At 55.6% G+C, this 141,165-nt stretch overlaps 1 protein-coding gene across 1 annotated transcript; it reads left to right on the plus strand.

The window, feature by feature from the left end:
* The first annotated feature begins 2,781 nt into the window (after window positions 1–2,781).
* ESPN (espin) lies at window positions 2,782–118,582 on the plus strand. The gene is made up of 14 exons (XM_044419672.1): window positions 2,782–3,078; window positions 10,134–10,327; window positions 50,315–50,501; window positions 51,811–51,993; window positions 53,324–53,455; window positions 57,368–57,575; window positions 59,525–59,796; window positions 88,360–88,515; window positions 91,008–91,200; window positions 101,385–101,530; window positions 103,287–103,565; window positions 116,746–116,825; window positions 117,510–117,521; window positions 118,435–118,582. The coding sequence occupies exons 1-14, from the start codon at window positions 2,782–2,784 to the stop codon at window positions 118,580–118,582; spliced, it is 2,487 nt and encodes an 828-aa protein (XP_044275607.1).
* The last annotated feature ends 22,583 nt before the right edge of the window (window positions 118,583–141,165 follow it).

Consider the following 141,165-nt stretch of genomic DNA (forward strand, 5'->3'; position numbering starts at 1 on the left):
TGCTCTGAAGCATCCCAGCTAGAAGGCCAAAAATGGCTCCTGGAGAAATTGTGGCATGGGCAGGCAGGGTCACCTCTACTACTCTGTGGTGGAAGATCCCTGGCTACTGGGTTTGGGGTCATCTCAGTAGGAAGGCACCCTGAGTATATGTAGAAACATGCCCTCAGCAGAGCAAGAACACACGCTGAGAACAGCCTGTGAAAGCAGCAGTGTCGTGCGAAGGTGTGCAGAACTGGCCATCGCTCTGACCTCTCAGTCACACATGGCGAGTGCTCCAAAGAACTGGTGCTACCACCGAGAAGGCCTGCTGAGCCACAGCCATGGAATGGCCAGTATGGCCTGCTCAGAAGCCCTTGGGGGCGACTAAGGCAATCCGCTCAGCAGCCTGGCCCCAAGGCATGGGGCTTCATCTATCAACAACAGAACCTTGCATCCAGCTCAGAGGGCAGGCTTCATGCCAAGGACCTGCAGGATGCTTGAGGGCTGGAGCAGATTCCACGGCAGCCAACCCCATTCCCACCTGCATCCTGCACCCTCCACCTGCGTGCGTGAAAGGGGCATCCATGGCAGCATAAGCAGCGGCTGCTTGTGCAGAGTCTTTTCCCTCTTAATACACCCAGAATCGTTCCAGTGGATCAGCAGAGAGCAGAGCGATCCTGTTTGTCCGCGGAGAAGCCGCCCCCATAAAGCTCCACAGGTCACACTCCCAGTTAAGTGAACATGAGGAGAGGTCTGCTGGGTCATGCAGTTCTCACAGGGCCAGCCAGGTACCCTCAGCAAACACGCAAGAGTACATAGTGCATGCACACTCTGCCACCCATGTTCCCCAGCAAGTAGTCTGCACATGCATACTGCCTCTGATACTGGAGGGGGCACTGGGCCAGCAGGAATAGGAGCCAGGAGAGCTCCCCCCGCCCTGAATGTGTCCAGCCCGCCTTTCAGGCCGCCCAAATTGCAGGCCAGCAGGACGTCTCACGGGATGAGTCCGGTCGTCTGGCTGCACTTCCTTCTGTTTCTCCTGGATTCCACACCCATCAGCTTCAGGGGAAGACCCCTTTAGGTCCCACTATTACAGAAGAGGGAGCACATGTCTCTCACCCACTTTCTCCACACCATGCACAATTCCGAACATCTTGCTCATCTTCCTCGACTCACCTTTCTCCTAAGCCTCACAAGCCCAGGGGGTCCAACCTGCCCTTGCAGGGGACTTGCTCCAACCCATCCTCTGCCTTTCCCGCCACTCCTTCAGGTGCAGTAATCAGAACAGTGCATCGTGTTCCATGTGTGGCCGCGCCACAGGTGTGCAGAGGGGCAGGATGATCTTGGTGGGGTGCTCTTCATCCCCCGATGACTACGCCACGCAAGGGATGTGTCTTTCTGGCATGCAGTGCTGCTGCCCCAGCTGGGGTGAACAATTTGTCTGGCACTCCCAGTTCATGAGCCAAAGATACTTTTTAAGCCTCTGTTTTTCAAAGGAAAGTGCTTCTTTGATTCAAGGGCAAGTTCTGTGTTCGAAGAGCATTCCGTCTGGTGTGAGACAGTGTGAGGAATGCCCCTTCCAGCAGAGCCACAGTGGCTGTGAGGCTGCACCACCGAAAAGCAAAGGAAGTCGCTTGCCTTTTTCTCACATGCAAATGTGCCAGATACTTCTTCAAGGCTCCTGTATCCCATTTTTATTACCTACAGAAAAATCAAAGCAACACACTTCAGGCTATACAGAACCTGCCTGTGATCCTGCACAGGGCCCCTCAAAGGTGGGTCCCACTTTCCCCCTGCAGCTCACATGGTGCCTCCTGCGGACCGGACCGAGGGGGGCTGCAGCCTGAAATAGTTGTCGGGGAAGCTGCCCACTCCTCTGCTGAAGGCCGCAGCCTTACACTTGCACGGGGAGCCCGATTTTAAAAAGGGAAAGAAATACAGGGCGGCTGGCAAGAGGGAAGGCTCTCTTGCTCAGAGGCTAGTGGCACGTTCCCCCTGCAGGCGCGCGCGCAGATCGCGGTGCGTTTCACAGAAGGCGCGCCAGCCCCTCCGCTTCTCTTCCAGGCCACCCCACGCAAAGCCATGAAGCGGTAGCCCCAAATTGCGGGGCACGTGCCGCCTGTTTCCGACTGCACCCTTCCCTTTCCCTTCATTCTTCTCGTGGGGAAATGGGCCCCCAGTCCCATACAAGGCTGACCTGCCACGCCAAGTGGGTTTTGGCGCCGGCAGAATGCGGCGCCGGCGGAGCGGCCCAAGAGGCCCGGCCCAGCAAGCGGGCCCGCTGGGAACCGGCGCTGACGGCGCGAGGCGCGGCTCGGGAGCACCCGCGCCCCGTCCGGCCGCGCGCACCCGGCAGCCCGGCCGGCCCCGAGCAGCCGCGCGGCCAGGGGGAGGAGCGGGACGGCGGGGCGCCGCGGAGCAGCTCCGAGGAGGGCGGGAGGCAGGGAGGGGCGGAGAGTCGACAGCCGGGCGAAAGACGCGCTCCGCCGCCCGCGCCCGGCAGGCGTCGCGCGGAGTGCGCACGGGTAGCCTCGACGGCCGGCGCTGCGCGGCGGGTTTCGCCGCCGTCCCGGCAGGTGCGCGGGCGCCGAGGGGGGCATCCTCCGAGGGTGGCCCGGGCCGCGGTCCGGGCCAAGCGGGCGCGTCGTCCGAGATCAGGCGCGGAACGGGCGAGGAGCCCGAAGCGCGGGAGGGAGGCGAAGCGGGCTGCCTCCCCCGCCCCTGCAAGGCAGCGGGGCGCCGGCATGGCACCCCGCGGGTGCTGAAGGGCAGGCCGGGCTGCTGCCGTCGGAGGCGGTGGCCATGGCCTTGGAGCGGGCTCTGCAGGCCGCCCGCCAGGGAGACGTGGACACGCTCAAGTCGCTGCAGGCGGAAGGGCAGCTGCAGCCGGCGGCGCTCCGGGACCCGCTGGGCGCCTCGCCGGCCCACCACGCGGCCCGCGCCGGGAAGCTGAACTGCCTGCGCTACCTGGTGGAGGACGCGGCGCTGGCGGGCTGCGGGAGGGCGCGCAACGGCGCCACGCCGGGCCACGACGCCGCCGCCACCGGCAACCTGGCCTGTCTGCAGTGGCTGCTCACCCAGGGAGGCTGCCGCGTCCAGGTGAGCCGCGGGCGGGGCGGTGGCCCGTCTTGGGGGGCTTCGCGCGCCGTGGCCCGCACTGAGTGGGGCGCCAGTTCTGTGCAAGCGCACGGTTTGGGCTTAGCAACAGCTTTTAACTTCTCTGCAGACGTTGGCTGGGTTGTCCCCGGTGTTCTTTGCAGGGGAAGAGTTTCTATTTTCCCGGCCAGAAGAGGCCACATTTAGCCTCTCCGTGCGTTCGTTGGTTTGCCGGGCGTCAGACCGGCGTTCATGAAGCCCCGGCGCGTGAAGTCAGAAATGCTTAAGGGAGGCGCCCCTCACTGGGCGATGGCAGTTTGACTCTGACTTGCTTGTTGGGCACTCCGTGAGATGTGCGTGTTTCCGAATGCACATGTTCATCCTCGGGCCGTCCCCGTGTGGCGGAGAATATGCCTTCTGCTCGCGCTTAGAGGAACTGCTGCATTCAGCAGGTATTCCACAGCGCAGACTTTGCATTGGGAGGAGTTCTCGTGAGTTCTCAACAGCAAGATCCAAAACACACCCCTGTGCAGGGAGTTTCCAGTGCAGCTTGGAAAGGGCCACTCTCTTCATTTCTAATACATTGTGATCCTTTTTCTCCTCGGGGAAGTTTTTTTTCCCTGAAATATGATCAGCAAATGTCCAAAACTCTTTCACTGTGACAGTTAAACAAATCACATTATTTAATTGTTATGGTCTTGCTGCCTTATACTTTAGATATAAGAATTGTTTTTGTGGGTGCAGCTGGTGATTTAGTCACTATTGGGTGCACCTCTTCTTACCAGAAGCTGGAGGCGCAAGGTGAGGGGAGAAAACTGGGGGAAATTGGAGAGGATGCGTGTGGATTTCTTGGACAGTAAAATATAATTCTTTATACAACTTCCAGAGAGTTTTTATGAAGCAGCTTTCCTGATTGCCTGTTGCAAATAAGAATTACCTCCACTTGAATAAACAAGGAAGGTTTATTAGAAGTTGGCATTTTAAACAGCCTTTTGAGCAAAGGACCGCTGAGGTCTGTGCAAAGGTGTGGCACAATGTGCGGTCATGTTAAGGGGTGGGTCTCTGCCCTGAGGAGTTTCCACTTTAAAGGTATCCTGGTTTGGTGTTTAATTGCCCCAGTGTGGTTGCCCTGATGGCTGGGAAAGGCCAGGAATTCTGGGGCCCGTGCATCGTGCCTTCAGTGGGGGGTGGGGAGGGAAGCACCTCCTGCTTTGTGTGCTGCAGGGCTTGCATTTAATCCCTACTTTTGGAAGTGCTCCTGCCTAGCCAAGAAAGGATCCCTCTCCCTAAGAGCTCAGAGCAGGACCCTCCGGCTGTTTTGGGCTCCAGCCAGCCCCATCCAGCAGAGCCAGCAGCTAGGGAAGAAGCAAGCAGTAGTTTAGAACTAGTTGGAAAGTGGAGAGCACAGGACTGCCTAGCTGTCAGAGTACCGCCACTATCAGCGATTCCTGAACTCCGGAAGGCCAAGCCCTTTAAAAACAGCACAGCAGGAGGCACCTCTGAAAAGACTTACCTGTACAAGTGTGTGGGAATTAACTGCCCTTGAGGGGAAAGGCAAGCCCAGGGCAGGGGCTCATGGCAAGCACAACGGAGAGGGCAAATGATTCTGCTGTGCTGGTTTTGGATGTGACCAAAGGGCTTCCGAGGGCAGAGCGGAGACAGACCGGCCTGCTCCTATTGGGAGGGGCTGATCGGAAGGCCAGGACCAAGGCTGGAGAGGCCTGTTGGCAGCAGCCCCTACTCTGGGCTCAGGGGATGCCCTGGTGGCTTGGTCTCATGCAGTGCACAAACGTTCCCTCCGGGCAGAGTTGTGTTCTGGATGCACGGTGCCAGTGCTGATGTCACATGCTGCCCACTCACCTCCAGCCTGTGGCCACCCAGTGGACTCCTGTCCTTCAACTCGCCATGTCCCTGACTGCTCAGCTCCCGCCAACCCAAGGCCGTGGCTTCCTTCATGGAACTGGCCCGTCCCATAGTTGGTCTTCTGCCTTTGCCTTCCCTGGCGCAACACACCCAGAGGGCACAGAGGAGGCAGGCCTGGGAGGGGCCCAGATCGGTATAGCAGGACCTCAGGCTGATGCGCCACCTCCAGCTGTCAGAAGTGCTCAATGCTCCCACCCCCTTCTCCATGCTGGACCCTTTGGTGCTTCCCAGCTTACTACACACATTCCTCGCCCTTTCCAAAAAGTTAAAATGCCACTCCTGACTTTTAGGTTCTGGCTGGCATTTCAGTCTCGTAACTGTGTGCAAGCTGCCCAGAGACCCTTAGCTACTCAAGATAGAGCTTTATGCTACAAGATGCTGGCCTTCGGTGTCCTTTGGCCCCTCCCACTTTTCCTTCAGCCCTGCCCACCTGGCATCTGGCCCTGAGAGCTTCTCCAGTATTGAATGCAGCCCTTGAGCTGGAAAGATCCAACACATGGGATCGGCTGCCTTTTACAAAAGCCTGTCTCGGTGAACTGTTTGGGGTCTGAAGCTCTCGGGTTCTCTTTTCCGCACTGATTTCTTTGGACCATCTGCTTCTCAGCCAGCCAGCGAGATGGCCAAGTTGGGTCATCTTGCAGAGGTGCTTCAAACGGGGCGGGGCAGGGAGGAAGCCGTGGGGCTTGCATCTGACGGACCGGCTCTCCTCCCCTCTCTGCCTCTCAAAAAACCCTCTTTACGCCTTTTCCAAGGATGCTCTTGCAACCGCAGAGAAGCAGCTAATGCTGCAAGGAGGGGAGAGGGTGTTCCATGCACAGATTCTCCAGCTAGACAGTTGGAGCAATTTCCCAACTCTATAGCAGGGACTTTGAAAAATCCTTTGGCTGCAAAATGCTCTCTAGTGACCATAGGATTGTGCAGGGAGACTCCTTGTGGGTTTGCTTTTCCTGTTTCACCTGGTTTCATAGAGTCTTAGAATAGGGTTGGAACGAGCCTAGAGGGCCTTCAGGTCCAGCCCCCTGCTCAGTGCAGAACTCAAAGGGTTTCCAACAGGTGACTGACTGTCCACCTGCATCTGGAGTGCCTCCAGCTGGGTCCTCCCTAGGTGATCGGTGCCATTGCTGTACTGCTCTCACAGTCCGGAAGTTCTTGTGTGGCTGGAATCTGGCATCCTGTAACTTGAGCCGGATAGTCCATGTCCTGCACTCTGGATGATCAAGAAGAGAGCCCCACCTTCCTCTTTGTGGCAGCCTTTCAAGCACGTGCAGAGTGCTCTCCTGTCTCCCCGCAGTCTTCTTCAGGCCAAACATGCCCAGTTCGGGCTGGCTTATACCCTCCTCCTGCGGACTTGGGCATTAGTTGCCTTTAGCGGGAGCAGGTGGCGGTTCCACTTCGCAAGCCTGCTGCCTTACTCCATCTGGCCACCCCACCTTGCAAGGTTTGCTCTAATAGTATTTTAGAAGCACAAACCATGGCTTGAGCTTTTAAATTCTTGGCAGGCAAACCAGGCATGGGACACCTCCCGCCCCCACCCCCCGTCTTCAAGGATGGCAGCCTCCAAAAGCAAAAAGCAGTGGGACTCATGCACGGGGTTGGCCAAAACCAGCACTGGCATCTCGCTTTGTTGATTCCATCCCTATAGCGCCTGATAGCCAACTTCTCTGCCTGGTTTACGGACAGGTAAACATTCACAACGCAGTATAAAAGCCAAAGAGATGCAAACATAAACATACAGCAGAGAGAGAGCGATTTAAAAACCATTTTAAACAGTAAGAAAATGTCTCAACCCCATTAAAACCTCATAATATGTTTCTGCCAATTGCGTGAGAAGGAGTTGACTCCAAAAAGATGATAATGTTGGCACAGATTGGGTCTCCCTGGGAAATTGCCCCATAGCCGTGGCTGGGAAGGCCCTGCTCCTTGCTGCGGCCTGTTGTGATTCCCTTGGCGGAGGGCCTGAAATGATGAGCACCATGGATCCAGACTGCTCTGTCAGGGACTCCAGTCCAGAGCTGTGTAAAACTAGCTAGATAGCTTTTATAGGCTGTCCATATTTGCACACCACTTTTTTCCTGCACGGAACCCAGGGCAGTGCACACAATCTTCCATTCACTCTCATTTTCACCTCACGACAACCCCAGGAGTCTGTGCCTGGCCCAAAGTCATTCAAACAACCATATGCCCAAATGGAGACCGGACCCTGCATCTATTGTGTCCCGGGCCAGCACTCTCACAACTTCATTGTGCTGGCTGTTACAGGCGAAAACCAGCACTTTGGATCAGGCTGTGAAACACACAGGCAGCGAGCGCACACGGCCAGAACCCCCATCATGCATTTGGACCCTCTGGTCCCAGTTCTCCAAGCGTCGGCAACATTTGCACAAACGGCAGCTTCAGGGCAGCCTGCGAGGGCAGCCCCGTGTGGAGTGCCTTGCAGTAAAACGTCGGGCGTTACCAGCGCATCGGCAGCTGACACCGGGTCATCCCTGCCCGGTCGGTGGCACGGCTGGGCCACCAGCAAAGCTGGTGGGAGTCACTTGTGCCGCTGCAGCCACCTGAGCCTCACGTGGCAATGGCGCCTCCCGGCCCGGTCACCAGCCGTGGCTTGTGGAAATGCGCCAAGTTGCCCCGCACGGCATGTTCCAGAAGTCTCCAGCGCCACGTTGTACCCCTGCCAGACTGCCGCCTCTCAGCAGACCACAGTCCTACCCAGTGAGAGGGCCCCGGCTGCATGGCAGTGGGGCCAGGCCGTGGCTTGGTGCCAGGTCTGGCCGGGCCAAGTCGCAAGGCGCGCCAGCCTCGGCAGGGCTGGCATTGGGGCTGCCGTCCCTCACGCGCATCCCTGGGAGCGAGCCTCGCCCTGCCTGCAGCCGTGTGGCCGCGAGGGGAGGGTCTTCTCCAGCCTCCTGTGGCTGGCCTTCCGCAGCGGGAGGGCTGCAAATGCTGCCGGTCGGCTCTCTGAGGCAGGGTCACCCAAGTTTCCCAACCTGGCGCCTTGCTGCAGGCTGGGGGGGCATGGGGTCTGCACACCACCAGATCTGGAGCGTCCCAGGTCAGTTTGTCGGGCAAGAAGGCCTCGACCAGAAATCTCTTGTTACTGTCTGTGGGTGATGACAGTTGTTAGGGAATGTCCTTTGCTCATGTTCAGAGGTATTGTTTTAAATGAACTAAATTTTTATTACTCAAACTGTTAATTCTTAGCCTGCAATCCTGTGTGTACTTCCAGGGGCGCAAGTGCTCTCCTATCGCAGAGACTGTGATTTACTTCTAAGGAAACATGCGTAGGCATTCGCAGTGAAGAGCTGATGCTGAACTGGAACCTGCAGCTGAAATGTGCGATGGAATGGAGTGGGGGCAGGCAGCACTGGCATTGAAAGACCCGGAACAGTGCTTTGATGTTAGGATATTTTTCAATGTTTTATTTCAGTAGCACAAACTATGCAAGTCCCTTGGAAAGTAGATATTATAATATTTAGGAACAACCAATTTTGAGTTAGTGTCTACCTTTCTGTCCTTTTTTGTTGCATTTCAGTTGGTATTTTTGTCTGTGGTTACTTTTAATTTTTCTACTAAAAAAGAAAAGTAACCGTATTACTACCTGCAGTTAAGCAGATGCATGCAGATTGTTTTCATTTTTTAACTGATACTGGAGAGAGGTTTCCCTGGGAATCAGTATTTAGAGTTTGGGATCAGTCCTGACCCACAGGAGAATTTTGACTTTTTAAACATGTCGAGTGTGCAGTGTGCACCCAGCTCTGAACTGCCTCACAAAGACCTCTCTGCCACCCTCCATTCTAATTGTACTACATTCATTACAGGATTTATATCTGTTCCACATCAAAAGATACTACTTCCCAAAGATATTACTACTTCCTGTAGTTCAGCCACATGCTCTGTAAAGAGGTTCTTCTTTTATCTGTCTTGAATTTTCCACCAATCAGCATCATGGGATGACCCCAGATTCCGGTCTTATTGGGTCGGGGGAAAATGGTCTTTCTCTCCACTTTCTGCAAACCATGGATGCGTAATTCTGCACGCCTCCTTAACCCACCTTCCTTCAACCCTAAGGCATCCCAGCTGTTGCAATCTTTTCTTGTAGGTGAGTTGCTGCAACCTCGTCTTAGTTGCCCTTCTCCACACTTTTAGGCATTCCCTCCTTCATTATTGAAGAAGTTTGTCAAACCCTTTCTTAAGAGGAGACACCTTTATGCAAGGCTTTTCAGGGTTCACTTCTGTGCCACTGCAGAAATCCTTAGGGCAACCTTGTAAAATGGTTCAGCGATGTAATTAAAACCTGTGGAGGCGAGGGAAAGGGCCTGCATGCCGCCTCGGCCCTGCTTTCTTCGCCAGGTATTAGGAAAGCACCATCCTGTTCTACAGCAGCCTAAATAGCATGTTCTACTATTGGGCCCCTTTTACATTTATTGATTTCTGAGTTGTTCTTTTCCTGGATTTTTTATGGCTTACATGAATGTTTAACCTGCCCTTCCATCCTGTTTTCTATGATGTGTCTGACAAGCCACTATTGCAAAAGCTGGGATATAAATACCTGCCAGGTACACCTTGGATAAGTTCCTTAAGAATTCTTCACAGGTGAGCAAGGATCTGAACTCAGGCCTCCCTGGGCTCAGGCAAGCGCCAACCGCATCCCTGCAGCGGCCCTCATCTCTTTACGGCTTAACCTCCCGCTTTGCATTAGTGAAGCTCTTGTCAGAGTAAATCCGGGTGCTTTTCAAGCTGTTGTGGTCAAATGAAGAGCAGATGGTCAATGAGCAGTTGGCATCTTCATAGGCAGCTTTGGAAGAGTTTGCAAAAACGACTAATGGCTTCACCAGCCCACAAAGTCATACATGAATATTTTGTTAGCCAAACCTCAACTATACTGGGCCAGCAAAAGGTGCTCCTGACTTGCTGTATGTGACCAGAGGCTTGGAATGTGCAGGCCTTCCTTAATTTTGTAAATGATGCCCATGCAAGGTTTCAGTCCTTGCTGATGTCATCTGGAATAATGCGCTCCAATTTCTCAGGGTGGACCTGGTCCTGCAGGGTTACGTGTCTTGAGCTGCAGGCCCCCTGCACCTGCCGAGCTTCCATGGTGACACCTTGACCCTCCCCTTGTGTCTCCTGTCCTGCAGGACACAGACAATTCCGGTGCCACGGTCTTGCACTTGGCTGCCCGGTTTGGCCACCATGAAGTGATCGATTGGCTCCTGCGCTTTGGGGGCAGCGACCCGCTAGCAGCCACTGACACGGGCGCTTTACCCATTCACTACGCCGCTGCCAAAGGAGACCTGCCCTCCTTGCGACTCCTCATCGGGCATTGTCCCAGGTAAGAGAGAGGGCGGCTTCCGCACTGGAGGGTCGGGCTGGTTTTGCTGGCTGACTGCCCTCCGGCAGCAGCGCGCGGAATGCGCTGTTCTGACGCAGGTGAGGCTGGCACCTGAAACAGGCATGGCTGGGCTCTTGCCAAGGGTCCACACCCAGCAGGGGCCCCACTGACAGTTGCTACTGTTGATTGTGCATTGTGTTTCTGTCCCACCCCAAGCCGCCGAAGATCTCTGGGTGGCACACGCAGTTGGGCAAGAGCCCCTTTGCTGTTGCCCTGATTGCCCCCGCCTCTTGCTCTGCCATCCGATGCTGCTCCTGCCCTGTGCTCTGTGGTGCCCCACCTGCTGAGCAGGCGATTGCAGCAGGGAGAAGGGTGACTCCCCGGGGGCCTTGCCAAGGACCCTTCCAAGCCTGGAGTCAGCCCTGGCCTCGGGCATCTCTCCCCTGCCCAGCCTGCAAGAGTTTCCCTTTGGACAGGATGGCAGAAATTCACCTGTGGATTTGGACATGGGAGGTGTTTGCACCCTAGACTCTGGAAAGCAGGTGAAGGTGCTTTTCTTGGGTAGAGCTGCTGGAGAATCCCCCTGCCCTGAGGTCCTCCTTGTGCCCAGGGAGAAATCCGGAAAGCCGCCATCTGCAGCCCGGAAAGGAGACCCGCTCCCACACAGCTCTCTGAGATGATCCCAACTGGGTGGCAAGGGGGGAGAGGGTGCCCTCTTCCTACTGCCGGGCCTCTGGTGCCGTGCGGTTCAGTCGCCACTTTTTGCCCTCTGCCCTTTGAGGCGCTGGCCCTGCTTTCTCTGTGCGACGTCTTCCGAGGTGGAACGCTTGCCCAGCGAAGGGCTGGCTCACACGCACGTGCTTTCTCATCGCTTGGGCCAGACAAGCACGTGCAGCAGGATGATGTGGCAGAACTTTTTAGGTGTGGGAGGAATCTGGCTTGTGCGCTGCCCCGTGTGAAAAGTGCAAATAGAAAGCCAAGCTCGGTGTGGCGCAGAGAAGTGCTCCCTCCTGCACGGAGCCCCTCTGACTCCAAGCTGGGGCTCCCTCTCCACTGGCAGGGAGGAGCCCCCCCCCCCCGTGGCCTTGACGTGTGCCCAACACGTTCTGCTGCACGGATCCGCCACATCTGTCTGAGTGGGTATTTGGGCACCTGGAAGTTGAAGGTAGAAGCCTTCAAAAGTAGTGGAGAGCAGGGGGAAAGCGGGAGAACTGGTGTGAGCAAAAGGGACCCGTGCTCTCTCGAGCCAGTGGCGGTCGCTCGACCACGCTGCGTGGGCACCGGAAGGGTGGAAAGGGCTTGTTCTGGTCGTGCCAGGTGGCTTGCCAGCCCTCCTCTGGAGCCATGAGGAAGCCTGGCGTTGCCTGCGTGTGGACACCATGGCAAGGCACCGTGGGTCCGGCAGCGTGGCCACGGGGCATCAAGTGGCTCACGGCCCAGGAGCAAGCCAGCTTGTGTGGCGTGTCTGCCAGTGACAGTGTAGGTGCTGCAGCGGCTGTTGGGGCAAAGGGCGCAAGGCCAGTGATGACAAGAAGTAGAACGAAACTGCTCTGCCTCTCCTCTGAATTCACATTTCCCAGCTGTAACCCATTGCACCAAAAGACAAACTGAGCCTGTATCCTGGGAAGAGGGGATTGTGGCCCATTGTGAAAGTGTCGCCGAGCTTGGGCATGGCATTCTTAAACTGTGACGCCTGCGGCATGCGGTGGGAGGGTGTGGCCTGCGGAAGAGCTGCTGCTGCTGCTTCCTCCTCCCTTGACGCCCCCCCCCCGGGGTCGTGGCAGTCCGTGGACTGACGTGAGGATCCCACTCCTGCTCAGGCCAGCCCCCAGGTTGGTGGAGCGCCGGTGGGGCCCCTGTGACCAGTTTCCAGGGACTGTAGGAGCCCCTTTCGGATCTGCTGGCGGGGCTGGCAAGTGGGCTAGGTGCTGGAGGGCGCCGGGTTGGGGAAGGCTGTGCTAGCGGTGGGCCTCATCTCACTGAAGCAGGGGTGGGCTGGGCCTTCTCTGCCCCAGTTGTGGCAGGCACAGCGGGCGGCCTCACCTGGGCGACAGGTCATTTTCCTCTGTGTGTGTTGTCATTGGGAGACAAGATCTCGCCCACAAAGCCCAGTGTGGTGAATGGCCGGCCCGGAGGGAGGCTGGCTTGCCTGCAGGTGGGATTTGTTCAAGCCACGAGCCTTTCTCCTCTGGTGACAGCCTTATTGTGGCCGGGAGTCGTTCGCTGCTCTCCCGACAGGCCCCAACAAAGCGGGTTTTCAGCCTTGATGGAAATATTGCTCACCGGCGAGGTGCTGCTGCAGGAGGATTTGCAGCTGCTCCTTTGCAGAGCAGCGATAACAAGCGGCCTTTGTCTGAGCTGGAGTTTATGTAAATGGGTTAAGCCTCCTGGAGGAGAGGAAGCGTTGTGTGTGTTGTGTTGTGCGTTGTTCGGAGGCATGGAAGCGAGGCCCTTTTATGTTGGAGAAAGTGGGACGCTGCGGCTGCCTCCGTGCGCTTCCAGCTGATGCACGTTTGGCAAATGGGGCCCCTGTTTGGGCTGCGTGTTCCGGCACATGACCTATTAAAAGGGGGGGGGTTGTGCATGCAGTAATTCCCCGAATGTGCACCATGGAAATACATTAACAGACAACCAAAGGGTCCTGAAAGTCCAAGTGCACATTAGTGGAGGAGGATGGCCCGTGCCTCTCTGTGTGAATTGCTGCTCCAACCTGACTTCTTTCTGATCAGCCTTCTTTGTTGAGTGGGAAACTCTGTTTCTTCTGCCCAGTTTCTGTCTGGAGTGTGATTGAATGACCAAAATGCAGGAGCTTCCCTCAGAGGCTATTGCCTGTTGAGTCTCTGTATGAGTCATTGCCCTGGGCTGCCCTCCCTTTGGCTCTCCAGATCGTTAACTGCTGAGAGGCCCAGGCAGTGGACTCATCCAAGAACAGGCAAGTCTTGCATACTCTGTAAGTAAAAGGTTGGGCTTGTTTGTGACTGGCCAGAAATTATCCAATGTGCCAGAGTTTAATCTGAGGTTTCACAACACCTTTTCTCATACCAGTTGGAATTCGCAGCGTTCTTCAGGAAGCTGGGAGTAGGAGTATTTCGGACTCCTACTCTCAGCTTCCTGCCATGGCCCTGCTGGCTGAGAGTGATGGGAGAGGCAGTTCAGATTGTGTGTGTGCATGTGTTGGCGGGGAGATTCTGTGCACGTTTACAAGGATCAGCAGAAACTGGGCAGGCAATTTCTGCAGATATGTCCAAAGCGTCTGACTGCCGAATGGGTGTGAGCAGCCTCGTCCAAAAGCAGCCGTGCAGACGGGTCTCTGAAGGCCTGTGCTACTTCCCCGTGGGCCCCTTAGGAAGACTTCCCCCCACCCTGGGCAGCCACCTGGGTGGGGAGGTATAGCGTGGTGTCCTGCAGCAGCAGGGGGTGGACCCCTTCCAGCTCTGCCATTCTAGGAAATGCTGTGGTGGCCTTTACCAAAGGAGCTTCCTCTGGCAGCCCCTCCCTCTCCCTCTGCCCATGCAGGCCCTGCTCGCTCTCGGGGGCAGACCACTCTCCTCTCATGCCCGTCCCCTCCAGCCACCTCGGTGGACAGCCCTGCTGAGTCCTAGCCTGCTTCCCAGGAGGCAGGATGGCCTTGGGTCTCATTATGGCTGTGCTGATCATGTGACTCAGGATTCCTGACTGGTTGTGAATTGGGGGTGGGGGGGCACCAGCTGATAAAGGCTTTTCCAGTCAGCATAGGGAAATGCTTGCGAGTTGGAGGAGAACGGATTCTGTCCCCTCACTCTCTTCCCCTCCCCAGACATGTATCCATGAGCAGGAGGGCTGGGAACATCTTAGGGCTGATTGCAAGCCCGCTTTCCCAGGCGCTTGCGTGAGGAATGGGCGGTTTTGTGCCTCTGATAGCGATGCGGTTGCTCGGCTGTCCCTTTGGAGGCGATGCAGCGCTTCTTATTTGCGCTCATAGTGGCTGAAGGTCCAGAGAGACTGTCGGTCGCAAACTGCCCAAATGGTTCAAGGGTTCTGAAATCTGTGTTCAGGATTTTTATTAAATTTCTTGACCTCAGAAGGTACCTTCTCCATTCAAATGCAAGTCAGTCCTGACAGGATGAGGCAAAGTGAGGAGGCGTGAGGAGGCGTTTGTGGCATGGCTGGCTCAGTCCAGAGAGCGCTGCCCTTTGCGGGTGGCCTGGAGAGCCCGCCAGGGCTGGACCAGGGAGGAGCTGCTGAGAAGCCGGCAGGGAGGCTTCTGGGCAGCCTGGAAGAGTCGGCACTGAAAGCTCGTGCACTGGCATTCGATTTCATGGGGACTGACTTGCACAGCGCAGAAATCGGGATCCTAACTCGGGGATCATGAATGGGAACGGCCTTTCAGTTCGGATTCTCAGCTCTCCCGGGCAGGCCCCCATCTGTTGCGTCAGTTGCGTTGCGTGTGCCACCTGATGTGCCCCTTACGCGCTGGGCTTGCCTGCAGTGCTGCCCGGCCTCCCTCGCAGCACGTTCCTTTTCCTCTTGGGAGGCCTGCAGTGGGAGGTTCATGCTGGCCTGGCCCTGCCTCCACAACCTGAGATGCCGCTGGGCCCTGGAATGTCCCACTGCGGCCTTGGGTGTGCCGTGCCTTCCCCAGAGCTGGGACCCTGCATCGGGATGCAAGCATCGGGCGGGAGGCCAGGCCTCCGCGTGCTTTGCCCCCGACTGGACAGCCCTCTCCAGCCGGGCACCAGGCTCCCCCGATCTGTGTGGGCCGCTGCAGCACTGGCTTTGAGGGCTGCGGAGGTGGCAGCTTGGCAGTGCCGCTCTGGCGCAGGCGTTGCTGCAGGCTTGCAGCTGGCATGAAAGTAGGTCGACTCGGACGCCTGCAACCTGCTTTGCAGATTACATACTTCTTAATCTCATTTTCCATGATGAGCGAGTGCGATGGACCTATAAATAACCCAGATGGAGAGACCAGCGCCTCCATGGTAATTAAAAGCTTGCCTGTGCTTGGACCTCTTCACAAAGACACTGCCGGGCAGCTTGGGGTCCAGAGATGTCGGGCAGAACAGGCACCGGGAATTAGCGAGCTGGTGAAAGGGGCCGGTTGTAGCTGAGGCTGGACACATCCTTGCCCTGGATATGGAGAAGGGAAGGAGAGAAATCATGGCGTCAAGCTGCTCAAGCACAGCATCAAGGAGGACGGAGCTCTACCTGGATGAAGCTGACACTGCATGGAAACGGACTCTATTCAATGGTTTCTGCACTCTGCATTGCAGAGCATAATAACGATGCAGATCCAGCAAAGTTTACATCATTTACACTGTTTTGCGCAGTCCTTATTATGCAAATTGCAGGGAAGAGCAAAGGCCTGGATATTGCCATTTTGTGGAGTACAGCCTTTCCTGGAAAGGTTATTCAGCCGTGTTTGGTTCTGGTTCAGCTGGCATCGTCACAGTGCGTCCTCTCAGCCACACGTGAACTCTTTGTCCATTCATTTCTGTGAACATTGTAATTCTAAAAAGAGCAGGCTTGCTGTCTGGCTGTTGCACAAGCAGCAACTTGCAGGTGTGTGTGAGCCCCCGATGATGCTGGGCCTCCACAGTGCCAGTTCTCTGCATCCTGGGCAGTGGTGACATCCTGATGCAGAGGCAGCGAAGGGACATAGAAACAGAGCAAGTCAGAAGGGGTCTCCCGGGCCATCTAGTCTGACCCCCGGCTCCAGCTGGCTCCGCTCACAACATGCCCTCCATGTGCATGTCTAGCCTATCTTTGAACACCTGCATCGATGGGGCCTCAACCACCTCCCGTGGAAGCCCATTCCACACCCTCGGGGTCCTGAATTCCATACCCTTGGGGTCCTAACCATCATGAAGTACTTCCTGGCATCTAAATGGAACCTTGGTTCCCTGAGCTTTGCTACATTGGAGCACGTCCTGCCTTCCTCTGCAGGGGAGAAGAGGTTTCTACCCATCTCCATGTGACATCCCCTCACATAGCTGTATGTCGCCAACAGATCCCCTCTGAGTCTCCTCTTCTCCAGGCTGAAGAGACCCAGTTCCCTCAGTCTCGCCTCATACAGCTTCCCCTGCAAACCGGCCACCAACCTTGTGACCCTACGCTGCACTGACTCCAACCTGGCTATATCCCTTCTGGAATGAGGGGCCCAAAACTGAGCACAATACTCCAGTTGTGGGCGCACCAGAGTCGCACAGAGCAGTAGCAACACCTCTCTCGATCTAGAAGCCATACTTCTGGCTATGCAACCAAGGGTGGCGTTCGCCCTCTTGACCACCACATCACACTGCTGACTCATGTTCAGCCTGCAGCCAACCTGCACCCCGAGGTCCCTTTCACAAGTGCTGCTTTCCAGCCACTTGTCCCCAAACCTGTACTTATGACACCTATTCTTATGCCCCAAGTGCAAGATCTTGCACTTATCCACATTGAACGCCATCCTGTTATCTCCTGCCCACTTCCATAGACTGTCCAGATCCTTTTGGATCTGGAGTACCTGCTCCTCAGTTGCGGCCACTGCCCCAGTTTTAGTATAGTCTGTGAATTTGACCAGCAGACTGTTCATCCCTTCTTCCATGTCATTGATGAAAAGATTATACAGGATCAGCCCCAGGACAGAGCCCTGGGGGACCCCACTGGTCACGGGCCGCCATCCTGATGATTCCCCACTAATGGTTACCCTCTGCTTTCAGTCAGTCAACCATGCCCTAATCCATTGGACAGTGCTTTGGTCTATCCTGGAACTGGATTGCTGAAATCCAGGTATACCACATCCACTGCATCCCCTCCATCTAGCCATCGTGAAAGCTTGTCATAGAATTCCACAAGGTTTGTCTGGCAGGACCTGTTTTTGCGGAAGCCGTGTTGTGTGGCTGTCAGCCTCCCTTCCCTATCTAGCATCACTAGATCTCTCTCTATTATGAGACTTTCCATTGTTTTTCCTACAATGGATGTAAGGCTAGCAGGTCTGTAATTCCCCATGCCCCTTCTACTAGCCTTTTTGAAAATTGGGACCACTGACGCCACGCTCCAGTCCTCTGGAACTTCACCCGTTCTCCATGAGCCCTCAAAAATGGAGGCCAGCGGGCGTGAGAGAACCCCTGCCAACTCTTGAAGTACCCTTGGGTGTAACCCATCAGAGCCCAGTGCCTTTGTAACATCCGGTGCCCTGAGGAGCCCCTCGACTTCAAGGGGGGGTGACTCTAATCTGTGCCCCTGAGTCCCCATCCTCATCTAATCTCCTATGCGAATATCCCCCGTCCTTCTTTGGGGAGAACACAGAGGCAAAATAGTCATTTAGCATCTGTGCCTGTTCCCTCGCATCAGTCACTGGTTCTCCTTCCTCCTTATTTAGTGGTCCCACCACTTGTCTCCCCTTCCTCTTCCTATTTACATGCTGAAAGAAGCCCTTTTTGTTACTCTTGATATTCTTGGCAAGTCTCAGCTCGTAATCAGCCTTAGCCTTGCGAAGAATCCTTCTGCAACGGGCCTCCTCCTCCCGGTATACCCTTTTGTCTATTTGCCCCTGCACCCATTTCCTACAGAGGTTCCTCTTTCGTCTAATCCCTCTAACCACCTCCTTTCGCATCCATGGCGGCGCTCTCCTCCGCCTCCCCACCTTACTGACTAGAGGTATCGTCAAGGCTTGCACCTCCAAAACCTCCCTTTTGAGTGCTATCCACCCCTCCTCAACTCCCTTGCCTTTCAGTAACACATCCCAGGAGACTTTCCCCAGTCTGGCCTTCCGTTGGCCAAAGTTGGCCCTCTTGAAGTCCCAGCTTCTAGTGCTTGACCTGCTGCCTGTCTGCAGTCCCCTGATCTCAAAGCAAAGGATGGAGTGATCACTCACATCCAGAGCTCCCCTAAACTGTACGTCATCTATCAGCTCCTCCCTATTGGTCAAGACCAAGTCAAGGATGTTCTCCGCCCGCCTCGTCGCCTCTCTGACCCTCTGTGAAAAACCCTCCCTCTATAGCATCTAGGAAGTGACGTGACCTAGCTGTTACCTCTGAGTGAGTCTCCCAACTAATATCCGGGAGATTGAAATCTCCCATAATATTAGTATGTTGCTCCCCTGAGATATCCTTAGAATCTGATATGTGATCTGCCCTTAGCAGAGACACCTGTTGCTTCCCTGTGTGAGTCATGAAACAAGCACAGCAGGCACTCCCATGAGAGTGGCTGCAGAGCCCAAGGGCTCCTGGGCACACGGGGGCCAGTAGGTTCCGTCTGCGTGGCGGCCTTTGCTGCCTGGCATGAGGAAAGCGAGCAGGCACTGCTCCCACGTGGAGGCCCCAGGCTCAGCCTTTGTCTGCTCCTGTCAGCACCGCCAGCCGAGAGGGGTGACGGACTCACCTCCTGGCACAGACAGATCTGGCCACCTTGGCTGCGGGTCCACCGCCCTGTGTGATGGCCTCGTGCCCTTGCAGGGTCACAGCCGTGCCCTCACGCACTCGCTGCGGCTCTGAGGCATGAGAAACGGTGACACGCACTGCGGGGTGCGCTTGCCTGAAGGCTGCTGGACGCAGTGGGCACCCCTCAAGTCGGTGCGGCAGATTCTGCCTTGGGGCGTATGATGGCAGCCTGGGGCATCGGGAGGGCTGGTTTGCAGCAGGCGGTGAGAAAAACACTCCTGCGAGCAGTGGCACCATTTGGCACCATATTTGGCACCATTGTTCACCCTTCGGCGTTCCTTCCTTCCTTTCATAGATCGTTTATATAGTAATGCCTGCAGCATGGGAAACAAACAGCATGAACTGGAACTCCTAATGCAGGGGGGGAACACGACCTGATGGGTGTAACTGAAGCTTGGTGGGATGATTCCCACTGTGGAATTCAACCACAGATGTACCTAACCGGCTCAAGAAGGACAGAAGGAACAGAATGGGAGGCGGAGTTGCCCTGTATGTTAACGATATGTACCTTTGCTCAGAAATACAGGAGGATGAGCTTGGTAGCCCCATCGAGAGCATCTGGATTAATCTAAATGGGGCAAGGAATGAGGAACGCCGTGGCTGGAGTCTGTTACTGAGGATACGGTTACTCCAGGCAAGGAGAAGACAAGGACAAAACTTCGGTCAAGCAGATTGTCAGTGTTTCAAGAAGGCATGATGTGGTCATTATAGAGGACTTCAATTTCCCTGATACCTGTTGGGAGATCAATTCTGTCAAACATGTCCCATCCGAGCGTGTTGCTGATAACTTTCCTACAGAAAGTGGAGGAAAAAACGAGAGAAATAGCTGCCCCTGACTTGACTCTAACCAACAGGGAAGACCTAGTGGGCGAGGGAACTCTGCGGGGAGGAGATCATTCCATTCCTGGATTCTGGATTCTAAAGGTTGCCAAACTTGGACCCTGGATTTCAAGAAAGCCAACTCTAGCAGACTCAGATCAACAATAAGCAAAGTCCTGTGGCAAGTGACCCTAATGGGAAAAGAAGTCCAGGGTGGGTGGAACTTCTAAAGGCACAATTGCAAACAATTCCGACAAGGAAAACATGCAAAAGACAACAAAGGAAGCCCTTGTGGCTTCACAGAAAGCGTAGAGATGATCCGACAGGAAAAAGGTCATGCAGGAAGTGGAAGGGAGGCTGGGCTCCAAAGGAAGAATACAGGCAGGTAGCACAGAATTTCAGGGATGGCATCAGGAAGGCTAAAGCTGGGAATCAAGTGTGGCTAGCAAGGGATGCCGAAAGCAACAAAAAGCCTTTCTCAGATATGTCCAAAGTAAAAGGCAGAGGAAAGAAATGGGGTTTAGCTACTCAGTGTGGATGGATGGCAAAATGAGAACAGATGACAAAAGGCAGAAGTGCTCAATTCCTACTTCAGCTCAATCTTCTCCCAGAAGATTTATGACCTTCCTGATGAAAGGGAAGAACAAGCCAAAGGGGCAGCTCAGGATTGACAGGTGAATGATCAGGAATCATCTTATTTTATACAGTTATGTGTATTTTATATTGTTATTTATGTATTTTAATTTATTTATTTGTAAGCCACCCCGAGGCTTTGGCGAATGGGGCGGCCTAGAAATTTTCTAAAATAAATAAATAAATAAATAAATAAACAGGGCTGAGTAAGTTCAAATCTCCAGGACCCAGTGAACTCCACCCTAGAGTCATAAAGGAGCAGGCAGAAGACTGCTCAGAACCACAGTCTATCATCTTTGAGAAACCATGGAGGGCAGACCAACCATCAGTCCCTGGGGAAATTCTGGAGCAGAGTGAAAAGCAGCCAGTCTGCAAATACCTTGAAAACCATGCAGTGATTACTAGAAGCCAGCATGGATTCCTCAAGAGCAAATCCTGCCAGACTAATCTGATTTCCTGTTTTGATTAGGTTACCTCCCTGAGGGACTGTGGGAATGCTGTGGACAGAATATCTGGACTTCAGCAAAACGTTGGACAAAGGGCCCCAGGATATCCTGATTAGCGAACTGGCTAAAAGTGGGCTGGATGGAAAAACAACCTGGCCACAGAGCTGGACTCAAAGAGTGCCCATCCATGACAATTGCTCAGGTGGAAGAGAGGTGACCAGGGGTGCCACAGGCGTTCAGTTCTGGGCCCAAGTGCTCTTCAACATTTTTATGAATGGCTCGAATGAGGAAGTGCAGGGAACAGTTATCATATCTGCAGATGATATAAAACTGGGTGGGATAGTTAATATCCTGGAAGACAGAACAACGTTCAATGTGATCTTGATAAACTGCTGCACTGGGCTGAAAACAACAGAGTGACATTCAGTAAGGACAAATGCCAAGTTCCACACCTCAGGAAAAGAAAGCAAATGCATCATTACAAGATGGGGAATGCTTGGCTCTGCAACAGTGCAAGTGAGAAGGATCTTGGAATTGTTGTAGATGACAGGCTGAATATGAGTCAACAATGTGATGTGACGCCAAAAAGATTGGATGCTCTTTTAAGGCTGCTTTAATAGAAGTCTCACTTCCAAATCACGTGAAATACTAGTTCCTCTGTATTCGATGCATTCAGACCTCCTCTGGCATCCTGCATCCGGTTCTGGGCACCACAGCTTAAGAAAAATGCAGACAAGCTGGAAAAGGTTCAGAGGAGGGCAAAAAGGATGATCCAGGAATTGAGGAAATATTGACCGATCTGGACATGTTTAGCCTTGAGAAGAGGTGTAAGCAGAGAGAAAATAGCACCCTACAAGTACAGTATTTGCAAGGCTGTCACAAAGAGGAAGGACAAGATCTCGATCATCCCAGAATGCAGGACATGGAATAATGGGCTCAAGTTTCAGGAAGCCAGATTCTGGCTAGAGATCAGGGAAAAAAATCCTAACGTTTGGAGCAGTTCAGTGACGGAACCCGTGCCCTGGGGAGGCTGCAGGCTCTCCCACGCTAGAGCTGCTCACAGTGCGATTGGACGGCCATCTGAGAGGGAGGGTTGGACTTGGAGTCCTGCACTGAGCAGCGGCTCCGACAGAATGGCCTTCCGAATCTATGATTTAGGTCATACTATTTAGGTATGAAAGCACTATTTAGGTCTTCCATTCTGTAAATGTGTTAAAATATTTTTAATCTTATTTGCTCTCTAAATACTTGATTGTACCATTATATTTGACAAGTTCAGCCTGGAGAAGAAGAGACTCGGGAACTTATAGCGTCTTATAGGTATGTGTGGGGGTGTCATGTAGAGGAGGGCCAGGAGCTGTTCTTCCCTTAATAGAGGGCAGGATGCGTTCCTGTGGGGCAAAGCTCATGGGACCAGGCTGCAGGTTGGATGTCAGGAAGTACCTCCTGATGGTTGGACCCCTAGGATATGGCATGGGCTTCCACGGGGGGCACGGGGGGCATCAGTGAGGGTGGCCAAGGGAAGACTGGACAAGCAAGGTTGGGGATTGCATGAGCGGATCTGGTCGGAGCCGGGGGTCAGACTAGTTGGCTTGGGAGACCCCTTCTGATTCGCTCTGTTTCTGTGCTTCTAAGTCAGAGAACTGAACAAACGCATTTTGTATTTTTCATGGTTTTCCTGATTTTCATACTGTTTATAGTTCTCTTTTGTCAAGGATTTTTTTCTCTGCATTGCTTTTGATACTGTCACGCGATACCGCCAGCCAGAGGTGACCCTGGGAGGATGCCACGGGGGGCCAGTAAGGCAGGTCAGAGGCAGAGACAGCGAGCTTTTCTCCGATGCAAAAACCTCCCGGGGGCTGGAGGTGACCTTTTTATTTTTGGCCCTCGGTTTGCAACAGGTCAGTAGAGCTCCCTTTATCTCTTCTTCTGACAAGCTGAACCAAAGTAAGGCTGAAATTGTGTACATGTTTTCGTGGGTCTAAATCATATTAAACCAATTAGAACTTCATTCCGAGCTGACTGTGCATGTTTCCTTTTGAATTCTGAGCAGACACACACAGGATGGTGCCGTAGGCCGAGCGAAGGCGCTGGGGATCCCCATCCTCTCTGGACTTGGGGGCATCCACATTCCCTGAAGCTGTCTCTGAAGGTGCACTGCACCTTTAATGAGTCAGCAGCATGGCCTCTCTCTTTTGCTCCTTGCGTCTGTCCTTCCTTTGCCTTTCTTCCTGCCCTCTACCCCACTCCTTACTAAGAAACAAGCTCTTGCTGACATGGGAAAAACCAGAACAGATCTTAGTTGTTTTCATTTTGGGACTGCCTCGTAACCTTTTGCTTCAGTTAGCAGGATGTTAATTGTGGTATTTATGACCCTTTGCTGCTTTGGGTGTATTATATGGAAAAGCAGGGTATAGATTATTATATATACTTTTAATTGATTGGTTGATTATTAATTAATCCTTTGTTAATTTTGCTGCGGACATGCTTGTCCACGCATGGTTTTGTCAATGCTCACTTAGTATGGTGGAGGGGGACACCAGAAGAACACGAGCACTGCGGAAAGGCATGCCCATTCTGGCGTTAATGCTGCCAGTCTGTGTTCTGAAAGGAAGCAGCCTGGGTCCTCGTCTGCGTAAAGTCTGGGAAGAGCACACGGCACTGCGGCTCACTTGGGAGCCCCAACACAGCCGCCTGCTTGGTTCTCCTAGCTTTAAATAGGGTTTTGATTAACCACGGATTACCTCGGGTGGACCTTCCTTGTTCTGCGCTGCCCTCCTTTGTGCCAGCTGTTGCTGGGATCACCTGCTCCCCTTAGTTAAGTGGTGGCATGAATTATTCACTGCTGGATGAGAACGCTCGGCTCACGGGCCTCCCGCGGGCAGCGACCTCGGGCTCAGTTACCAGCCTGGCAACTGGATCTGCCAGGGCCGTAAGCCGCGCAGGCAGGATTGGAGCTGAGGGCATCGTGCGTCTCGGCCGCAGAGTCACAATGCTTGCCCAAACTTTGCATGCACATAGGTAGATTACGAACTCGCCATTGAGAGAGATGGTTGAACAGCATTGCAAGAAGCAAAGAGCTCCTTCTGTCGCCTTTCTTCCAGCTGAAAACACACCCAGCGCAAGTGTTTCAGGGCCGATCTCTGCACGGGCAAATGCCACTGTGTGCAGGCGGCCCTCCTGAGAGCAGACACTGCACCGTCCTCCGGGTGTGGGAGCCAGTCCACTGTAGTAGCCCTTCTGGGCAGACAGTCCTGTGCTGCTCCAGACCTTCCCACGGCCACAGAATGGTTGTGATCTCCAGGTCTAAGGTCAGGAAGGAGCGTTGACCTCAGAGCTGGGGAGTCGTGCTGGGGAACTCTGCCCCCCTTGTGGCTGTCACCGCGGGAGCCCCACTGGCTGCTTCTGCGACCTTGCAGAAGAGGGTTAAAGACTGGCAGGGTGCCCATGACCACAGACGCACCCCAGGCAGCGCCCCAGCCCCTCGCTCGTCCCTCCTCCCACGGAAGTGCTGCAGGCAGAGGGCTGGGCTTGGTCGCTGGGTGTGCTGCAGAGCAGAGGCCAGCCACACTCTGTCTGGGTGCACGTACTCCTCCCAGGTGGGGGTGCTCCATGCATCCCCCATGGATGGCACCCTCGGTGTGTCCTCAGCATAGCTCCAGACCCAGTAACGGCTGTGCTGAAAGGCTTCATATGCAAGTTAGATGAAGTTGGGCAGGATCGTACTCTCTGGGACCCCACAGTTCAAGAGCCACGAAGTCAAGGCACAATTGCCCAGTGCTACTTTTTGGAAGCACTCTGGGAGAACTGCTGAAGTTCACGCGGCCCGTGGAACTAGCCCTGCGTGGCACCCTGGGCTCAGGGGCTACTGGCGGGGTGGAGCCGGGGGGGCACCGCCTAGCTGTTCTGCCGTGCTCGGGGTCATCCGTCTGGGCAGCCGAGGCCTGACGAGACCCTGTGTGGTGTGGGGCAGCCCCTTCCTGCCAAGCATGGACGACGTGTGGGAATCCCAGCATGGAGGAAGCACCCCTTCCGAAAGGTGGGGTGCTCCTCTGGAGGCTGAGTCCCTGGCGTGGGGAGCTTTCAGCTGCAACCTGGGGACATTTTTCATATGATTTGTATTTTTGGCCCCCCCTTTTCATCATTGGAAGGCGGTCCCTGGTACTTCTCCAAAGCTGAACGTGGCCCTTGGCTCACAAGGAGTTCCCTCCCCCAAAGAGTGCCTGCAGTTGGCTGCCAGCAACCCCTCGAGAGCCGGGGGCGGGGGCACTGGCCAGGAGCCACCTGGAACTGTAGGACTGGGACCCTTCACAGACCACACTGCAGACCCACCCGGTCTCACTCCCTCTCCCACGAGCTTCACTCGTTCGCCTCGAAGGGCAAGGGTTGAGCAGGCATGAGGTCAGGCGCGTGGCTGCAAGCGCCTGCCTGCCTGCCTGGCCACAACTCCCAGGTGCCACGAGACAGAGCCAGCGTGGTGTGGTGGTCAAGAGCACCGGCCTGGGACTCAGGCGATACGGGTTCGAGTCCCTTATCAGCTCAGTTGTGGTGTCAGCTGGAGGACTCTGGGCCAAGCACAGGCTCTCAGCCCAACCTGCCTCACAAAGTTGCTGTTGTGGGAACCAAACTGAAAGCAGGAGGAGGAGGAGGATGTAAGCCGCCTTGAGTTCTCAAAAAAAGAAAAAAGTGGGGTATAAATCTAATTAATAAATAAAATTATGAATGAATACATCTTGTGGCAACATAGGGTGGCCAGTGGGTGGCTGGCAAGATCCCAGAGGGATGCAGGGGGAGGAATTTGCTTTCCAGCGAGCTGTGGGGGGGCTCTGGTCTGTTCCCCACGCAGCGTGGCTCACTGCTGCTCTTTCCCTCAAAAAGCCGCCATAGACCCAACAACTGCGGCTGGTTGTGTGGGACGGCCTGCTCCCGGCGCGGCCTGAGCCCAGGCGGGGCTTCTGTGGAGGGTCACTGGGAACTCCTGGAGAGCGGCCCCCAAGAAGGGCACCACCCCTGCCACTGGCTGCTGGGCCCTCTCAGTGGGCCCACCCCAGGAAGCGTCAGAGACGGGGCGTGAAGGATCAGCACAGCACCATCGTTCCCAGTCCTGCACAAGCGCCCCAGAGTAAGTCTCTCTGCTGGGAGCGATCGGCTGCTTTGCCTTGCCATGTGCACCATCTTTCCCTGCTGTGCCTTGAATCGAATCGATTTAAGTTCACTTGGGGGTGTCCTCACCCTTGTTGCCAGCGGTTTAGACATTGATGGCTGTGTGTTGAGTTATTTTGAGGGGACAGCAAATTTACACTGTTATACAGGCTGTATACTCACTACTTTGCATTGTAGCAAAGTGTCATTTCTTCAGGGTTGTAACATGAAAAGATATAATAAATTATTTACAAAATGTGAGGGGTGTACTCACTTCTGTGATATACTGTAAATCCACAGTTTTGAGAACTGTAAAACTAAGCATTTGTGATATCTTTTAGACAGAAAAATTGTCCAATGCTCTTTCAGAGGTTTCTATAAGATTATGACGTCGTGAATGGATTAATGGAATTCATTTACCAAAAAACGTAAACATTGCACTAATATGCGGCCTTATGCTATGTAATTAAAAATTAATCCTTATTTCATGATGAATAACCTTTGGACTATAATGTATCTTCAAACGCTCTAGAAAACTATCTTTAGATGAATATTTCCTCAAAAAGCATTTTATTTTTTAAACATCTTCAATGGAGCCAAGCTCAAGGAACCAAGTTTCAGTTTGGATGCCAGGAAGCACTTCCTGACGGTTAGGATCCCGAGGGTGTGGAATGGGCTTCCACAAGAGGTCGTTGAGGCCCCATCGGGGAGGGTGTTCAAGGATAGGCTGGACATGCACGTGGTCATGAGGGGAGCTGGCTGGAGCCGGGGGTCAGGCTAGATGGCCTAGGAGGCCCCTTCTGACTCGCTCAGTTTCTATGTTTCTATGTACTAACTGGAACTCATCCAAAGAAACTTTGGATATCTCACCCGATTCCACTGCAAGCCCAAGTCCTGGTGGGTTCAAGGGTTTTTGTTCCAAAAGAGCCTAGCAAATGGATTGCAGCAGGTCTCAGATGGCTCCAGGATGTCCCAGGAGCTCTGCTGGGTAGCAAAGAGAAGATTCAATGGAGGCAGTCAGGTATTGGGCGTTTTGTTGCTCTCACTGCCTCCAAATATATTCGGCTATAGGCAGATACCAGGGCCTGATTGCACCCACTAGGAGATTTCCCGCATCTGCACTCAGCTCGGGGATGTTCCACGGAGCCATGCAGCTCTTGCAGGAGAAATGGTCTCAGCTGCCTGAGCCAGCCCTGTTTTCCAGAGATCGGCCAGGGGCTCAACAGGACCAACAACTTTATCAGCTGGAAAGTCCCCCAGGGCCCTCTGGAAATGATCCGGCTCCGTCAGTCTCTGGGCGCGGATGTCTTAATTGGGCCCCCATTCAGTATATGTCAGCAGTGGCCCTGAGGACCGAGGGGACAGTGGGGGCAGCGAGCCTCCACGTGGGCGATTGCCTGGTGAGGGGAACAGCCCAGATGGCCGCCCGCGTGGCTTCTTTGGAGAGTGGCTTAGCAGGATGTGGAATTTGCCCACATGGCGGCTGTGGTGCCAGTGGTCAGAGCTGGGAGACGGCAGCTGGCAGCCTGCTCTCGGCCTGTGTCTCTCCGCATAATGCCCAGTGATGCGACAGGCGTGAAGAGGTGTCCTCGTGGCACGGCGCTGCTCTATGCTGCCAGATGCCTTGTGGGGTTGGCCACGAGGAGGGGGAGGAGGCAGAAAGATGGTGACCCGGCCTGGGGCCACCCGGCACAGGGATACTGTCAGATCTGCTCAGATCAGTGCAGCCCCACCCAGGATGGAGACATCCTCTCTGTCTTCAGAGATGTTCCGATGTTTATTTCCTCTTATAACAATATCAATCTACTGCTCAATATAAAAAACAGAAAGCGCTTCTCATACAATAACAAAATGACATTTAAATAGAATTCATATTATTAAAATCAATTTCCCCAAAACAAGAAAATGAATATATTTAGTGTTTAAAATAGCACTAAAACAATCTAAAAACTATGTAAACGATATACTTGAAGCAAGAAGCAGTATGTTTAGAGGTGTGTGAAACTGCAAAATTCATGCCCAGGTTCTTCAATTTTCATCTCAGAGCTTGCTCGAACTTCAGTCCAAATCAGGCAGTGAGGTTTCCTTTGTTTTCATGGGAAAACTAATGCACATTCTCCCAGTTATAGAGAAAGTCACTGGGTGACTTCAGCCTCACCTACCTCACCGGCTTACTGTGAGGATAAAATGGGGACGAGGAAGAGGAGGGCCCCGCAGAGCGCCTCGGGTTCCCCGCAGGAAAAGAGCAGCACTTCGGTGCAAGAAGCAAACAGGTCAACCCCGGGCCGCGGGGGAGACACTGTGGCAGAGAGGTGCTCTGTCTCCAGCGGCCCCCTCATTGCCAGCATCTGCTATGCGGGGACGCGGGTGGGAAAGCCCTCCTTGGGCACCGGCGGTGGCCGTCTAAGCACGCCTGCGGCAACGGGCTCCGCGCGGAGCAGCTGCAGACTGGAAATGACGGGCCACGCCGAGAGCAGCCCGAGAAGGCAGCTCCGGCGCCGGGGCCGCGGCAGGCAGCGCGGAGCGGCGACGGCAGCCCCGTGGACCCGGCGCTGCCATGCGGAGGCGCAGGAGGGGGCGTGGGCCGGGCGCGCCGCCCCAGTGGCCGGGTCTCCAGCCTGCGAAACGTGCCGCGCCTCGGTGGCCCCTCGAGCAGCGGGGCCCGGCCTTGCCCGCGCGGGGAGGGCGCTGCAGTCGTGGCCACCTAATCCTGCCCCTAATCGCCCGGCTTGCAAGCCCGCTCAGCGCCGGAGCGGCCATCTGTGCGCTTCGCCTCGCTAATTCCTAAGCCGCTTGGCTGATGGCGGCGGCGGCCGCGTCCACTTCAGCGGCAGTTGCTCGGAGACCAACGAGTCATTAATCCCGCCGTCGCGAGGAGATCCAGGCAGGTGGGCAGAAGTCCCGGCCTGCTCCGTGGCCTTCACGCGCCCTCCGGCAGCCTTTCCTCCGGCGAGCACACGAAGCGCGCATCCGCCGTCGGAGCCCCGGCCGGGCAACCCAATACCGCCGACCCGGCTGGCAGCGGCACTGCCCCGGGGCGGCGGGCGGCGGCGTAGCTCCGAGCCCAGCGCCCTCTGCCCGGAGAGCCAGCGCTCCGCCGGGGCGCTCTCCGAGCGGCACGTGCGCGCCAGAGGACCCGTGGCTCTGCCCGCTCCCGGGGCGCGTTTCTGAAGCCCGAGCCCGTTGAGCTGGCCGTCTGAACTTCGCGCCGGAGGGCAGATTCGCTCGTCTTGCAGCCTGGACAGGCAGCTGAAGTGTGTGTGTGTGTGTGTGTGTGGCGGGGGCAGGGGGGGCACAGCAGGGCGCCAGGACGTTTGGATCAGTTTCTGTCTCAATCTCTAGATCTCAATTTCCATTTTTTTCCCTACCTTAAGATGGTTGGTTCCAAACGTTGAGGACTGTTTCTTAAGTTTACCAGAAAAGTCATGCACAGCTTTCTCCATATTTCTCCGTTCCTGCATTTTTGTACACAATGTTGCCTAGGACAGACATTTATGCCACCCATTTTCCCAATCTAGCAGATGTGAATCATGCACATTTTTGTGTGCACTTTCTCCCTGATAAACTTTTTCTAGGCATCTTTGGTTTGAAGAACTGCTTTGCAAGATGCCAAGAAGTGCAAGTTCTAAAGCAGTCCGGAGTTTCAGTTATGATTTGGTTCCAAAGTGCAACATTTAATGAGCTCGCATTCCAGAGCGAGCCGGACAACCCTCCCCTTCTTGCCCAGCATCGCGCGAGAGTCGAGCTGCACATACCCGGCCCTGCCTCTCCAAATGGCGCAGAGCAGTCCCAACGCCTTTTTCTCCGATATAAATTCCTCCGCATTCACTGGAGGGACATGTGTGCTGAAATGTGCAGAACTGTAGTGTGTGTGTATGCGCACCATCTCCCCGCGAAAGCACCGCCAGCATCTCTGGACGAAAGCGCGACCTGGCCAGTGTCTGAACAGGGATCGTGCTGCAGAGCGGGGCATTGGCGCATTGGCCTTTCAACCGTTGCTTCCTCTCGGTCAGGCGTGCACAGAAAATAGACCTCTCGGTGTTTCGTCGTCGCCCCCACCCCCAGCATCGCCGACCCCTGGCGAGACTGCCCGGGCCTTCTAGAGGTGGTGGTGCCCCCCCTTGGCCCAAGGGACCCTCCAGGACCGCACAGCCTCCAAGTCGCTCTACCGCCCTGGGCGCGCTGCGATTTAAGGCGCTCAAAAGGCGGGACTGCGGGCCCTCGGAGCGTTTTTTCTTTCGTCGGGGTGGGCGAAAAGCTTTGTTGCAGGATGCCGAAGCCGCTGCCCAGCCAGGGCCTGCGGGAGGGGTGGTGAAGGTGGGCCTCGGGGGTGCATGCGGGCATCCACAGGGGCCCCTGGAAGACCACCAGGGCCAGAGCCCAACTTCACCAAGGCTGGGGTCGAACTCGCGCACATCTTCAGTTGAGGCTTCTGCCCGCCCTTGCTCCAGCAGAGGGCCTGCGCCCCAGGGCTGGAGGCGGGTAGCTGGCACGGTGCCTAAACAGGCAGGGGCTGCGCTTGCCGAGCCCCGCCCCGCCGCCCCGCCCCCCTCCTTCCCAGGGCCAGCAGCTCGCCTCGGGAGGTGGAAACTGTCGCTGGCCACGCTTGTTCATAAATACCCGAACAGAATGTGCTTTCTGGCAACCCCCTCCTTTGTCAGGTTTCATATGGAATAACAAGCATTTATTGAGAATGACCTTATGTGGTCAATCTATATGTGCTGGGATTGTGAATATATAATAAAATTTTGGAAAACGTTTTTAAAGGAATGTAGTAAAATACTGAGTTTATATATTGAAGTTCGAGAATCATATTATTGTCAATATTCAATAAAGAACAACGGAGATGGAATATTTAAAAATAATACAAATTTATTAACAAGCAAAATTAATTATAGCAAAGAATGGGAAAGTAAAATATGTTTATCAGTTGAAAGAGTGGTACAGAGTAGTTTGGAACATAGCTATTAATGATAAATTAACTTGTGATATTAAAATGAAAAAGGCTGTATAAAGAAGAATAATTTTGATGATTCTTGAGGACAATTCATTGAGCATGTGCTAATAAAAGAGAAAGGATTTGAACCTCCACAAGATTTATTGCAGTTTTGGAAGCAGGATCATAGAATGGGAGAGTTGGAAGGGGCCATGAAGGCCATCGAGTCCAAGCACTGCTGCTGCAGGACACCAAGTCACACCCTCCCACTCAGGTGGCTGCCCAGCTTCTCTTTGAATGTCTCTAATGTGGGAGCGCCCCCCACCCCTCCAGGCAGCTGGTCCCACTGTCGCATTGCTCTGACAGTGAGGAAGCTTTTCCTGATGTCCTGTCTGAATCTGGGTTGTCGCAACTTGAGTTGATTAGTCCTACAATCTGGCATCAGCAAGAAGAAGGAGCTTCTTGAAAGGACAAAAGATTTGGCATGTATCTAATGGTTCCAGGGGTGAGATGCAGTTTTCTTATATTACAGTATGATTTTAATTGTATGTTTTCCTTTTAGTTGTATTTTTGTAAAAAAATTTAAAAAATGAATAATTAAGGGGGGGGGAGAGAATGACCTTCCCCAACCTGGTGCCATCCAGATGTGTTGGGCTGAAATTCTCATCATGCTGTCTGGCTAGGAATGCTGGGAGTTAAAGTCTCACACATCTGGAGGGTACTTGAGTAACTGTCACTGAGTATCAAGCTCCCTGTATTGCAAAGAGAAGGACTCCAGCTGAAAAACAGTAGCTTCCTGACAATTGCCTAGTGAGTGAGTTTGTGGCAAGGTAACTATGAAGGGGGAGCCACCTGGCTCCCAGCCTGAGCATTGTAGCTGCAGAGACTGGGAGATTGTGGGGTTCTGCTGCTCCTTTGGGCTGCATGTCTTTTCCCACTGCTTCCGGGAGACAGGGAGAATAGCCAGAAGCGGCCAGAGCCAGGAAGGGGTGCAGGGGAGAGGCTGTTGCAATATATGCAGATATGAGAAAGGGAAGGGGCAGGCCAGGGACCCATGGAAGGAATAAATGCCAATGTAGCCAGTTACATGCAACATTTTTGGATAGGGGTGAGGAGGGCCAATTGGAGGGCCAGGTTCCCAAAGAGCATCTCCTTCCCCGCAGCCCAAAGTTTAAAGGAAAAATCTTCCTTCCATGCCCGGTTTCTTCCACTGTGCGGTGCTGCCACCGCTGCAGACCACAAAGGAACTCCGAACACCTGAGCATCATTGTCAAGGTGCATACGTGCAAAGCATTCACCTGGGGGACGACTCCACCCTGGCAGCCTCTGGCTCCTCCGCTGGTGCCCTGCCAGTCACGGGGGCCTTCAGCTGCCGCTGCACAGAGTGTGGGTTCCAGAAGAAGGCTGAGGGCTCAGGTGCCTCCACCCAGCTCCTGGCCCCACCACCGTCGTTGCTGAAGTGCTGCATTGGCAAAACCCTCCGAGGAGGAGAATGAAGCTGCCTGCCGCGTCTTCCCCATCGCTGCCTCTTTGGGTTTCATCACGGCCTGCTTCTGCAGCCCGGCCGTGCCTTCACGCTCCCCATGAAGCTCTCTGCAGCCCAGCACGATGGCGCTGCCTCGAGGGCTGATTTACAGCACTGCCTGGAACAGGTGCCCAGCTGTAAATCTCGCTGCCAGTTGCCTGCTGCACCTCCTTTGACTGGCAGAGATAGGGCTTATCGGAGCTGCCGTCGTGTGGGGCAGCTTCCAAAATGGTGCCTCTTTGGAACATGGAGGAGGATTTTAAAGCCAGTTGCAAGACATGCCATGGTCTCCCCTGTGGTAGCCACTGCACTGCAACACTGACACACGGAGAGGGTGTCTTCCAAGCATCGGAGAGCTGAGGGGTGCTGGAGGCACACTTCACCCTCCCCCCTCCCCCCCCGGGCCAGCCATCACCATGTGGAAGCATCAGAGTTGCCCATCGCTGTCGCTCCGTCCTCTGGCTAGCAGCAGGAACGCCCAGAGCAGCAACTCTCAAAAGCAGGCTGTCCCTTCTGCTGCCGCTAGACTGGGCTAACCCACGTGCACCTGATACAGAGACGTGGCAGAGGCCAAGGCCCTCTGTGCCCCAAGATACCTGCCCGCAGGAGGCAAGCTGCTCTGTGGATGGATCTCCTGGGAGTGAGCTGCTGCGACAGGCAGAAGGACTTCCCCTGCTTCTCCTCTTTTGAAATATCTTCCGAAAAGACAAGCCCGGGCCGGGGTTTTATTGCAGACTGTGGCGGCAAAAGAGATGTGGCCTTGGTGGAGGCCGCCAACTCGAGCCACCTGGGCGCGTAATAAGCCTCCCCCATCCATGGCTGAACGGTGGTTCTGGGGCTGAGCAGCTTCTAATTCCCAGACCTGGCTGGATGGAGCCCATCTCGTGAAAATGTCCTCAGGGCTCCTGCTGCAGCACAAGTCTGGCCCTGAGGGCCAAAGAGCGGGGAGTCGCCGTGGCACAGTTTTCTCAGAGGCAGCCCTCAGAGAGGGTGTTTGACTGGGAGTCCTGCACCAAGCAGGGGGTTGGGTCTGATGGCCTCCGCAGCCCCTTCCCACTCTGTGACTCTGTGGTTCTTACTTCTGTGATGCCCCCCAGATGTGCTGGACTTCCTCTCCCGTTGCCCCCCCCCCCCCCCGCCGTGCCACAGACTGCAGTGTGAAGCCCTGTGAGTGCATCAGAATTCCACTGCCCTCTGAAGGACTCCTCATAGAAACAGAGCAAGTCGGAAGGGGTCTCCCAGGCCATCGAGTCTGACCCCCCACCTGACCTCTGGTCGGGGAACCGCTGGGGATGCAGTTGGTGCATCGGCCCCCTAGCACCTGGCCATCTCTTGGCTGCAACTAGGGCCTGGGTCAAGGCCAGTGGCGTCGGGTCCCCGGTGGGGGCTGCCTGGGGCAACTCAGGACTTGCACCTGCAGTCAGTGGGCCCATGCGGGTGGCAGGCTTGGCTGGAGGCACGTGCCTGGCTAGGAGACAATGCTCGGGCTGCGGTGGGCTCGTCCCCTTGCATGGTCAGAGCGCCATTCATCATGGCCTGCCTGAGGAGCAGCCCTTCGCCTCCCCGAGCGGAGGGGCTCAGGTGAGTCATTGCTCCTTCCAGGCGGCCCTGTGTGGCCCCAGAGAGTCCCCCCTGGACCTGTCCAGCGTATCCCTTGTCCTAATCAATCCATGGGCTGCAGAGAGGAACCCCCCCCCCCAGTTTCTTCAGAGTCCTTGTATGCATAACACATAGTCAAACAACAACCCAGATCCAGGCTGGACATCAGGAAAAGCTTCCTCAGTGTCAGAGCAATGCGACAGTGGAACCAGCTGCCTGGAGAGGTGGGGGGCTCTCCCACACCAGAGGCATTCAAGTTGAAACTGGGCCGCCACCTGAGTGGGATGGCGTAACATGGTGTCCGGCAACTGCAGGGGGTGGACCTGATGGCCTTCAGGGCCCCTTCCAACTCTTCTGTTCTATGATTCTATGTTCCTGTAGTGGCCTGCCGGATGCATTTGTGAAACCCCCAGGAAGGATGCAAGCACAGTAGTGCAGAGGGAAAACCAGGGCAGTAGCAGAAGGATCTGGACAGACTATGGAAGTGGGCAGGAGACAACAGCATTCTTTTTTTTAATAAGTTTTATTATTATTTTTTACAAACTAAAAAAAAACCCTAAAAACATCAATCATCAAAGACATCAGACCTACTGGGTCAGCCCCACATTTTTTTTTTATAGCAGTCCATAGACATATTCACTCAGTTGCAGATGCATCTGGTGGTGAAGGGAGAGTCCGATGCTGCAAAGATCTAAACTCCATAGGAACCCGGAGTGTAAGATCCATGAATCACGGCAAGCTGGACGTGGTCAAACAAGACTGAACATCGACATCTTAGGAATTGGTGAACTAAAATGGACAGGAATGGGTGAATTTAATTCACATGACCATCAGGTATACTACTGTGGGCAAGAATCCCTCAGAAGAAATGGAGTAGCCTTCATAGTCAATAAAGAGTAGGAAAAGCAGCACTGGGATACAATCTCCAAAATGACAGAATGATCTCAGTTGGAATCCAAGGCAAACCATTCAACATCACAGCAGTCCAAGTCTATGCCCCAACCACTGGTGCTGAAGAGGCTGAAGTTGACTGGTTCTGTGAAGGCCTACAACACCTTCTAGAATTAACACCAAAAATGATGTCCTTCTCATCATGGGGGATTGGAATGCTAAAGTAGGAAGCCAAAAGATAACTGGAGTAACAGGCAAGTTTGGCCTTGGAGAACAAAATGAAGCAGGGCACAGGCTGGTAGAATTTTGCCAAGAGAATATGCTGGTCATAGCAAACACTCTTTTCCAACAACCCAAGAGATGACTCTACACATGGACCTCACCAGATGGTCAACACAGAAATCAGATTGACTATGTGCTCTGCAGCCAAAGATGGAGAAGCTCTACACAGTTAGTAAAAACTAGACCAGGAGCCGACTGTGGCTCAGATCATGAGCTTCTCGTTGCAAAACCTAGGCTTAAATTGAAGAAAGTAGGGAAAAGCATTAGGCCACTCAGGTATGACCTAAATCATATCCCTGATGAATATACAGTAGAGGTTACAAATAGATTTAAGGAATTAGATCTGATAGACAGAGTGCCTGAAGAACTTTGGATGGAGGTTCGCAACATTGTACAAGAGGTAGCAACTAAAACCATCCCAAAGAAAAAGAAATGCAAGAAAGCAAAATGGCTGTCTGAGGAAGCTTTACAAATGGCTGAGGAAAGAAGGGAAGCGAAAGGCAAGGGAGAAAGAGAAAGATACACCCAACTGAATGCAGAATTCCAGAGAATAGCTAGAAGAGATAAGGCCTTCTTAAATGAACAGTGCAAAGAAATAGAAGAAAACAATAGAATAGGGAGGACCAGAGATCTCTTCAAGGAAATTGGAGGTATGAAGGGACCGTTTCATGCAAAGATGGGAATGATGAAGGACCAAAATGGCAGGGACCTAACAAAGGTGGAAGAGATTAAGGTGGCAAGATTACACGGAAGAACTATACAAGAAAGAGCTTAACGTCCCTGATAACCACAATGGGGTGGTCACTGACCTCAAGCCAGACATCCTGGAATGTGAAGTCAAGTGGGCCTTAGGAAGTCTGAGCAACAACAAAGCTAGTGGAGGCGACAGTATTCCAGCTGAGCTATTCAAAATCTTAAAAGACGATGCAGTAAAAGTGTTACACTCGATACGTCTGCAAGCTTGGAAAACTCAGGAGTGGCCACTGGATTGGAAACGGTCAGTTTGCATTCCAATCCCAAAGAAGGGCAATGCCAAAGAATGTTCAAACGACCACACCATTGCACTCATTTCCCATGCTAGCAAAGTTAAGCTCAGAATCCTACAAGCGAGGCCCCAGCAGTATGTGGACCGAGTGGACCAAAAACAAATTATTGCTGCACTTAGTCTTACTGATAACTACTTGGGTGCAAATTTAGAATTTATATTCTTTTCGGCACCATGTTAAAACCTTTTTATTTAACTGTTATTTTAAAAACTAATTTAAATTTTAATGTTTAACAGTCACGTTTATTTAGCTTATTTTATTTATTCATTTATTAAAACATTTCTATGCCGCCCCATTCGCTGAAGCCTCGGGGCAGCTCACAACATAAAATATAATACAAGAATAACAGTATAAAACTAACAATATAAAATAAACAACAATATAAAAGAAGTCGCCCTGGCCAGATAAATATGCAAATACTGTTAACAATTAAAATGACGCTTAAATAAAAAGGTCTTTGTCTGGCGCCAAAAAACAAATAACGACGGCGCCAGGCGGACCTCTCTGGGGAGCACATTCCATAGATTGGGCACCACCACTGAGAAAGCCCTCCTCCGAGTACTCACCCTCCTAATTTCCTTCACGGAGGGTTCCCGGAGAAGGGCCTCTCCCACAGATCTCAAGGGGCGGCCGGGCATATATGGATGTAAGCGCTCCTTCAGGTAACCAGGGCCCAAGCTGTTTAGGGCTTTATAGGTCATCACCAACACCTTGAATTGGGCCCGGACTTCAATGGGAAGCCAGTGAAGCTGACGGAGAACTGGAGTCATGTGAGCATAACGTCCAGTCCCTGTCAGCACAGCAGCCTGGCAGCTCTATTTTGAACCAATTAAAGTATCCAGACCGTCTTCAAGGGTAGCCCCACGTAAAGTGTGTTACAGAAGTCCAGACGGGAAGTCACCAGCGCGTGTGTCACTGTCGCCAGGCAGTCGAAGTCCAGGTAGGGGCGCAGCTGATGAAGCAGCCGAAGCTGAAGGAAAGCGCTCTTCGCCACCGCCGTCACCTGAGCTTCCAATGAAAACTCCGGGTCGAGGAGCACTCCCAGGCTGCGGACCTTGTCCCTAAGAGGGAGTGCAACCCCATTCAGGACTAGGTCGAATCCACCTTCTCCAAAGCCCGATCCGCCAACCAACAGGACCTCCGTCTTGTCTGGATTGGGCTTCAGTTTATTGGCCCTCATCCAGCCCATTACCTCGGCCAGGCACCGGTTCAGCACAGCCACTGCCTCACCTGGATTGGTGGAAAACGAGAGGTAGAGCTGGGTTTCATCAGCGTACTGATGATTCCGCAGCCCACACCTCCTGATGACCTCTCCCAGCGGTTTCATGTAGATGCTGAATAGCAAGGGGGACAAAATGGACCCCTGCGGAACCCCATGGCATAGCTGCCATGGCGCAGAGCCATAGTCCCCCAGCACCACCTTCTGGAATTGGCCATTGAGATAGGAGCAGAACCACTGCAAAGCAGTGCCTCCGACCCCCAATCCCGCTAGCCTATCCAGATGGATACCATGGTCGATGGTATCAAAAGCCGCTGAGAGGTCCAGGAGAACCAACAGGGACGCACTCCCCCTGTCCTTCTCCCTGCACAGGTCATCGTACAGGGCGACCAAGGCAGATTCAGTACTGTACCCGGGTCTGAGGCCGGACTGAAATGGGTCTAGATAATCAGTTTCATCCAAGAGTGCTTGGAGTTGTCCCGCCACCACCCGCTCTAACACCTTGCCCAGAAACGGGATGTTGGCCACCGGTCTATAGTTAGTGGCCATCTCTGGATCCAGTGACACTTTCTTCAGGACCGTTCGGACTACCGCCTCCTTTAAAGGGGCAGGCACCCGACCCTCCCTCAGAGAAGCGTTAACCACTTCCAAGATCCAGATCCCAATCCCGTGCTTGGAATTATTTATTAACCAAGACGGGCAAGGGTCCAATAGGGAAGTGGTGGGATGTACTCGTCCAAGCACCTTGTCCACATCATCGGGTCGCAATAACTGAAATTCATCCAATAATTCTGGACCAGACGGCAGCATTGGCGTCTCCCCAGAAACCTATGATTCACTAGTGGTGTCCAGCTTGTGATGAATCTGAGCGATTTTCTCCCTGAAATGCCTGGTAAAGTCATCACAGCGGGCCTTTGAGGGTGGAACCCGATCTTCCTCAGGACCCGGACGAACCAGGCCTTGCACCACTCGAAAAAGCTCCGCCAGATGGCATTGTGAGGAGGCAATGGAAGCGGAAAAAAACCTCTTTTTTGCCGCCCTCACCACCACAGCATAGGCCCGATAGTGGGCTCTCAAGTGTGTTCTGTCAGATTCATCCTGTGATCTCCTCCACCTACGCTCTAGCCGTCTCCCAACCTGCTTCATCACCTCCAATTATTTAATGTATTTTTGGTTAATTGTTATTTATTGCTGTTTTATTGTGGTTGTTTTAATGATTGTAAGCCGTCCTGAGATGCCTTTCATAAGAGACGGCATACAAAGGTTTAAATAAATAAATAAATAAATAAATAAATAAAATAAAATACTACCAGAAGTACAGGCAGGGTTTCAAAGAGGCAGAGGAACTAGAGATCAAATTGCCAACATACGCTGCATCATGGGGAAAGCCAGGGAGTTCCAGAAAAACATCCACTTCTTCTTCATTGACTATGCTAAAGCCTTTGATGGTGTGGATCACAACAAATTGTGGCAAGTTCTTAAAGAGATGGGATTACCAGACCATCTTATTTGTCTCTTGAGAAACCTGTATGTGGGTGAAGAAGCAACAGTGAGAACTGGACATGGAACCACTGATTGGTTCAAAATTGAGAAAGGAGTTCGGCAAGGCTGTATACTGTTGCCCTGCCTATTTAACTTATATGCAGAGCACATCATGAGAAAGGCGGGGCTAGATGAATCACCAGTTGGAATTAAGATTGCTGGGAGAAATATCAACAACCTCAGATATGCAGATGATACCACTCTTATGGCAGAAAGTGAAGAGGCATTAAAGGGCCTCTTGATGCAGGTGAAGGAAGAGAGTGCAAAAGTTGGCATGAAACTCAACATTAAGAAAACTAAGATCAGGGCATCCGGTCCTCTCACTTCCTGGCAAATAGATGGGGAAGAAATGGAGGTAGTGACAGATGTTATTTTCCTGGGCTCCAAGATCACCGCAGACGGTGACTGCAGATGCTTGCTTCTGGGGAGGAAAGCTATGGCAAATCTAGACAGCATACTAAAAAGCAGAGACCTCACCCTGCCAACAAAAGTGCGTATAGTCAAGGCGATGGTTTTCCCAGTTGCAATGTATGGCTGTGAAAGTTGGACCATAAGGAAGGCTGAGCGCCGAAGGATTGAGGCCCTTGAATTGTGGTGCTGGAGGAGACTCCTGTGAGTCCCTTGGACTGCAAGGCGATCAAACGAGTCAGGCCTAGAGGAGATCAACCCCGACTGCTCTTTAGAAGGCCAGATCCTGAAGATGAAACTCAAATACTTTGGCCACCTAATGAGAAGGAAGGACTCCCTGGAGAAGAGCCTAATGGTGGGAACAATTGATGGCAAAAGAAGAAGGGGACGGCAGAGGATGAGGTGGCTGGATGGAGTCACTGAAGCAGTTGGTGTGAGCTTGAGTGGACTCCGGGGAATGGTGGAGGACAGGGAGGCCTGGAGAAATGTTGTCCATGGGGTTGCAATGGGTTGGGCACGACTTCCCGACTAATAACAACAAAGACATATTCAAATCTACGCATAGTCCTGTTCCTCTAGCCAATAATAAAAAGAGTTCCAAGTCTGACAGAAGTATGTATCCTCTTTCTCCTTCAAAGTCAGCCTATCCATTTCAGCACAGTGCAGGATCTTTTTTAAAATCAGCTCATCAGTAGGTGGTTCTTCACTCCTCCAATGTTGGGCAAATACAATCCTTGCTGCAGTAATTACATGTAGAATCAAATACATTGCTTGTTTGTCAACATCATCAGACACAATGCCTAATAAAAAGACTTCAGGTTTAAATATTAAAGATTTTTGTAACATTTCCTCAAGCCATTTATGTATTTTAGCCCAGTATTTTTTTGCTTTATCACAAGTCCACCACATATGATAAAAAGTATCAGGTTTATGTTTGTATTTCCAACATCCATTTGACATATTTGGAAACATTTTTGCTAGTCTATTTGGCAATAGATACCATCTATAAAACATTTTATAAAGATTTTCTTTATATGAGGTTGCTAAGGTTACTTTGATATTTCTTTCCCACAACTTTTGCCATTTCTGTAATTCAATATTATATCCAAAATTTTGTGCCCATGTTATCATAGTTTCCTTAACTTGTTCATCTTCCATTCTCATATGCAAAAGAAAATTATACAGTCTTTTAACCATTTTTTCATCTGATTTTAAAATCATTTGATCAAATGTTGTTAATTCTTTATAAAAACCCCACATTTTATAATCTTTAACATATCTTGGTTGTATTTAAACCGTATGCCACCAAGAGATACCAATACCCTGCTCTTGTAATTCTTGGTTCGGTTTCAATCCTCCATCATTATCCAAAATATCATCATATCTCACAATCATATCAAAACTCAATGCATTTGCATATACAAGAGCTTCCATAGGCGAAAGCCATCCTGGCAACTTAGTATACAGTTTTGTCTTTAATTTTTCCCACACTGACAAAGACTTTCTGATATAGTGATTTAAGAAACAACCATGTGTCTTACACTTCTCATACCACATATAATAAGCATGCCAACCCATTTGTAGATCATGCCCTTCAAGATAAAGAATTCTCTTATTTCTTAAGGTTATCCATTCTTTTAACCACATTAAGACAGAAGCTTGATAATACAACAACAACCGGATGGCGTTCAGTGTGGATAAGTGTAAGGTCTTGCACTTGGGGCATAGGCATGGGTGTCATGAGTTCAGGTTAGGGGACAAGTGGCTGGAGAGCAGCACTTGTGAAAGGGACCTCAGGGAGCTGGTTGACTGCAGGCTGAACATGAGCCAGCCATGTGATGCGGTGGTCAAGGGGGCGAACGCCACCCTTGGCTGCACAGCCAGAAGCGTGGCTTCTAGATCGAGAGAGGTATTACTGCCACTCTATACAACTCTGGTGTGCCCAAAACTGGAGTATTGTGCTCAGTTTGGGGTCCCTCATTACAGGATGGATATAGCCAGGTTGGAGTCAGTGCAGCGCAGGGCCACAAGGTTGGTGGCTGGTTTGCAGGGGATGGGGTATGAGGCGAGACTGAGGGAACTGGGTCTCTTCAGCCTGGAGAAGAGGAGACTCAGAGGGGCTCTGTTGGCAACATACAGGTATGTGAGATGATGTCACACGGAGGTGGGTAGAGACCTGTTCTCCCCTGCAGAGGAAGGCAGGATGCGCTCCAACGGAGCAAAGCTCAGGGAACCAAGGTTCCATTTGGATGCCAGGAAGCACTTCCTGACAGTCAGGACCCCGAGGGTGTGGAATGGGCTTCCACAAGAGGTCGTTGAGGCCCCATCGGTGCGGGTGTTCAAGGATAGGCTGGACACACACATGGTGGGCGTGTTGTGAGTGGAGCCGGCTGGAACTGGGGGTCAGACTAGATTTATTTTATTTATATATTTAAAACTTTTATATGCCGTCACCACATGCCTCGGCATCTCGAGACGGCTTACAATGTAGAATTAAAACAATAAAACAGTAACAAGTACAGTAAAATTATATAAAAACAAAAACAAAAAACGATGGCCCGGGAGACCCCTTCTGACTTGCTCTGTTTCCATGTTTCGGGGAGAGATCGCCCCGGAACATGGAGGTTCCCTTGGCCAAAGCCCACGGAGAGGCTTTCTTTCCTCCTCTGTGCATTCATCTAATCCCATTCGGAAGCCACGCAGCCTTTGATGCACCTTGTGGCTGTGGGGACTGTAGTCACGCACAGAGATCCTTTCCTTTGCCCTTTCCAGATCTGCTGCTTGCCCTCGGGTTCCGGCCTTAGGAGAGGAAGCAGCTCACAGTCTCTGTGCCGAAGTCGATGGTACCCGACCAGAGGGGAGCATCCTTGCATGGAAGGGTTTTGGGGCTGTCCAGAATGTGGATCCTCTCATAGTTCCTGTGAAGTACATAGGTGAGAAACTGCACACCTGAGCTTCCTGGAGCCTTTTCAGGCAGCAACGAGGCTCATGCAGGAGGGCACCGTGTTTCTCTCATTCCCGCTGCCTGTCAGAAGCAGCGCAGAGCAAGGCAGCCACAGCCAGCTCTTTCCCCAGCCTGCTGCTCCCCAGAGGTAAGGGAATGCAGCTCCCCCCACCCTCTGCCACCACGGATGGGGATGGTGGGAGTTGTAGTGGGAGCAGTTCTGGAAAACACCAGTTGGGGAAGCTTGCTTCTGGGTCTGATGCTAAAGTAGAGATGAGCAGCCTGGCGCCGACTGAATTGTCCAGCCTCAACTCTCATCCACCCCAGCCAGCATGGCCAGTGCTAAAGGACGGTGGGAGTTCTCGTCCAAGGGGAGACAGCCCTGTGCTCCCCCTTCTCTTGAGGGCTGTGCAGATGTTTGGCAGGCAAGAGGCGCTGCATCGCTCCAGTGCTCCATTCACAGCTGGACAGGGTGTCCCCAGAGGAGCGGAGGAAGTGTTCCAGGACACACGGGCAGGCCGTAGGATTCAGAGCAATCGTCCCAACCCCCAGTGTGGCTCCAGTCTGGGGGTCAGCTGACCTTTCCCGTGCTTTTCCTGCCCTGATTTGGCCAGCGCAGCGACGGCACGTGATTGTCCATGGTGGAATGTGCAGTGCTGTGCAGGCTGCAGCGAGCCCAGGGCCCATGAGTGGCTGCAGGATGAGGCCCCAGTCCTCGCCCCCTCCCCCACCCCGAGCTTTCTTTCCTGGTTGCGTTACTCACTTCTTATTCTCTTGCCTGTTTGTTAAATTTGTGTATGCTTCTGTTCATGCGTCACTTCCCAGCCAAGACTGGATCCCAAATTTATTTATTTGGATCTGCTTCTAAGACCAATCAAGATGATTGTCAGATGGCTGCGTACATTAAAAATGCAATCAGATAAAAAACACAGTGGGACAGCAAATAGAAGGTTAAAAGCCACAACAAGTTCGAAAGATGTGTCTTAAGCCTCTTCCACGTGCCGTCCAAATACAGTCCAAAGGGGAAGAGAGAGCCATGGCGGGCACGGGGGGCTCGTTGAACCGTTAGGGACCCTGGGAAATGCCAGTGCTTCGTCGGGGAGCTGTTCTCTGCTGAGGGCTGGCCGCTTGCAGGGCGGTCCAGAGCCCCCTCCCCAGACGGGGGCCCAAGGACCTGGTAGCTGCCCAAAGGCCAAGCTACTGATCCACGTGAGCCGTCACATGTGTGGCAGGAAAGGGCGCCTGCCCGCAGATGCCCCCGCCCACCTGGAGCGTCATCCTGAAGGTGCCAAAGAAGCTTTCTCTGCCCCTTTTTGCCTGACATACTGGGCTGGTGGCCTTCCTGGAATCTTGCCCAGAGGCTTTGTGGGGCAAAGGAATGTGCTCCCCGCCCCCGGCATCTGCCGTGGCAGCGGTGCGCTCCCGGGCTCGCCGGTGCCAGATGGCCGAGCCTTTAACCTGCGGCTCAGGGGCCGGCAGCCCCTCGCAAAGCAGCAGTGGGACGTGGAGGGGCAGATTAGCGCAGCTGATGGGAGAGGAGTACCGAATTGGCCACAGAGGGTTTAGGACGAGGTCCATCGCCCTGATTAGCAGTTAAGAGGCCTTAGGCGGATGATCATTCATTAAACAGATCAAAAATATTAAGTGGAACTGGGGCTTGTGTTGCTAGTGCTGCTGCTCACTCCCGGTGCTGCCTCTGGCCTGGCCACTGAAAAGGCCTGGGGCAGCTGGGCTGGGAAGGGGCCGCTGGCATTAAGAGACAGTGCAGGCTGCTTATCTCGCCCCTTCCAGGCTCCCTCACAGGCACTACCAGGCCTAAAAGGGCAGTGCTGTTGACGCTGCCAGCAGTTTCTGCCAATAACTATGTTATAGATGTGGCATTTCAAGCTCGGAAGTTGGGCGGGGGAGCAGGGAGAAGGCAGGAGTAAAAATCAGTCAGCAGCTGGGGGACCAGGTGTGCCGGCAGGGGGAGCTTGTGCCCCTGGCCTGAGGCTTTGCCCCACGACCCAAACGTTTAGAGAGCCATCGTTAATAGTCTGGGCCAGGTAGAGCCACGGTCTTCATATGCAGTGATTCAGAGGCATCTCTCTGGCCTTCAGGATGGCGTCTTCTCTTTTCAAATGCCGGATCTGAAGAAACAAGCAAGTCAGCAGGGGTCTCTTGGGCGACCTAGTCTGAGCCCCGGTTCCAGCCGGCTCCGCTCATGTCATCCCCAACATGTGGCTATCCAGTGTTGCATCTGACCTCCCACCAGCCGTGCCTTGGAGTTCCAGTTGGCAGACTATGAGAATGCGAGGCCCATCGTGCTCTCTCTCTCTCACACACGCACACACAGCGCCTGCTTGGTTCAGGCCATCCGCCCCCCCGGGGCAGTGGGTGTGCTGGGTGCTGCCCAGTGTTCTTCGCATGTCCTGGGCTCCTGTTTGCCCCCTGCCATACCAACCCCTTTTGGGCGAGCCGAGGCAGAAAGAAAGAAGCTGGTCAGAGCAATGCACGAGCAAACACAGGGCCTCCCACCCCCTGCCTCTCTTTCTTCCGCTGAGAAATGAGAGCTGGGAAAATGAGATGGCGCACCGACGGCCCGGCTCAGTCCCAGGCTGCACCTCCAGCTGGGCACGGGGACATTTCCTCTTGGAAGCCTGGAGAGCGGCCGCCAGTGCCGCTAATGCCGCCAGGGCTCTGCCTTGGTACACGGTCTGTCAGAATCCCGGAATCTCAATTTGAGAAGAGGAAATAAAACTCGGGGTCGTAGGAAAGATCAATCGTTATGAACCTCCGCGTCTTTATTGTCTATCCCTGGTTCCCACGGTTGACTCACGATAATGCATTACCGGTCTAGCAGAGATGAACTCGCTGCAAAGCTTTAATTCATCTACCAGCAGTTTTTATACTCTCTCAGTCATGTACACCCGTACAGAGCCATTAAGGACAGAATACCTGTATTACCTGTATTACCTGTATAAAGTTCGGTGATCAGCATATGGAGAAAAGATACAGGAATGTCAGTCAACCATAGAGACAATAAGATTACACTATCTCACAAGGTGATTTTTGACGTATCAGTGGAGTAATTTCCAGAGGTGTGGATCCATCTCCGGGTCTACTTAGATAGGTAAATTTGGGCTATCGTAAGTTCTTGTATTGCATTCAGGCAGTCTGAGACCCTGAGTAAAGTATAACAAATAGCTACTTCTTGTCAAGCGGTAAATTCCAAAAGAGATTAGCTAGCTACAATGTGAATGAATTTGACTGAATGAGGACCTCCAATTCTTTCTGTCTGCTCTTGCCCCATAGCCAGGGGCGGGGGAATGCCATTTTAAACAGTGACAGCTTGGTTTTGAGAAGGAAGACAGGATTTGATCCCACAAATGCAAAGGCACACAGGAGTAATGCTTTTCAGACAGGATTTACCCAAATTTTCCCAACAGGTCCCATGCTCCCCAGCTGGGTTGTCTGTCTGTCTGTCTGTCTGTCTTTCTTTCTTTCTTTCTTTCTTTCTTTCTTTCTTTCTTTCTTTCTTTCTTTCTTTCTTTCAAGAGCGCCCTTTCAGCTGCTTGCCTAGCACAAACAGCACAGCCCTGTTTTGCAGGCTTCTGGGATCCAGGCCCATGCATTTAGGGAATCCCTGTCAGATCCATGAGGACGAAGTGCAGGCTACCCTCAGTGCTCCCACTCAGTCCATGCCCTCCAACACTACTCAGATGAAAATGAGAATGCATTTCTAATTCATTAAAAATGTGCGGTGTTGGTGGGCAGAACTTCCTAACCCTCCGTTGTGCTCTCTTTCCTAACCAGAAAGCTCCAGACAGCTTTTGTGCTGGTCCGTGCAGGGAGAGGGCTGCATCCGCATGTGCTCACAGTGGCCCTTCTTCTTGGGCACCCTTTCCAGTTTAAGATGAATTGCACCCGCCCTAGAGAGTATTAAAGTGACTTCTCTGAGGGGTCATGCTTTGGATCACAGGGGTGGCACCCAGGGTGAGGTAGGGTGGCCCCTGACCCAAAAAAGAAGAAATGCATTGCCAGAAAAATGGGGCAAACAGGTCCCCGATTTGTATAAAAAGGTATGTGGTATTTTATGTGTCTAGGTGTCAATTTAGAAATACCTGAATTTAAATAGAAAATAATGTATCTCAACAGAGAGGGGAACGCCAGGTAGACATCACCTGCAGTCCCTGTGGACAGACAACTGGAAGGCTTGACTTCTGCCTCCTTGGGGTTCTGTACCTTTAAGCCTTGTTCCCTGTTGGAAGCTACCTTCTTTTGTAGGAAAGTTCTTCAGTTCTTTTTATCCCATTTATGTGTCAGACTGTAATTACAAAAAAGTGCATTTTAAAATGTATGTATTTTTGTGAACATTTCAAAAGTGTGTACTTCTTTGAACTGGCTTCTGAAAATCTGCACATGTTTGGATGCGTTTTCCCGACATTTGCCCATGTTTATGCACATTTTAATGTGCACTTCCTTGGGCATTTTTTTAAAAAATTGGATCATATACCTCGGAAAAGTATGGCTCTCAGTTGCACACTGCATTCATACTGTAAGTGTCCATCAAGCAGTGTGCCCCCTCCCCCATGCCTAAAATGAGCCGTTCAAAGCCTGAAGAGCCCCACGCCTTGTGAGAAGTTCTGTGCAGGGCTTTTTACCTTTCATTTCCGTCATTGTCCAACACCCAGAATCCTGAGGTATTTGTTGATGAGATGGTGGCCAGATGAACCCATGCTTTTCCATTTCAAATTATTTTAGCAAATGCTTGAAAAGATAAACTTAAGAGCAATTATTAGCCTTTGAGAAATGGGAGGAAATACCAAGAAGTTGCCTCAGGCACCTGTATCTGTACTCATAAGGGAAGAAAGTACAGACAGATTTTTCAGTGAATAGGGGCAATGGGTGGGGGGTGCTCTAATCTAATAAATGAGGAAGCCTGTAATGAAAAAGAATCGCAATTAGAGACAAGGCTTATGGTGGTGAAGAGGTAGTGATGAGAGACCGACTGACAGGAACAGGACTCTAGCTGAGAAGCCTTCGGATTTTCTAGACCTGATGTGGTATAGTCCTGCCATGGGCCAGAATCCCTCCGTTTGCATCCAGTGCCATGGTGCCTTCCCCCATATAAAATCATGACTCGTGTTAGTATTTACATCCTGGGTGAAGACCCGTGAGAGAGGCAGGGAGACGCAGCCTCAAGCCAACCGGGGACTTATTGCGTGGAGACAATAAGGCCAGTCTTGCCCACCTCTCATTTGATGGCTGTAGGGGAGTAAACATGAGCCCATCTCCATTTCGTGCTCACCACAATTCTGTGAGGAAGATTAAGCTGAGAGTCCATAAGGCCTTAAGTTACTCACAGAGTTTCACGGACTAGAACCCACACCCTGCCTTATTCATTTATCTGTTTATTTGCTTGTTTGTTTAACATTTTTCTATCCCACCCTTTACAGTGTCTCAGGGTGGTGAGAATGTGCTGGAATCATCAAGCTGGGGGAACCCACCAAAGGATAAATGAGGGGGGCGGGGAATGGGGTGGGGGGGGAGCCAGCAAGGCTTTCCAAGGGCCACCCAGGTTTCCCTGCCTCACTCCCAGCACTCATGCCCCGCCAGCTCCCTTCGTAAAGTTACAGCAATTAATTATTGAAAGGCCCAGCATCTATCCTGATCGCAGAGCAGAGTATTTATTGCTTCTCCTTTTTAAAATATTAAACAGTTATTTATCGAGTGCTTTAATAAAGTGGGAGTCAGAAAAAAACCAGCACCATCAGTTCCAGCTTTCCTCAGCCAGACATTCTGGACTACAACTGGCACCAGTGGCTGCACTGCTGGCCCAGGTGGGGGTTATGGATTAAAGCATCTGGAATAGCACCAGCTTCACAAAGCCCCCCCCCCCACACACACACACACACATTCCAGTCCTCTGCCCACTGCTGGTTTTTGCCGCCCCAGGACGCACGAGCCAGGGGGTCCCCAAGAGTCCCCCAGATCCTTCTCCGTGTGTGCCAGACCGGGGACAAATCAGGCCCGCTCCCAGAGCCTCTCTTCCCAACCTTCTGCTTTTGCACATCACACAGCAGACAACTGGGAAAGGACCTGCTGGGTGGGAGCAATTCACCCCCCAGCTTCAGGGCCACATCCTGATGAGGCCAAGCATGTGGCCCGGCCTTGAAAGCCCCTGGCAACAAGAGAAGCAGGCCCTGGCATCCTGCCTGCTTGTGAATTCTTAGAGCACCACCTTGTGGGACAGGCCAGCAAGTGGGAGAGCCCTGGCCAGTGGTCACTTCAGCCCTGGCTGTCCCCTGTGGAGGACAGCAGCCTTTGGAAGGGAAGGGCAAGTAGTGGGCCAAACCCTGTCCCTGTCGCCAAGCCCCTTTGGCTGCCCATCTGCACCCACCTGGCTTCTTGCTCCGGAGGTTACCTGCTGAGTCTTTGGGGTGGGATATGAGGAGGGTAAGAGCAGTTTGCAAAGTCAGGCAGGCAGGAGGGGGGCTAAGCACGGAGGAAAGCAGAGGGGCGGTTTCCCACACAACAAACGCAGGCTCCTACCCCAGGGTCCCCGTGTGGTGCCCACAGGCGCCCCCAGGCACTTGGCGTTCTTTCCCTTGCAATTTTAAAGCGTGTCCATGAACTGGTATGAAATGCATACGGCTTGCTAGCAATAACAGGCCTCAGCAAGAGGACTCAAATTCAAGTTGACCACCTGTGCATGGCCTCAAAGTTTTGTCGGCTCCTCCATCCATTGCGCTATAGGAAGTGAGCGTTCATCCTTCCGGATTTTTAATGTCAGGCTTTACTCGTCAAAGGGACACAGAGAAGCTATGAGTATTTGCACTAAATATTTGCACATTTTCAGGAAGCAAGCCAGTGATTTAAAAGAGCAAGTACATCAGTAAATATGAGAGACTGCTCCATATAAAATTCACATCATGCCTCAATTGCTTTGTCCTCCAAAAAATGCCAATTACTAGACACCACCAAAACATTTTAGCTAAAATACTAGCTATATTTTAGCATCAGGAACTAAAGTAGATGATTCTTTATTAAAGAGACATTGAAGAGATATTATTAAATGACCATGAAACACAACTTTTTGCTGATAAATACAGTAAGTTAAAATAAATTAATCCGGGGTGCACAAGTTCTGTTGTTAAATAATTCACAGCAAAGCAGGATTATGTATGGTCCACAGAATGACCCACATCCTGGATAAAAGGCAAATATACAGGAGGGGAGCCCTCTCTGCCATGGCACCCAGATTGTGGAATGCACTCCCCAGAAGGGTTCGCCTGCTGCCAACTTTATATTCCTTTCGATGCCAGGTAAAAACTTTTTTAAGAAACATAGAAACAGAGCAAGTCAGAAGGGGTCTCCCGGGCCATCTAGTCTGACCTCCGGCTCCAGCTGGCTGCGCTCACAACATGCCCACCTTGTCTAGCTTATCTTTGAACACCCTCACCGATGGGGCCTCAACCACCTCCCGTGGAAGCCCATTCCACACCCTCGGGGTCCTGTCAGCAAGGACTTCCTGGCATCCAAATTGAACCTTGGCTCCCTGAGCTTTGCTCCGTTGGAGTGCATCCTGCCTTCCTCTGCAGGGGAGAACAGGTCTCTCCCCACCTCCGTGTGACACCCCCTCACATAGCTGTATGTCGCCAACAGAGCCCCTCTGAGTCTTCTCTTCTCCAGGCTGAAGAGATCCAGTTCCCTCAGTCTCACCTCATACGGCATCCCCTGCAAACCGGCCACCAACCTTGTGGCCCTACGCTGCACTGACTCTAACCTAGCTATAGCCTTCCTGTAATGAGGCACCCAAAACTGAGCACAATAGTTGCAGGCACACCAGAGTTGTATAGAGTTTATTTACCCACTATTTTAAAGATTAAGGAATTTTAACTGGTTTTAATATTTATAGTCCCATTTCTTTTTCTTTTTTTGTTGGTATTATGTATGTTGTTTATTTATTGTTCTAATTATGGTAAGCCTTCCTGGGAGGATTTTCATGTAGGACAGCATAGAAATATTTTAAATAAAGAAAGAAAGAATCACCGGGCGGACTGTGGCGATTAGTGAAAGGCGTAACTGGACGAACACCCAGCCTGGGCATGGTGGAGGCTTCCGTGCGGCAGCCCATGCCGCGGTCTGACCGTGCCTGGTTCTTGTTCCTGCAGCTCAGTCAGTGCCCGAACCAAGAATGGTGCCACACCCCTTTACTTAGCCTGCCAGGAGGGCCACCTGGAGATCATCCGGTACCTGGTCCAGGACTGCGGAGCTGACCCCCATGTGCGCGCGAATGACGGGATGACGCCTCTCCACGCCGCTGCCCAGATGGGTCACAACACCATAATTGTCTGGCTGGTGAGTGCTGCCGCCTGGCCAAGGAGCGCACGGAACGGGCTGGGCTGCTCTTGGTATATGGCATTTGCGTGGATTGCAAAGCCAAACCCAGGCACGTAAGGGAAGGCTGTCCTGGGGTGTGATGGAGAAGCGGTGGTGGGTCTGCCCTTTCTTTCCTTAGGAACTGCTTACACCACATTGTCTGCTTCGGTGTAGAGTGAGCACCCCAGGTAGCTATTGGCAATGAAAAGAAAAGGAGCGGGTAAACCCCCTGCAAAATCTGTCAAGCAAACAGAGCAGCATTCCCTGCACACAGGCTGCTGCCACCTGTGATCCACGGCTCTACTAGGAAGAGCTGCTTGCCGTCTCTGAAGGGGATCTAAGATCAAAGACCCGGGAGAGGCAGATGCAGCTTCCTCCCTGCCCCATGCCTCTGCTGCACGTAATGCCAACGCTCTGAAATGGCTTTCAAAGAAACCAAAAATTACATCAGTAATGCAGAAGAATAAGGGTATTAACCTAAAATATCCTGGTGGCTTTGTTTTGTCTTGCTAGGCCCCACCTCTTTTCCTCTTGTCCCTGGGATGTTTCATAGAATCATGGAATTGCAGAGTTGGAAGGGGCCAAGAAGGCCATCAGTCCACCCACCCTGCTTGGACATCAGTTTGCACCATCCCACTCAGATGGCTGCCCAGTTTCTTTTTGAATGCCTCCACTGTGGGAGCGCCCCCCACCCCTCCAGGCAGCCAGTTCCACTGTCGTATTGCTGACAGTGAGGAAGCTTTTCCTGATATCCAGCCTGAATCTGGGTTGTCCCAACTTGAACTCATTATTCCGTGTCCTGCACTCTGGCATCAGCAGGAAGAGATCCTGACCTTCCTCTTTGTGACAGCCTTTGAGGTACTTACAGAGGGATATCATGCCCTCCTCTTCTCGAGGCTGAACATGCCCAGTTCTCCCAGTCTCTCCTCACAGGGCAGTGTTTCCAATCCCTGCTTCATTTTTGTTCCCCTCCGCTGGACCCTTTCTAACTTTTCTGCATCTTTCTTATATCTTGGTGCCCAGAACTGGACGCAGTATTCCAGGTGAGGTCAATACTCTTGACCTTTGCTTGGCCCCAGTTGGAGGCCCTCTGACAGCCTTCCCCAGCTCCAGGCGCTGCAGCCACGTCGGACTACAGCTTCCCCTGGGGATTCCAGGAGTCCAGCCCGCCTGGAGGACCTTTGACTGGGGAAGCCAAGGGTCCGAGGGGCTACATCCGGGCCGGTTCCTGACCCAGCCCGCTTAGCTGGCCCTCACGTGTTCTGTGCTCTCTCCCCCCTATCCCTAGATGAGCTTCACCGATGTCAGCCTCTCGGAGCAGGATGACGACGGGGCCACCGCCATGCACTTTGCTGCCAGCCGCGGCCACGCCAAGGTGCTGAGCTGGCTGCTCCTGCACGGAGGGGAAATCGCGGCTGACCACTGGGGGGGGACCCCCCTGCACGACGCCGCCGAGAACGGCGAGCTGGAAGTGAGTCTGTGAGCCGAAGACGTCACGTGCTTCGGGCAGGCTGGGGTGGGTGCAGGGAGGGCCGTTCCTCCACCTGGTGTCCATCGGGTCTGGTGGCTCACAAAGTTGGGGTTCCTTGCGATACGGGGTGCAGAATCTCCACATGGGGAAGGCATGGGGGCTGCATCCCAGAACATCTGGATGGCGTCACTTGAAGTTCTTACTGCTAGTAGGAGGGCTAAAATACATCAATATTTTAGGATGGGGGAACATGCCCAGAAGCCCAGAAAGCACCAAGCGACTGGAGGTTGGGGCCGGGGGGGGGGGCAGCCTTCTGAGTCCCACACAGGAGCTTGTCACAGCAGGAGCGGCCAGGCCTGCTCAGCAGAAGAGCCATGTATGGGAAATGTCAGATGTTTGAGACCTGCAAGCAGGCAGCAGCGATGGGCAGCAGGTGGGCCCCCGCAGGTGGCAAGCAGGAGCCCACGGGCAGTGACAGCAGGTGGTGAGTGGCAAGCCAGCCCCAAAATGCTCCCAAAGAGCCACGTGGGGCTCGCTAGGCTCAATTCAGCCACCCCTCTCATTATCGGACTGGATTTGCCCCCGAGGCGTGTGGTCCCGCAGCCGTGCTGTGTAAAGTGATCGCAGCTGGCATGGCGCGGTGGCAGTGAATGGCAAACCATGGGCCAAGGCATCCTCGCTTCCAACTTTAGTTCTTCCACGAAGTCTGTAGATGGCCTTGCAAATCACTGACTGGGTTCAGATAACAGAATAACTCACTCAAAGGTTGCATCTGGGTTGTCGTGTTGTCTGACCTGTTGACTGTGAACAACCCATGAAGGGAATGCTTGGTTAGTTGTTGAGCTGTGAACTCCGGGATGTTCCCCAGCCAACAGAATAACCCACAATTCAATGACAACCCACACTCTGCCCTCGAGGGTGGGCTATTAGCTGGTCTCTCCGTCATGCCATTCATGTGCTAGCCTGTGAGGGCGGGAAAAGGCTGTCCTGTGGCACTCAGGATGATGGAGCCCCTTGGCTGGTGGGACTGGATTGCAGCATGCCTCAAAGGCCCCCTTTCCAGCCCCCTAAGCTGCAGCCCTGCCATGAGAACCCCTGAGGGCTGGCAGTGAAACTGCAGTTCTCGAGCCCCCCCCCCAGCATGGCTGCTGGCCACGGGTGGTGCAGTCCAACCCCTCCGGAAGCCGCCTGGGAAGAAAGAGGTGGCCTGGACTGGTGGGAGGTTGCTTCATGGGCTCCAGGGATGCTGCCCCCTGCAGGCTCCTCAACGCCCCTCCCCCATGGGCTCTGGACTTAAGTGCCCTTTCTCTGCGGTTCCCCCTCCTCCCAGTGCTGTCAAATCCTCGTGGTGAATGGGGTGAACCTCGGCCTCCGGGACCAGGACGGCTACACAGCAGCCGACCTCGCGGATTACAACGGGCACGTGCATTGCGCCAAGTACCTGCGCACCGTGGAGAACATGGTGAGGATCGCATTGCTGGGTGGGGCTGGCCTGAGGCAGGACCGAGAGGGGGAGAGAGGGGAGCGTGTGCTGCGGGGGCTCGGTGCAGCCCCCACCACACACACCCTGTCGGCAGGCTTCCGCCCCTCCTGCTGTCTGCTAAGCATCCTTTTCTGCCATGGAGGCCATCCACATCTTGTGCTTTGGAGCCCAGCCCCCACCTCTGCCCTGGGCTCCGGTTCCTGAGCAAGCTGCTTTTCTGTTCATCCCCTGAAGGGCAGTGTGTGGCTGAGCCCTTTCGTGGCAGCCAGTCAGTGAAAACGCCCATGACACACTCGCAAAATTCCAGCAGCCCGAAAGGACTGGCAGCCCCGAGGGGGGCGCCTTTGTCCATGTGCAGAGTGAGCAGCGCTCCACTGGCAGGCGGCGGCGTTGCAAGGGGGTGGTCTGGCACGCCTGGGGCCCCCGGGCGTGGGGAGGCTGCCTGGGGCGCCGTCAGACCCCGGTTTGTGCGGCAGCAGACGGAACCGGTCACTGAGCCGGAAGGGCTTGCGGATGGCAGCGCGGGAGGACGCGCCGGGCCGGCACGTGTGGCCGCTGCCGGCCCTTCTTGCAGACGCAGATGCGGGTGACGCGTGGACCGGCTTGGCTCAGATGCCGCCCGCTGGCCCGCCCGCTGGCCGGGCGTCGGGGCGGCTTCGTGCGCGGGCCTGCGCCCTACCTGCGTGGCGCTGTGCGGGCCACCCTCTCCAGGCCCTCGGGGGCCGCTGACGGAGTTCCACTCTCCTCCAGCATTGGAGGGAAAAATACATTCCTGCAGCAGCTGCAGGAGGGCGTTGGGAGCCGCGCAGCTGTCCCGTTGCCCCGGCAGCCGCGCTGATGACTGCAGGCAGGCCCGCTGGAAGGCCTCGCCCCCGGGGACCGGCCGGGGCTGTTGTGTTATGCTGTCTGCGGAGCCAAGAAGGTCGCTCCTCCGGGCTGGGCCGGGCCGGCTGGGGGCAGTGGGGGCCCCTCTCCGCAGCCATGGGCAACGTAAGCATGGGCATTCCTGGTGTGTCCCCATGGGGGGCTGTCCTGGGGGGCGGATCTTCCGGGGCTGGGTGGGGGGGCTGACTCGCAGCCCGATGAGCAGCTGGGACGCGGCTTGGCAGAGCGGGTGGCTGTCCTCCCCGCTCTCCAGCAACCGCCTGGAAGGCCCACGTGGGCCCCCCTCTCCCAAGGCTACCCGCTCCACAAAGTTGGCCACCTAACCACCCCCCAGTCCCCTGCTGCAATTGAGCTGGCATCCGTGAAGCGTCATTAGCCGCTTTGGTCCCCTCTCCTCGGCTTCCCCCTCCCTCCTCTCCTCACTGCCGCCTTCACCACAGCCCTTCTGCCTGGAGGGGCCCTTGCCAGGCGCAGCAAGTGAATAATGGAAGACTGATGGATTGATTTACTATACACCCAATAGCCAAAGCTCTGTGGGTGGATCACAATGATTAATCAAGCATAAATGATGCAATAAAAATACAAATACAGTAAATGCAGTATAAAATTCTGGCATATGCATTTAAAACAGCTAAAAAATCCAATATACTAAGATACAAACCCGTCCGCTTCCATTAAGAACCAGACCTAAGTGAAACAGCGGGCATACGCATCACATGCCACCAAGAGCTTGGCAGCAGAGGGCAGTTATACCCCAAGCCAAAGGTGACCCTGGTGGCCCCAGGCAGGCACAGTTGGGGAGCACCCCGGCAAGGCCGACCTCCTCGTTCCCTCTTTCTGGACCTTCCTTGGAGGTGGCAGGTAGAGGAAGGGCCCAGGCATAGATTGTAGGGTCTGGGAAGATTAATTCAGTGTATAGGCTGCCCTCCTAGCCGTAGGCTCTCTGGGCAGCTTACAACATATTAAGATTCAGCAATATAAAACAATGCAAACAAAATATAACCTTGGCTACAAAACCCAATAATAATAACAATAAAATCAGTAAATAAATTAAAGCCAAAACTGGAAAAATAGATTGAGATGGGGCGAGGCATTCCATCAGGTACTGAGGTCCCAGCTATGTAAGGCTTTATAGGTTGAAATCAGCACCTTGAATTGGGCTTGGAAGCATATAGGCAGCTGATACAAGTGGGCCAGAATTGGAATTATGTGATCAGACCATTTGATCCCTGCTATTAGTTTGGCTGCTACATTTTGCGCAAGCTGCAGCTGCCAAACAGTCTTCAAGGGCAGCCCCACGTAGAGTGCATTGCAGTAATCTAATTTAGAGATCATCAGAGCATAAATCGCCAAAGCCAGGATATCTTTGTCCAGAGAGGGGCGTCAGCTGGGCCACCAGCCAAAGCTGGTAGAAGGTACTCTGAGTCACTGGGCCACCTGAACCTCCGCAGTGGATTAAGGCGCACTCCAAACCTGCCCCTTCAGGGGCGCTACCCAAGCAGAACAGGTGGAGCACCCTCCATCCAGCCCGAGGAATCACCCGCCAGCCCCCTTGGGCCTGTCTGGGCTGAACTCCAGCTTGCCAGCCCTTGTCCAGTCCATGGTCGCAGGCAGGCCCCGCATTGGCACCTCCACAGCCTCACTCGACATGGCTGGCTGCGCACTAATGGCCGCATACTCCAAGAGGCCAGACGGACCTACTCAGCCTTTTCGTGTAGACGTTGAAGAGCCTGTGGATGAGACCGTGATGACACCTACAGCCGTGCGGGGGATGTCTAAGGCATTACAAAATTGGGGCGCCTGAAGGACCCGCTGTCCTCTGCAGCTCTGCCCGTGGCCCTGCAATCCACGTGCACCCGATCCAGCCGCTGGGCAAGTGAGGGCAGAGCAAGGGCAGTGGAGGCAGGAAAGCACTGGCAAGCCCGCAGGCGCTCCTGGCCTGGGCGGGCTCATCAGGTCGGCCCCCCCCCCCTTCGCAGCCCACTGGGCATCCTCCAGAACTCCCTGCCGTTCTTGCTGTGGGCCTTCCGCCCTGCCTCCCTGGACGGCCGGCTCAAGCTTTGCAGTGGCCTTGAGGTTAGAGGACGTGGTTTGGGTCCCAGCAGGTTTGCAGCAGGGCCCCCAGTCGCCCATCTTCAGGGGGTGTTTCGGCTTCTGTGTTTCCTTAGGAACATTGGAAGCTGCCATATACCAAGCCAGAACCTTGGCACACGTAGCCCAGGACTGACAAAACTGGCTGGCAGCAGCAGCTTTTCAGATTCCAGGCACGGTTCTTCCGCGGCCCTACATGGAGATGCTGGGGTCATGGGACTTTCTGCGTGCAAAACCAGTGAACTATGGCTAAAAAAAGAGCAAGCTTCCAGTCCACATGGCTTTGTGGGGAAGATTGTTCTAACTAAGAAAACTAAGAGCTTCCATATGTTAACCGTGCACTCAGTATTGTTGGCACTGACTGGCAGTGAGGGCGCTCTAAGCTTTCAGGGAGGAGTTTTCGAACCCTGCTTGGAGAAACTGGGAACCAGCCTGGGGGAGGCATTCATCACATGCCGACCTTTGCCTGCCTTGCATGAGAGGAATGGACCCCTGAGAAATAGCAGGCTTTGCACAGAAATCAGTTCTTTAACTTCCCTTGAACACCTTGCCTGTGATCTACCCGGGCACCTGGGGTCAGGAAAGGAGCCCAGCTTGTCCACAGAGCGCCCCGGGCCATTCTGGCAGAGGGCCTTTGGCAGCGCTTGGGCTGCAAGAAAGCTTTGGCAAGGGCTCAGCAGGCAGCCCGGGCACGCTGGGCCACCCTCAGCCAGCCAGGAAGTCTGCCGCAGCAGACACTGGGCCAGTCTGGGCAGGAGCAGCTCCTGGCGTTGGGGGAGTGAGGCCTCAGAGCAAGCCCCCGCGTGCACACAGAAGGGCTTGGGCTCAAGAGGGGCAGGCGGAGCGGGGGCCACTGGGACTGGTCGCTCTTCTCTGGCTGCTGACCTCTGCCTGTTTGCCTTCTGTGTCTTGCAGAGTGTGGAGCACCGGGTCCTCTCACGGGACCCCTCCACCGACCTGGAGTTCAAGCAGCCCGACTCCGGCATGTCCTCTCCCAACACAACCATGTCTGCTCCGCAGGCCCACTTCGACATCGGATCGCCAAGCAGCACCCTGTCCAACTACGACTCCTGCAACTCCAGCCAGTCCAGCACCGGGGAGAAACGGAACAGCCAAGGCTCCCGTAAGCACCCCTCCCTCGGGGGGCGGGGCGGCTGGCGCGGTTGCTCCGAAGGGAGGGCGAGGGGCCAGGCGGCTTGGGGGGCCGGGCGAGGCGCCATCTTGTGGCAACACGGGGCCATGGACCCGCCTGCCGCGTCTCTGCTGGCTTTGTCCCAGAGCAGCCCGAGAGCGGCTGCTGGTCCTTCTGTGGGTGGTTCGGAAGGGAATTGAATGGGATGTGGAGGCTTACTGGGATGGTCCCCGCTTTGCACCCAGATCCCGGTGCTTCACAGTTCGTCAGGATGGCGGTTCGCGAGGCCTGCTCGGGGCATATGGCACACCAAGCCCCTGTGGGTCTGACCCAGCAAGATGGCTCCTGGCCGGGGCCAGCAACACTCTTCTGCTGTTCGCCCCCTTCTGGATGGCTGCTCCTCCGCTTGCTCTCACTGCTGAGGGTGCTTTGCCTCCTGCCTGAAAGCAGACCTTGAGAGCAGGGTGGGCAGCAGGGGCACTTCAGAGGGCGGTGGGTGCCCCCACAGGCACATGGGCCCCACCCTCTCGCTGGGCTAAACTTGCAGCGGTAGAAGCCGGGGCCAAAGGGCCAGCCACTTTTCGGCCTGGGCCAGCGACTTGCCCTACACAGGAGGGGCGCAGAGCCTCTTTCAGCCCGTGGTCCAAATGTGGCATTGGCGAAATATTTGGTGGCTGCGTTCTTGGGGTGGGGGGTGCGTGGAAGGGGGGCTGTCCCCAAACGCGCATAGTTCAGCTTAAAGCCCCCTCCACCTCTGACACTGAAGCCGGCACTGTGGAGCACAGGCACCCTGCTGGTGAAATGGCATTCCAGGTTTTCTGGAAGAGGCCACAAGCTCTTTCCCAAGAGTGGTGCTGCCTTCTGTACAGCCTTCCCAGCAGAAGGTGAAGGACCCAGGGCAGCCTGGGGGGGTGGCACCTCCGAGCCAGCACCCGCTCCTGTGAGAACTCAGGTGGAAATCCCAGGGAGGAAGCCGATTCAGGCCTGAGAGCACGAGTGCAGAGCCGCTGGAGGAGGCCCAGCCCATCATCCCGTGCACACAGAGGCCAGCCAGCACCCGTGGGAGCGGGGCATGGCGTCAGCCACACCCAATGCCCGGGCCAGGCCAAGAGCCCATCTGGCCCAGCAGGGCTGTGTGCGGAGGCTGCCCGGCTGCCCACAGGGAGCCCGGAGGCGAGCAGGAGGGCCGCGGCACCTCTGTGGGTGCAGACTCAGCTATGCGTAAAGCAGACCCCCTGAGACGGAGGGGACGTGAGTCTGTTAGGACCAAGCCCCACCGATCTGTGTTGGCTGGCTGAGGGCAGGGCAAGGGGTAGAGCAGTCCCTTGGCCATGCGGGGAAGGGCCACCCTTGCGCTGCAGACTGAGGGAAGCATGCTTGCGGGGCCCGCCACGGGCAGGCCTTCCGTGCTCTGCAAGCCCAGCGGTCATTCGCAGAATCATAAATCAGAGGCTGGAAGGGGCCCAGAAAGGCATCGGGCCAAGTGCAGGATTCCCAGTCAAGCCGTCCTCTCAGCTGGCTGCCCAGTTTCTTCTTGAATGCCTCCAGGTGGGCGAACTCACAGTCTACCAGGTAATTGATTCCGTTCTCGAACCATTCCTCCTAATAGTCAGGAATTTTTTCCTGATACCTAGCTCGAATCTGGCTTTCTCCCTCATTACCCTGTTATCCCATGTCCTGCAGTCTGGGATGACTGACGAGAGAGCCTGGCCTTCCTCCGTGTGGCAGCCTTTCAGGCATTGTAGAGAGCTATCCTACCTCCCCTCAACCTCCTCCTCTCAAGGCTGGGCATGCCCAGCTTCTTCCGCTCCGCCTCACAGGGCCCTGTTTCCAGTCCCTGGATCATCCTTGCTGCCCTTGCCAGCTTGCCTGCATTTGCAATTTGACCTGCTCTCTTTCTCCATCTTTCTCTTCTCCTCTCTCTTGCTCACTCACTCCAGGAGTCCCCGAAACAACCATCACAGATATGCAAGCTTATATGGACATGCTGAATCCTGACCTGGGGCCAGGTCATGGCAAGCAAAGGGGTGAAGCTTCTCCACCTCCACCTCCAAATTTCCCTGCACCTCCCCCACCCCCCAACTCCAAGGTGCCCCCACCCCCTCCTGGCTACCCAGCACCAAAACCTCCGGAGCTTCAGCACACGGCCGAGATCTACGTGCAGGCGAAGAACAAACTTCGGCACGTCGAGAGTGAGGCACTGAAGAGAGAGGTAGGTCCCGGGCTCTGTGTCCATGAAGGCAAGCTGCCTCCGGCCGGGCTTCATGTCGCATTTCTCTCTCCTCCATGGTTTTGCTCACACAGGAGAGCTGCCAGATCCACTGGGGTCTCTGCCCCCACTGGGGAGGCAGTGGTGACGCAGCTGCCGCGGGGCTCTGCCGGCCTTGTGTGTGCCCATGCCTGTAGCTCGCATGGCCCGCCATCCCCTGCACTGGGTGGGCGCCCTCCGCGCACCTGCCCTGCAGAGGGGTGGGCATCCCCCGCAGGCCCGCCTGCTCCCCTCCCCTGGCCTGGCCTGGCCTGGCCTGGCCTGGCCTGGAGGCAGAGGAGGGCAATCCCTGGGGTCCACTGTGAGGGGGAGTGCAGGAAGGGGGCTCCCTTGTCCTCTTTGCTAAACAGGTTAGAGATAAGCTGGGGATCCCAGAGCTCCCCCAGGGCTTGCTGCAGTGGCCCCCACACTTCCTGGCCACACCCCGTTTTCCGTGCAGGTAGAGGCGGGAGCTCTGCGTGTGCATGTGGGACCCTTGCTGTGCTGCAGGGAGCTGCAGGTGACACCACGGGGGCGCTGGGCACGGGACCTGCCCTGTCCGTCGTCCGGCCAGCCCCGTGGCCCCGCCCATGAGCCTGAGCGGGGCCCGATCTGCCTGGGACGGCTCTAACTCAGCCGGGGTTTGATTTCCAATGTCTGTGCGACTTTTGCTGAGTCGATGAAAGTAAAAGTTACTCCATGTTAACTTTTACCTGCTCTGGACATAGGTCAAAAGCTGAATGGAAATACGAATGGGAGGGAAGCCTGGGTGCAGTGCATGGCGGGATATGAGCGACTGTTCTGCAGCCAAGGGCAGAGCCCAGCTTGGAGGGAGCACTTTCTCCCTCCAAATGCCAGCGTGCCCCCCCCGTCCCCCACCCCAGAGCACCCTTAACGGAGCTTGCACCCAGCTCCAGCTCCCTCGCAAAGCAGGTTCCCACAGCGCAGGGCCCACCCGGCTGCCAGTCCCTGAGGTCCAGCCGAGCAGCACCCCAAGCACCACGGAGACCACAGCACACACGATCTGTATGAGCGCAGCAGGCTGCCAGGCCCTCGGGTGGCTCGGGGCTCCCCTGGGGAAACCAGTGCACCTGTGCGAGCCCTTCTGGGCACGGGCCTTGGCTCGGATTTGGAGCGTGTGGCGCGCCGGCCCTGTGGCTGGAGAAGGCTGTCACCGAGCTGAGGAGAGAGCACACCACGTGTCAGAGCTCCAGGGTGGCACACAGGGGAGCCAGCGTGCCTGCAGGTGCCCTCGCAGCCTGCCGGGCGCCCTGCCCTGCCCTGCCCTGCCCTGCCCTGCCCTGCCCTGCCCTGCCCTGCCCTGCCCTGCCCTGCCGGGCCTGGCTTCACTCGGCTTCCAAAGGGTCTTCCCTTGGATTGCCTTCCACCAGCGAAGGGCTGCCCCCTGTGCCATCCTGCCTGGATCCCAAGAGGGCTTCCATGCCTTGGAGTGCCGACCCCACTGCCACTGTGGGCATTGTGTCTGGGCAGGGTCCGTTTCTTGCAGCTTCCCCACTTGGCTTCAGGGGAGCGAGTGTGTTGAGACAGGCTGCGCTGAGTGCAGGAGCCATTCTCGAATGGGCAGCGGCCCTCCCTCTGTGCCCAGCACCCATTTTGAAATCGCACCTGCTACCCTTCTTCAAAGTCCCAAGTGTGCCCCTGCCCTGAAAGGCCTGTGCTCCTGCCCTCCGTGCCCACATGTTTGGGTGGGCACCAGGCTCTCTACACGTCGTGGCTTCCGAAAAGCGCAAAATGCCCTTTTTCTGCTCTTCCTCTTTTGTGATGGTTGTTTCTGAATCGGGATGGAAAGATGGCATACAAATATTTTCAGCCAAGGGGTGACGGAAAGTTGGGCATGGCTACTAATGTGAATCAGACGGGTGGCCACCCAAGAAAGGACCGCGGTGGTCCATCTTGCCAGAGCCGCCTCCTGGTCTTCCCCGCCCTTCCTGTTGCTCCGCGTCTGAGCTGGTGAATGCAGGGCTTCGGGCTGCACAGGCATCTCCTCTAACTGCGGAAGCACAGAGACTGCTTGCGCTTGTCGGCATGTCGGGAGACGGAAAGCTGCACTTGCCTTTGGGCCTGGCTCTGTATCTTCCACGCTGGGCTTGGCCATCCTGGAGTGCTTTCCTGCCCTTTCCCATCCGTCTCTTCTCTCTGTGTGTGAGTGCTGAGCCCACAGAATCTGGCCTCTGCCTGTGCTTGGGGCAAGGAGGTGGGGAGCAGCCAGGAACAATGAGCCGTTTGTCGGGCCTCGCCCCAGGAGCTGTGGTTAGACCGGTGATGGCTCTGCTCGTAATTTGGTTAATTGCATGGCACTTTATTCCCAGTCCCGCTGGTGGCTTGAAAATACGGCATCCTTGCAGCCGGGCAGCACCTCCGTCCCCCAGGCAGCACCAGGGTGAGGGGCAACTTCAGCAAGCATCTCGTCTCCCCACCCCCTGCTCTTGCTTTGTCTTGCTGGCTGCTCAAGGGTGGGCCCTGATGGGCTCCTGAACTGTGGGGCAGGTTTGGGTTCTGAGGGGCAGCAGCTAGACCGCACCTGTGTGGGGTCTGTCCTGGAGACTCTGAGGATGGGTGGGGCCCCAAACCTCTTTCCCAGATCCCTGAGTGCCCATTGATGCCCTTGGATGGTTTTCTTCCCAGCTTGAGTGCCACACAAGGACGAATTTCAAGGGGAAGCCCAGCTGGGGAGGGAAGGCTCCATAATCCCCATCCCGCCCCATCCCAGGTCAACTAAGCTTCGGAAGAGTAACTGTGCCAAGAGATGCCAGGGGGGAGGTTGGGCCCTGACTCTCGTAACCGGGCAGCACTGCAGCCCGGACTCCTGGGCTCTGTGCCCAGAGCTCGATGGTGCTGGCGGGGGAAGGAGTGGGCAAAGGCCCCTGCTGGCATTGAGCAGCCGGCCCAGCCGATCCAGCAGCTCCACAGAGGCTGATCCTCCACGCTCCTCGCCCTGGCTCACACCCCAGACGTGTTTCTATGTTTCTATGCATTTATTCTTCTGGGTCAGAAATGATGACCCCCCATTGACACCTTTTAGCAGCAAAGCCTCCACAAGGCAGCACACAAACTGAGCAGATGGAAGGGAGAAATCAGCACCAAGAATTAGAGCAGAGCCAGCAGTAAAAATCTGGAAAATATCTTGGTAAAGTAACCAGTGGAGAGACCTGTGAAGCCACTTCAGGGTTTGTTTTGCTTTTTAAGGAGACATGCCGTAGACATGGAACAAACAAATGAGATATGGGGCGATCACCGCAAAGTCCCTGTCCTCAGCACGTATTGACTGTGGGGCCTGAAGAGGCTCAAGTACTTTGGGCTCAGCAGCTGTGCATGATGGGGGTTGTAGTCCAACACATCTGGACTCCAGACATCTAATGGTGGAAAGCTGCTGTAGGCAGTTTTTCCAATAACTTGATCCCAAACCATTAAGCACTTTAAATTGAGCCTGGAGACATAAAACCCTCTCGGTGCAGCCTGGCCCCAGCGGCATCCTGGCAGCGGCATCTGTACCAGATTAAGTTCCTGACTTTCACTGTCTTTCAGGGCAGCTCCATTCAGGGCACACTGGGGGAGCCTGCTCTGGAGGAGACCCGGACGTGTGCGCTGGCGGCCAGGTCTGCACAGCGGTGAATGATGTCCCGATTCCTTTTGAGACCATGGTTGCCACATGCAGGGCTTCTCTGTAGCAAGCTCTTGATCCACAGCTTTCCTGAGGCTTCTGCTTCCTGGTTCCTTGTGGGATTCAGATTGGCTCCTTTACACGAGTGTGGTTTTGGTCCTGCTTTTGCTTCTGGGTTTGCTTTTGTTTCCCTGCTTTTCTGCATGTATAATTACATAGCCACAAAGCTGTGAAGCTGAACTGTAAAAACACACAATCTTTTCATTTGGGTTCATTTCACCATTTCCAGGTGGAAAGTGACAGAAATGCTTGGAAAGGGCCAGAGAGGTCTCAAAGAACAAGAATGTCATTGCAGAGCACCCACAAACTGCCCTGAGTGAGGAATCACAAGTACACAAGAGAGCCAGTGTGGTGTTGTGGTGAAGAGCATGGAACTGGGACTCAGACGATCCGGGTTCTAGTCCCCGCTCAGCCATGGAGCCGACTGGGTGACTTTGGGCCAGTCACAGACTCTCAGCCCAACCTACCTCACAGGGTTGTTGTTGTGGGGATAAGATGGAGGAGGAGAATGATGTAAGCTGCCTTGAGCCCTTTGTAGGAAAAAGGCAGGATATAAATACACACACACACACACACACACACACACACACACACAATGAATGCCTTGTGTAAGGACACCCCTGATGCATGCATTCCACGTAACGTGCACACATGCATGGAGCAAGCAGAGTAAAAATAAAATTCGCTACCCAGCATTCATTTCTGTGCCAAGAAAAGCTACAATCTTCAACCTGTATGCTTTTAATCACATTTTAATATTTCTGATTTTGTGTAGCCTATCCTACAACTTACTCTCCTATATAAATTATTCTAGTATTCTGGTGGACATGAAAACAGCAATAAGCAATGTTTCCTGAGCACCTCATTCTTGGCTGCTGCCTTTTCAACAGGCAGACTTCTCGTCCATGAGGGCTACTAAACTGCTTGCCAAATGGAAGGTTCCACTGAGAACCGCAGGGGGTGCCCAAGCCATCAAGAACTTGTGTAACTCCAAAATGCTAAGGGTTTGTTGTTTCCTTATTCCATTTATTATATTTTTAGTCTGCCCAGTAACCATCATTTTTGGATGAGCTGCAAGCAAGCAATAGGCTAAAACGCTGCATACGGCGGCCAAAGGACGGAATTGTTCCCCTAGATGAAATATCGCCTCGTGTCTGAGCAATTGCAGCGCCGGCTGGCACGGGGAGGGGGATCTATTGTTGGTCGCGGGATTGGGTGGCGCATCCTGGATACTATTGCTGGGAAGGAAATAATCCGTCTCCAGTTTCCCTGCAACGTGACCCCTTCTCCTCCCCCCACCCCCCGACAACCCACGAGTGGCGAGGAGACCATAACCCCGCACAGTGCTTTGGCAGGCTGGCTGAGGAGCAGTGGTGCCAGATACTGGCGTGCGGTTGCGCATCCTTGCAGCTGGCGGATTGCATCTCAGAACCTCGGCCCAGCTGCCTGCAGCCACCCATGCAATTCTGGAACCACTGCTGCTCTGAGTCTGCAGTGGCGATGCCACCGAAGTCAGAATGGGCCGGCGCGGCTCTTGCACAAAGAGGAGTGGGCAGGAGAAGAAAGGTCCGAGGGCAGGGGGGCCACAGAAGTGCACCAAGGAGGGTTGAACCATGTGGATGCTCTCTGAAGGGCTCGCATGCCCTCGGTAGCCTGAGTGAGCAAGGCACTGTGGGGGCGCGCTCTGCCCACCCGTGCATTTGATCTTGAAAGCCATTTTAACTGCCTGGATAAAGTGCTGGAGAGGAGGAGGAGGAGGCTGAGGCACCCAGCAGTTCTGTGCACGTGCCCGTCCACCCTCGCACAGGAGTGTGGCGATTCCATGTATGTCAGTCAGGAAGAAGTCCTCCTAGGAGCCATGGGATGCCTGGCCGAAGGGACTGCAACCCCTGCATGTTTAGACGGAGAGAAAGCCCTGTGGTGCCCAGAATTCCCAGGCCAACTCTACTGGCTGAGACACGCTGGGAAATAGGCGACTTTTTCCTGATAAACATTCTGCCCTGAGAGTCCGAATGCTGCAATAGCTCAGGGCTTTTAGCAGTTAAGAAGAAGGCGATCCAAAGAAGGAGAAACCCAGTCCAGCTTCCCTGTTAACAGGGCAAAAGAAGCGGTGTGGACGCAGCCGGGCAGGGTTGCAAACAAGCCATCCTTTTGGGGACAAAGCAGTACATGGAGAGACGGTGAGCCTTCCCTTTCGCGGCGTATCTGAATACGAAATGGCAAAGCATTATTCAGCTGCTGCATTGATAAATGCACCATGTGGTGGGGAGCAGATTTGCAAGTGCATGAAAAAATAAATTGGAAGATGGATGGATGGATGGATGGATTGCAGGCGTCCCTCAGAACATGAAGGCAAAGCCAGCCCAAAAACAACTTTCCTCTGCGAAGAGAAGCTAAGAGCAGGCACCCCCAATGGATGCCCTCTGGATGTGCTAGACTACAACTTCCATAATCCCTCAGCCACCCTGGGGTCGGGGGTGAGAGTAGGCCATGGAAATGTGAGGAGTGAGACAGTGTCAGGCAGGTCTGGGAAGCCTTTTCCCTCCGGTCAGAGTGAGGTGCCCGCCGTGTCCAGCATTCTGTTCCCCCCGTGGCCAAGCGGCTGCTCACGGGAAGTCATGCAAGACAGGAGTACTGCAGCGCTCCCCAGCAACAGGTGTCCAAAGGCACACTGCCTCTGAGGCTGGAGGGAGCATCAAGTCATCAGGACTAGGGGTCATGCAGGGCCTTCTCCAGGGATTGGTCTGGGTCCCTTTCAAAGCCATCCCAAGCGGTGGCCATCACGACATCCGGTGGGAGTGGACCCCCTAATTTGGCTCTGCTCTCTGTGCAGAGGACTGTCCTTGTGTCTGCCCAAGTCAGCTTCACGGAGTGACCCTTGTGTGTTTCAGTCTCACGGGCGAAAGGGCTCCCCATGCCTTTCGCCACACTAGGCATAATCCTGCACGCTGCTCCCGTGTCTCCCTCACTCACCTGTTACTCCAGTTAAACAGTCCCGGCTGTCCTCACCCCCTCCTCACGGGGGGCTGCTCCTGGATGCCCTTTTCTGTGCCTGCAGTGTTCTTTTGGAGGACAGGTATGCCAAAGTGCATGCCATGGTTCCACTGTTTGTGCACGAGCAACAGATTTATTTAAAACTGTACAATACAGCAATGTATAACATGCAGCACAAAAGCCTTTAGAACAGAAGGCCACCAGTGTGGGGCAGTTAGAGCGCTGGGGGGCCTCTGGGGCCCGGGAGATGCAAGTTCTCGTGCCCTCTCAGCCCTGGGCTAGGCGCTGACTCTAGCCTGCTTCATGGGCTTGTCGTGAGGATAAAATGGGAGGAGGACTTTGCAAGCTGAGCTGAGTTCCTAGCAGGAGGAATAAAGCAGCTCATAAATGTTGACATCATCATATGAAACTAAAATCTGAGCAAAAGCCAATGGCAGGTGAGACACCGTTGCACCATTTTCGATCTCTTCCTCGGTCAGTCTCAGCCGGCTCAGAGCCCATCGGTGGATACACAGAGCTGGGTTGCCTGCGGCTGCATGTCTCCCTTGGCGCACACTTACATGGAGCCCTGCTTGCCCTTTTGATGCCCGTCTCCCAGCTTCGAGATCCGTCTTGTTTTTACCAATTTGGTGTCAACAGCACATTCAGCCGCTTCACTGCTCACTCCTAATTCCAGATTATTTATCAGAAAGTTGGGAAGCCTTGGTCCTGAGAAGGGCCCCAGGAGAGCCAACACGATCCCAGATCCCTCAGTTCCCTGTGAGAACTGACCATGTATTCCTAATCTCTGCTTTGTGCTCTTTAAGCGGTGCTGACCCACAAGAGGGCAAGAAAAAGGTGGGGACAGGAAGAGGAGGCGCAGCAACAGAAACATAGAAACATAGAGCGAGTCAGAAGGATCCTCCCAGGCCATCTAGTCTGACCCCTGGCTCCAGCCAGCTCTGCTCACGACATGCCCACCATGAAGATGACGACAACAAAGAGGAGGAGGAGGAGGAGGAGGAGGAGGAGGAGGAGAATGTCTGCCTGTCTTGCCGTGACCAGAACACACATTTATTGAAACTGAAATCGCCCATTTTCATGCGCATCCCCTTTGGATGCCCACCCTGGTCTCACGGTTCTTGCTGAGATCACTCAGTGTCTTTGGGTCCTGGAGACAGGCGCTTCCCCAGCGCTAGGTCACTCTGTCACCACAGGGGTGCTGTGGAAGCTGCCCCTTTCAGGATTTGTGCTTTGTTTGAGGCTGCCTTCCTGGACACACTTCCCGTAAGCCCTTCCCAGAGAGTTTGCATCTCGAAGTGGCTGCATCCACTGGCTCTCTCCATTCTACCGGGCTTCTCACACGCCCACTATATCTAGGCTCTCCTGGAAAACAGGCACTCCAAGCCTCCCAACTTCACTTAGTGCAAATATCCAAATATCCGTGTTGTTGGGCACTGGATCGGAAGCTGGGGAAGATGGGCAGGAGGGAGCCGTCCTACTAATGTCCTGCTTGTGGGTTTCCCATTTGGGCAGCTGGTTGGCTGCTGTGTGAACAGAGGGCTGGATGAGATGGACTCCCAGCCAGATCCCACACCAGTCTTCTTATGTTCTTTGCAAATTCCTAGCATGACACCCTCTTCCTCCAGTGTGGGATCCCACGCCACTATATTGGCATCTTTCAAACTCTCTTCGTTTGCAAAACCCCCATTTGCTTATCTCCAGTTTTGGAGGGAGATCCTAGAGAATGCATTCTGTGAGCAGCACCTGAATTAACCCAGATAATTATCCCAACCGTTGGAGGTTCATTAACTATTGAATACTTCTCCTTTCAGCATGGCTTAGGGGAAGAGGAAACGATCTGAGAGAGGAGGAAGGAAAGAGAAGAAGTAGGATTGAAAATGTGAGAGTCTGAATAGAAAGCCAAATATTGAAGCAAGGGAAGCTGAGTTTCCCTGGAGCTGGATTTATGCTAGGTTTGTGAATCTAGCCTGACTCCAAATGTAGAAGCAAGCAACTGGGCATACAAATGGGAATCAACTATTTTGTGTACATGTTTACGTGTAGCGCATTATCTGGATGAACTTCATTATGAACTCCATTCATATTTTCATTTTGAACTACTTATGTGTATAGATAGAGATAGATAGAGAGGCAGATACCAGGTATGTCTGAGGCTTAGTGAGGGCAGCAGGCCAAGCCAAGTGGAAATGTCAGCTTCTCATCAACCTCATGCAGGAAATCACATTAAGCAGCTGTGTGTCCCAAGATAGCAACCATCAGCAGGAGTTTGTGTGATAGCCTCTTTTTAAGAGCTTCTTTTTAAAAGTCCATGCCATGGCACTGGGAGAGGCATGTTCTGAATGCCAACGCTTTTACAGGGATCTGTTAGCTGTGGCCTCCCAAAAGTAAAAGCCCCAGACTGAGGGTTATTCTGCCCTATCTGGGGCCAGGACCAGCAGGAGAGGGCTGCTTCACTTGCTGGATCAGGCATAAAATACAAGACTCAAGGAACTGGGCTGGACAGTGTCCACCAAGGGAGCGATGAGCTTTTGTGGGCACCCAGCTGCTGCTTTCAGCCCCATGCCAGCTTCTTGGAGGCCCCCTTCCTTCTTCCATCTGGACCTGCTACCAGGCACCCCACCCGATTCTGCACGGTTTCATCTTTGACACGGTCCAGCTCAAAACTCTTCGGAGCTAGAATGGCAGTGCACTGGGGCTTCACACGCTCCTGCTTGCTGCCAGGCTCCAGAAGCTGCAACTCCGTTTCCTGTGCCCTTCATCCCCACCCCTCCCCGCTACCCCTCCAGCATCAAGACTGGTGCTGAAGCCACAGCTCAGGCCTGCCACGGTTCATGGCCCAAGGACTTGTGCTCGAGCCACGGGATCTGGCCTCTGGGGCAGGTTCTGGCACAAATGAATCCGCGCACCCAGCCCTAGCCCTCCGCACGTCGTCCCGCTTTTGCCCCTCTGCCTGGGCCGTGGTTGTGTTTATGCAAAGCGCATTTGCATGTGTGCTGTGCTGAGGTGTGACGTTGCATGCCTTCTCGCCTCGCCTCCCCCTCCCCCTCCCTGTGTAATTTCCCATTAGGAGATTGGACCGGAGGGATAGGTTCCTGGCTGGGACACAACCGCCAGTGTCCAGTTCTTCTGACAGCCTGCACAGCAGGGAATCTTCTGCCGGAGGGGCCTGCCAAGCAGCCCGCAACAGACAAATGCAGAAGAGGCCCAGCCCCACCCCCACCCCCACCCCACCCCACCCCACCCCGAGCTGCACCCTTCCAGAGGGATTTCCTGAAGGGGGGGAGCCTTGCCTGGACCCCACCGTTTTTGCTGTGGACTTTGGCTGGCAGGGGGACATATTCCAAGGCATTAAAGCACTTACCAAAAAAGGCTCTTAATCTTCTAGCCAGAATGTAAAGTAGAAAGTAAATGTTTAATAGCTGTGTGACTCAAGGATTACTTTAGCCCCTGAACCCGCTGTAAGGTGGGGGCCTCCTTGCAGATTTTGGATGGCTTGGCAAGCAGCACTCTTGGGACTGGGAGGGACGCGGGGTGCGTCCTCTCCAGAGCTGCTGGGCTTCCAGGTTGATCTTTACTTACGGCTCCATGAAGGGAGAAGCAAGAGGAACCCACTGAGGTGCCATTGGCTGCTGTGCCTGAGTGATGTAACAGGCAGGTGTGCTGATAGGTGTAGCCAATTCATTGGAGGGCCCTGTAACTAGAGAGGCCAGCTTGAGTATCACAGGTGTGCAGAGGGCAGGTATCAGGTGACGCTGGTCCTTCAGGGAGCCCTGCTGCTTTAGTGGTACTTAGTCTTCTCTGCACAGGTAAGAGAATTTCTTTTTTTTTTTAAGTTGTCTTTGCTTCATTACCTGAAGGCAGCTGAGAGGTGGGGCAACAGCTGGTGCTTCAGCGGCTGTGCACTGGCGCCGCGAAGGAGGCCCCCTCTCCTTTCCCCCGTTCCCTGCACTCTGTGGAGTCTGCATAAGCCCGGACAGGTGGTTCCCGTATTGTTCTGCCTTTCTCTGTTGTGAAGAAGGACCAGAGATGGCTGACAGAGAGGGGCACGGGATGGTGTTTGGCTGAGTGACATCTTGGACTGGCTTTCTTCTCTGCCAAGAAATTTAGGTGGGCTTAGCACAAAATGTGAAAGTTTTGTGTGGCATGAAATAGAGCTACTCTGGAGGCTAAAGGGCCAGCTGGTACGGCCCCAGTTCAGCTCTTGTTGGGGGTTATGTGAATGAAGCTGGCTGGAGCCGGGGGTCAGACTAGATGGCCTGGGACTCCTTCTGACTCACTCTTTTTCTATGATTATCTCCGTCCCGCTGCTGGGAAGATGGACACTGTCAGAGGCTGCCGCACCATGTGCTTGAGCAGGGCTGCACCTCTTTTGTCCTTTTGTCGGCCAAGCACCTTTTGCTGGGGGTGGGGGAGCGGAGACGCCCTCTGGGTAGGAGGCATGTAAGGCGAACCTGGCTTCCAAGGGACTATCACTGAGAGCACGTTGCTTAAAAGGACCCGCCCTGGCCCAATCCAGCAGCCGGTCAGCTGGGTTTGCCAGAGAAGGCTTGCATCAGGCAGCGCCGTAGAGCTGCGAACTTCCCCTTCCGATATTTTGAGCGACACATTCCGGCATGCCTGAGCAAGGGCTGTGCTGGCCGGAGAAGACAGGAGCACAATGCCTGCTGGGCAGCAGGGTGAGGCAGCGTCTCTGCAGCACCAGCTGCACCCAGAGCCGGGGCAGCTTCCCCCACGGCAGCCGCTTTCCCCACCAGGTTTTCCACTGCAGCTGGCGTCGGTCGTGGCTCCGCTTTCCAGTCACAAACGTCCCAGAGGCACACAGATCGGTTTCTGCACAAACTGGGCCACCTGCAAGGCTCCCAGGTCCTGGCTGAGGTGGGCAGGCAGACCGCCTGGCGCGGTGCAGAGAAGTGGGGAGGACTGGCATGCCCCAGCAAGGGCGGCGCGCAGGTTCGCGGGGAGCACGCCAGGCACACGGAGCATCCGCGCTGCAGGTTCGTCCTGGACCCCCTGAGGAGTTCAAATGCAAAAGGCTCAGGTGGAAAGCGGCAGCGACTGGAGCACGAGACACCCCTCCCTCAAGGATTGCAAGCGGGGTCATTCTTCTGATTACTGCATTGCATTCATGCCCCACCTTTTTCCACATGTGAGGAACTCAAGGCAGCTTACGTAGCTCCATTTTATCCTCGCAACAACTCTGCAAGGGAGGTCAGGCTGGGAGTGAGCAACTCCCAGTGACCTTCACGGCTGAATGCAGATTAGAACCTGGATCTCCTGGTCCCCGTACAGGAGTTCAACCACCACACCACAGTGTCTCATTTTTGAAGTGTGGGCTCTTGTCTGAATCCCACTGCTCTGACAAGCCATGGCTTGCTAACCACAAACAGCTTGCTGGTCAATGACTGAATAAAGAATTGATGACGACAACGACGAGGAGGAGGACACACGATCCACGAAGAGAAGCATGGCTTGTTGTTGGATTGTGAATGCTGGGTTGTTCAGCATGTTTTGTTTTCATGCCTGGTTTCAGACAAGATGATAACCCTATTTCAGCAACCTGCACTCATTCCATGCTCCACCTTTGAGTGTGAGTTGTTATATGGTTTGAACCCAGCCCATGAGTTCTCTGCATGGGTTGTCTGTGATTAATAAACCATGAGTGGGTTCAGACAGCACAATAACCCACAAACTGCAGGTGGATTTAAGTGGAACGGTTCCCACCTTCGCAGAGCAGTATGCTAAGCAGACAGAGTGTACTTTCCAAAGCTGGGATCTCTTCCATCTTTCTCTTCTTCATGGATTTCCAACAGTCAGGAGAAAGACAAGAGAAATCATGGAAAAACCCAGAAGAGTTTGGGTGGAAATGGCATCACCCAGACAGAACCACCCTGTCGAATCCAGTGAATCCTGCTGGGCGATGGCACCATAGGAGCCTTCCCTGGATGCAGCCGGCTTTTTGCAGCCCGCTCACACTTTTCCTTTGATGTTTGCTCTGCTATTGCCAGGTGAGCTAGAAGTAGTTCAGAACAAGCAGAAAGACCATCACCTGGGGCCAACCGGAAGTCGTGCCTCCTGCAGCCTCCTGCTGCGCACTCTGGTGGCACAGCCCCCCTCCCCCAGTGCATCTGGCCCATCTTGGCCTCCCACCCAGCACAGCTCAGCCCTGGAACCAAAGGCCTGGAGGCGTGCTGCTCACACGAAGGGAAATGAGACCACCGTAGGGCAGGCGGAGATGGAGAGAGGGCGGAAAGGCGATGGGGCACCTCAACAGGTTGATGCAGAGGCTGGAGCGGGGTGGCACGGGGGGTGCAGGGAGAGGCCTGCCCTACGGGGGGTGCAGAGAGGTGGCTCTTTGGACGACCGGGTGCTTGGCTCCCCTTTGCCCAGCCCAGTGGCCTTGAGACCCTCCTCCTCCTCCTGCTGCGTGCAGGCGCTGGACTGCGGCGTGTCCCTGCTGGCAAACTGCCGGGATGCGTGCATGGGCGGCAGCTGCTCTCCAGACTTCCACTCTCCCTCGCAGCCCTTCTTGCCCAGGAAGCGCCCTGCCTCCCGCTCCTGCAGCAGATTTGTGCTGCCAGCACCACGGTGGCCAGTAGAAAACCCCAGGCGGGGCGGGGCAAGGCGAGGCGAGGCGAGGCTGGGGCTCCCTTGCCAGTCACCTGTTAAATATGAACCAAGAACTAGCCTGTGCCCGGCTGGCGTTTGCTGCCCCCTTAAGAATGAGGCTCAGAGCCACTCAGGTGAATGCGTGGTGCTTCGGGCATTCATAGCTCTCCAGTGAAAAACCCAGAGGGTTGCAACTGCGTGGCAGGCTTTACGTTTGCAGAACTGACTTGCTTTTTATGAGGTCCGCCAACCAGAGCCAGGTGCAAAATTGAGTCCCGAGACCTGTGTGTCTTAGAATTGTGTAATGAAGTGCTTCTGACACTGTTCAGCTAGGAATTTGGGTTACCAGAAATGGAGCCACAGCTTTTCTCACACAAATCTACTTCCAGTTCTCCCTTGCCAAACTTTCTTGAATTTAGCAATCTGATTTCGTAGTGAGAGAAGGGCTTTTCTTTCTCTCTCTGGTGACGGGGAGCTATAAATCCATGCTAATCTACTCCAAGTCACCCAGAGCTCTGTTCAGTTTAACTTCTGCCTATTGCAAGGGCTTTGACTCAGTTTTTTTAAACAATAGCAGCAACAAATGAGTTAATCATAGTTTGATTCCTGGGTTGCTTCACCCATGAATATCCCACCGTGTCCAGAGTCATGTAGCACCAAACAGTCTTTGATCTGGCTGATTGGAGACTGACTATGCAAAGTCAATGGCACAAATCCAGCAAGCCATGGATCAATTAACCTCCTCCACACCCCTAACATAGAACACTGATCCGCCCTAATTCAAATATGCATTAGTACTTTGCTAGGCAGGCCATCCCAGTCTATAGCTTGTGGTGTGCAAAATCAGCAAGCCTAACCAGCAGTCTGAAACTGGCTTTGCCCCTTCCCAGTCGATATTTTGCAACTGATTCTAGTTGGTGGACCTCAAGGTTCCCATAAAAAGAACATCCCAAGACAGATCCTACCAGTCCGTATGGTGTAGTGGTTAGACTAGGATGCATGAGACTGGGTGCTAGTCCTCAGTGGTTCCAGTCTCCAGTGCCACTTACTGGGCGACTTTCAGCAGTCTCTTAAGCTCAGCACCCCTACCTTGTAGGGTTGTTATGAGGATCCAATGGAGAGCAGGGTGATCATTTATGCTGTCCTGGGCTCCTTGCCGAAAAGGAGGGACATTAATGTAACCAGGCAACCAGTCTGAAGGCTGCCCCTGTGGGAGCATCAGGCAGAGGGTGGTGCTCTTTAGCCCTGGGGCTTGTGGACCAGTTCCTCCCTCTCAGCCTAGGTTTCCTCGCAAGATTGTGGGGACAGTGAGGGTGTGTGTGTGGCGGCAGGGGGACTATGTGCACTGCTCAGGGAGCTCCTTGAAAGGGGGTTTGAGAAGGTGTTGGATTAGGCAGGAGCATCGGAAGCTTGGCTCTGGCTGGCAGCCGCCCCTCCGTGTCGTCAAGCAGGCTTCCTTCCCAGCCAGCCTGGCAAGCTGCCGGACGAGATGGACCAACGGGGCCACCGCAGGCCTCGTGGCCACAGCCAGCATGGCTCTGCCCTTTACTGCTGTTTGACCGAGAGAAATGCCATGGGGACAAGCGGGCCTTTCCCTGCCAGCAGAAATGTGAAGCTACTGCTTTGGGTGTGCAGCCCTCAAGGGGCGGCGCTGGCACGGGCAGAGGGAAGGGCGGCCCACAGGACGGGGGAGCACTGCTGACTCGGACCACTGGGGCTCCCTCTCCCCCAGCGTGCCGTCCACATTGTGGCCAGCCAGCTGTCCATGCGAAGCGCCAGGCAGGGCAGAAAGCAGCAGTGCCTGCGGCCTAGGCCCCAGCAGCTGCCCCGCAGGCACCCTGCCTGCTCCTGCTGGAGGGCGCCCCAGCCTCGGCCGTGGGGCTCAGGGCAGCAGTCAGACTGGAGTGGCGGCCATCGCTGCGCAGCTCGAAGGGCCTGATCCCGCCCAGTCTGAGGCTAAGCAGGGCCGGCCCTGGTTAAAATCCAGGTGGGTGACTTAACGTTGTGAACTGCCCAGAGAGCTTCAGCCATGGCTGGAAGAGAAATGCTGTGGTTGTGGTTGTGGTTGTCCTTGTCGTCATCTTGTAGAACTGCATCCCATAGTTCACTATGCTGGGTGAAGAAGTGCTTCCTTTCTCTCTCCTGTGTCTCCCACCAATCAGCTTCATGGGGTGACCCTGTAGGGAGAAAAGGAGAAGAAAGGGAGAAGAAATCCTCCTCCTGCATCTTAGAAGCGCAGGCACATAGAAACGGAGTGAGGCAGAAGGGTCCTCCCGGGCCATCTAGTCTGACCCCCGGCTCCAGACGGCTCCGCTCATGGCATGCCTACCCCTGCCCTGCCCTGCCCCACTTCTTGCACTGCATTTATACCCCACCTTTTTCCTCTTGTGAGGGACCCAGGGTGATGTGCACGGTTCTCTTTTACCCCTGCGATCCAACTTCCCTAACCATGCATGACTGCAGACTCCCCTGTCCCCTCGCTGAGCCTTTCTTCAAAGCTCGGCAGCCTTTCCCTGACGGGGAGTCGCTCCCACGGTGGTGGAGCACCAGGAAGTCCCAGGTTCTAATTTCGCCTCCTCCATGAACGCTCCAAAGGCTCGACGGAGCCCACTTCTCTCTGGCCCTCACCTTTCCCCTCTGCTGTGGTCCTGCATTACTGGATGGTTGTGGGCATTGTGGGAAGGCTTTTAGGGCACAGGCTTATGGGAATGCCCATAGCCCTCTGCAGCGAAAGACTTACGGACTTCCTGCGCAGAGCGGGGGGAGTGCAGAGGCGAAGGGGACCTCTGCCCTGCCGGACAGCTTGGACAGCCATTTCAGTTGCTTGACTCTGATGCTTCAGAGCAAAAGGAGGGAACCACCAGGCATCACCCGTCTCCTCCCTCCCCGTGGAAGAGAGTCAAGGCCCCTTCTTCAGGGCCTCTCCTGCAGTGGGGGGGCGGGGGGGCGGGGGGAGCTGCAAGTGCTGGCTGTGGAGCGGGAAGAGACCAGCCGTGGATCCCCACCTCCCAGGTCACGGTGATTTTCCAGCCTTGGAGCTGGGAGTCCCAATGAACCCGTGGCCATCTAGATGCTCTCCAGCTTCCATAGGGTTGCTCTGCCCAGGTATTATTTTTTGAAATTTGTTTTCAGTATTGCTGTTGGCAGAGGTGCAGAGAACTGACTCTGCAGAGCACCTCTTCAGCTAGAAGGAACTCTCATGGGGCTCAAAATACGTGCATGTGCAGGGAAGCAGTCCACAGCAGTCACCCACCTGCATCAAGCAAGCGTGTGGACGCACCTCTCCTGGGCAGGAAGTGCGCAGGCCGTACGTAGCCGGATGGGTGACCACATGTGGAAACAGAGCAGGGCATTGGACTCAATGGTCTTGCAGGCCCCTTCCGACTCCCTGCTGTTACAGTCTCTCTCCAAATCCCGGCCTCAGAGGGAGAGAGCTGCCGAGCACCATCACCCTCCATGGTTGCCAGCCTGCTTGCCTAGTGAATAGAGAAAGTGCTTGCAAAGATGTAACTGGGCTGGTGTGAGCTTTCCAAAGGGACAAGCAACCCACACCAATCCTTGGCATGGTTTCCTCTGAATATGCACATAAAGTGTGTGTGCACGCACACACGCCATGGTTTCCAGACAGAGCTCAGGCAAGGGGAAGACTTATCCATTTGGAGCAGGTACTCCGGATCCCAAAGAATCTGGACAGACTAAGGAAGTGGGCAGGAGACAACAGGATGGCGTTCCATGTGGATAAGTGCAAGGTCTTGCACTCGGGGCATAGGAGTGGGTGTCATGAGTTCAGGTTAGGGGACAAGTGACTGCAGAGCAGCACTTGTGAAAGGGACCCCGGGGGGCTGGTTGACTGCAGGCTGAACATGAGCCAGCCGTGTGATGCGGTGGCCAAGAGGGCGAACGCCACCCGTGGTTGCATAGCCAGAAGCGTGGCTTCTAGATCAAGAGAGGTATTACTGCCACTCTACACGACTCTGATGCGCCCACAACTGGAGTATTGTGCTCAGATTTGCGCCCCTCATTACAGGAAGGATATAGCCAGGTTAGAGTCAGTGCAGCGCAGGGCCACCAGGTTGGTGGCTGGTTTGCAGGGGATGGGGTATGAGGTGAGACTGAGGGAACTGGGTCTTTTCAGCCTGGAGAAGAGGAGACTCAGACGGGATCTGTTGGTAACATACAGGTATGTGAGGGGATGTCAAGAGAACAAGAGAGTTGTTCTCCCCTGCAGAGGAAGGTAGGACACACTCCAACGAAGCAAAGCTCAGGGAGCCAAGGTTCCATTTGGATGCCAGGAAGCACTTCCTGACAGTCAGGACCCCGAGGGTGTGCAATGGGCTTCCCCGGGAGGTGGTTGAGGCCTCATCGGTGTGGGTGTTCAAGGATAGGCTGGGCATGCACACGGTGGGCATGTCGTGAGAAGAGCCAGCTAGAGCCAGGGGTCAGACTTGATGGCCTGGGAGACCTCTTCTGACTCGCTGTTTCTATGATTTCTATGACTCCAACCTGTGCATTCCACGATGGACCAGTTTTTTCTGAGCTGTGCAGATTCACCAGACTTGTGGACCACTTTTTTCACTGGAGGGGAGTTTTGCACTGTTTTGCGTTAACTAATATGTATTGGTGTTTGTGGAACTGCGCATGAGTTGTAATGCGTATTTGCACACGTAGAATACAGTTCTGGGTTTAAAAAATCTGATTCCATTGATAAACAGATAACAGAGCAAAACATCCCTAGCACTAACATCTTTGAAACATCCCTAGCACTAACCTGTGGTTTATTTAACCCATGGTTAACCCATAGTTTGTTCACCACCCAGGTTTATATGGCAGACTATCCAACACACCTCAGTTTGTTTCCTAAGTCCCTGAGTTGTTTGTTTTCCTCCTCCTCCGGTTCCTTCCCTGTATTCCAGCTGCCTTTGAGACACTGAGCTGCAGAACAGCTGTTTTTGTTTGGCAAGGAAGTTACCACTCCTACTTGCTGCCTCAGCAAAACAATCCTCAGCTCTGGCTTCACATGTAATGTCAGTCCATGGTTTAAACAACCCAGTGTTCAGTGCCCACCAAGAAACTATTGAGTTCTCTTTCAGTGTTGCTCATGATTAGCAAACCATGGTTTGCTAGTACAGCTGGCTTTGCATACCACAACTATCCAGAATTCAGCAAAGAAGTCTTTAATCCATGGGTTACCATTGTGTGAACTAGGTCACTGTAGCATTATTAAATTGAAAAAAGAATTCAAGTTAACTTAAAAAAAAAAGACTGTGACTGCATTTGGTCAGCACAATAACCCACTTGCAAGGGTTGAGTGTGAACTGAATGTGAGTTACTGATGAGCATAGATCATCGTGTTGTCTGAACCCGGGTGTGCTAACAAGCCATAGCTTGTTAACCATGAACAACCTGTGAAGAGAACCAATGGCTTGTTCTTGGGTTAAGAATTGTGGGTTGTTATTTCAGCTGAGTCCAGACAATGCAGTAACCCACTTTTCAACAACAACCCACTGTTCAGATGCTGTCCTTGAGATGGGTTCTTGTGGCCTTTTACTGAATCACTGCACTGGCCCAGCTCAGCCTGAACTGTCTGTTCTGCCTGAGCCCCGGGTGAATGCTGGCTGGCCAGATGGAACAATGGATGCTGCCTCATTAGTGCCTTAGCTATTAAGAACACAAGAAAAGCCCGCCTGGATCAGACCCAAGGTCCATCCAGCCCAGCACTCCGTACACAGAGTGGCAAACCAGCTGCCCCCAGGATCCCTCCAGCAGGATGGGTGCCGGACTCCTCCCACCCAGGCTCCCCAGCAGCTGCTGTGTGCAGGCAGCTGCCTCTGGTTCGGGAGGCAGCTCATGGTCAGCAAGGCTAGTAGCCACTGATCGCCTCCTTCCTCATGACTGCAGCTTAACTACGGCTTCATGGCTTCATCCACACAATAGATTTGCTAGGCAAAACATACCTCACAGTGACTTGGCCACTTCCAAGTGAGAATTGGGAAGGGTCCTGCCAGCCCCACACTGACAAAGAATGCGAGAGGACTGGGAGGTTGAGGCTGGCCACGTCTTACAGCTTTCCCCAAACACTCTGTAGTTTTGCCAGGTGTCGTGGCAACTAAGAGATCACAGTCTTAACTGTGGTCTTAAGTGCCAAGTCTTAACACTTAACCGAATGCCAATTCCCAGGAAGCCTTGACTGCAGGCCGTAACATTGTCCGGAGCCTCTGGCCTCAGGCCTGTGACCAGCCTGAGCGAGTGCCACTGGAGCAGGCTCGGCCTCCTCTGGAGCGCTGCATCCATTCCTGGGCACCACATTTTAGGAAAGATGCAGACAAGCCAGAAAGTGTTCAGAGGAGGGTGACAAGGGCGATCCAGGGGCAAGAAACAAAGCCCCCTGAGGAGAGATGGAAAGATCTGGGCGTGTTTGTCTCGAGAAGACTGAGAGGTGATAGGATAGCCTTCTACAAGGACTTAAAAGACTGTCCCAATGAAACATAGAAACAGAGCGAGTCAGAAGGGGCATCCCGGGCCATCTAGTCTGACCCCCGGCTCCAGCTGGCCCCGCTCACGACATGCCCACCATGTGCATGTCCAGCCTATCTTTGAACACCTGCACTGATGGGGCCTTTATGACCTCCCATGGAAGCCCACTCCACACCCTCGGGGTCCCAACTGTCAGGAAGTACTTCCTGACATCTAAATGGCACCTTGGTTCCCTGAGCTTTGCTCGTTGGAGCACATACTGCCTTCCTCTGCAGGGGAGAACAGGTCTCTCCCCACCTCCGTGTGACACCCCCCACATGCCTGCATGTCGCCAACAGATCCCCTCTGAGTCTTCTTTTCTCCAGGCTGAAGAGACCCAGTTCCCTCAGTCTCGCCTTATACGGCATCCCCTGCAAACCGGCCACCAACCTTGTGGCCCTACTCTGCACTGACTCTAACCTGGCTCTAACCGAGCTGGCCCCGCGGAAGGGACAGACAGGGATGGACAGCCCACCACCACTGCCCGAAACGCCCACCGCCGCTGCTGCCGCTAGACCACCACCGGGATGCTGCCATCCTGCGGACCCACCACCACCTTGCCGGCGAGTGCTCCGCAGGCCCTGCTCCTGCCCCCCCCCCCGGCGTGGGTAAGAGCTGCACCAGTCTAGGGGTGGTGTGCGGGGGAGGGGCCGCAGCCTTTAACTCGCCAGCAGCAACCGGGGCCGATGGCCTCGGATCGGTGGCTGAAGGGTGACGGCCTAAGGGCGGTGATGCTGTTAGGGACCGTTCGGGGCCGTGTGGGTGCTGGTCTGGCCATGGACTTTGTGGGTGGGCTTCCATAATCGGGTGGTTGTGGGGTTTTATTGTTTTTACGTGATTTTATTCTGTTTGTTTTAATGGATTCACACCTGACTGCTTCCATGGGGTTGCCTGGGGAGTGCGTGGGCGCCACCATTGGGGTGGTCATGGGCAATGATTGTTATGGCGTTGGGGGTTTAATGGATCGGCATAGAAGGAGGAGGGAGAGATGGTTCACACCTGTTCCTCCTTCTGGTTATTCCCCCAGCTGGAAGGTTCCGGGTATGCTTATCAACCGCCCCTCGGGCCTGACGGTGCTGCTACTTATTGCCAGGTCAGTCCCTAATAAAACATCCCTTATCCACGACCTGATTGTGGATGAGGGGGCCGAGCTGGTTTGCGTCACAGAGACCTGGGCAGGAGAGAGGGGGAATGTATCCCTCTCTCAACTGTGTCCACCCGGGTATCTGGCTCAGCATCAGCCACGCCTGGGGGGGAGGGGAGGGGGTCACTTTAATTCATCGAGCTTCTGTTTCCCTTGCAGGGCTTCCTGTCCTGTCGAGTCTGGGTCTAGAGTGCCTCTACCTGGCGCTGAGCGACCGAGACAGACTGGGGATTCTGCTGGTGTACTGTGCACCCTTCTACCCATCAGACTCCCTGCCTGAGCTGACGGAGATCGTCTTGGACCTGGTGTTGAAGACTCCCAGGATGCTGGTCCTGGGGGACTTCAATCTCCATGCCGAGACTGTTCTGACCAGGGTGGCTCAGGACTTCATGGCCTCCATGACGGCCATGGGGCTGTCTCAACATGTCATTGGCCTGACCCATGAACATGGACACACGCTGGACCTGGTTTTCTCAATGGGGCAGGAAGAGGGTGATCTGAGGGTGAGCAATTTGTGTCTGACTCCCCTGTCATGGTCAGACCACTTCCTTGTGAGGTTCGAGCTCGATGGCAGCCTTTCCCTCTGTAAGGGTGTGGACCCTATTGTGTGGGTCTGCCCTCAGAGCCGGATGGATCCAGATGGAATCCTGAAGGCTCTGGGGGAGTTTCTGGTTGATAAAGCTGACGCTCCTGTTGATGCTCTGGTTGAACTGTGGAACGGGGAAATGGCCAGAGCAATCGACACGATCGCTCCTAAGCGTCCTCTCCCACCAGGCAGAGCCTGTTCATCCTCTTGGTACACACCTGAATTACGGGCAATGAAGCAGGTTGGGAGACATCTAGAGCGTAAGTGGAGGAAATCTCGGGATGAATCTGACTGAACACACTTAAGAGCCCATGCTCAGCCCTATGCTGTGGTGGTGAGGGCGGCGAAGAAGAAATTCTTCTCCACTTCCATTCTTCCTCCCAGTGCCATCCAGCGGAACTTTTTTGGGTGGTACAGGGGCTGGTACAGCCAGGCCCCAAGAAAGATCCTGTACCACGCTCGATAACCCACTGTGACGACTTTGCCCAGCACTTCAAGGAGAAAGTCACTCAGATTCATCACGAGCTGGACTCCCCTAGTGACTCAGATTACTTAGAGGAGGTGCCAATGTTACCGTCTGGTCACATGTTGTTGGATGAGTTTCAGTTATTGCAGCCTGATGATGTGGACAGGGTGCTTGGACAAGTACGTACCACCACCTGTTTACTGGACCCTTGCCCATCATGGCTGCTGTCCAAAGCCAAACACGGGATTGGTTCCTGGATCCTGGAGGTCATCAACACCTCTCTGAGGGATGGCTGGGTGCCTGCCCCTTTAAAGGAGGAGGTGGTCAGGCTGGGCCTAAAGAAGGCGTCCCTGGATCCAGAGATGGCCGCCAATTATAGACCGGTGGCCAACATCCTGTTCTTGGGCAAGGTGTTGGAATGGGTGGTTGTGGGGCAACTCCAAGCTCTCTTGGATGAGACTGACTATCTTGACCCATTTCAGTCCGGCTTCAGACCCGGATATGGTACTGAATCTGCCTTGGTCGCCCTGTATGATGACCTGTGCAGGGAGAAGGACAGGGGAGTGCATCCCTGTTGGTCCTCCTGGACCTCTCATTGGCTTTCGATACCATCGACCATGGTATCCTTCTGGATAGGCTGGCAGGACTGAGAGTAGGAGGCGCTGCTTGGCAGTGGTTCCACTCCTACCTCAACGGCTGATTCCAGAAGGTGGTACTGGGGGACTTTACCTCTGCGCCATGACAGCTATGCCATGGAGTACCAAAGGGGTCCATTCTGTCCCCCTTGCTATTTAACATTTACATGAAACTGCTAGGAGAGGTCATCCGGAGGTATGGGCTGTGGAATCATCAGTATGCTGATGACACCCAGCTCTACCTCTCTTTTTCAACCAATCCAGGTGAGGCAGTGGCTGTGCTGAACCGGCGCCTGGCCAAGATAATGGGCTGGATGAGGGCCAATAAACTGAAGCTCAATCCAGACAAGACGGAGGTCCTCCTGGTGGGTGGTTCGAACTCCTGGGTAGGTGACTTGGATCTTGTCCAGAATGGGGTTACACTCCCTCTGAAGGACAGGATGCACAGCTTGGGAGTGCTCCTCGACCCGGAGCTGTCTTTGGAAGCTCAGGTGATGGCAGTGGTGAGGAGCGCTTTCCATCAGCTTTGGCTAATCCATCAGCTGCGTCCCTACCTGGAGAACAATTCCCTAGCGACAGTGACACATGCATTGGTTACTTCCCGGTTGGATTTCTGTAAAGCGCTCTACGTGGGCTGCCCTTGAAGACAGTCCAGATACTTCAGATGGTGCAAAATAGAGCAGCCAGGTTGCTGACGGGGACTGGGCGTTATTCTCATATAACCCCAGTCCTCTACCAGCTTCACTGGCTTCCCATCGAAGTTCAGGCTCAATTCAAGGTGCTGGTAATCACCTATAAAGTCCTTAACGGCTTGGGACCTGGATACCTGAAGGAACGCCTGCGTCCATATTTGCCCTCCTGCCCCTTGAGATCGGCAGCAGGGGCCCTCCTCCGGGAGCCCTCAGTGAGAGACATCAGGAAGCAAAGTACCCAGAGGAGTGCCTTCTCTGCAGTGGCGCCCCATCTGTGGAATGCGCTCCCCAGAGAGGTCCGCCTGGTGCCGTCGTCATTTGTTTTTCGGCACCAGGCTGATCTTTTTATTCAAACAATATTTTAACAATGTTTATTTATTTATTTATTATTTATTAAAACATTTTTATGCTGCCCCATTCACCGAAGCCTCGGGGCGGCTTACAACAAATAAGTTAAATCATCATAACATTTTAAAATATATACATTAAAATAAATTACAAATATACAATATAAAATAAGCCGCCCTGGCCAGAAAAATTCAATAATATTAACATTTAAAATGCTGCTTGAATAAAAAGGTCTTCGCCTGGCGCCAAAAAACAAATAACGACAGCGCCAGGCAGACCTCTCTGGGGAGCGCATTCCATAACTTAGGCGCCACCACTGAGAAAGCCCTCCTCCGAGTAACCACCCTCCTAATTTCTTTCACGGAGGGCTCCCAGAGAAGGGCCTCTCCCGCCGATCTCAGGGGGCGGCTGGGCATATATGGATGTAAGCACTCCTTCAGGTAACCAGGTCCCAAGCCGTTTAGGGCTTTACAGGTCATCACCAACACCTTGAATTGGGCCCGGACTTCAATGGGAAGCCAGTGAAGCTGACGGAGAACTGGAGTCATGTGAGCATAACGTCCAGTTCCCGTCAGCAGCCAGGCAGCTCTATTTTGAACCAATTGAAGTATCCGGACCGTCTTCAAGGGTACCCCACGTAGAGCATGTTACAGAAGTCAAGACGGGAAGTCACCAGCGCATGAGTCACTGTCACCAGGCAGTCGTACTCCAGGTAGGGGCGCAGCTGGTAAATCAGCCGAAGCTGGAGGAAAGCGCTCCTCGCCGCTGCTGTTACTTGAGCTTCCAGTGAAAGCTCAGGGTCGAGGAGCACTCCCAAGCTGCGGACCTTGTCCCTAAGAGGGAGTGCAACCCCGTTCAGGACAAGGTTCAATTCACCCTCTCCGAAGCCCGATCCGCCAACCAACAGGACCTCCGTCTTGTCTGGATTGAGCTTCAGTTTATTGGCCCTCATCCAGCCCATTACCTCGACCAGGCACCGGTTCAGCACAGCCACTGCCTCACCTGGATTGGTGGAAAACGAGAGGTAGAGCTGGGTATCATCAGCGTACTGATAATTCCGCAGCCCACACCTCCTGATGACCTCTCCCAGCGGTTTCATGTAGATGTTGAACAGCAAAGGGGACAAAATGGACTCCTGCGGTACTCCATGGCATAGCTGCCATGGCGCAGAGCCATAGTCCCCCAGCACCACCTTCTGGAATCGGCCGTTGAGATAGGAGCGGAACCACTGCAAAGCAGTGCCTCCGACCTCCAATCCCGCTAGCCTATCCAGAAGGATACCATGGTCGATGGTATCGAAAGCCGCTGAGAGGTCCAGGAGAACCAACAGGGATGCACTCCCCCTGTCCTTCTCCCTGCACAGGTCATCGTACAGGGCGACCAAGGCAGATTCAGTACCGTACCCGGGTCTGAAGCCGGACTGCAATGTGTCCAGATAATCAGTTTCATCCAAGAGTGCTTGGAGTTGTCCCACCACCACCCACTCTAACACCTTGCCCAGAAACGGGATGTTGGCCACTGGTCTGTAATTAGTGGCCATCTCTGGATCCAGTGACGCTTTCTTCAGGACTGGTCAGACTACTGCCTTCTTTAAAGGGCAGGCATCCGACCCTCCCTCAGAGAAGCGTTAACCACTTCCAAGATCCAGGTTCCAATCCCGTGCTTGGAATCATTTATTAACCAAGACGGGCAAGGGTCCAAAAGGCAAGTGGTGGGACGTACTCGCCCAAGCACCTTGTCCACATCATCGGGCCGCAGTAACTGAAATTCATCCAATAAATCTGGACCAGACGGCAGCGCTGGTGTCTCCTTTGAAACCTCTGAATCAATAGTAGTATCCAGCTCGTGACGAATCTGAGCGATTTTCTCCTTAAAATGCCTGGCAAAGTCGTCACAGCGGGCCTTTGAGGGTGGAATCAAGTCTTCTTTCGGGCCTGGGCGAACCAGGCCTTGCACCACTTGAAAGAGCTCCGCCAGACGGCATTGTGAGGAGGCAATGGAAGCGGAAAAAAATCTCTTTTTCGCCGCCCTCACCGCCACAGCATAGGCCCGATAATGGGCTCTCAAGTGTGTTCGGTCAGATTCATCCCGTGATCTCCTCCACCTATGCTCTAGCCATCTCCCAGCCTGCTTCATCGCCCGCAATTCAGGTGTATACCAGGGGGAAGAGTGGGCTCTGCCCGGCGGGAGAGGACGCTTAGGAGCGATCGTGTCTACAGCCCTGGTCATCTCCCCATTCCACAGTTCGACCAGAGCCTCGACAGGAGCACCCATTTTGTCAGCCGGAAATTCGCCCAGGGCCTTCAGGAATCCTTCCGGATCCATCCGGCTCCAGGGGCGGACCCACACAATCGGGTCCGCACCCTTACAGAGAGAGAAGTCGCTCTCGAGCACAAACCTCACCAGGAAGTGATCTGACCATGACAGGGGAGTCAAGCATAAATTAGTCACCCTCAGACCACCCTCTTCCTGCCCCGTCGAGAAAACCAGGTCCAGAGTGTGTCCACGTTCATGGGTCGGGCCGGTGACATGTTGAGACAGCCCCATGGCCGTCATGGAGGCCATGAAGTCCTGAGCCGCCCCGGTAAGACTAGCCTCGGCATGGAGATTGAAGTCCCCCAGGACCAACGTCCTGGGGGTCCTCAACACCAGGTCCGAGACAGTTTCCGTCAGCTCAGGCAGGGAGACTGTTGGGCAGAAGGGTGCACGGTACACCAACAGAATCCCCAATCTGTCTCGGTCGCCCAACACCAAGTAGAGACACTCCAGCCCTGGTCCCGAAGGGACAGGAAGTCCCGTGAGATAGATGGAGGCTCGGTAAACCAAAGCGACCCCCCCCTCCCCTCCCCTCCGGCTGTGAGCAGTGCTGGACCAGATACCCGGGCGGACACAATTGGGAGAGGGCAACATCCCCCCCCCCGCCCAGGTCTCCATTATGCAGGCCAGGTCGGCCCCCTCATCCACAATCAGGTCATGGATGAGGGCAGATTCGTTATTGACCGACCTGGCATTAAGCAACAGCACCGTCAGGCCTGAGGGGCGACTGATGAGACTCCCTGGCACCCTTTGGCTGGGAGCAAAACCAGAAGTAGGGACAGGTGTCAGCCATCTGTCCCTTCTTCTATGCGGACACGTTAAGCTCCCACCGCTGTTACGTCCATTGCCCATAACCACCCCAATGGCGGCACCGGTGCGCTCCCCAGGAAACACAAGCGGCAACATGGCCAGAGACGACTCCATAAAACAGTTAAAATACTATAAAATTATAAAAACAGTTAAAAAAAAACCCACAGCCCAGCAGGAGGGCCTAACACCGCCAAGCGAAAGCTCCCTGGCCAGCCCAGCCCCCTGCTCGGCCACCCAAACGGTCACCCAAACGGCAGCGACCGCCCTTTGGCCGATGCCCTTCGGCCGTCGGCCCGAGGCCACCGGCCCCGGCGCCGCCGGTGCTTTCAAGCCGCCGGCCCTCCAACGCCCCGCCTCGTCCGGAGCACGCCTGCCATGCGTGCAGGGGCGTGGCAGAGCAGCCAGGTGGGCGGTGGATGGCGGCGCGGCGCGGTCTTTCGCGGCGAAGGCAGCAGCTCCCCTCCGGCGTAGGCCAAAATATCTTTCAGTAATAGCCTTCAGAGCCTGTTTGCATGGATCTCAACTGCATCTGCTTTCACTGTTGCAAGGCTTCATTGTTGCAAATTGTTGTACAAAAAGCCAGTTTTATCCAGTAAGGCATCATATAAATGTTCATAATTAATTAACGCCTGCAATGTCAAAATTGCTATCTCAAAGAACTGGTTATAGCAGGAACGACCAGTACTGCCGCCCCATGTCTGTTACTGCTGGGCCCCAAGGAGGAGTCTAATGCGTTTAATATTTATTGGGTTTTAATTGTGCAGCCAGGGTGTTTCCGGGTTTTTAACTGTATTTGTATGATATATATTTATTTATTTCTGTGAGCCGTCCCAAGGCTATATAGCAAGGGGACAGCATATAACAACTTTAAATAAATAAATCCTTCCTGGAATGAGGGGCCCAGAACTGAACACACTACTCCAGTTGCAGGCGCACCAGGGTCATATAGAGTGGCAGTAATACCTCTCTCGATGTAGAAGCCACACTTCTGGCTAAGAGGAAGGCCAGGATCGCCTCTTGATCATCCCAGAGCGCAGGACACAGAAAAATGTGCTCAAGTGACAGGAAGCCAGATTCCAGCTCGGTATCAGGAAAAATTTCCTGACTATTAGAGCAGTACAACAATGGAACCGGTTACCCCAGGAGGCTGTGGGCTCTCTCGCAATAAAGGCATTCCAGCTGCAGCCGGGCAGCCATGGGAGAGGGGCGGTTTGGCAGGGAGCCATGCACTGAGCAGGGGCTTGGACCCCGCCATGGGCCATCCCGGCCCCTTCCAGCTCCGCTGTTCTGGGCTTCTGCGAACTGCCATCTAGGCTTCTCGCTTTACCCTCATTTGCTTCCACATCCCCACTGAACTGTAGGCTTGAGCGTTTGTGAGCAGAGACTTTGTCCTCAGCGAGGCACCGTGGACGCGGTTGGCACTATATAAATAACAGCAGCACTTTGAAGCTGAGTCTGCGTAAAGAAGGAGCCAAGTTGGGAATGTCCCCGAGAGGGGCATATCGAAGCCAGTTCAGCCACGTAACTATTTCCCCCAAGGAATCACGGGGACTGCTCGAATGGGTATGGCATGCTTGTCTGTGAAATGGGCTTAATAGCTCCCCTTTCCAGTCCCTTTCAGACGAGCCCCTGCATCTCAGGATCCCAGCAGCCCTGCACAGCAGGGAGATCGGCAGGGCCTGGCTCTCTGGGCACCGCTGTAATAAGTGGATCTGACCTCTTGGCTTTGCAGCTCACGTCCCTTGAGAACGGCCCGGAACTGCGGCGTGTGGACTCCAGCAGGAAGTCGCGGAGCTTCAGCAAGCAGCCCAGCACGGGGGACTATTACAAGCGCCTGGGCAGCGCAGAGCAAGACGGAAGCAGCCACGGGATGGCGCACAGCGAGGAGGTGAGCCACGCGGGACCGCCCCCGCCCCCATGCTCGCCTCCTTTCTTCTCGCAGCTTCAGCGCAGAGGCCAGCCTTGCGCTGAGGGAGCACGGGGGCACTTGCCCTCCCTCCCCGTGGGGGCCCTTGCGCAGTCTCCCACTGCGTAAGCCGAACTGCTGGTATTGCCCCTGCCTTGCTCATGGGGAGCAGCGAGGGGCAGGAGGGGTACCCCAGGCTGCTGCTTAACAAATCCCGGATCGAATCCTGGCTCCACCTGCTGTGTGCCTCCCCGATTCCTCAGGCAGCTCACCCTCTTTTTGAAACAAGATCCTTTGCAGGTGGTGCAAACAGATGCTTAAAAGCATTCGCAAGCGGCTTTCTCCTCAGCTCCCTCTCCCCCATCAAGTATCACATCGAAGCTACAAAAGAAGTTGCAAAGCTGCTCTCAGGGATGGTAGGGAAGGAAGGGCTATTGCAAAGCCCCCGGCTCTGGCCGGCAGGTGCCTGCCCTGCCGGCTTCCCCGCCCCTGCCCCTGGGCTCCCCATGCGGCAGCGGCTCGCTGGGGGAACAGGACACCCACACCCTGCCACACGTGCCCCGTCAGCCCTGGCTGGCTTTACTCCGGCTGCCCCCGAGGCCCCTGCCAGCCCTCGCTGGCCCTTGGAGTGGCTGCACCCTTGTCTCTGGGACAGGCCACCTCCACCACCTGTAACCGTGTTCCATCTGACGGCGCCCAAGGCTGCCTGGTCAGCGGACAGCAGGCCTGGACCGCGGCTTTCCATCCGGCACTGCCACTGTCAGCTGCACAGCAGGACCCCATCCCGGTGCACCGCTCGCCAAAGGCCCGGCCCTGTGGCTTCTCCAGCAGGGCTATTCTCCAGCTGCAGCCTCGCTCAGGGCTGTGCTGGTTTTGTGAATGCGCCTCCTGCCACAGACCTGCTTCGTTCGTGGTTGAGAGCCAGTGGCGGTGCAGTGGCCATGGCCGTGGGGCTGGGCTCCAGAGATCAGGATTCTGACCCCTCCACCACCCCCAGCCAAAGAACCAACAAGGTGACTCTGGGACACTGACAGACTCATGACACAACCTACCTCACAGGGTAGTTTATTTATTTATATTTATTAAAACATTTTTATGCCGCCCCATTCGCCGAAGCCTCGGGGCGGCTTACAACATAGATAAAACAATCAGTTAAAATATCCATATAAAATAATCTTAATTAAAACACACATTATAAAATAAGCCGCCCTGGCCAGATAAAATTCAATTGTATTTAGCATTTAAAATGTTGCTTAAATAAAAAGGTCTTAGCCTGGCGCCGAAAAACAAATAACGACGGCGCCAGGCGGACCTCTCTGGGGAGCGCATTCCATAACTTAGGCGCCACCGCTGAGAAAGCCCTTCTCCGAGTAGCCACCCTCCTAATTTCTCTCACGGAGGGCTCCCGGAGAAGGGCCTCTCCCGCCGATCTCAGGGGGCGACTGGGCAAATATGGATGTAAGCGCTCCTTCAGGTAACCAGGACCCAAGCCGTTTAGGGCTTTATAGGTCATTACCAACACCTTGAATTGGGCCCGGACTTCAATGGGGAGCCAGTGAAGCTGACGGAGAACTGGCGTCATGTGAACATAACGTCCAGTCCCCGTCAGCAGCCTGGCAGCTCTATTCTGAACCAATTGAAGTATCTGGACCGTCTTCAAGGGTAGCCCCACGTAGAGCGCGTTACAGAAGTCAAGACGGGAAGTCACCAGCGTATGAGTCACTGTTGCAAGGCAGTCGTACTCCAGGTAGGGGCGCAGCTGATGAATCAGCCGAAGCTGGAGGAAAGCGCTCCTCGCCGCTGTTGTCACCTGAGCTTCAAGTGAAAGCTCCGGGTCGAGGAGCACTCCCAAGCTGCGGACCTTGTCCCTAGGAGGGAGTGCAACCCCATTCAGGACAAGGTTCAGGTCACCTTCTCCGAAGCCTGAACCGCCAACCAACAGGACCTCCGTCTTGTCTGGATTGAGCTTCAGTTTATTGGCCCTCACCTGGCAGGAGACATCAGGAAGAGCTTCCTCCCTGTCAGGGCAATAGGACAGTGGAACCGGCTGCCTGGAGGGGGGGGGGGCGCTCCCACACTGGAGATATTCCAAAAGAAACTGGAGGGCCATCTGAGTGGGATGGTGCAAACTGGTGTCCTGCAACAGCAGGGGGCTGGACCCAATGGCCTCCATGGCCCCCTCCAGCTCCTCTGTTCTGGGATTCTGTGAAATCGACTGACTAGGGAGCCTCATCCCTGAGGGTGCTGCCTGTCTTGCATGACAAACAGAGAGGGCTCACTCGGTGGCGCATGAGCAAGAGTCTCAGGAATGAGGAAGAGTGGGGAGCCTGCAGGGTTGAGCCACAAGTGCTGAGGACAGGAATGGGGTTCCACAGGGAAGGGCTGCTCCTTGACCTTTGGCGCCAGTGATGGGATCCCCTCAGGACACAAAACGGCCCCCACTGTTGACTGTCTTCCCTTCTCTTACCTCAAAGGCCTCCCTTCCGTCCAGCGAGAACATGCAGAATGGAAGCTCGGCTGAGAACAAGCCCTCTGGAGAGGTGCCTCCCCCTCCTTCGCCCCCACCACTCCCCGAGGGTGCCTGTCAGCCTCCCCCACCCCCTCCACTGCCGGCGGAGAATCACCCGTCCTCGGCCAGCCAGCGGCGCTCATCTTCCTCAACTGGAAGTAAGTCAGATCTCGAGGCCCCAGCCGCACGGGGCCCTTCGCCACCCCGGGGGCGCAGAGCCTTGGGCCCAGTCTTCCCCGCCACAGCCCTCCCCACACTGCGGGTCGGTCGATGAGTCCTCCTCTTTTGCACGGGGTTTCTGCACTGCATGGCTGCAATGCCTTTTCTGCAGCAGCAGCAGCACCGGCGGCGAGCGCTTGGAGCTAAATGGCGCCGCTCGGTTCGGCAGCTGTGGGGAGGGGGCTGGCCGGCTGGCCGGCTACACCCTTTTACTTTTGCTGTCCTCCAACACTGGGCTGCGGTCCCCCAGGGCCCACGACATGGACCTCAGCCCTGGGGCCCCAGGAGGCTCTGCGCCTGCACACTCGAGTTGAGGGTTGTTCTCCTCCAACAAGAATCCTGTGAGCCACACGTGGGTGACAGTGGGACAGCTCTGAGAATCCTCCCCCTGGAACTGGACCCTTTTCAGAAGCACCACAACTCCTGAAAGGAATCTCGCAAAGCCGGGAGCGAGTCTGACTAGATGAGGACTGAGCGTGCGACACCGACTGGTTGCTGGCATGGCGGGGAGGAGGGACAGGAGCCTGGATGGGCAGCGGGAGCAAGCAGAAGCTCAAGGGGAGCACGCCATGCCATACAATTTCACTGTGGGTCCCACGTCTTCCGTCCTCGGGATCCCCGGGGGAGGGTCTGGACAGTTTGGTTGCCAGAACAACAGCAAGCAAAATATGGATCTTTCATTTGGAAGCAGACTCTTGAATTTGCTCCACAACAAGTGTTGGCTTGCCTGTGCGTGACCTTAAGCGAGTTGCTGACTAGAAGCTGGATGAGAGCAGGAGGCGGGCGAGGGCAGGGCATGCCCAGGAACCGCTGGAATCGCCCTGGTCTTGTTCCATGTGCCAGAAATGCAGAATCTCAGCTCTTTCAAGGAAGAGTAAGGAAATGTATGCATAATTTCATTTTGATTGCGTGACAGTATTGCTTCTGTGCCTATCAAGGCAACGGCATTCAGTCCAGATACCAAAACCCTTTCTTGATTTTGGAGGATGGAGGAATGGATCCCCTGCCAGCATTTGTTCACAGCTGAGCACCGAAACTCACGAGTTGCAGGGGCAGGCAGAGCATGGCGATGAAACCTCAAATGTGGTCAGGTGATCTCAGGGTCGCCAGATGGACTTTGGCCAAAATGGCCCGATCTGGAATGCCCCTTAATGGAGAGTCCTTCACCTGCAGGGGCTAGATCTCCTTCATCCCGAGGGCCGCGTTGCTGAGGAGGCTGGGCCAAAGACAAAAGGGGGCAGGTCCAGATTAACCCCCCGCCAAGCACCCTCCAAAGGTCAGGCCTGTGCTAGCGCAAGGCTCTGATAGCCAGTAGCGAGTCCTGGGCATGCCGACTGGGGAGAAAGGGAACTGGAGCCAGGAGCGCCACGATGCTCTGCAGGCACGGCTTTCCTGGGCGCGCGAGTGGGCAGCCCTTGCACCCTTTCTTTAATAAGTCCACCTGTGGCCTGAGCTGGTGTGGATTTGGCCAACAGACACCAAAGGCTGCCTCTGTCAGAAAGGCTGCTGGCCGACACACCTTTCATGACACCCAGTCGGGAGCCAGAGTGGCTCGAGCATTGGGCTGGGCCTGGGGAGAGCCACGCTCACACCCCTGCTCTGCCACGATGTGCACTGGGGACTTGGGGCCAGTCCAGGCTCTCAGTTTAGCCTACCTCATAGGGCTGTTGTCAGAGCAAAATGGAGGAGGAAGATCCTGTGCGCTGCTTTGGCCTCCTTGGGGGAATGTCGGGGTGGCGAGGAAGATGGTGAGGGGAAAGACAGCAGGAGCCCCACCCAGAGGGGGTGGGCCACCGTTTGATTGCATCCTGTCTGTTGGGGGTGGGGTTTGCTGTTTCCCCTTGGGCTTCTTCGTGGTTGTGTTATCATTGCACAGAGTGACTTAAAATGAGCAAAGCAGCACTCCCAGAATGCAATGTCATCACATTAAACTCTCACTGAAACACCCCCAGAATGGGAGGTCATGCAGCACTCCCCCCACAAGTTCTGCAGGTTGGACTTGGACTAGCCTGGGAGATCCTCATCTACAGGGGGTGCTGGCACATACACCCCCTTCCCAGCATCATAGCTCAATGTGCTGCACAGAACATGTGTTTAAATCTTACGTTTTTAGGGGCTCAAGAGGTTTGGAACACCCCAACCTATGCAATAGTGGGGCTTGGTTGGTGTTTTTTTGGGGTGACTGTGGATTGTGGCATAATTTACAACCATGCCGCATCTTGAGACATCAGAGTCCACTTGACTCTGAACTGGGACTGCTGGGTAGAAGCCGGTCACTGCCTTAAAAATGCCAGCCCAAGTAATCCCGTGTCCTTTGGATGTGCTGCTACATGCGAGCGGCTCTCCCCTGCTTGCTGCTTCACCCTGGGATCCGCAGCCCGGCCCCAGGAGGGAGCAGGGGCCCTTGGGCAGAATCCTCGGCAGCTGCACCGTGACCTTTCCCGGGATCGTGGAGGGATTCTTCAGGTGGACCCAGTCCAAAAAGGTGCTTAGAAATGTTCAAAACGCCTGCAGGAGGCCAATTATTGTCTGGAGTGCAAAAGTGTGGGGGGGGGGGGGCATGGCAGCTGCAGCTCGAAGGGCAGATCTGCCCCCACCCAGTGTCAGCATTTAAGTAGTTGGGTGGCTTTTCACTGCCTTAGCCAAAGGCTCAGGCCCTTAAATATTGATGGAGCTTTAATCCCCAGCCTTTGTGTTGGTCAGGATACCTGTCACCCCACCCCATGCTTAAGGATGCATTATTTAGTGCAGTTTGGGGGATTGTGGCTGGGAGACAGAAACACAGAAACTGAGCGAGTCAGAAGGAGCCTCCCAGGCCATCTAGTCTGACCCCCGGCTCCAGCCAGCTCCATTCATGACATGTGCATGTTCAGCCTATCCTTGAACACCCTCACCAATGGGGCTTCACCACCTCCCGTGGAAGCCCACTCCATACCCTAGGGGTCTTAACAGTCAGGAAGTACTTCCTGACATCCAAATTGAACCAAAGACGTGGGTTTATGGCATGGGAATGGCAAAAAGGCGTTGGAGCCCCGTTCCCAGGCACAGCCAGCTTTCTGCTGTGCCGCACCTGGAAACGAAATGCTCACTTTCCCCCATCTCTGGTCACTTCCTGCTCTTCAGGAGCTGCCTCTGTCGGCAACTCACTTTTAATTCCTGGTTGCCTGCTGCTCTGTGCTTCAAGTGGCCTGTTTGGTGATTCATCGTGGCCTTTCCTTTATCTAGTTGCTTCTCTTCTTCATATGACTCAGGAGATCTGTCTGTAACCCAAAATCCAAAAAAAGGAAAACAACTCAAAACAATAAGTAAATCTAAGCCTGCCTTCCCTAACCTGGCGCCATCTATGGGTTTTTGCACTAGAACACTCATCCCCCCAGCAAGTCAAATGTCTGTGGATGATGGGAGATGTAGTTCAAAACGCATAGGTGGCAGCGTTCCTACTGCATGGGAATTGTAGTCTGAGCATCTGGAGGGGTGAGGTTAGCCAGTGCCACATCGCATTGTGCAAGTGGGCTTTGGGTGATGCTGCCCACCTTCTCCTTGGCCCTGTGGCTTTCACCTGCGATCTGACATAGCGAAAGAAGACGGAGAAGCTGCTTTAGCATTCTGCTTGCATGTGATTGGGACCAGTTCACGTGCTTCATTTCTGCATCCCGGTGGCTGTTTTTCACACACGGCTGGCTGTTGATCTTTGGTTTCATCCCAGAACTGACATTCAAGCATTACCTGAGCAGCACTTGCTTTCCTGCTGGACAGCACTGTGCTGTGGTGGCATCATACAAATATATGAGAGGAAATCATGCTTTCCTTCACCATCAGAAATAGTACCCCCGTTCTCTTGCTTTCAAAAAACTCTAAATGTGCTCTTTGCAAACGGAAGCAAGTCTGGAGGACCACGACGTTGCCCAAAGAACGCAGGAACGGCTGTGGGAAAGAAATCAGGGCTGCGCAATCAGTGCCTGGTGCAGACGAACTCTGAGGCACAGAAATCCCTAACGAAATTGGCACTCCCCTGCCGGCCTTCTGGTCCACCACAGGCACCTCTGGTCCACGCAGCAAGAGGCAGCAAAAGCAGGGACGCGCTCCGGGAATTGTGGCGGGGCGGAGAAGCAGCCGCGTGCCTGGAGTGTGCAGCTTGCTTCTTCTGCAACTGGCTGCTTCCCTTAAGTCAAAATGCCCGCTTTGTCCTCCCTCCCACCCCAGCCTGCAGCATTCGTAGCTCTTGCTGTCGTCCGAGTGATGCACTGCTTGTACTTCTATGCTGCCTTTTGAAACCAACTAAAGCAGTTTACAAACATTTCAGATAACAGAAATCGTGGTCAGAGAAAAGCATAGCAAAACGTTAAAAACTGTCCTTAAAAGCCAAAGCAGTCAGAACACCAATGTGAAAAGCCAAGTTCAAAAGGCATGTCCTGGTCCCCCATGGAGAGCCACCACAGCTCCAGAAGGCAGGCAAGGCACAAAAAAGGCATTTATTTTCTCATTTGTTTATTTAATTTTTTTCTATACCGTCTTATATTTTCAAAAAATTTTAGGACAGTGTGCAAAAGAATCAAAACATTGGAACTAGGCAACCGTTCTTGATTTAAAATACGATAAATATCTCTTGCCTGTAGATTATAGATGAACTTCTGCAAACCGTGGTGGCTTTACAAGGGCTTCTGCTGCTGCTCCTGATCACCAGGCACTTCATACGTGGCTCCAGGACAGCTTGCAGGCTGCAATACAGCCCTGATGGTGGGAGTCGTGCTGGAATACCCACGGCTGCCCAGCTCAGGCTGCCTTCTCTTTCCCCTCCGTGCCTCTTGGCTTCTTCTTTCTCACCCACTGTCACCCATGCAGTTTTCCTTCATTCACCACACCGGTTGGACGTCTTGCATGTCCTCTGCCTGCCCCATAAAGCATTCATGCCAAAGTATTGATCCAGCCAAAAAAACACAATTCCCACAATCTCTGTAGCAGTGTTGTTCCTGGAGAACTTGGACAGCTGGTGAACATGCTGTAGCATAAATCCATTTATGTGTGGATTTTTAAAATGCAGAAATGGGACAGGATGAGCTCGCCCTCCAGAAAACTGTATGTCATGACTGAAAGTGGCACATTTGCCCATACCAGCGGCAAGTACCACACACGTCTCTGCATACGTGCCTCTCCTCCCTGGCCCTTGTAGCAACAGTGACTGGGCGCAAACAACAGCATAACCCCCGCTGAGGTGCTGTCATAGAACTACATGTTGCTGTTGAACCCAGGGATAGTGTGTTGCTTGAACCCAGACAAGAAAGCCTGGGGAACAACCCATGGTTCACAACACAGCAGCAAACATGGGTTCTCTTCCTGGGGTGTTTGTGGTTAATGACCCGTGGTTTGCTAGCAGAGCTGGGTTCAGACTACCTGAGAGCCATGTCCCAGTGACAACCCACAGTTCAACAACAGCCCTTGAGTGCGAGTTATCCTGTTGTATGAACGCAGCCTCAGACAGACTGGCGCATTTTCTGTCTTCAGAAATGGGCCACTCAGTTAAATTGCCACAACAGCTGACTCAGCAACCACAGCTTTTATTTTATCTCCGTGTCACCCCCCATAATCTGCACAATCTTCCCCGTGATCCCCATAAACTTTTGGTGCATTCGTGTGAAATCCTGAGGTGGGGAGCCTGTCACTGCGGGTGCTGCCCGATGAACACTTGCCAGCCGCCCCCCCACCCCGGTGGGGAGCCCCTCCGTGGCACGTCCGCCTTTGGCTCAGGCTGGCACCACTTCAGAGGCCCAGCAGAGGTTTTGCGGCAAGAGGGTTTTGTCTGTGGCAAATGCTCCTTGGCCGCCTGCTCCTCCCAGGGACCGCAGAGGGTGGCTGGGTGCTTCTGCCCGCCCCAGTGGTCTCGCTTGCCTCTGGGTGCGTGGGGCTTGCTGTAGGGCAGGATGCCGCTCTCCCTGGACACGCTGGAGCTCCCTCCCCCACATGCCCGCTTGCCCCGAGCCCCCACTTTCACGCCGCCCCCCCCCATGCGCGCACTCACAGGCTTCTTTGTTTGTGCTCATGTGCTCCGCATTAGCCCGACCCGTGAAGGCCCCTCCGGCCTTTGGGCTCCGGGGAGTTATTCCTGCTCCTGGTTTGGCAGGCGCCCAACGTGCTGCGCTTATTAGCCCTGCTTCCAGGGGGATTTGGGGCTACGAGCCGGCACTTAATGACATGCTCTGTTCCCAGAGCAGCCCATTAATGCCCAGCCCTCCTTTGCCCTCACCCTTGGAAGGAAAGCCGCTTCCAGGGCCCCTCCTTTCATGCCCCCCAGCCAGAGGGAGGGAGGCCACTTCGAAGGCCTTCCCATCCCTTCCCACAGCCCGAGAGCCTGCCGGGGCCCGCAGGGGGTCTCTGCTCCACATGGCCCACGAGGGTGGCTGGCAGGGCACGGGGACTGCGGACTTCCCCGCAGCGCCAGCTGTCCCAAGGCACGGGGGTCGGGACTCCAAGCAGGGCAAGTATCCTCCCCATACTCCGCTAGGGCAGCGGCTTAAGCCCCGGCTCCCTGCAGTGTTGGCGACACGTTCACGCCACGCTTGGAGAGCCGATCGGCCGGGCCCTCCCGAGGCAGAAAGGCGGCTGCAGGTCTTGCAGGGGAGGGGGGCCGGGGCACGCTGGACGGGATGGCGCAGCATGCACAGTGGGATTCTCATTATCCCCGATCAGCTCTATTCCAGGTCTCCCTGGAAGGTGGGGAGGTGTTCTCACCTGGCCAGTGCAGCCGTGACCTCCCCCTGGTACACTTGATCCCTTCTTAGCTGCTACCTGGCTGCCTCTGTGCACCTGAGTGCCAAACGTCCTTTTGTGTCAGCAAAAGGTGAGCCTGCGCAGCCAGCCTGGACTTAAAACAGGGCTGGTGCAGAGGAGCGGCTGAAAGGTCCGTGGGAAAGGCCTGGCTTCCTTTGGCACCTGGGCGAACCGGAGCCCCTTGGCTCTGCGCTTTGGGCTCGCTGCTCTGTGTCCGTGTGAGTGTCGCAGTGCTTTCAGTGCTGCAGGGAGCGGCCGCCCTCGAGGGCTCGCGTGCTTTGCCGGGCGGCCTCCCACCACGGCAGGAGCCGCAGGGCCCCAGCCCCCCGTGCCCTCTACCCTGGGGCTTCAGTCCTGGCAAGGAGGCAAGGGTGCCGCAGTGGGTGCATCGCTGGAGTCGCGGGTTGCTGGGGCTCAGCAGGGACACGTCCCAGTGCTTTCCCCACCGGTGCTTCGGGGGAGGCCCGCTGCGCCCCTGCCTGCGTCGATGGCTCCCTCAGATGGTCCTGCCCTTCAGACTGAGCCAAGAGTCCGTGCGGCAGAGGTGGCGCAGGCAGGGGTCCCAGAGCAGTCTGTGCCCGTCCCCGCTGGCTGGGCTGGTCGCAGACGACGGGGGTCATGGGCAGCGTGGCCCCCGGGCTGTCAGAGCTCCTGTAGCATTTCTGGCGAGGTAAGGCTGCCTGTTCTTTTGCTGTGGGGCAAGGCCAACTGGGAGGGCAGGGGGCAGGGTGGGTGGATTGCCAAGTATATCTGTGGCTTTGTTGCAAACCATTGCAAGATTCCACTAGATGAACAGTCTGTAAAAGCCAGCCAGCCAGCCAGCCAGCCAGCCAGACAGACAAAGGCAGTGCTGGCCCAGTTTGCTGATTCCCTGAAAGGCTCTGGGTCTCAGCAGCTTCTTTCCCCTCTGCTCCCCCCATAGCTTGGTTCTCCCCGCTTCTTATTGAGATAACACGGCAAGTTGCCACGGCATGGAAGCACTCACGTGGCAAATGGTCCCACGGAGGTGGTGCTCTTCGGGAGCCCTGTGGCGAGAGCAGCGTCACTTCTGCCATCTGTTCTTCAGATGAAAATTGCCCTCCTGGCACCTGCGTGGGCAAGGGCCAGTGCTCGGGGGGATGGCATTTCAGACTGCACCTGATGGACCACACCTTTGTCTGCCCCACTGTGTGAAAAGCACCCCCAAGCCTGCACCCTGAAATAGCACTTTGAGAGCAGACGAGGACTTCTAAGCCGTTTCAGGTGTGCAGCGTGCTTTTCATATGCAACATTCAGGTCTTCCACTTGCTTTCTAAAATGCCCAGACTCTGAAAACTTGGGACTGGTGACTTACAGCTGAGCTGGAAACATCCTGAAAAGGGAACTTACGTGGCACGTGGGGTGCGGGGTGGGGGTCAGCAAAGACAAAGGCAAATCGCCTCTGGAATGACCAACGCCTTATTCTCCATTCTTTGTGGCTTCAAAGAGAGGCATCTCTGATTTCTCCCTCCTCCTGTTGGATAATTGGCTGCTGGAGTAGAGAACATGCACGTGCTGTGTGGGGTGAATTTAGAGGTCTCCATAAGTACAACACGGCCACCTCCCCTGCAGATCACTGCAGGCTCTCTGTGCAAGTCACCGCACAGAGAGCCATCCCTCCCTCCTGGCAGTCTCACCTGGGACTGGGGCACCGTTGCCTCTCCGCACCGGGCGTGCTTGAACGCACCTGCTGGGTGCCACAAAGGGACCCCGAGTCCCTGCATGAGTCGCTGCTCTGAGCCTGCCCTCTTCCAGTCAGGCACAAATGGCAAGGACAGATCAGCGACTCGCACGGCACACTGTCAGCTGGACTCGCGCATCAAAAATGGGCATACAGACTGATGTGGCCCTCCAGTTTTAATTTTGGTGGTGAGTTGCACTGAGGCTGTCATGAGATTGGGGCATGCATACTGTGCCCCAAGTACTCAGGGAGGCGCAATGCTCAGGGCATCTTATCCGACCTCCTCCCGCCAAACCCCCCCCCCCCCACACTGCTGGAACTGGGAGACAGCACTGCCTGTTATCGCATGGAGACCCAAATGCAGGAAAGGCCTGTTTGGCTCTCAAGGCGAAGGGGCCAGGGCCATAAATACAAAACAAGACAAAATCCTGGCAAGTTTCGGTAGTAAGCTCTTGTCCTGCAAGTTGCTCAGCCTTTGGTGGGACATTTCAGCCTTTGGCAATGGGGAGAAATAACACGAATGCTGGGCAACCACAAACACTGGTCCTGGGGGAAAGGGCCGGGGCTGGGGAAAGGAGGCATGGCCACCTGTGGCATCCCAGCGGCCTGGATGTGGGATGCTTCCTTCCACTCCCCTGCATGTTTCCCTGCAGGAAGGAGAGGCGGGTCGAGGCAGGACGGCTGCTGCCACCCACAGTCGGTGAAATGGGGCTGGGGAGCCCCTTTGCCGAGCCGGGCTGTCAAATAATGCACCGGAACCCAGACTCTGGCACGAGCCTGGAGGGCGCTGGAACCCTGCTTTGCCACCGTTCGTTGGAAATGCCCCTCACATAGTAAACTAGCTTCTCTGTGGGGGCGACTTCGTATCATTGGGCACTTGCCTATAATTCCTTTAAAAGCTTGGGCTTGGCTTTCAATCTTGTTTTTCCCTTTCAATGAAGAGGTGAGGGCCACGATGGCCTCTGCGGACACCACCCACTGATGAGTGGGGTCGATGAATTAAAGCGGGGTGAAAAGCAAACGCACCAACACCTGCAGGGGAGAGCAAGAGGGCTGGGCGTGGCCCCTCCAAATGATGTGGGGCCCAGGGCGCAGCTCTCAGGGGCAGTGTTAGGGGGAGCCTGCTGGGGCGTTTGCATGGAGCCCTGCATCTCACAGAGGCCCCAGGTGCCCCCACCCTGCGTCGGGGCTGCTCCTGGGGTCCCCTGCTTCTGGCCAATGTGTGCGTCACTCACCTGAACCTGTCCGCCCGAGGTTCTCCTTGGAAACCCAACGCCCTTCCTTGCGCCCCTCTTTAGAACTAGGGTGTCCCTAGGAGTCGGCGCACACTCAAACCGGGGGACTGCAGCACACGCGCGAGTGCTTGGCTCTGCTTCCGCTTCTGCTTCGTTCCATTTGCCTCTCCCGTGGCCCCAGCGTGGGTTCTTCTGGCACCGCGCCCCCTCCCGGGGTTCAAGCAGCCCCGTTGGTCCCGATAACTGAGCAAAGCTTCCCTGTCCGGAGGGACCTGTCTGACGTAGCAACTAGGGAGGCACCGACCAGGCGGGCCTTCGCCCTGAACCTTCAGGTGGCTATTAAACGGCGAGGGGCTGGATAAGAGGATCGCCGTCCAGGGCAGGAGAACTGACCGGTACTTTCCTTCCTTCCCCGCGGCTATAGGCACCAAGTCCTTCAACATGATGTCCCCGACCAGTGACAACTCGGAGCTGCTGGCGGAGATCAAGGCTGGGAAGAGCCTCAAGCCGACCCCGCAAAGCAAGGGCTTCACCACCATCTTCTCGGGCTGCGGCCAGGTTGGCGCCAACGTAGGTCCTCGCTGGCCTGCTTGCAGCGCCCTCGCGCGACGCACGGGAGCGGACCCGCTGCTTCGTCGCGGCGGGGCGGACCGGCGGGTCGGGGCCGAGGGCCCGGCGCGCGAGGCCCGCGGCGGCTGGCGGGGCTTTCCTCGGGGGTCGGAAGCGCTGCCGGCGCGGAAAGGGAGGCGCCGCGTTTCGGCGGCGTGCCCCGCTCCGCCTGGCTGCTCCCCGGCCTCCGCGGCGCGCGCAACCCACCCGTCGGGGCCGCTGAGCGGAGGCTACGGGGCGGCCGCCTCGCGCGCTCGCGCTCCGCCCCCTGCGCGTGCCCGCTCCGCGGTCCGCTTCGTGGCGGGGCGTCGAGCAGAGGGGTCGGCACAGCCAGACGCGCGCGGCGCCCCGGAGGAGCGCCCCCGCCGGCCGCCCGTGTGGCCCGGGCCGAGGCGCGGCGAGCAGGGGCCGCTGCAGCCCGCCGAGCGGGCGCTTCGCTCTCCGCAGAACTGCCCGCCTGGCACTCTCGGCCTCGACCGGCTTCTGGCGCCCACCGAAGACACGTTTGCTTGAAGCAGGCTTCACTGAGTGAGCAGCCATCGGTCGGGCCGTGGGGCTTGATTTGATTTTACGCACTCCTGCTTTATTTATTTTGTGATTCCCTGCTGAAGGATCTTGTTAGATATCATCATCATTAGAATTTATGTAATGCCATATTGGCTAAAAGCCATCAAGGCTCTCTACAACAGTTTAAACAAAACCTTAAAGAATAAAAACTAGTCATTAGTAACAGTAAAAATATTTAAAGCCCACCGTTTGTCCAGCAAGTTCAGACACACAAAAGGCTGCAGCTCAACCAACGGAGCCGTTGGAGGTCTGTCTTGCCCTGCACTGAAAGGTGCATCTTCACGTGGTTGCCGAGGACCAAGGAAATGGGGGACAACCACGGTGCGTGGGAGAGCACAGCTGATAGCTTGGGGTGATGCCGGAGGAGGCAGGGTCTACACACGGGCCTGTCCGGCAGGCTCCTAGCGAGGCAGGGGCCCCCTCCATGGCCGGGCCCTGAGCCGTCTGGGGCACCGAAGGGGAAGGCCGGTGCCGTGAAGGGGTGCCGGCAGCGGCTGGCAGCCAGTGCGGTGGCCCCGCTCCTCCCTGTTGCCGCCTGTGCCCAGGGGAAGCCTTCAGGCGCTCTGCGAGGGGAGCCCCACCCGGAGGGCATCACAGTCGCCTAAATGTGAGGCAGCCAGGGCATGGAAAACTGCTGCCAAGTCTGGCTGATTCAGGAGAAGTCACTGCTAAAGACCTAACCCTAAGTCCCTCAGGGAGAACATAGCCCCATTCAGAACAGGTCGGATCCCAAGCCAGAGGATGGCGGCCTCCCCAGGGAGGCATGACTTCCTTCCCTTGGCCGCAGCAGCAGTCCCGCCTGGGCCAAGTTACTTGGCCAAGATGGGCAGTGCTTCAGGACAAAGCCCCTGACCCCAGCTCACATCCTCAGCATCCATAGCTCAGAACGAAGTGCATGCCACTGGCTGAGCAGCTGCAGTGGGTGGCTCAGCTGGACCCAAGCAAAGGAAATTGCTTCCAGCAAGCCATTCATGCACATATCAGGAGCAGATGCATCTAGGAAAGAAGGAAGGATGGGAGGAAGGGAGGAAGAAAACGTGGACAGGATGCAGAAATAGCCACCCAAATCACCGGGAGATACAAGGGTAGAAGCACATGCGGAGCGGTTGTCTTCTCGAGTGCCTCACGCACCCCTTCTTTCTCCATCCAGGTTGAGAACCCCCCATCTTCCTTGTCGCCTAGCAGGACGCCAACTCCTCCCTCCACCCCGGAAGCAGCCTCCATGCCCGGAGCGGCCACCTCGCCTGAGGCAGTGGTCAATGGGTCCTCGCCACTGCTTGCCTCCCTGGCCCCAGCTGGCCAGGTGGACATAGAGGCCCTGATCCCCACTCACGATGAGCAGGGCCGCCCCATTCCTGAGTGGAAGCGGCAGGTCATGGTGCGCAAACTTCAGATGAAGATCCAGGAGGAGGAAGAACAGCGCCGCAAGGTAAAAGGGGCTTGTGGGGCTGGCGGGATGTCGTGGGGTCAGCATGGTGTGGTGGTGATTGTGGTGGTCTTGGACTCTGCGTTTGCTGTGGGAAATTGTCTGTCTGTGTTTATTTATTCAATATATACCACCCAGTGGATGCCCCTGGTGTGGCTGCTCATAAAGCCCATAGCACAACATAAAACCTCCCCAAATCATGAAACCCCAAAGAAAAATAAAGCATCAACAGTACAGTCATGGAACAGTTGTCACAATCTTAGAAACGTTAAGGTTAAAGAAGTAGCAGTAAAGTTAATAGAGCAAAAGATGGAATGTTTTAACTTTTGTTTAAGTTTAAATGTTGTTAATCACCCAGAGAGCCTCGGCTATTGGGCGGTGTAAAAATGAAGCAACCAACCAACCAACCAACCAACCGTTCTGGGCCTGTGGAAAGGCGAAGCCCTTCACCAGGCCCTAACTGTCTGCGCTGCAGATGCCGAGCAGGCAGGCCCCCCCGGGCAGGGTGCTGCGCCAGCGGGGGCAGCAGGGAGGGGCCTCTGAAGGCGCTGCAGCATTCAGGCCCAGACCCAGGGCAGGGCCCGCTTCCTCCTGTGCCGCCTGCGGGGCCACAGCCGCAGAGCCAGTGATCATCGCAGGTTCGTGGGAGGCGCAGCCAGGGGCTGGAGAGCCGCTTGTTCGTCCGCCACGCAGCTGTCTGGGTCCCGTCACTCCCTTTGTCCAGTCGGATGCATGACGCCGCCAGACCTGTGGCAGGAGCTGAGCTGCTTCACCAACAGGAGGCGTCGAGAGAGCTGGGGACTTTTGCACATCCCTGGTGGCCCCTGTCACCGAGCCGTGTCCCTGCGCCTGCTTAGGCAGGGAAAGGCCCTGTGGGTCTCAGCACGCCCCGGCCTGCCAGGCCCCGCGGGGCTGCAGCGCCTGTTGCAAACTCTTCCCTGAATCAACCAGGTCAGGTGCCTTGGCTGCCCCTGGCCACGCACCCTTCCCGCATCAGGGAAGCCTCCTCGCGGGGCGGTCTGGAGCAGGCTGCCTGTCCCTGGGGAGGTGGGCTCCCCTTGCTCATAGAGCGGCTGGATGGCTGCCCACCAGCGAGGCTGCCACTGCGTCCTGCAGGCCAGCGGGAGCGAGACGGAGCAGGGCTGGAGCCTCCAGACCTGTTGGACTGCAGCTCCCAGCATCCCTGGTCCTTGGCTGTGCTTATGGGAACTGCCCTTGAAAACGTTGTTGAGGCCCTGGGATGGCTTTGCCTGCGGGATTCTTTGAGCAAATGGCTTCGCTAGAGCTCTAGAAGGAGCTCTCCCTCACTCCGTCAGAACGAGGTAGAGCGGAGCGAGATTCCACTGAGGGGCCTGTTGAACAGCTTATGGGACCAGGCGCCCTTTTGTGCAGATAGATGCCCTGCTCGTCCATCAGATGGTTCTTTGGAAGCCCGGGTCTTCCTCTCCTTTCATCTGCTGGGCTGCTTTTGTTTCCTGCCTGTACCGAAACATTCAGGACTGGCCTTCTTGGATCTTTCAGTGCCCCGGGTGTGCAGGGAGAGTGGGTGGCATGCATTGGTGTGACCGCAGCATGGCCCTGCTCTCGTCGTGTGTCTTGACTACTCCGGTGTGCATTTCCCCTGCAGTATTTGCCACTGTATCGGTAGCTACGCTGAGGATGTGGTGTCCACAGACCAAATTTCACTGCCCCGCTTTGTCCCGAATTGGATCGCACAGAGGTAAAGCCAGATGGGGGCCCCCTAGCAACCCGTTCTTTCCCCCAAACACGATACTGCCGGGTGAAATGGCTTGCATGATCGCTCGGTGGTGTAATGTGTGAGCACCGCCCCGGGGCCTCTGCCGTCCAGCCAGCAGCATCACCGTGTCCTCGGTGCCTCCCGCACCCGCACCGCGGGGGCCTCACACCACGAGTCGCGCCCTCTGCCCTGCCTCGAGCCAGCGCCTGCCACAGCACCCGGCCTGCCTGCCTGCCTGCCTCCCGTGCAGACGGCTCAGCCAGCCCGCTCACGCAGCATTACACCACCAAGGGACATGTAAGGCACAGCACAGGTGTGCGTGCGTGCGTGCGTGCGTGCGTGCAAAAAGCGAGGACGAGCACAGCCCGAGACTGCTTCTGAGGGAGTCGCCTGCCCTCTGTTCTTTCTCTCGCCCTGCCATAGCTTCACTCCGGTGGGTGCTACCCCCAGCAAGGCTGGCGCTACTCCCATGCCCACAATGCCATCCTGGGGCCCTTCGGGGAGCTCATGACAGAAGACGATATCCTCTACATCGAAAAGCAGATCCAGAACCTGCAAGTGATGCACAAGGTCCAGAAAGTGGAGACCGAGCTTGAGCAGCTGGAGCGGGAGCTGCAGGAGCTGCTGCCTGTTTCTGCGTCCTTGGCCAAGGAGCACTTTACTGTCAACCCCAAGCGCATGCAGGGCCGGGCGGAAGACCTCCCCGCGTGGTGCAGCAAGATCGCCACCCTGCTGAAGAGCATGGCCATCCTCTTGGCCACTCTTGGCGGGAAGGCCATCAGCTTGGCTGACATGGTGACGCCTGAAGCCCTGGAGCAGAGGGGCAGCACCGCGGCAGAGAGCCCAGCTCAGGCACCGCTGCCCTTCGAAGGCGGCCCGGCCAGCATCGCACGGTCCCAGTCCTTCAGCTGCACCCGGGAGGAGGTGGAGAAGGAGATGATGCAGTTTGGGGTGTCTGTGAAGAACCTCAAGGCCAACTACGAGCTCCACATGCAGTCCCAGCTGCCCAGTGCCACGTCCAACCGGGTGTACCGGAGGAAGCGGTCCCTGCCGGTGGGCACAGCACAATTCACCCTTGGCCGGGAGCCCATCTTGGAAGAGGATTATGTCGCCGGCCTTGAGCCATTCAGTGTCAAGCAGGCAGAGGAGGGCACCCCCATCATGCCGCTGGAATCCGCCACTCACCTCTCACATGCTCCCCTGCTGTACGGGGACAGGGGGGCCCATTTCCCCAGGCAGGTGAATGCCCAGGATGGGGCAGAGGACCCCTTTGGGGAGGCCTCATTCAGCCCGGACCACATGACCAGGAGCCTCCCAGTGCAGACAGAGCTGAGCTGTGTCCAGGACTACATTGACATGCGGAAAGAGCGGATCGTCTTCCTTTTCCTGGAGCACTGGAAGAAGTGGACCTTCACCGAATCTGAGCGACAGGCCATCCCCGAGGGGGGCTCCGAGGCCGCCCCCAGTGATGCAGACGGAGCCCACCAACGGTTGGGTGGCCCGGGGGTGCCGCTTGCAGCGGGAAGGAAGCCCAGCGAGGACGACCGGCTCCTGTACTTCATGACGCAGCGGCAGGTGGTGGGGAGGCTCATCCGCCACTGGCGGAGCATCATCAGCCAAGTCCCCGGCAGGCAGCTCCGCCGCCTCAGCCGCACCCACATGGTGTACTGGCCAGAGCACTTCCTGCCCCATGTTGGCGGAGCCCAGCTGGACTATGACAGCCTCACCTTGGACCTCTTCATGGTCGGCTACTTCCAGCTGCTGGAGATGAGCCTGAGCCGCCAGGAACGCAAGTTCCGCCACCTCCTCTGCTACGAGATGTTCGACCGCCTGGGGAGCCACAGCTGGGAGCTCATCCGGCAGTTCCACAAGGTGGTGATGGAGGAGGTTGAGGCCGGCAAGCGGGACTGGCTGGATGGCTTTGAGGACCTCAAGCGGGAGTTCTTCGGCAACAGCCTGCAGCCCGACCCCGTGGCTGCGGCGGACACAGAGGCGCTGGCGGAACGGCACGGCCCGTTCCCGGTCCTCTCCTGCCAGGGGTCTTCTCAGGCGCGAGCTGGCGGCACCCCAGAACCCAGCCTGCACGCAGAGGAACTCGCCACGGCCCCCAAGAGCAGGAAGGACTCCATCCAACTCGTTTCTGAGCTCGGGGACTTCAGCAACGAAGACATTTGCCGCTATATAGACCGCAGTTTCTCCTTCTGGAAAGAGAAGGAGGCCGAGATGTTTGACCTCTGAGGGCGCTGTTTCCCGGCTGCCTTTGGCGGGAGGAGAAGGCTGGCCTGTCGAGCGAGCCCTCCACCCACCTTTCCAGAGGGAAACCTTGGTTGCTCCCAAGAGGGCGTCTCTCTCAGAGCTGGGCACAGGGCGGCGCAAGGCACAGAGAGGACCCAGCTGCCGCAGCAGGAACTTTGCCATGTCCTCATGGAGAAAGGGGAGAGTTTGCAGCTGCGCTTTTTCTGCGGCCTGGTGGGGGAAGTGGCTTCTGATTGCCAGAGTGGCAAGAAATGCCACTAACACAGACTGACCGACCGCAAGACCTCACCCATCACCAGGCTTTGCCCTCCTGAGGATGGTGGGGGCTGCCGGGTTCATGGCTTGGAAAGGGGGCAGGCAAATGTGGGGAGGGGCAAAGGAGCATCTTACCATCCCCCAAAGCGTGCAGCACCTTTAGCTTTCTGCAACCCAAGCCGCCCTTGCTTGACAAGGTCTGCCAGCAACTGGGGCGAGAGGGGACTGGTCGCCGGGGGATCCTTCTGGGACTGGCGTTGCCGGGAGCCGGATGCTGGCCCCACTGCTCCCCAGCCCGATCCAGCGGGACAGCCCTGCGGCCCTGTGGCACACCAGACCTTTGGCTGCCGGGGCATTTGTGCTGACTCTCAGTGGCCCCCCAAGTCTCCAGGAGATGGCCCTCCCCAGCACAGTCAGACGTCTTTTGCAAGGAGAGCGCCGTAATGGGCTTGGGATCTTTTGCAGGCAAAGCAGTGGCTCTCACAGAAAGCTCTGGTGCATTCCAGATACCAGCAGCAGCAGATCTGGACCTGGAGAATAACCTCCTAATATGCGCATTACACTTCTGTCCTGCCTGTCTGCCACGCTAACACTCCGGGCTTCCCACCCAGGCACTGGCTAGAAGGAGAGTCAGCAGGCGGGCTGGTTCCACCGGGCCTCCCCAACTGCTTTGCAGGCAGCCAGGTTACCCTTTCGGAATCACCTGCCTGGGGAAAGGCATCCCATGCAGAAGAGGGGAGAGCCCCTCCCGGGGACAGGCTGGTTGGAGAGGCGAACCTTTGCTGTGCACTCACACTGAGGTCAGGATTCTGATGTGATTAGCAGATGGAAAATGCTACAGGAAGAATCATTGGAGATGGATGTCGCCACCACCTGAGCTTTCCGGATGGCTCCTCTATTCTTGGGGAAGTTGCCTCCAGAGCAGCAGAACGAGCCCCTGACTGTCCACAGGGTTACTCTGGGATGTTGGGTTTTTCCAGCTGTGCTCCTAGTGCTGGGGCCGGTTGATGAGGACAGAAATGGAAGGTGGCCGTCTCTGAAGAAGCATCTTCTGTGCCGAGCTCACGTGGCGTCAGTGAGGAAGACCCATCAGCCAGTGACCAGCATGGCCAGGAAACACGCCCTGGATCGTACCTCGGAGACTCGGCAATGTGCAGCCAAATTCCCGGGGTCTCAGCAGTTGCTTTTGGAAGGCAGTTGCTTTGGGAAATGGGGGGCCACAAGCATGTCGGAATTCCACCTGCACAAGCAACTGAGACCGAGGCTGGCTAACGTCCTCCTGTGGCCACTAGAAGAAGCAAAGCGACCAAAGCAATTGCAGCACAATGTGTTCCGCTAGGTTAATCCAAAACTCCGATGTTCACAATTGTTTAAGTATTATCTGAGCATCAAACTGGGCATGCGGTTACCCATGCAGTTCTTAAGTGCACAGTGGTTTCAGAACAAAGAGGGAAAGGGTGGCAAGTCTGGGGGACATTTGGGGGCCATGGACACCTCTCCGCAGGCTGCCCTCTGGAAGAGAATCTGAAAAATGGGCTGCCAGATTGCTCAAGCCAGTCGACCCTTTTAGCATGTGATTGAGGCTGTGGAGCGACGGAAGGGCCCAGTTTGACTTCAGGACAAACTGACCAATTTGGACGGCTAAATTGGACCTGCTGTATTTAGCATTCTGTAGTGTCAAAACAACCTTTGTTGCTGCTGCTGCTGCTGTTGTTCAAAAGCATCAATGCTTTTGTGGCTGCTGAATTCGAGAGGGCCATGGGGGTGCGTGCAGCCCTGGCCTGCTTCCTGCCTGCCCCCATTTCAGGGTCAATAACAGCCGCGGGAGGGGCCAGTCTGGGTCAGGGCAGGGATGCACAGAAAGGGGCCTTCACCATTTGCCCCCACTTTAGTCCCGACCTGAGCTGGGCCTACCCTCACTGCTGAATCCGAAACACCCTGGAGCCGCTAATTGCCAGGTCTCACCTGGCCCCTTGTCTAAGCCTCATGGTGCTCCTGCATGGCCCTCGCACAGCAGGGAAGCCAGAGTGCACAGGGGCGCAGGGGAACCGCACGTGCCGTGCCGGCCCCGCTGGCGCAGCCCCTGTGCTTCCGCAGGCACCAGCATCCCCCGGAGGGTGTGGTGTCACCGGAGGGGCTGTCACGGTACAGGCAGGCGTGTCGTCCTCTCCCTCTGCTGGGTGATCTCCCTTTGGACAGTGTGATTCCCTCCTCCAGGCCAGAGGGGTGCCCTGTGTGCTGGCCGGTCTCCCGGGCTGCCCCGCTGGCTTCCATCCGTGCAGGAGGGGGAGAACTTTGGGGTGGGGGTGCTGGGGTCCGTGTGCCTGTTGTGTGGGGGCTTTTCCCCTTATGATCAAGTTCAGAAATAAAGTTGCCTGCATCGTGGAAGGAGTCGGGCTTTTTTGTCATGGGCAGAGCTCCGCAGTACGTTTCTGGCATCTTCCGTGTGTAATATTTCTACGCCAGTTGCCAAAGCTCTCTGGGTGGTTTGGAACATGACAAAATACTTCATGAAAACGTTAAAGCATTGAAAACGGCCTGAGGCAGTTAAAAACAATTAACAATGGAAGTACAGACTCAGCCAAAAGACCCAGAATATACCACAAAATGCCTGGGGGTAGAGAAAAGTTTTGATCTGCCTCCAAGCAGATGCCAGAGTTGGCAACAGGTAGGTCTCCCTGGGCAGGGGGACCTGTGACCGGAAGCCACCACGAAAAGGCCTGCTCCCAGATTTCCCTTGGCGGAGGCTTTCTGAAGGAGGCCTCTGGTATTGTTCACGGGGTGGAAATTGCGGGTTTTTTGGTCCCAACGCTTTGATTGCTAAAGGTGGTGATAGCATTTGTCAACCAGTGGAGAACAGAAGAGCAGGGTCATACCATGGAGATGCCCAAAGCAGCTCCCCCAAATTCCAGGGGCCACTTCTCACTTTGGGGCTGGGTTTCAGCCTGCCCAGCTGACCCACGGTATAAGTCTTTTTTGGTCTGCCATTCCATCTGCCTGGGGAACCCCCCTGATCCAGCACCCTCGAGTTGGCCAACAGCTGTGTAAACCGGGGGTGATGGAAGCAGTAGTTCAGCTTCTGGAAGGTACCAGCTTGAGGAAAGGTTTTGTGATGTAATGTCGAACCAAGACTCTGGAAATCAGGATTCTAGTCTACACTCAGCCATGAAGCTTACTGGCTGCCGTTGGGCCAGTTGCTAACCCTTAGCCTGGCCTACTTCACAGGGCTGCTGTGAGGAAAAATGGAGAGGAGCAGTGTAAGCTCTTCTGTGTAAGCTCGTACGGATTGTGTAAGCTGTTCTGGGGTCCTGGCAGAAAAAAGGCAGGGTGTGCATACAGTAACACACAAAAAGCCTCCTTTCCCACCCGTCTGCTGCTCTGCCCTGCTTTGCATGTATCTGATCAACACCCCCTTGCAGCGAGTCCTGCTTGTCCGCCTCTGCGAGAGGCAAGAAACGCTTTGCAAACGCCGGACATTTCCCCTGCCTCTGAAGCCCCGCTGGACAGACAGAGGCACGAGTGGGCAAGGAGCATTTTGCTTTGCCCTGCCACTCTCCCTTTCCTGGTCATGGCACACATCCCATGTCTGTTTTTATATTCCTTGGATCTAGTTCACCGGTCTTCCATTTCTCCTCCCTTTTTCGTCGCAGACCATAGGTTTACCAGGGAAGGAATTCTGTACATCTCCTAGCACACTGATTCTCGCATGGGACGCTCAACATTTTGAGATGCTGAGTGCCCATGAGAGCGGGCATGTCCATTGCAAAGCCCAGGAGACACCGCATGGCACGGAGGGCTGTGCGCAGGATCACAGGGCATCTTTTCCAAAGCAAGCCTCAGTGCACGATCCTTTATGATCACTTTGAAGAGTGGAGACGTTGTACTCAAGAGGAAGAGGTTAAGTCTTTTTATTGCACCCCCCATCTAAAATGCCCCCCCACACACACACGCACACATATCACAGCAGGGATACGAATAACTGCATGAAGTCCTGATTTGGTTTTGCCCTAAATCTTTGCTTCCTCCTCACTTATCTGAGAATATGTTAACTGCTTTTGGCAGGTACATCGGCTCCGCTCCATCTGGGTTTTTAAAAATCACCCTGTGTTTTCCCAGCTGGCCGAAGAGATGGCAGGGCCGGGATGCTGAATTGTCGGGAGAGCATCTGGCCTCTCACGTCCCAACGGGATGGATTTTCAAGTGCTTTTTCCACACTGAAGAAGTGGGGGCACTCCCCAGAAACAGCCCCCTGGAGTGCCAAGATCACGTTGTCATTAATCTGGGGGAAGCCGTCTCAAAAACTGAGGCCGCTGCTGGGCAGGCCCAAAGCGGACAGCCCAGCACCAGCGTGGTGCCACAGCCTCCTCCTGCAAAGTAACCGCAGGTGCTCTGTTTGTGCAGGGAGGGGCCTTTCCCGGCCAGGTGCTCGCCCTGCGCTAGGCCCTCGCTCCCTCTGGCACATCCGAGGTGCTCACGCCCCTCACCCCGGCAACTGCCGCTGTTGTTCTGTGGTGTGGCCCAGCGCACTCCCCCCCATGGCTCAGATGGGAGACGAGCCAAAGAGCACGGCAGCCCCAGACCTTCCAGGTTGGTGGACCCTCTGGAAATGCCGAGCGTGGTTTGTGGGCACTCTCACAAAATGGCTGCCATGCAAGGAGGCCTGCCCACTTGTGCAGCAGCTGCCCTGAGACAATGACCTGAGGGACTCCTTGCCCAAGAGGCGAGCTGGGCAGGCCAAAGGGAAGTAGGCTGCCTGCCCAAGGGCCCCGTGGGGTCTGCGCACCACAGGTGCCGTCCTTCCTCACTGGGCTTCACTGGGCCCCATGCATCACACCCCCCTGATTGAACAGAATAAAACCCCTGAAGAAACGCAGGTGTGGGGCCCTGCTGGGCAGCAGGGGCCGAGCCCTACCCCTGCGGCTTTCTGCTGCAGTGCCGTCCTTTCCCCCGCCAATGCACCCGTTCGGTTCTGGGCTGTGGGGACCGAGGCCCCTTCCCACGCACCCCACCCTCTTGGCTCCCTTGGCACGGTTTCTGCTGCCAGGGACCCTGAAGCCTGCTCTGGGAGATTCTTTGGCTGGCCTGTTTCTGCCTTCATTTCCCCTTCAAGGTTGCGGTAGAGCCTTTCCTGAGCGATACGCTTGCACGCCAAACATTCCCAGGAGCGCACAGCATTTGCCTGGTGCCGTCTCCCTGGATGGGCCCTTTCAGGCCTGCGACCTCCACACCATTCTGCAGGGAGGCCCGTGGTGGGTGGCTGCATCCTGGTCTTGCCACACTGCTGAAGCACCCACATGGCCTCCCATGACCTCAGGTCCCTGTTTCCCCGATCCTCTCAGCACTAAATCCCCTGGGAACGCAGAGCTTGCCTTTCAGGGGATGCTCACCCCAAGCTGCCTCGTGCTTGCTGGACGTGTCCACCTGAGCCTCCTGCCGGGCTGCTTTGCTGGGCATGCGGCCAGCCCTGCTTCTGCTGGGAGGAGGTGGCCGTTTGAGGACAGCACGGCATGTGTGCTGGCCACGTGCGTAAGCTCTCCCCCCCCCCCCCCCCCCGGAGCTGAGCAGCGGTCATGCCTTCGCTTCGGGCTCTGGGTTGGCTGTCCCACTTCTCTGGGAGGCAGCGGAGCTGGAGCAGACCACTGAACTCGCCCGTGTGGCCCACGCATGGGGGAGGCCCTCGGGCCGGGCTGCAGCAGGGCGTCTCTCCCCGTGGCTCCCACCACTGCCGCTTACTGGCCCTCCGCAAGCCCTCCAGGCCCGGCCCTCCCTTCATGACCCCATGGCCCTGACCCTCTGCTTCCCTGGCTGGTCGGTGGCTCCCTCCCCAGTGTCCTAAGCCGGCTTCTCATTTTCTGCTGTTCCTCCAGCTCTGCTGCTGAGAACAACCAGAAGCTCTCCCACTTCTCTCGCAGGGCTCTGCTACACTCACCCTCTCTCAGCCTAACCCCTTGGTCATGGCACGGCTGCGTGTCTGCTCATCTGTCTGTGCTTCTCCCTCATTTCGGCCACCACCCGTCACTGTCAGCATGAGGGGACGGGGTCTTCCGTGCTCGCCCCCTGTGGGAGAGAAGGCAGGGTCTCCTCATCCTGCCCCCTCACCAGGGATCCTGGGAATGCTGTGCCAGTGACTTCCTCAGCAGACACCAGCACAAGGTGGGCATCCCATCCAATTCCCGCAGCCCCCCAACATTCCTGTGGGGCTGCTGTCCTTTCGGTGACACCGGCGGCATCCCACTTGTGGTGTGCGTGGCCAGGGATTTGCAGCTCAGGGCCGGGTTCCAGACGCTTCAGCAAGGGATTTTCTTGACTGTCCAGGAAAGGAAAACTGGCCGGGTGGTTAATTTCACAGTCCTTTTCATCCGAATAGGAAAGATCCTGGAACTGCGCATTAAGTCATTCTCCTTTCTTCTTGGGGTTCAGCTGGCAGGGCTCCCAATTTTTCTCCCTGCCCCTCTGAACCCTCCTTCACATTTCTAGCTGCCCAATCCCTTTCTGCACTCCTGTGTACAGTGTGTGAGACACACAAATTCAGTGGGGCATTTGTCTCCTCCAAGGATTCATACTTCATTTACACATCTTCCAAGAAATGTATTTCTCTACAAATGACACACTACTTTTTAGACCTCACTTGCTGCTTCTTGCAGTATGCACCTGCTCATGCGCAGGCACACGCACACACACACTTGCCAATTTCCCCTAGAGTTGAGGACCTGAAACTCCTAGCCACTAACTTCCACTCATCCTGAGTCACCTGGGTCTTGACCAGAATCGTGGTGTTGCACTCTTGCATTCACTGCAAGAAACAACGAGAAGTGAGGCAGTTCTTTCCAGGCAAAAGGCCTTTTACCAGTGGAATACATTTTTTGCTGGCCCTGCAATGGCCATGGGTTTCTTGAACCTACAGAATATTTTATGGACTGGATATTTTAAAAAGGAACAGAGAGGCATTTCCATGGTTATGTGCACCAGGGCTGAGCAGATGGGAACACAAATGGTAGATAATGCATTTCATACAACCATGAAATAGTAGAGCTGGAAGGGGCCAGAAGGCCGTCGAGTCCAACCCCCTGCTCAGGCAGGACGTAGCTAAACCACCCCATTCAGATGACTGTCCAGATGCTCTTTGCATGTCTCCAGTGCGGGAGAGCCCACAACAGCCCCAGGTAATAAGCTCAATTGCTGGACTGCTTTGACAGTTATTTGGAAGTGATGCTTCTACTCATGCAGCCCAACATAGCATTTGCCCTTTTTCCAGCTGCATCACCCTGCTGGCTCGTATTTAGCTTGTGATCTACAGCAACCCCGAGATCCTTCCCATTTGCAGTATTGCTAAGCCAAGTGTTCCCCATCTTGTGACGGTGCATTTGTTTCTTGTTCCTAAGTGGAGGACCTGGCATTTGTCCTGACTGATTGTCCTTCTGTTGCTCTCTGCCCAGCGTTCTAACCTATTGAGATCACCCTGTATCCTACCTCTGCCTTCCAGGGTATTTGCTTTGTGCCGCCTGCAGATTTAATTACCTTTCCTTGCACTTCCTCACCTAAATAAACACGTTGAAGAGCGCTGGTCCCAAGGCGGGACCCCGTGGCACCCCACTCGTCACCTCTCCCCAGTCTGGGAACCTGCCACTGACGCGCACTCTTTGAGTCCCGTTTTGCAGCCAGTTGTGGACACATCGAATGGTTGCATGATCTAGCCTGCTTTTTGCTAATTTGGTCATCCGGATGTTGTGGGGCACTTTGTCGAAGGCTTTGCTAAAGTCTAAATAAAGTCTAGAGGTCCACAGCATTCCCACAGTCCATTTGTGAGGTTACCCAGTCAAAAAATGGAATTAGATTAGTCTGGCAGGATTTGTTCTTGAGAAATCCATGCTGGTTTCTAGTAATTACTGCATTGTCTTCAAGGTGTTTGCAGACTGGTTGTTTTAGAATTTTTCCAGGGATTGATGTCAGACAAAGTAGCCTGTAGTTCCCAAGTTCACCTTTCTTTCCTTTCTTATAGAAGGGGACGACATTAGCCCTTCCCTAGTCACCGGGCACTTCTCCTGTCAAAGATGATAGATGTGGTTCTGAGAGTTCTTCCGCTAGCTCTTTTATGACTCTGGGATGAAGTTCATTGGTCCCTAGAGATTTGAACTTATTTGTTGAAGTTATTAGTCAAGGAGATTAAAAGGCTTTGGGAAATACATGGCTAGACAATAGATACATTGTGTTGTGACGTCACAGAGGTTGCCCAGTAGGTGTCCTGTGCAGTTGGGCCATTCTGGTGCAACAGAGTCTCTCTTGCAACAGGAAAATGGTGGTTCTTGCTCATGGGAAATGTATGCAAGTGGAGGAATGGATGCCACACGGCGCAATCTTCCCAGGAGGGCTGCTGTGCCTGAAAGAGCCCACCCAGTGGGCAGCTGATCTTGCTTGCTGCCCTCACAGTTGTAGTAATCAATGGACAGGTGCTTCACTAACACAGAATTGCCCTTCCCTGGAGCTTGCCAGTGGCCAGACCTCGCGTCTAAGCTCTGCACAGTACTCCGCCATGAGTGGGGACACAGTCCATGATGTTCCGCCACCTTCTTTATGGAATTGATCTCACGGCCCTGGCTTGGTGGCCAGCTTCCCAGGGTCTCAGGCACGTGAGCAGCCCCGGGAGCCTCCCATCCCTGTGACTGTGGCACCATGCTCAGGACAGCTGTATTACCTGATGGCTGGGAATGATGGGTGCTTCAGTGCAGCACCTCTGGAGGGGGCCAGGGTGGGGAAGGGCAGTTCATGGCATTGCCAGGGCTTTCCTGGCAGACACGCGCTCCGTTCCCGATGTGGAACCTCAGAGAGGCAACATCCAGTTGCCCTTCTGCTCCCCCCAGCCCGATTTCCACCCTGCCAGTCACCCCTTGAGCTCAGGTGGGAAGAGACCCCTCAGACGCGTGCTTTGCCTTGCAGGAGAGAGAGGAGGAGGCCCGGCTGGCCACCATGCCGGCCTGGCGGAGGGAGATCCTGCGCAAGAAGATGGAGGAGGAGAGGTGAGCGAGGCGTTGGCACGGGTGGGCTGCTACCGGGAAGGGGGGCAACTGCAGGCTGGGGCCGCCCCCTGCCAGCGCAGGCCAGCCCCAGAGGGAGCCATGCAGACGAGGTTGGGAGCGCCGTGCTCACCCCCCAACCCAGCTTCCCCCGCCCCAGCAGGCCCTGGTGGCTGTCTGGTGGGCCAGATGAGCACCCGCTGCAGGAGAGGCCCCGCACCCCCTCCCGGCTCTGCGCTTCCCCCGAAAGGGTAACCCGGCTGCCTGCTCTGCGCCACTGTGATAATAAATGACAAATGATGGCAACAGTAGATTGAAGCCGCACTCCAGCTCTGTCCCGCATCCAGCACTGGGGGCCTCCTCTGGTGGGCAGTGGGGAGGGTGCCCTGGGCGTCGATCGATTGTTGTTGGCCAGCCGGGCTCTGCTCTCCCGTACCAGGCAGGGCTGTGAGGGCAGAAGCTGCGCTTGGCCCGGGCTTGCCAACACACGAGCCGCCCGCTGCCCTCGCGTTCGTTTCCGCCAGGAAGCCAGTAACTCCCGGTTCCTGAGCATCACCCAGAGTGCGCGCCTTGCCTGCCCTAACTCTTAGGCGATTCAGCGTGAGCCGGCCTCCACCTGGGATGCTGCATGTAGACGTTTAGCTGGTGCATTTTCCCAACCCTCTGCTTCTTTCTTTTCTTCCGCAGAGAGCAGAAAAGGTAAGACTTGTGTGCCCACCCGACTTAAGCGGCCGCAGTGGGCATCTGGGCTCCTTCGGAAGAGGCCTCAAACGCCACCTCGCGCACTGCTGGAGACGGGCTGCCGTGCGCACCGTGGCCCTCGGGGGAGGCTGACCGCCTCAGGGCCCCCATCACGTGAACTGCCATCGCTGTGGCCTGCAGGCCGGGTGGCTGGCCGTGTGGCCCAGACCCGGCAGAGGGGGATGTGGCGGAGTGTTGGAACAGGACACGTGGGCATGGGCCAGGAGCCCGGGACATGCCGGCCTTTGCCAGATTCCCAGCATCTGCCAGGGAGGAGAGGCCTCCCACCCACCCGCCTGCCCACAGGGAGCTGCAGGAAACCAGGCAGCAGGCAGGCGTGCTGGGCTGGTGGCAAGAAGGCCCAAGGGTGGAGGGACACCATCCTCTGCCCAGGTCAAAGTCCGTCATGCTCAGTGCCCCCGAGTTGGAAGCAAGGATGTTGGCCTGGTGGCCCTGTTGCCTCAATCACGCTGGAATCCGGAGCATAAGAGACCGGGGGGGGGGGATGTCACCCACTCCCGTCCCTCCGCAAGGTTGCTTTCTTGCACAGAGCACGTGTGGCCAGGTGCTCACCTCTCCTTCAGCCAAGGGCATCATCACATTGTAGGGACCCTTCCTGCTGGCGGGCAGGCCGAGCCCCCAGGGCCGGGCAAGCTGCCGCTGACCCCGCAGTGCGGCTCTTGCAGCAGCCTCAGGAGGGGGCCACACAGGGGCAGGAGGCGGAGGCCCCTCTGGTCCCGGCCACCCCACAGCCCGACTCGCTCCTGCCCTCGCAGGTGCCCTTGGCCAGGAGGTGTCCCTCGGCCCAGGTCTGCCCTCGGGGCTTTCCAGGCCTCGGTGACTGACACTGACATGGCCTCTCTGCCTACAGAAAAGAGCAAGAGAAGCTGCGACAGGAAGAGGAGGAGAAAGAGAAGGAGCAGTCAGAAAAGCTACGGACTCTCGGGTACGATGAGACCAAACTGGCGCCATGGCAGAGGCAGGTCATCCTCAAAAAGGGGGACATAGCAAAGCACTAGGGGGCCGACCTGGCCCCTGCCCGCCCGCCCGCCTGTCCACCGCCTCCGCTGCTTCAGATCGCTCCCCTCCATGCCCCCTCAGGCCCTGCCAGCTGTCCGAGCGGATGCAGGATGCTCCTGCCCTCCCCGTTCCGGGCTTGCCTCTTCCTCCGGCAGCCCACACACCCCTCCCTGTCCTGCTCAGTCTCTCACACACCTCGTTCCTCCCATCCACCCCTGCCCACCAGAGCCTCCCAGCCCCCTGGAGGTGAGGACTGGCACAGGTGGCGTTCTGAGGGGCAGAGGAGGGTTCCGAGCGCCTTCCCTGCCACAGAGGGCTGTGCCCATCTTCCTATCCTGGAACAAGCACAAAGCAAGCGCAAAAGGTACTCCAGGCTTCAGGAGGACGGGAGTGGCGGTGCTGAGCACTGTTTGGCCAGCACTGGCGACCACCGACTCCCCCCCCCCCCGCCACCTCCACCTGCGCACACACACACACACACCTGCCAGTCAGGTTCTGCGGCTGCTTTAAATGGAGGTTGGTGGCACAGGCAGGCCACCTTCAAAAGTAATGTTTGGTGGAGGCGGCGAGGCGGGAGAGGTCCGGCAGCTCGCCCGGGGAGCCACAGCCACAGTCCTTCTCCGTGGGGGAACCCGTGGCACAGGTTGTGCGCTGTGCAGCGGGCAGGGACTGCGCTGCCCCGAATGTTGCCTCCGCCTTCGTCCGAAGCCTGCATTGCAAGCAAGGCCAGCCACACGCGCCCTGAGCATCACGCAGTGCCCCGGCTGGCACAACCTCCACTGCTTAATGTCCAGATGTCCATCTGTGCAATAAAAGAACCTCCATGTTTGACCCTCGCTTCTGTCTGAACTAACTCTCTCCCTGCCTGCCTGAAAGAACATGGTACTGGGCTCAGCAACGTGCAAATCTGCTTTTTTATTTTCTGAATCAGGTTGCTAGCCCCTATGACTGTGAAGAGATGCATGGCATTGTGTGAGCCATTCTGTCTTAGGAGACAGGCATGGCTGCAGAAAGAAAGCCCAGAGGCCTCATCACCCTTTCCTCCTCATCTTTCCCAGTACTTGCTGAACAATATCCTCAATAGCAAACTCTTTTTCTATTCATGTAATTTATGTAGGTTTCAGTCTGGGGTAAAGAATTGTTGTGCTTCTCGAACATTACACAATGACAGGAAGCCAGATACTGGCTAGGTATCAGGAAACATTTCATCACTGTGAGCAGTATGGGAGTGGAACCCCACGACCAGGGAGGCGTGGGCTCTCCCACCTGGAGGGATCCAAGAGGCAGCTGGGCAGCATTCTGAGAGGGATGGTTTGACCTGGAGCCCTGCACTGAGCAGGAGGTTGGACCTGATGGCCATCTAGCTGCCTCCAACTCTGCTATTCTGTGTTTCTGTGCAAAAGCCTTGAACACAGAAGAGCAGGCAGGAAGTGTGCAGAGTGGCAGGTAGACAGTGGGGCTGCTTGTGCCCCATTTCCTTTGACACCAGAACCGCAGCTGGCACAAAACAGGGATTGTGCGTGCAGTGAGGGGCTCCGCTGAGGAATCACACCGATGGCCCCGAGCAGACAAAAACCAGTCTGGGACTGCGGGGAAACGGCACGTTAGGTCATGCAGAACACCAGAATGTCCTTTTCCTGAGGAACGTCCCCTGGGGCTTGCCCCGCCTTGCCTGGAGCTGCCAGGGAGTGAGCCTGGGGGCGGCATGCGGGCTGCAGTGCTGGGGTCTGCCTGCGCATCCATCCGTGGACGCGCCACGGCGGGAGAACCGGTGCTTCCTGGAAGCGCTTCCTGCTGCACACGTGAATTTGCTTATTCCTTTGTTTATTTTGATTTTACTTCTATATTGTCCAGAAGCCAAAGCTCTCTGGGCAGTTCACAAAGCACATTAAAAAAAACAATAAAGTACATTGCATTGAAAGCATATTAAAATAACATTAAAGTTTGCAAAATTTAAAACTATATTAAACGGGGGGGGGGGGTGCACTCACGTGCATGTGCAATAACATAAAGAAGAAAAGTACTCCGACCCCTTTCACAGTTAGCAGGCCCCAAAAGCTACTTGAAGCAGAGGATGGTCTCCAATTGAGGATGATCCTTTCATAGTGCGGAAAAGATAGTCAGGTCAGCACCAGGTGGAGCTCAGTGGAAGCTCATTCCGTATCTGTAGGAGGACCTCACTGGAAAGGCCCTTCTCCTCGTTGGCCCCAGCTGAGCCTCCCGTGGAGGTGGCAACTGGGCATCACCCACAGCATCTGGCTGCAGTGTGCAGGCAGAGCGCCCAGGGGTGCTGGGCAGTCCCCAGGTCTGTCAGTCAAGCACAAGACTTCATGCTTCCGCTTAATGAAGTTGGTGTGTCCTTTCAGCTTTGGTCAGGGTTCAGCTCATGAAGTACTGAGAACAACCCAGAATGAATAAGCACAAAATGGGGTGCGGAACTTCTTTCAGCTGAGGTCCAAGTTCCACTTGGATGGGGCCAAAGGCAAAAGGGGTGGAACCAAAGCACCGAACATGCCAGCATGTTTAGCTTAAAGCCCTTTGTGACCACCCACAATTAAGCCTTGGCAGGAGTGTTTTGATCTTTGAGAAGGGGGAAGAAATGCACAAAAGCTAGGAAACCACCAAGCAGTTGGTGGCACAGGGAGGAACGAGGCTTCCTGGGGATCCCTGGGGGCCAGGGGGCCATTGGCCTTTCTGCAAAGCACCATGCCTAAAAGCTGCGCCACACTCCTTTGTCCACGCTAGGTGGGGTGCTGCAAGGGCCTCAAAAGCCACGAACCCCGTAATTGGTGGGAGGGAAGGAGCACTCCCTGGACCGTGACTGCACTGAAGCCTGAAGAAATGAGAGCCCCAGTGTGGCCGCACAGATCCTTGCAAAATGGCCAGAGAATAGGGAGGTGAGGGAGGCAAGGCCGGAGAAGGGATGCTCAGACCCGCTTTCCCGAGCAAGTCTCTGCAGCAATTTCCTGGCCATAACCTGGGAAGGGTGTCCTGCTGAAGCTCCAGGAGGCCTTCAGGGTGTCAGCAGAGCAGCCACATTTCCCAGCAAACCTCTCTGCAGCACACGGGTCAGCAGAGGCCAGGTGTGCCCACAGCTGACCTGCACATTTCCAGGGTCACACTGCATGCCGTGAGACACCCTAGAGCCAGAAAACAGGCCAGAGCTTTTCATAACACCAGCATTGGCATCCTGCCACTGCAGACAGGATGGACTGAAATGCATGTTTAAAAGTGACACGGAATGCCTACAGCACTTCAGGACCAGTATGGTGGTGACAGGATTGCATGTCATTTCTCTTAATGAGTCGTGTGCAGACATTTGGACCCATCTTCAGCACACTTAAAACTGGTATCACAGGCTGGAAAGGATTTCTCTCTTAATGACATTCTCACGCATGTCATTAAGAGAAATGACGTGTGTGAGTGTAACCTGCATTTCCAAGTGGACAGGGCAGTGCATCCCAAAGTGGCCAGGGCCCAAACCTGACCCAGGAAGTGGCGCTGCCAGTAGTTCCTTGACCACCTGCCCTGGGCTGCTTCCCTGCTCCAATTTGCCTCCTTGAAGCTTACAAATTGCTGCAGGTGTCAGGCAGATACAGCTGCGAGGGGCTGATGCTTCGCAGGCTGATGGAGGAGTTGGAATCTGCTGAGCTATGAGGGAGGTTTCTGACTCCGAATCAGTTTTCCCTGTGCACACCCTGCAGAGTAGACAGACACCATACCGCCCTAATACCTATAATCAGGCAGGTGGAGCTGCACGCACCATAAACTCCGCTGCTCTGAAGTCTGCCACATCTGGATCAGGGCAGCCGGTCGGTTAAACACCTGCACGCACCCCACTGCTCCAGGTCAAAGTCTGCACCTCCCTACAGCTTTCCCCAAAGTGCTGGGAGATCGCCTGACAAATGGGTCATCTGGACCTAAAGGTCCCCCTTTAGGGGGCACGATCAACCCCACAGATAAGCACGTGAAGGCCGCTGCAACCTTGTACCCACTTCCAAGCCCTGCGGAAATCAACCCGATTGCCCCACGGTCGGATTCCCCGCCTCTTCCACGAGGCTTCTCGGAGCTTTGCTGCCCCTGCGCCAGACGGGAGCCATCAAGACCGATCGGGGGAACCTGCCGGCCGACGGAGGTTTCTCGGAGACTCTTCACGTGGCAGTCCTTGCAGGATTGGGGCTTGCCGCCCTGTGCCCGCGGCGGACGTTGTCCCTGCTCCTGCCTCTCAAGACCCCCGGGTGGCACTGTGGTGTAACGACAAGGCCGTTCTGGGGAGGGCGAACAATTCTCTTTCAGCCATAGAAACTGGATGGATTTTTCTGGCTTGGCCTCGCGAGATTTTCTTCTGGCCTCCGCCCTACCGGCCTCCACTGGCGTTGCCTTAACCTGTGGCAGGTAGAGCCAATACATGAATCCAGTTTTTCTTCTTTTAATGGTGGCAATTTGCAGGGGGGGGAATAAAAATAAAAATGGAATGTTGGGTGTGCATGCTTGGATCTTAAAATTTGTGCAATTAAAAAAAAATCTTCCTAGACTTTTGCAAGTGTGCAAGAGCTCAGATTCCGCCGTCTGGCATTTGTGGCCTCAGCCGTCAAAGGGAGCACCAAAGTGGAACAGGCCACAAATTAGGACATTGGCAAGGGGAGACCCCTTGTAGGCCAATTTCCACATGGGTGCAAAGGGCTGGGGGAAAACTGCACAGTTCAGAACCACTGAAAAAGAAAAAGAAGTAAATGCACCGGGGGGGGGGGGGGCAATAATTTCTTCCACTTGACAATGTGCTCTTCTTCCCATTGAGTGTGAAATGCTATTAATCTCTGGCAAGTCTAGAAGGAAAGATACTGGCCCTTCCCCTCTTCTCACAGCTCCTCTCCTCCATTTACTTCTCAGGCTCAAAATCTGAGCAAATTTAAAGGATGGTAACAGGAGTCACTGCTCCAAACGAGAGATGCAACAAGTGGGGAGGAATCAAGAACTCGGGTTTCTGGACTAGCCGAGGACAAACTGAAGTGCCCTCCATGGAGCAAGCATGCAGAGTCGCCTTTGCTAAGCTGGAACGGCACAAGCCTGCAGCCAGACCCGGGGGCGGGGGGGCATGGACCCAGTGGTCTCAGAAGCCCCTTCCAGCTCTTCTACTGTTCTGTTCTAAAATATAGAACAGAAAACACCAACAAGCCTCAGTTCAACAGGTAACAGCAGGTAACAGCAAGAAGAGTACATTGTCGAGGAGGAGAAATTATTCCCTGCCCCTGTGGAGCACTTACTTTGCTCCCTTTTTCCCTTTTTCAGTGCTTCTCTAATTCTTCAATTCCCCCACCCAGTTCTTCACAACTGTGCACAAATTCACTTAACAGGAGCCCCACTTGTCAATTTCCTTGTATGTTTTCTATTCCATTTCCACCGACAGATGAAAAATATGTGGAAATTGGTAAGCAAGACAACACATACTGGACAGCTGACTGTAAAAATGTCAAGATCCACCAGCCCTCCCGCCAACAATCCAATTTATGCAAATAGTGAAAAGTGTGCAACAGAATTGAGGTGGAAAAAACTACCACTGTAAACCACCACATATCAGAAGGAAAACACTGAGGAGCTGCCTTTAGGGCTAAAGGTAATGGTTTTCCCAACCTCGTGCATCCTAAATGCAGTTATGCTGGCGGGAAGACATTCTTTGCTTCTCAGGGCCAAAAGAGACCACCTTTGCCTTGCCCCCACCTGCAATGGCTGGGAAAGTTATTGGAAAGCACAGGAGGCGCTCCGAGGAGGAAGAATCACCTAAAGCGCCTGTGAGCGCCTCCAAGGGAGGTCCTGGCCCGCAGGCAGCGAGGACCCCGAGACTCGCCCATGCCGAGCAGGGCGGCCCGGGCACGGCTGGGACGGGCGCATCACCCAGGCCTTGCTGCATGCCTCTTGCACGGCCAGCATTGCCCGGCCTGTCAGTCCGAGCTGGGGGGGGCCCTGCCCACCCCTCAGGGACTGTGGGGCCGCAGCTGCTCTCTCAGCTCCTGGGCGCAGCCACCGAGCTGCATGTCCTCCAGGATGGCGAAGATGGTGCCCAGAGAGGCGCCCTGCTGCTGGCACCAGCGCTTCAGCATCTCGTACTGCTGCTCCCGGAACTGGGAGTGCTCCAGCTCCACCAGCTCGATCTCGCCGTCCCGCAGGCCCAGCCCGCGCACGAACTCTTTCCACCGGCGGACGGGCACCGCATCGATGACCGTGTACAGCTTCCGGCCCTGCTGCAGCAAGCCGCACGGCAGAGGAGGGCCCAGGCCCGTCAGCGCCGCCGCTTCGGGGGCAGGCTCGGGGCTCCCTGAAGGGGGAAAGCAGGAGGCCGTCAGCGGCACTGCGCAGCCATGGCTGGGCCCGTCCCAGCGGCCGATTGGAAGGAGCCCCTGGGAGGCTGCACATGCCCCGCTCCGGCGATGGCCAGCCTGGCCCCTTCAGGGACTGTGCCCGGGCAACCCAGAGACATGGGTGGAGGGAGAGAGAAGCAAACGGCAGCCCAGAGCACCAGGGCCCCCCGGAGGCCACGCTCTGCCTGCCTCCGAGGAAGACCATCCCGGAAGGGCAAGGCCCTGCCTGGGCCCCAGGAGCAGCTGCAGCCAGCTTGCTCTGCCCCTTTTAGCCAGAGGGGCACCCAGAATGCCAGGGCGGCTGCCTGCAGCTTTGCTCTTCAGCTTTTCCTCCAGGCCCTGGCCCTTTTCCGTCAAATCCCTTGCATAGAAACCAGAGGCCAAGGTCTGTCTTAGCTGCCTTGGCTGAACAGCGGGGCAGGAAGGCTGGGCAGAACTGAGCCCAGCGCTTGCTCACCGCCGGCACCGCAAGGCGGGATGGGGTGCCTGCTCACATGCCTCCACTAAGGATACCCTGCCCCCCCCCGCCCCGCAGCTCCAGAGGCAGGGCTGTGCTGCGGCCCAACAGCTCCCAGTGGGAGGAAGCCTCTCCGAACATTTGCCAGAAACCTGCAGGGAGCTACAGAGAACTACCCTGCTCCATTCTTGGGATGGGGGTAGCTGACCAAAGCACTGGGAACTCCCCGCACGCAGTGGGGGGCTGCCCTAGAGATGAGACCCCGGGTGCCCCGCCCGTCCAGGCGTTTGGGAAATGCTGCAGGCGACACCAGCCACAAATTGCCTGCTGGGAATAGGCCAGCCACCCGAAGGCGACCACAGGCGGTGCCAGGGAGGGGAAACGGGGCGCAGAAGGGCCAGGAGGCAGCTGGAAGCAGCGCAGCAAGCAGTGCGGGCGGAGAAAGAGGCCGGTCTGACATTTCGCAAGGCATTCACTTGTTTGCGCTTGGGGGAGCAGGCGCTGGCGAGTCCTGTGGGTGCCCCAGAGGCCCCCGGTGCCCCCGGGTGCAGCGCGGGGAGCCCTGGCTCTGAGGGGCCGGTGGGGGAAGCAGGGCCAGGTGGCGATAAGGACCCCGCAAGCGAGGGGGGCTGCCCGGGCCAGCAGCTGCTGGGAGGGATGCAAGAGTGCGGAGCAGGGCCTGCGGACGGAGCTGCGGGAGGAGGGTCCAAAGAGATTTACCCAAGGAACCAGGCGCAAGGTGGAGGCTGGAAGGCCTGGTGGGTTTCGTGCCGCCTGCAGGGCAGCCGCCAGTGCGTCGCCTCCTCTTGTGGTACACGACCAGGGCCACGGCCAGCAGGATCAGGCTCCCAGAGATACCTATAGCTGAGGCACACAAAGAGGGGCTGGGGCGGGTGGCTCACGCCCCACGGCCCAGGGCTCGGGAACGCGCGTCACTTCATGGCCATCGATAGAGATGTCGTCCAGCAATTTCTCCAACAACCCCCCTTTTAAAGGACCACCTTGGTCAACCCGAGTTCTGCTTGGGGTGCTGGGCTTGCTTGGTCTGAACTTGGCGAGGCGCACCAGGGTCTGGGGGGGAGAGCTCTGAAACCGCCCCGGGGCCTGACCATAAGGCTGGGCTTCTGGGATGGATTTGGAGCGCCCCCCCCCGCCCGCCCCGGTGCGTTCCAATGACAAGGAAGCCACGTGCTGTGCAGGCACTTTGGCAAACCGTGTGGTGCACAACCAGCTCATGTGAAGCCACTTTCCCCTCTGGTCCTCCAGGGCGGCCCTTCTTTCTCTCAAACAGCCCTACTTCCCCGGATGCTCTGGGGCTCGAATGGGCCCAGGGCATCTGGGAGGAATGTCATCCCACACTCTGCGCAGAGCCCTGCTGCCGAGAGCTCGGGTCAGGACTGCTGCCCGGGCACAATGCCACAAAAGCGCACCGCCAGCGTCACAGGGTGCCAGCTCCTCCAGAGTCCCAGGACGTACCCATCTGACAGCTGTTGTCACAGAACTCAGGCGCGGGATTCTTGCTGCGGGAAGGCAAAAGAAGCGCGGCTTAGCGGAAGGCGGCAATGGGCGCCATGCGCCCACAGTGGCGGGATGGTCTGGCTGGGCGAGTCAAGGGGCCCGTGCTCCTCCCTTCGACGGTGGACTCCTGACTCTCCTCGGCGTTCGACACTTCGTGGCGCAGTCACGAGACTGCTGGGCCCTGGTTCTGGTTCTAGACCCGCTTGGCCAGGAAGCTCAGTGGGCAACTCCGGGCCGGTTACCCTCGGCATGGTCCGCCACCTGTGGTTGGTGTGAGGACAACACAGAGAGCAGGAAGCCCTAGGGTTTTCTGCAGAAAGACGGGCTATGAGTGCCTTGCAAACACCATTAATCTTTTCTGCTTGGCTGTTTCAGGCCTAGAGTCGGTTCAAAGGCCTGCAGTCTGCTCCTGCACCCTCAGGTTGCCACGAACGCCCAGAATTTTCATGAAGACAAAAAAACGTATTTTTGCCCTTGCAGTAACTGTCCCAGATAGCTTCCTTGGGGGAGGGGCGGAAGAGCAGCTGGACAGGAGAGGGATGAGCTCTTTTGGATAGAAATCGGCTTAATAAATAGCTTGCACAGGACGCTCAGGAAGCCGTCATCCTGAGCAGCTCATCCCGGGTCCTGCAGGTTGGTGTCCTGAACGTGTGATCCCACCATGGCCTGCCCACAGGTCACTCTCCCATTCGGGACTCAGCCTCAGGAAGTTGGGCCCTTCTGATTCCCATTGGTTTATGTTAAAATGTTAAGTGGAGGCTTGCTTACCCCTGTGAAGTTCATCCCTAGTGGATGAAGGGGAGAAAGCTTTGGATGCCTAACAGGAAAAGGGGAGGAGTTCAGCCACTGGCTCATGGCAAGACAGGCAACCAGTCCGCGAGCCCCGAGTGCCCAACCGAAAGCTGCATGCTTTCCTTCCCAGGGCCCTCAGACGGGCAGGGATGCTGCGCTCAGTGTTCCAGTGAAGCCGTGGGACCAGCATGGGAGAGCTGGGGGTCGTCGTGCGAAAGGAGACGCTAGCCATAGCGGGCAGCAGGCGACCTGGCGAGTGGAGAGAGCCAGTGGGAGACGGGCATCTCTGGAAGGATGAGGCAGGGCGTGCAGGGGGAGCCGCTGCTCTCTGTGTGAAGGAGACGTGACAATGCCCAGCGTACGGACTCCTCCACCGAAGCACAGGGGGTGACGGTACCCGCTCCGAAGCCCATTTAGCCCCAGCAATACGCTGTCTTGCCCCAGCACAGAATGCTCAGGGTTCTCTTGAGATGGAGAATGAAATTCGGGAGGCCTCCAACCATTAGGCAGTGCTGTGAAATGGGTGACTCCACCACCCATACCTTGACTGGACAAGTATCTGTTTCAGTTCAGACAGGGAGGTTAAATTCCTCCATGTCCCCACTGACTGTGCTCTGGAACCAACCAGAGAGGTGGCAGGCCTGCATTTAATCCTAGGGAGGGGTTGCCTGGGACACAGCACAGGCACAACATAAATGCTGTTCAGCAACCACAGGGCCATCGGATTTAATATACAGAAATTAGAAAGGGTCCAGCGGAGGGCAACAAAAATGACCCAGGGTTTGGAAACACTGCCCATGAGGAGAGGCTGAGGGAACTGGGCATGTTCTGCCTTGAGAAGAGAAGGCTGAGGGGGGACATGGACAAGGAGAAAGCCCTCTTGTGCCCAGAACATCAAGGAGAACCAGGAACTGGTCTGTCTCACAGCCTCCCCGTTTCACATACCGACAGCGGCCGGGCAATGGAAGCAACGCACGTGCACCCAAGACACGGAATGGGCTTCCACCAAATTGGGTGAGACCCCACCCGCCCTTTCCTCAGCTCGCCCTGCTGAGCCCTAAAGACCGGGGCAATCTACACCCCAAGGCAGCCCTTCCCCTTATCTCGGTGCCTGCCTGGTTTCAGAAGACACAGGATTAGAGTCTCTCAGCTCAGTCTGCTTTGCAGGACCGGGCCGAAAATGAGAAGAAGCCTGTGAATGGGAGAGGGAGGGATTGTGCCAGGTTGCGCCCCAGCCTGGATCCCGTCTCTGTCCTGCCTTTCTTCCTCCTGCAAGGAACCCAAGGAGGGTTCCGGGTTTCTCCTGCTTTCCATTTTATCCTCACAGCAGCAGCCCTGGGAGCACTCTTGGGCTGAGAGTCCAGCTCTGGTCCAAATCCACCAAATGAGCCTCAGGCTGAGTGGGGCCTTGAACCTGGGTCTGCTGAGACCCAGTCCAGCATTACTGTGCTGTATATCAAGCAGGAAGAAACCTGAAACCCTGCGGGTAATCAGAAGACATCCAAACAGAATTTTAGCATGGGGCCTTTCATATCATACCTTTGAACCCTCGGACCAAAACTCTGAAAACAGGCGCAGCGGCCCTTCTCCTCACCCAAGGACCACTGCCAGAGCCTCGCCTGCTCCTCCCCTCCCCTCCCCTCCCCCGGGTGCTTGGCTGCGCTGGTGCTGGCCACGCGTGGCATGGCCTTGGCGAGATTCACCCAGAGGACAGACCCGGTAAATACACCCCCAAGGGTGGCCTTGCTCGGCTCCATCAGCAACAAGAAACCCCAGCCAAGCCAGAGCCTTGGAGAACCTGAAGTGCTCACCAGTTGATTCTGGCAGATGCTTCAGGGGACACGGCCCACTTCACCAGATGCTGGGGCACAGACTGGCCCAGCGACTGGTGGTCAGAACAGCCACCTTGCGTGGGTGTGCATGCCGACACGGACAGACTGGCACCGAGACGAGGCGCATTCATCCTCTGCTCAGGCTCTGAGAAGTGGGCCGGGCCTCGAAGCGTGCGGGCTTGGAACTCCTGTGCATGGCCCCTTCAGCAAACGATCCATCACAGGGTCAGCGATGGATCAGGGAGAGACCCTGAAACCGAGCAGGGTGAAGGAGGAGGGTGAGAGGAGGGAATGGCCCTGGGGCGACACTTCTGGAGAGGCTCTCTGCCCTCCATTCCTGGCCCCGGACAGATCGGCGCAGAAGCAGGCCGCGTCGCACTAAAGAGCTCACGTGGTACACTCCTCGCAGCTCTCTCCAGCTGTGCAGAGGCTGGACAAGCACTCCCCACATCTCGCATCTGCCTCTTCAGAGCCTGCAAGAAAGAGAAGGCCCTTAGTTCTCCAGGCCGGCGACCCCAGAGCTGGTGCCTCACGCCCTCCACGTGCAGCCCCCGCCCCGCCCCTTGCCCAGGGGCTTCCTCCCCTGTACTAGAGGCCCTTTTGCCCACACAGGGTTCCCCTTCCACTGCCTCCCAAATGTTTCTGCCTGAGGGCTTTGTCCCCGAAATCCAGGGCCCACCTCTGCCCCGTCCATGCACCCTCTTTTACAGTTGGGGTGTTCTTGGGAGAGCTGGCTGCCCCACAAGGCCTCTGAGCAAGCAGACAGGCAATCCTGCTCTGCCACTGAATGGGCCACCTGCCCAGGACCTGCCAGCTGCGGCGACTGAGCAGAAGGAGGCAAGGCCAAAGCAGGAGATGTTCTAAGAGGTGCCGCAACGACTCCTCTGGGGACACTTCCCTGGGATGCCAGGGAGGCGGGAGGTGCAACCTTAGGCAGAAAGAAGGCCAGCAACGCCCAGCAGGCCCCGGCCAGCTCTGCCTAAGCTCACACCAGAATGCGCCTAAAGCCACAGTTGGGAAAATTCAGATAAATCCTTGCAGAAAGAGGTTGCTCATATGTGCCTTTGTGTTATAAAAATACCTAGGCACCTTTCTCAGAAAGCAGCAGAATTCCAAGCCGGGTTACGGTTTAGCATTTGCAGTTACTTCAAAAATGGGAACTGCGAGCTTCCTCAAGAACTGCCAGGGCTGTTGTTTCTGCTGGTCAGGCTGCCGGGCTAACAGCATTGCAATCCCCCTCATTTGCATGCCAAGACCCACAATGATCCCTGTGCCTCAGGGATCCTCATGTTAATCTCCTGCCATCAAATGCCATGGCATTGAGCCCCTCTGCAGACCTCTGACTTCTCATTAACTGCCCAGCGGCCATGTGACTCAGAATCTATAAAACACTCTGTGTATGTTCTGAAAGCTTGCAGTTGGTGGTGAGACCACTTCCCCGTAGCAGGCTGTTGGCCTGGGTGAGCTCACCAATAAAAACGCCATTTATCCACCTGCTGCTCAGCTGAGAACAAGCAGCACAAGGCCCCAGACCACGCACCCGGGAGACTTACAGTTCTGCAGAATCTGCCTCTTCAAGCAGCTTGAGCATCTCTTGCAGGTGAAGTCTTTGCCAGGGCTGACTTTGAAGTGGCCCTCCAGGCAGCCGCACTTCCTGTCGTGGGAGGGTGCGCAGCTCCTCACCTCCTTCTGATTATGCTTGGCTGAAGGAATAGTTCTTGTCTTTACTGAGCAGTGCAGGTGGGCCTTTCCCCTCCTGGGGTCTGTCCCAAGAAGGGCAGAGAAGCAGGCGGGGGGGGGGGGCTCGCTTCCTCCCGTCTTCCCTCTGCCCCTCCTCTGCAGCAGGCGGCGCCCCCGCTAATCTCAGCCCCACTCCCAGCCCAGGGCCCGCCCGGCTTCCCGGATTCTCACATTCGCAGAAGGTGCAGCGGGTGCACTGGTCATCTAAAGTGGTTGCATCCTGGAACGTTCCGTTCTTGCATTTGGCACAACTTCCCTTCGCTTCGTCCAGAAATGTTCCTGCAGAGCAAATGTTTGTGTTATAGATTATTTTAATGCATTTTCTATTTTCAAGATTTATACTTGAGCAATATAAAATCTTCCTTTTGCATTTTTCAGCTCCCAGAAGACTCTAACGAGCTTGATGAATCACGTCCATTCTTAGATTCGTGAACCTGTAGCGTTTTTGGAGAGAACAGAAAGGCGGAGCTTGTGCTGCGCTGGCTGCTTCGCGGCGCAGGGGCGGGTCCGGCAGCGTCGAGGCGGCGACCGGGGCCCCGCTGGGCCCTCTGGGGGGTGAGGCTTTTAGCAGCCTCCTCTGAGCTGATGCCCTCCAGATGCTTGGGGCTACGAGCCCCATGACCTCTGAACATTGGCCATGCCCACTGGGAGTGATGGGGGTTGCACTCCAACATAGCCGAGGAGCCTCAGGCTGGGGGCTGACTGAACAGGGTGCCCCTTTGAATTCACATGCGCCACCGGCCGGTCGCAGGTGAGCAGCACAGATGCCAAATATGTGCCCACAATTTCAAGGGACGGGATTCCCCACGACCCAGCCTGCCCCCCCGGGACTCCTTCAGTGTCAAGGAGGAAGCCCTGCCGGACTGAGCAGGCTGGGACAGTGCTGCCAGAACCCCCTCGCCTGCCCACCCCACTCACCTGGTGGGCACCCCATGGGCCCGGCGTCTCGCGGCCATGTCTGCAGCTTGCGGCGCAGCCTCTCTTGTGCGGTGCCACCCAGGCCTGCGTGCCTGCCCGCGTTTTGGGTGAGCCGCTTGAGCTTGGCCACACTTGCAGGGTCCGGGGCCTGGCTGCCACACGAAGCTCTCAGGAGGGCTGTGAGAAGGACCTGCGGGAAGGCAGGGCTTTGCTGAGCACGGACCACCCAGCCGCCCAGAGGGGGCACCTTGCAGGGGGCTTCAGGGCCTCCCCGAAGCCTTGGCGGCAGGTGGATGCCCAGCCCAACCGGCTGGATCCGCTGCCCTGGCCTCCTCCGCAGCCCACCCGGGGCCTTAAGGAGGCGACTGCAGCCACCCCCCACAGCTGGGTGTGGGCGGCCACCCAGCATTCCCTGCTGCAGCGGAATCAGCAGGCCGTCTCACGCGGAGCTCGCATCCAGCCCGCTGCAGTGGCCTGGGGCTGGCATGATTTTGCCTCAACCCAAGGAAAACTGGGATGGACAAAAATTGGGTGTGACCCAATTCTTGCCCTCGCCCCAAACCTCTTGGCTGCCCTCCCTTTCCCATTGAAGCCAAAGTCCTGGGGGTAAGGAAGAGCCTCCGAGACCTGAGCAGAGATGCCACTGAGCAGACTTCGTGGGGCAGCTCCCAGGGGGCGCAGGCCCCTGGCAGCAGAGCCCCTCTGGTCGCCAGCCCCTGGGCAGCCTGCCGAGAAGAGCCCCGTGGGGGGCAGAGCGAGAGCCCTGCAACCTGTCCCTCTCCCAGGTGGGGCGCCTGTCACGCCGCCTCCTCCAGGTTGGGACTGGGAGCGGCTGCCCGAGGGAACCCTCGCCCGGGCATCAACGGGTCCAGCTGCTCGGCTGCTGTGCCAGGCAGCGTGGAAGCAGCCGGCCAGGGCACTTGCGATGGCGCCAGAGGCTGAAGCACAATGGGGCAACCTTCAGAAGAAACCTGCAGAATAAGGAGGCCAGGCCTCAGGATGCTGAAAAACATGTGTGCGGTTTTAATATTACCCACCAAAGAAAACCACAGAAATTTTCTCAGCCTCCGGAGACGTCATTCCTTCATTCCATCAGACAGGATCACGTAGCCTGATAAAGAGTTCCCCGGCTCATGACAAGATGCACGTTTCGGGAGCATTTTGGGTCATCTCACTAAAAGTTGTCTCCGGGGGAGGTGGGGTCACTGCATACCCTTCCAGTATTATGGGCTGACTGCCTGACTGCCAGTTGGGGCTGATGGGGGCTGAAGTCCAAACTACTAGAAGATCACCAGTTTGGGGGAGGAGGCCTGCCTGGCAAGGGGCACCGGCAGAGGGCAGAGCTGAACTGGGGAGGTGGGCCGGGCTTCACTTTGATGGGGCTGGGCAGAATCGTGGCGGCAGAGGCTACCCATGGGCATGAGCCCCGGTGACGCTGATCCCCTCCCCTCTCACAGCCAGGGTGAGGTGCCTGTGCACCCCCGCGGCTGGGGAGCATGGGTGGGGAGCAGCTATTGCACTCCTGCTAGAGGGCTGCCCCTGGGTGCCCCATGTCAAGGGAGGCCAAACAAAAGGGTCTCTTGCCCGGGCCCAGGGGACTCCCCGCGTGGCCCAGAAGCTGCCCACCTGGAAGTTCCCCACCCTGGAGGCAGAGAGGACATGCGCGCTGCCTTCTGCTGATGTCGTAGAACTTTCAGCGCACGCCATGAGCAGGCGGATTTCCCCTGCCTTCCCACAACTTGCTTCGGTGATGTGTGGGGGAGCCACCAATTCTGCAGCTAAAGCAACAGATAGGATCGGTTTTTCCTTCTGCCTTGGCTTCTCTGCACGGTTTCCAAAGGTTGGGGATGTGTCAGAGCTCTCGCTCTCGCTTCTCTGGCAGAGCAGGGGAAATACCCGCCTGCCCGCAAGGGAACCCACCCACATCCGTTCCATAGGAGCTCCTCGTTCTTGCATGATACTTCAAATCATCTTCAGGAGATGTGTGCAATGATATGGCCGGGTGCTGAACTGCAATCTGCCATCATTCCTGTAAGCTGCATTAGCATCTGCAACTGAATTTGCCTGTAAAAGCTGAGCTATGGCCAGCCGCATGCAATGTGCTGAGAAACTGGGTGCCCTTCACTGGTGTTCTGGCACTACCCACAGCAAACAGATTTAGTGCTCAGTAGCAAGCAGCCTCCAAGACCGGTTTTGCACCCAAGGACAGGACAAGTTAAAGCAAGGATGAAAGACCAGGCAGATGCCTGCTTGTGGGGCCCGGATCCTCACAGGGCGCCCCCTGGCAACAGCCACGGCATGTGGCCCGGCGGATGCCAGTTGCACCAATCCTGGGCCTGAACGGCAGAGTGGGTGTGCATATGTGATTGCTTAACTTTTATTGATGATGTCAGGGTTCATATACAACATAAAAAGGCAGAGCATGCGCTGAGCATGGGTTGTTATGGAATCGGGGGTTGTTGTTGAATCTGGCTTTGCTGCTTGTGTGAACCCAACTGAATTAAGCCATGGTTTGTTAACCAAAAAAACCGCACAAAGAGGAATCATGCTGCATTATGAGGTTGTGAACTTGTCAGGAGCTAGGTTCCCTCCTTCTTCCTCTCAAATGACACACAAAAAGCACTTTATTCCCAAAGTACAACCAGAAAACTAACAACCGATAGAGGGAGAATTTCTGAGCATGCTCAGAGCAGTCTGTTGAACCCAGACTAGAAGCTATTTCCAAGAACCCTCCTTCTCCGTGACCCTGGTCTCTGCGCCACCCCCAAGTGTGCTACCTGGAGATGGAGGAGCCTCCAAGGAGGCTCCATCCAGGCCCTCTATTGGCTAGTCCTTCCCTCCTGCTGCTGTGCCATAGGCATGGTCAGGGGCTGGATGGGGCCCTCTTGCTTCTCTCTCTAGTCCTGCCAGCACTTCCACCTGACGGTTTCCAGGGTCTGCCTGGGCACCTGGAGCCAGCCGCCTGGAGATGAGCTCTCCCTCCTCCACCATCTCACCCTCGCATTCCCCACGTCCCAGCCCTCACAGTCCTCATCCGAAGAGTCTGGGCTACCCTGGTCCTGGAAAGCATGCCAAGAATAACTGCCTCAGTCATTCCCAACAGAAGTGTGGGTTGCTTATAATTACCACACCATGGTTTCTCAGTGTGGCTGGGTTCACATGCAACAAGATTCATCAGTAACTCATTTCCAGAACCCGGGTTCCCTCCTTTTTCCCTACGAACAACAGACAGCACAAGGCCCTTTAATTTCAACACACAACCGGCAAACTGATAGAGGACAGAGGAAGAGTTCCTGAGCATGCACAGAGCGGTTTGCCGAACCCAGACTAGAAACTACTTCCGAAGACCCTCCTTTGCAGTAACCCTGGGCTCCCCCCTCCCCTGGGGAGGGGCCCCTCTGGAGAAGGGCGAGTCTCCTGGATGCCTGCAGGCCCTCTCATCGGGCAGCCCACCTCTCCTGATGGTGCACTTGGAGATCCCACCAGTTTCAGGGTCTGCCTTGAGTGAAGTGCCCGCCCTGCACCGTCTCCATGCCTGCAAACCGCCCTTCCCAGGCCTCGCCAACCTCATCCCAAGAGTCGGTGCCACCTGGCTCTGGAAGGCACACTGAGGATGACGGCAGCTGTCTTTCCTGACACCCATGATTCAGTGGCAACCTGCACTCAACCTATAAACCACAACTTTCATCATGTCAGGACAACTGGGGATGATGGGAGCTGCCATCCAACATATCTGGAAGGCTCCAGGTTGAGGACAATCATTGTGGGTATTCAGTAACATGAAGTCACCATAAAACGCTGTTAAAATCATGCTAACCTTTCCCCTCGCTTCCGCATTTCCTTTCCGTGAGCCCAATTATTCTGTCTAGATGCCATGAGGCAAGACCCAGGTAACTCTGCACTGGATTTGGAGACACTGAGAAGAACCATTTCCCTCCATCTCTCAGTATACTGAAATGTGGGTTCACCCAGAGGAGATGGTCAGCAGGAGACTCGGGGAGGACTCGGAGTGCTGCTTCTTCAGGCGCACTGGCTGCGATGAGGTGCCACGGGCAACCACAGGAGGGGGTGCCTCCCAAGGGAGGCATGGATTCGCCCAGGCGGGTCCATCTGAGTTGTGTGGATGGCCAGCTGCTTCGAGTTCTTTTGATGGAATTACATTTTTAAACTCATTCCATTTGCACCTGTTTGTGTAAGTCCTATTGAGCATATTTGTCAAGGCATATTTGTGCATTTGTGGATTTAGGTGAATTTATGCACACACCCCAAACGGAAAAGCACAGCCTTGTATCTCTGAGGAAGGACGTCTGCTGCAGAATCTGCAGGTTGATTCAGAGAAATCCAGACTCAACCCCAGATCCCATCAGCGGGCAGCCCTGAGTGCCAGAGGAGGTCACTTGTCGGGAGAAAGCTGAAGAAACCCTGGGGCTGCCGCACCACTGGTCGGTGTCTTTGAAGCAGCTTGCTGGCCATGGGAGGAATGAGTAGGATTTTTTTTAGAAACACGCTTGGCTTCTTTGTAGTCCGCCTTCAAGGTGGCCTGCACAGCCCTCCTCCTGTTGGATCTTCACAAGATTTCTGTAAGGAAGGTTAAGCCAATCTGCCCGTCTTCATAGCTCGGTGGGGATTTGAATCCCTAACGGGCTCTCTAAGGAGTCCTCAAGAGCACTTCTAAGCCCCAGTGCGATTGTAGTCCGACACATCTGGAGAGCACGGTGGACACATCTGTGCTCCGTTGCCTAACATGGCTGCTCAGTGGGATCTCCACATTAGCTGAGCTTACACAATGCAACAACTCAAGGGATGCCCATGCGGTTGAGTGCAGGTTGCCACTGAACTGTGGGCTGTTGTATTGTGTGACTGCAATAACAAACAGCCCATGCAACTACAATTAACAACCCATGAAGAGAACCCCTGATTTGTTGTTGGGTTGTGTGCTGTGAATTGCTCCTGGTTAACAAGCCATGGTTTGTTTGCACAGTTGGGCTCCATTGTAACAACAATCCACACTCAACCCACACTTGGCCCAAGTGTCGCTTATCATTGCTTGTGAACCCAGCAGCTGAACCTGCCTCCCAGTAAGAGATGCTGGGCAAGTGCAGAGGAGAGGGACCGTCCTCTTCCCTCTAGCTGGGCAGGGCAGCTTCATGCGGTGAAGGCTGCTTTTAGGCACGTGACTCCGGAGCAGGCGTGGGAAAGCGCCGTCAGCCGGAGGGCCACATCCCCTCCAGGAGCTCCTGGGGGCTGCATTCCAGGGCGAGTGCTGCAGAAGGCAGAGGGAGAGCTGGCAAAACCGCAAAAGCTGCCAGCCTGCTGTGACCAAAGGCCATTCTGGCGTTCGAAAAGGCCTGTCAGGGTGGGGGATGTGATCCATGGGTGGGAAGAAGAGGAAAGTCTGCCTCCAAGAGCCCAGGAGGGCCAAATGCTCCCAAGCCTGAGCTTCCCCATCCTTGCACTGCAGCCCCCTTGGCCTACCTAAAAAGGGGGCCTGGCCGTCCCCTGCAGACCCCCGCTGCGTATAAATGTCTTCAAGGCCAGCCCTCACCACACACAAGAAGCTCGGACCGTGCGGCAGGCCCAGCAGCTGCCCGTGGGCTCGGACTCGGGCAGACCCTGGAAACGCCCGTTGCATCTGCGGCCTGCTTGGGAAATTTCTCTGCCCAAAAAGAGCACAGCAAAGCAGTTCGTGCTGCTTGCCCCCTCCTTCTCTGTCGAAAAGATCTCTTTGCAAACGCCCGTGGCAAAGGGACGGACCCTCAGAATGGCAACCAGGAACAAGCAAGGGGCCCCTGGCTCTGAGTCTTTCCCCAGCTGTCTCCTTTGTGAAGAACACAGGAAAGCAAGAGGAGCCCTGCTGGATCAGGTCCAGCCCCAGTGTCCCACTGGCGAAGAGGTCATGGCAGGGGCAGCCCTGCCCCACTGGCAGCAACTGGTGCTCAGTGGTACTGTAGACTGCTCCCAAAGGTGGAGGCTCCATCCAGCCTTCTGCCTCTGAGCCTCAGGACAGAGGTCATCTTATTACTGATTGCTGTAAGACATTCAGGAAACCTCTTCCAGCTGCAGCGCAGGACACAAATTCCCGAACGAGGGCTATTTGACACCGGGTGACACAGCTCCCCTCTCCCCCACTTTTGTCTACAGGGCCACTCTCTGCAGCTGTGCGGCCCTGCTCTGTCCCGACGAGCCAGGAAGCATCACCCTTCCCAGCACAAAGAGGCGCTTATGGGGTGCCCCGCTTGGGCAAGGCGAGCTGTCATCTCTTGCCCCTCCCGAGGGACTCCTCCCCTTCCCCTCCTGAGCAAATCCGTCCTGCTCTGCTTGCCCGCACGGCGCCAGCCCCCCTGCTGGGCGAGCCAGCCCATCCCCATCAGCCTGGCCATCGCCAGGAAGGCTGTGTGGGCGGCTGGGGGGCACAGGGGGGCTGCTGAGCCAGAAGCCGTTCCCAAACGGCCTGGTTGTGTGCGCAGGGAGCTCAGTGCCGAGACCTTCCCAAGCACGTCCAGGGCTGTGCCGGAGGGAGCGGGCCTCACTCCTGCACAGCTCCCCCGCCTCCCGAGGGTGCCTCAAGGGGCAAAGCACCCGACTGGGTTCAGACAGCATGGCAGCCCTGCTCAGGAAGAGAGTGTGGGGTGGTGCTGATCCACAGACTGCTGCTGAAACGAGTTGTCTGCACCCAGCCATGCAAACAAACCATGGTATATTGACCAGAAACAACCCATGAAAAGGACCCAGAGACTAGGTTCAGACAGACAGTGTAATCCACACTCAAGGGTGGAGTATGGATTGAGTGTGAGTTGTTGAATGATAGATTGTTACTGAAACATGGTTTACTGTATCATCTGAACTCAGCCGAAATAACAACTTAGGGTGAACAACCCACAGTTGGGCTCACAGTTGAATAACAACCAGGGTTGTTTCTGGATGGTTGGAATTAAGAAGCTGTGGTCTGTTAGCACAGTATTGATTTGGGCAATAAAATAATCCGCATTTTAACAACAACCCACAGTTCAATGACAATCCATACTGAATCCATTCTCAACCTTGATGATGGGTGTCAGGATCTGGGTGGTCCTGGAGCTGCACCTGATTGTCAGAACCAGACGCGCCCTTCTGCCTTCGCAGGATCAGTCCCAGACCCGGCTGAAGCGCCACTGGGTTGCTTGGGGCAAGAGCCATTCAGAGCTGCAGCCCCTCCCGCCCTCCAGGTGGGGCCCCGGTGGCGCAGCGCTCTGCCTGCAGTTGTGCCTGCCTCTTCCCTGGCCTGCATCCTGGACATGTTCTCCCGGCCACGTGCGGTCTGGCTGTGCCGGGCATCCACCCGCCCTGGGGTCCCCGCTAGCCACGATTCAGTGCCCACATCTTGCCTGCCCTCGCCATGCCTCCCGCCCAGTCGCCCAGCCTCAAGAGCCCTGCCGCTCTCGCCTGCCGTCTCGTCCTTGGCCCTCGGTTTGTTCACGATCACCCCCTTGCCCTGCCCTGGCAGGTACCTCTGCTTCCCTCTCTGGGACCGTGACTTGCACCTTGCGGTTGGGTCTTGGACTCTGCCTCGCCTCAGCGGTGGCTCCCTGGCCCTGGTGCCTCTGCCTCGCCTCCGCCACACGGGCCCTGGCCGGCCCCTGGCAGCATCAACCCGAGCAGAAGGAGCGGACAGCACAGTGGGCTGTGACACAGGAGCAAAGCAGGCTGCTCCTCTGGCCAGGGGCCGCCTCCGGGGAGACAAGCGGTGGGATCCCTCGCCACCCTCCGACGAGCAGCCGTGCTGGCTCGCGCATGCCACTGCGTCCGACTGCCTGCCTCGGGCCTCTTCCGTGCTCCCCCAGCTCTGCTTCTTGCACCGTTGGGTATTCTATTTGTACTCACCAGCCCAGGCGCGAAGGGCCCGCTCCGCATCCTCTCGGCCCGAGGACAAGCTGCCTCGCTGTGCCGGAGTCCCGGGGGGAGCACTGTCGGCGGGGCCTGGCACATCACCCGGTGCCCGCCTGAGCGACAGGCAGGTGCCCGAGGACGTGCGGCGGATGGTGCGTGTCGCTGTGAAGGCTGCAGCCTGAGTGCTGGAGGCAGAGCCACACCGACAAATCTTTTAAGGCAAAGCCACCGGGGGAGGAAGGAAATGATTGTTTAAAAATGCCACTCTTTGAAGAAACCTGGCAGCCAGTTAAAGGAGGGAATCCCAGGCTGAGCAAACCCTGGGGGGGGGGGGGGGGGGGTTGCGGGTGGGTTTCTGCCCCAGGATGCCCTGAATCATCACCCAGTTTGGAAGAACTTTTGAGAGGTGCTAGCTCCATAGCAGGAAACAAACGCAAGGAAGCCCACCTTTTTCAGGCTGAGTTTATGCAGTGAATTGGGTGGGACCCTGCTGGGAAAAATGATTATGCAAATTAGTGCTCTTTTGAGGCAGGGGAAGCAAACTGAAAATCATGACCCAGAAAGAGCCTGAGTCAGCCAGGCCTGGCACACACGTACGCCTGTGCTGCGGCCACTCAAAGGAAGCCTTCAATGTGAAGAGCTTCTCCTGTATCTTTGTCAGGCAGGGAAAAATAGCTATGATGTGTGAAAAATCGATGGAACAGAAAAGTGCACGAACAGCCATCCTTTGAACATTCAATGCGGGTAAGTGCACGGTCTCGCACCTGGGGCATAGGAATGGGTGTCATGAGTACAGGTTAGGGGACAAGTGGCTGGAGAGCAGCACTTGTGAAAGGGACCTCGGGGTGCTGGTTGACTGCAGGCTGAACATGAGCCAGCCGTGTGATGCGGTGGCCAAGAGGGCGAACGCCACCCTTGGTTGCATAGCCAGAAGTGCGGCTTCCAGATCAAGAGAGGTATTACTACCACTCTATACACTCTGGTGTGCCCACAGGTGGAGTCTTGTGTTCAGTTCTGGGCCCCTCATTACAAGAGGGATATAGCAAGGTTGGAATCAGTGCAGTGAAGGGCCACTAGGATGGTGGCCGGTTTGCAGGGGAAGC

This window comes from Varanus komodoensis, unplaced genomic scaffold, assembly GCF_004798865.1.
Source record: "Varanus komodoensis strain SLA01 unplaced genomic scaffold, ASM479886v1 scaffold106, whole genome shotgun sequence".
Lineage (NCBI taxonomy): Eukaryota > Metazoa > Chordata > Lepidosauria > Squamata > Varanidae > Varanus > Varanus komodoensis.

Bases quoted from the DNA above. Each gene is read 5' to 3' on its own strand.
- ESPN (XM_044419672.1), top strand. From the start codon at position 2,782: ATGGCCTTGGAGCGGGCTCTGCAGGCCGCCCGCCAGGGAGACGTGGAC. The intron at 10,328-50,314 runs GTAAGAGAGAGG...TTGTTCCTGCAG, and splicing joins CTCATCGGGCATTGTCCCAG to CTCAGTCAGTGCCCGAACCA. The intron at 88,516-91,007 runs GTGAGCCACGCG...CTTACCTCAAAG, and splicing joins GGATGGCGCACAGCGAGGAG to GCCTCCCTTCCGTCCAGCGA.